Source organism: Mytilus edulis, chromosome 5, assembly GCF_963676685.1.
Source record: "Mytilus edulis chromosome 5, xbMytEdul2.2, whole genome shotgun sequence".
In the NCBI taxonomy this organism is placed as follows: Eukaryota; Metazoa; Mollusca; class Bivalvia; order Mytilida; family Mytilidae; genus Mytilus; species Mytilus edulis.
Genome location: NC_092348.1, coordinates 41,363,954 through 41,508,132, shown reverse-complemented (window position 1 = coordinate 41,508,132; position 144,179 = coordinate 41,363,954). Strand labels below are relative to the sequence as shown.

General features: G+C 32.4%; 3 protein-coding genes and 6 long non-coding RNA genes across 9 annotated transcripts; 7 read left to right on the top strand and 2 right to left on the bottom strand.

Moving 5' to 3' along the window:
- Positions 1–52,074: 52,074 nt before the first annotated feature.
- On the top strand, positions 52,075–57,528 carry LOC139522410 (uncharacterized). Its single transcript, XR_011664421.1, has 3 exons — positions 52,075–52,130; positions 53,519–53,688; positions 57,079–57,528. It is a non-coding gene; the product is annotated as an uncharacterized lncRNA (long non-coding RNA).
- A 3,853-nt stretch (positions 57,529–61,381) lies between these two features.
- Positions 61,382–71,913, top strand: LOC139523691 (uncharacterized). The gene is made up of 3 exons (XR_011664666.1): positions 61,382–61,486; positions 62,542–62,714; positions 71,451–71,913. It is a non-coding gene; the product is annotated as an uncharacterized lncRNA (long non-coding RNA).
- Positions 63,421–83,662, bottom strand: LOC139523692 (uncharacterized). The gene is made up of 2 exons (XR_011664667.1): positions 83,561–83,662; positions 63,421–63,607 (listed from the first exon to the last, which is right to left on the bottom strand). It is a non-coding gene; the product is annotated as an uncharacterized lncRNA (long non-coding RNA).
- Positions 83,663–88,662: 5,000 nt separating this feature from the next.
- On the top strand, positions 88,663–91,536 carry LOC139525094 (uncharacterized). The gene has a single exon (XM_071320277.1). The coding sequence runs from the start codon at positions 88,663–88,665 to the stop codon at positions 91,534–91,536; it is 2,874 nt and encodes a 957-aa protein (XP_071176378.1).
- Positions 91,537–91,770: 234 nt separating this feature from the next.
- LOC139525093 (uncharacterized) lies at positions 91,771–93,387 on the top strand. The gene has a single exon (XM_071320276.1). It carries the CDS (start codon positions 91,771–91,773, stop codon positions 93,385–93,387), a length of 1,617 nt encoding a protein of 538 aa, XP_071176377.1.
- A 75-nt stretch (positions 93,388–93,462) lies between these two features.
- On the top strand, positions 93,463–94,080 carry LOC139525092 (uncharacterized). The gene has a single exon (XM_071320275.1). The coding sequence runs from the start codon at positions 93,463–93,465 to the stop codon at positions 94,078–94,080; it is 618 nt and encodes a 205-aa protein (XP_071176376.1).
- A 4,273-nt stretch (positions 94,081–98,353) lies between these two features.
- LOC139523690 (uncharacterized) lies at positions 98,354–108,075 on the top strand. The gene is made up of 3 exons (XR_011664665.1): positions 98,354–98,405; positions 99,241–99,383; positions 107,632–108,075. It is a non-coding gene; the product is annotated as an uncharacterized lncRNA (long non-coding RNA).
- A 4,796-nt stretch (positions 108,076–112,871) lies between these two features.
- Positions 112,872–117,914, bottom strand: LOC139523689 (uncharacterized). The gene is made up of 3 exons (XR_011664664.1): positions 117,792–117,914; positions 116,126–116,293; positions 112,872–113,316 (listed from the first exon to the last, which is right to left on the bottom strand). It is a non-coding gene; the product is annotated as an uncharacterized lncRNA (long non-coding RNA).
- Positions 117,915–138,680: 20,766 nt separating this feature from the next.
- LOC139523688 (uncharacterized) lies at positions 138,681–143,850 on the top strand. The gene is made up of 3 exons (XR_011664663.1): positions 138,681–138,805; positions 139,640–139,782; positions 143,389–143,850. It is a non-coding gene; the product is annotated as an uncharacterized lncRNA (long non-coding RNA).
- Positions 143,851–144,179: the final 329 nt, after the last annotated feature.

Sequence of the window (144,179 nt, the reverse complement as noted above, 5' to 3'; positions counted from 1 at the left end):
CATGGTTCCATATCACAAAGGAAGGCTAAGATTGAGTTTGGGGATAATTGCTCCAAACCTTCAGGAACTAGTGGCAAAAAAGGGGCAGAACATTTGCATTTGTCTAGTCTATACAATTACTTTTTTGAGTGTATGGATCTCTCTACAATTGTATTACAAGGTTTCATACCACATTTGGTATAGCTGAGATTGAGTAATTATTCGAAGGGGGGGGTATATCAAAAAGTTGGGGGTCATGTTTTTTTCTTTAAAATTTTTAGAATAATTGCAAATTTTTTTACAACCAAAATCTATCATAAAAGAGATGATTTTTTTTATGTCTTGTCGTTAATGATCCATTTAAAGATGGTGACATTCCCTTGTCGCCATCTTTTGGGTTTATATATTTCAACTTGTTCGATTCGCTCGTGAATGTAACAACGTATTATAACTGAAGAAAAAACACTAGAGTTTTCGATATCACAACTTGTCAAAACGTTTATTAAATTTCATCATCAGTACAATGACATCATTTGTAAATTAAATTCAAGAGCAGACGTATTATACGTTCAAGAATTTCACATCCAATTTTCTTATGGTTATATTCTCTACAAAGTAAATGTACATGTCTTTATTGAGTGATTTTATTTTTATTCCAAAGTACCATACAGCTCCTATTGAAAACCTTTTTATAGTTCACTCATAATTCTCCTTCACTCTACTTTTTATCTTTTAAATCTTCCGATACTAAAATGCCATACCTCTTTCAATTGTAGTAGTCTTTTCTGGAGTTTGCAAAAGGTAAAAGTTTAAGCTTTGCAAACCAGGTCAATGTTTTCACTGATTCCAATTAAGACCACGACAGATTCAAGAAACTTGTTTTCAAAAATCATCCCACTTTATTGCTAATAATACACATTGAAGTGAAATTTTCAACATTGCCTTGGGGCATTCAGAAAAAAACAATTAACAGTATTTTTTTAACATATTCAATTAAATCAATGGAAAGATGATATGAATAAAAATTAGTATCATCATTTCTTTACTTTTGAACAGACAATAACCAGCTTGACTTGTGAAGTGCGAACTTTCGTCAAATAATTTTCAGATATAGAATCATCAATCATCAATCGTATGCAATATAAACCTAATGCCAAGGGGTGTTAGATTATTCCCCAAGAACTTTAGATTAGTTTCTAAATTCAATTATTGCCGCTTACATGTACAATTAAAAAAAACTATTAAACAAAATTTTGAACTTTTAATGAAATATTTGATAGAGAATTGTTGAAATCATCTTGTTATATTATCATGATTATATTTCAGTATCTAAACTTCGATGTGACATTATTTAACTTGCCCCCATTTTCGTCTTTGAACTGTTTTTCTTCACTGCATGGTTCTTCATAAAAACACCACAAAACAATAGTAATAATAAAAATAGTAATAAGAGTTGTGTATTCATGAACATTTTACATTCATCTACACATTTTATAATGTCAAATAAATAAGGTTAAATGACTGCAATATGAATCCGTAGTAGCCAATGAGATAAAAGAAAAATTCATGTTTATGTATTCCTAGATCTTTTGATAAAAACAGACAATATTTACTTGTGTGTATTAATAGAATTTAATTCAATAATAATTAAATTAGGTAATTGCAATTATATAACTTGGTATGATTTTATTTGACGATGTGTTCGATACATTTTTTACTGGTTATTTTCATATGCTAATTAGTTTAGCCCGCGAAATATTAGTCAATGCAATTTACCTCGTGTGGTTTGGTCATTTGGATGCATGAGATAACATTGTTTTGAAAGCTAGTAAACAGGTAAAAAGAGGTAAAAATGTGATGATTATTATCTAATATGCAATGACATGTTATGTGAAATTGTGTTTGTAGTGCTGGTCAGGGTTCAACTTTGACACAAAGATAAATTCTACACAATTATGGAAAAAATGCAAATTAAACAAAGACTATAAGGGAAAACAATCATTATGGTGGTATTACACTTAATAAACGGACACAAATTGAAACAAAAATTCCTATTAATGTTTTTAGTTCTATAAATGTATAACAAGTGGTATTCATTCATTGAAATATGATTTAAATTTGTATAAACTACTAATTATTGTGCGAATTAATAGAGTCTAAAAAGGAGTTTTAAAGGGTTAAACAATCGATAAAATGATAATTGAAATCATTTGTAAATATCCTTATTTTTTGCAAAGACTCATCAGTGACGCTCGAATAAAAAAAATGTTAAAAAGGCTAAATAAAGTACGAAATTGAAGAGCATTGTTGTTCATTATAAAATTACACGTAACGTTGTACCTTACAATTGTATTGGATTAATTTAAATTTGAAAAGAAATGAAAATGACAAATTTATGTATAGCTGTTATTGTTTACATATACACGGTAGTTTTTTTTCTCATGTTCTGTGACATGTTTGTGAATAATGAAGCTGATTATAAACGTTTTTGTTTGCCAGATTTGTTGAAAAATTAGATTTTACTAGATTTTACTAGACTAAGTGTATATTTGATTTATGTATATGTTGCAGTTATGATAAGGAAAAATTTTGAATTTTATACATTTTAGTATCTAAAAGGTTGTCAATGCAGATTTCGTTTGTTTTTCTTCTTCTTTTTTTTGGGGGGTAGACAACGATTACATATCATTATAAAAAAAATCTTTCCGCACACATTATAATTAGCCCAAAACATATGTTATTGAAAAATTTCCAATGCAGATAAACATGTGGGAAATTAAAGCAATATTCAAAAGAATCAACGTTTTGTTCCGTACGAAGACTGTTTATAATACAATAAGAAAAAAACATGTAAGGAATTTTATAATGATCGCAATTGATGCCTCAACACAAGTGAAAGAATAATTTAATATAAAAAAAAATACATTTTGTGATATATAAACCAAGATCACGTTTTTTTTTTATGTATAGGAAAAAATAATTTAAAAAAAATACATATGAAAAGTGATTTTCTTAATATTAAAAACAAAATATAGGAGGGAGTTTACACTGTACGTATTGACCTGGATAACCAAATGCTTTTTTTCGGAATTAAAAAATAGTAAAATAAGTAAATATGTTTTTTGTTGTCAGCTTCAAAACAACTTTTTCTTAAACGGAACATAACATTATATGAAATACGGCATTTTGAATAGTGACTTTAAATACTGTCTCTCTTTTCATTTATGAATAATTAAAGTATATTTGTTTAATTACACGTACACCCAATATATTCAGTTTTGTGGTATTACATAATTTATTTAGTCGGCTTCAACATATAATGACTGTGTTTGCGTTCTTTGGTGACTCTTATAAACCAGCACATTTTCTTTTGAAATTAATGAACATTATACATGTAAAAGAAACCAAGAAGACAAAAAGAGAAAGTCATGTCAGCTGTCCCAAACTCGAACGTGTGCACTGTCTAACAGCTACTGTTGTTTTCTTGATTTTTGTTTTGTAATTTGTTATATCAGATGCTTTCTCGATTTGTATCATAACTGCCAAAAAATGGAACAATTTTAATCTATCCGAGTTTCCCTAAGTCTTACCTTAACAAAGGAACATTAAAATGTAAATAAATTAGACAACGAATTTTTAAATTCCTTCCTGAGTTCTATCACCAAGTGATAAATACTTGTTGTAATGTATATTTAAAGGATTTACAAATAAAGAACCCACAAACTTTTCTCGAGATAACATAAGTTAATTATCTTAAATAAAGAAAGTTTTTCCAAATCATTTGTAGACTGAGTATTCTCATTTTTTCACTAAGGTAAGGTGTGTGATTTGAAAAAAACACTTGCAACAAGATGGGTTTTTTCTCAACATTTCCGGTTTTTTGTACAGTGGGTCGGGGTCACAAAACAAAGTATTGTATTTACATTTTATGGAATTGAACATAGATAGATGTTATAATGCTTGTTATTCTGCTATCACTGCTATTTTTCATTTAGCAAATTTAAAAGTTTTGTGCACCTTGGATAGAAAATGGCTTTTGCAAGACTTCTCCTCCTGCAAATGCATGGACTATCGATTCAAGTTTCTGTACTGTTTCTCTCTTTTGCTTTTGTGTTGTGGGTTACACCATTCCTCTGTGACAATTAGCAATTAGAAGTCCTGTTCATATTTATTTTTGCTTGTGGGCCTTTTCCGTTGCATTGATGCTTTTTTTTTTTAATTTCAACGATTTCAATACAACTACATTAATCTTGTATCTGTTTTAATTGACCAACTTGTCCTAGAATTTACCACACACTATTGCCATCTGCCTTTCTCATTCCCCGATTTATTCAAAAAAACATTGAAATTTGACGATCGTCAGCGATAGCGATTAGTATCTACATGTTTACGGTGCGAAACCAAAAACAATCAAAAATTTGAAAATAAAAAAGCCGACCATGAAAAGGTGATCGGCTTTCAACATGTTCATAGAAGGTGGTCGGCACACCCGCCTTAATTGACGAATGAAAAACTCTGACTAACTATTTTAAAGCGAGAAAGTTTATTTAAATACAAAAATAAGTTAAGGTATTACACAAATCTGCAAATAATAATAAATCATAATATCTGTCCATGAATGAGTAATAAAATAATATATACTATTTGACATTCATAAACAAGAAATATTATTTCAATATATCCTGTATATGTAAATATGGATAGCTAAACGAGTATTTCATTGGTTTAGACTGGCCAATGTGATATTTAACCAAAAATAATATTCCCCTCTGAACATCATATTCCCTTGTCATATTCCCTTTATTCCAATTTCTCAAGATTATACTAGAGTTATCCTTCTTTCACCAAAATATAATAAATAGAAAAGTCTAGAGAGCTTTCGGATATTTTTTGCTAGTTAACAAAAATGGCAAAACGGTTTCATGTCGCAGACGAAGATAAAATCGAAGGTTTAAAAAAACAAAGATTCACTGAAAACTAAAACAATTACTGCAGTTGCAGTTATATGTTTCTAACAGCTTATTGAGGAGAGTGGAATGGTAAACACCAAGTTTGAAGGGTATGAACTTTTCAGAACTCGACGCTGAACTAAAGATTTTCTATGCCGGTAGTTTGTTCAAGAAATCTGTCATACAAAATGTAAATTATGGATAAAAAAGATACTTACATGAATAAAGAAACATTGACATCAACAAGGACAATGATGTCAGCAAATAAATTCATCATAGATACCAGGACTAAATTTTGTATATACGCCAGACGCGCGTTTCGTCTACAAAAGATTCATCAGTGACGCTCGAATCCAAAAAAAGTTAAAAAGGCCAAATAAAGTACGCAGTTGAAGAGCATTAAGGACCAAAATTCCTAAAAGTTATGCCAAATACAGCCAAGGTAATCTATGCCTGAGGTAGAAAAGCCTTAGTTTTTCAAAAATTCAAAATTTTGTAAACAGTTAATTTATAAATATAACCATATCAATGATAATGCATGTCAGCACAAAAAGTGCAAAATCAATCTGATATTCCAAGCAATCAATGTCGATTTAAAACGTAAAGGCTTTGCCAAATTTGACCATTATCAAGATATTTCTGAAGAGGATTTGCATAAACTTGGTGATACTGTTTTCGACGTTAATACTCCTTGAGGACTCTTATTGCTACTCAGAATTTATAATCATCACCGGAGTCTGAGCAGAAATTTGATGAAACAGGGACGAGGGATATGTCAAAGAATGTTTCGTCCTTTGTTCTAAAATTGTAAATCGGTAGTTACCAAGACCTTGTTGATAAATATATTCCGTATCAACTTCACAAATACTACGTTATGGTCTTCAAGGAAAGTACTGACGCAGTCTATCATCTATACTACGAATTATAGTGTTCTTTTGTTTATTTTTTTAAAAGATATTAACCTTAACTGTTTAGTCGATTATATAAAATCCTTTTTGCGTGGCTCGGTACTACATGTTATGCATTACGCTAATTTGTTGTAGTGCTGAGGTAATTTTTTGTATTCTTGTCTTTCATTTTTGATTATGTGTTTTGTCTATATGTCATTTTGTTATTCTTTAAAGGATATTTGTTTCATAGTGATTAAGATTCAAACACAATATTGACTGCTGTGTCCCTATTTTGGTCATTTCTACCTGTTATGTATATGTTTTGTTCACGATGATAGAATTGTATGCGACTGTCTGTCACTGATGAGTCTTATGTAGACTAAACGCGCGTCTGACGTACTAAATTATAATCCTGGTACCTTTGATAACTATTTACAAATACAAAGTTTAGCTATATGTAGCTATACAACAGGGAGTCTCCAACCAAATTCCTACGTCAGAAAACAATGAGTAAATACACACAGCTCTTTTTTTTTTGTTATTGAATGGCACTCGAGACATACTATTTATTAGCCACATTTAGATTAATACATATCAAGATATAGAATAAATGGAAATATCATACCCAAAACGTTTTTTAATGGTCAACCATAAAATGGCATTTACATCATTTACAAATGCACTTGAAACAATGAACGGATGGCGAAATGTCTAAAATAACGCACTATTGTTAATAAGGTAACAGTTTAACTTCTGATACAAACAAATACAAAATTGTTAGCAAGCTATAAGACCTTTGATGTGATAGAGCTTTTGATATTGCGATTTTATAAGGGACTTTTAGAATTGAATGTTCCTTGGAGTTCGGTATTTTTGTAATTTCACTTTGGACCAAATTATATTATGTGTATATGTACAATTTGTTAACTACACAATGATGAACTATCTGAACTGGTGAACTACAAGTATTGCATAAATAAAGTGCAACGTGCAAGGGTTTAGCTGGTAAAATATCACAACAATTTATACGATTATGAACGGCCCACTTTTTCCATTAGATTAAACCTTCAAGAAAAGTTTAATGGATCTGTCAGAAGCTTTAGATTCGCAAATTGAATCCTTAATGACATCAACATTAGTGTGCAGAGTTGGAGGCAAAGAAAATGAAAATCAGATGCATACTCCTCCAAATGCACATATAGAAACAATATTTAAACAACTACAGTACATGTAACAGTAATGCCCAGAGCACACATTCTAGGATCACCTCGCTGGATTCACTACGGACTAAATCTCACGGATGATCCTGGAAATGCAGTTTCCGTAGTTCAATACAGATCCGATACGGACGCACAAAAGTTTGACTACGGTGTTTGACATTACTAGCACTGACAATGAAGTATAGGGGTCATTTGGCAACATGAGTGATACGGGTTCTTACGGTGAGATACGGTTTAATACAGAAATGAAACAGTTTAGTACGCACCTACATGTGTCGGGGCGTACATTGTATGTACTGTGGATTCACGGACAATGAAGTATAGGGGTCATTTGGCAACATGAGTGATACGGGTTCTTACGGTGAGATACGGTTTAATACAGAAATGAAACAGTTTAGTGCGCACCTACCTGTGTCGGGGCGTACATTGTATGTACTGCGGATGAACAGTGGTTTGCTACGGTATAAGTAAGTGTTAGTAAGGCTAAGTACGAATGAGAACGGTATAAAACGGAAGAGTACGAACCACCACTTTATCTAAAAGCCGTTAATCATTTCTTTAATTCCACGGTGGGTATGGTTGTCCTGCGAGAGAACGTACTGTGCTGTTGATTCGGTCCTGTCGGGTGCTGGTGATCAATGAAAAAATGTAAACAAAGACGAAAATTATGATTTTTGACGTTTTCACTCATAAAAAATGGATGAAAACAGTTGAGATTTTTCAATTTCGTTTCTTATGGGTTCATATATAAACCATTAAAAATTTGACCCTCTAAACTGTTTCAGTAAGCGTAACACAAAAATGATAATTTTCAGAAAATCTCGAACTGAAAAAATAAAACAAAAATGCTCATTGAGTCCGCTTTCTATACTGCAATCCACACGACAAAACAATTTTGTGAAAAAACATTGCAATTAATTAAAATTTAACATTTTCTCAATTTATTCATGTCCTGATACTGTGCTGGTGGGTCCTGTCATTGTGCTGGTGGGTCCTGATACGGTGCTGGTGATTTTGGATAAGAAGTTGGTCATATTTGAAACAAATATTACAAAATCAATAAAGTTAGCCAGATAATTGTTGCCAACAGGATCTATAACTCCTATGTTAGCTCTTGTGCATCCATTTAGCTGTTTAATATGTGTTTTCAAATGATCTGAACTTGTTTTACATAATAAAATAAAAGGACAACATCTTTCGTCCAATATCAGATAACAATATATAATATCTAAAATAAGTTAAAAATTCCACAATACTATATAATTCATTTTATGTGTCGGTTTGTTCCAAAAAAATTCGAAAAGAAGAGACTTTTTTAATGTCATGATTATCTGTCGCTTTCTAGATCTTTGCTTAGCATTTATTTCAGATGACATGGACTCCTCACCCCAATGACCATGCTGCCTTTCATAACTTTATCTGTATACATATATTAATAGATAAACACAAGGCTGCAACACGTATTTTTGTATTTAAAATGATTCGTTGTAACGAGAATATTTGTGGTGAATGGAAACTGTGAGGGTCACAATCTTAAATTGCTTATAAATGTTGCTGGACCCAGTTTCGTTATCTGATCTGAATTTTCTAAAATGTGCAAGGTATAGATAGACGTTTTGATTTTTTTTACTCGGTAATGAACCATTGTGTTGATCCCATGCTAAACATAACAAAAATCTCTGTACAAAGGTCTGTGAATTCTCTACAAAAATAGTGATTTAATTTTCACTAAATTCTCTTTTTCTACTAAATACAATAATGAACTATAAATAATAATGCTTTGCAAGAAGTTTCCCCTTGATATATGTACAAAATTATATCTCTATTATTCATTGTCTGTGCTGTTTTGGTACTATTGCAGTTTGCACATTTCGGAATTGACAGGCCACGAAAGCGTACACGAAAAGATAAAATATTGATATAAGTACTTAACTTGCATCTTTGAACCCCCACCCCGGCTTGTTTTTTTAGGAGCCTGTGGTGTCTAAAATTGGTCGATTACAGACAGCCGAGTACGCATTTTCCAGGCGTGATATAATTGTTGATTGTTAAAGTCCTGAAAACGGATAGATGGAAACACAAATGTTTGATATATCTGGCTTTAGATTCATTTTTTTTTAAATATAAATTAAGACTACATTATGATATAATAATTCTATGAATTCACAATATAAAAAAATGCAGAAAAAAAAATGAATGAAGTGAAATATCTTAGTAAGGAATCATTACGACAGAGATGGTCAGTGTGTTTGACACACACAACTTAAAAGCTTAGTGATATTTTCAATATTAAAATAAAAGTGTATTTTAGTTGGGTAATTTTTCCATTTACTCATTTTCAATTATAATCAAGGCACAATTTATTTTTATTCATGAAAAATATTTAAATATAGAAAAGAAGGACACATTGTTAACTTCCTCCCCCGTAATTCTTTATCAAAACTTTTATTTTGAAATGAAAAAGCTAAGAAATCTTAATTTTGTTAGTGTTCTCTAGGTTATCTTGTCTTCATTCTTTGACATATTCTAGCCTGTCCTTTCATAAAATAGTGATTTTTTTTAGTGTTCTATCGAACTTTCGAAAAAAAACCTGATAACCGTTTAGCATAATGTTTAGACAAAAAAATATGTTGGAAAAATCTAACAGCAAGTGATTCTTAACAGCTATAAGATACATTTTTCTTTTACAATACAACTTTTAAATCTTACGGGAAACTATTCCAAGCTTTCACTGAAACCTCGCTCTAACTTATCCCCATCTCTCCCCCACAAAAACCCCCCACAAAAACCCCAAACAAACAAACCCGCAATACTATTGTCATTCCTAAAGTCAGCACTCAATTGTTCACTAACAAATGTGTTTTAAGCTGCTAAAGACATGATTCAGACGCTCAGAAAGTCCTATGTTCTATATTTTTGCTCTCCATTTTTATGTAAAACCTTTTACATTTTTATTTTATGGGTAATTGTTGAAGGTCGTACGATGACGTATGGTTGTTAACACATACTTCCTTTGGTTTCTTATGGAAATTTGTCCATTGACAACAAACATACCACATCATCTACTTTATATAAGTATTGTATAAACTACAACGTAGTTTGGTGATCTTGCAAAATGATCGTAATCCCGAAAATCGTAAACATATTTTCTTATCTTAAAAGGGGACAAGAAGGGTTCCATTAACAGGCCAATAAATAAGATTACAGTTAATTTAAAAAAAAAATTAAAAAATCGGGGTATTTTTCCTCTCATAATAACAGTAAACAGATTCACAACAATGTCAATTTCAAGAAAGCAGACAACAGCTAATTAGTCAATAACAGTACAGCATCAATGATCTTGAATATATGCCACTTTCAACTAAAATATAAAAGCACAGAACCAGGACATAGGAGCACAGAACCAGGACCGTTTTTCTTATCACCAGCACAGCGTCAGGACAATTCCGTTTAACGAACTTGCACGACTTTTGCAATATAATATTGTTGTAATATACTTTGCATGGTACTTATGACACATCAGAGAAAAATTAAGCAACAAAACAGTCGTTTTATTGACGTCCTGATACAATGTAAACAAACTCACCAGCACAGAATCAGGACCCACCAGCACCCGTCAGGACCACATCACCAGCACAGTACGTTCTCTCGCAGGACAACCATACCCACCGTGAATTCAGGTTTTGATTTATCAATTCTGTATGCCAGTGAATCGTAGATTTTTGTTTTGTTTTGTTAAATAAATTATTAATCTGTCTGTCTGTGTCATGTATTGTTCTTCGTAATCCTCTGGCCAACGACAGGATTATTTGGGACTATTCTTACAAAGTTCTTGAATGTAATTGGATTTTCCGCTCAACATTCAATCCTGAAGGGCTCATACTGGCCATGCATATATAGTCAGTCTCTAGTCCACATATACTGTGCCTCCGGTCAGCTCAATGTCTGTCATCAAGTAACTCGACCACTGCCCTTGCATTTTGAGCAATATCATTATCCTATTCAAGCCAACTACATGTAATTGCAAGCAGAAGTTGTTGACCATTCATGTTGGATAATGATTTGTTTACCTAACGGCAAGATATAGAATACGTTGGACCTTATAAATAGTTAGTATTTATACAGAATCCTTATGTCAGTATGCCGTGTACTTTTGATGTGACGTCATCAGACATGGTTGCCTTTTTTCATGACGTCACAATAAGAGAATTCAGAAGAAAACAACAAAATTTAACATCACAATTAACTTTCAACCAATCATTTGCCGAGAACAGATTTTTCTCACACCGGTCAGGAAATGTGAAAATAGAGAAATTCCGCATCTTGTCGTGTTGTAACGTAGTTAACAGTTAAAGACTGCAAGAACCCTTGCTATCCGTGTTGCAACCTAATCAAATCGTGCCGTTCCGTGACAAACTCGTAGCAATTCGTATTCTATCCTTTAAAAATAAGTTGTGTAACCGTTCTAACGCGTAGATCTGTGGAACTAACCGTAGAAAATCATTAGGGCCTACGAAAACGTACGGGTTAAAAAGTTTTGGTAGGGTTTTGGTATTTTATCGTGCGGTTTTCTATGTTGTGATGTTATGCTATTGTTTCAGAAAAGGGAGAAGGTTTTGTACCATTAAAACGTTTAATCCCACTGCAAATGTTTGCACCTGTCCTAAGTCAGAAATCTTATGTACAATAGTTGTCGTTTGTTTCTGTAATTTATACGTGTTTCTCGTTTCTCGTTTTTTTTTTAATATTATAGATTAGACCGTTGGTTTTCCCGTTTGAATGGTTTTACACTAGTAATTTGTAGGCCCTTTATAGTTTTTTGTTCGGTGTGCGCCAAGGCTTCGTGTCGAAGGCCGTACATTGACCTACATGTATAATGGTTTGCTTTTATAAATTGTTATTTGGATGGAGAGTTGTCTCATTGGCACTCACATCTTCCTATATCTATTGTACGTTCGTATACAATTTATTAATGTTTACTATGGTTGTTTCATCCGTTGTCAAATTGTTCGCATGTTCAAAAATTGTAAAGGATATACAAGTACTACTACGTATGACAACGGCTACAATACTAAGTTTGAAACTTAGGTACAAAGGGTTTTTTTCATAGTTCAACCGCTAAATGGAGAAATCGGCCGTCCAAATAAAAAATATTGAACAAACATTTGTAATAGGCTATGGGTAACTGTATGAAGTCCAAGGTCAATATACTACTTTGGATCGATATATCCTAGCTGTATTAACCTCATACAAAGGCTAAAATTGCTATGTTGTTAATTTCCGACCTTATATTTTTATCAAAATCGTCAGTGTAATAAATCTGATCATTTATTTTGTGGGAATCTTATTGATATCATATTGTCTCCTAGATTATAACAACATATTACTTCATTTATTTTTTTATGTTTTGTTTGTACATCTTATGTATTTGAAGGTTTTTTTTTCTTCAAATAATCGATCATAAATATTAAAAATTCTTAACAATATCATGAAATTCATCACATAACGTCATAAAGTATAATCAGGTTTTAGATTTCTTAAAAAAAACCGGACAATGTTCTTTTTACTACTCGCCGTTTTCTTTCTACCTTCGAAATTATAGTTTAACATGTGAATATCCCTGGACGAATCAAATTAGTTTAACATACGAATTATTGATATTGACTGATATCCGTAACTGAAATAAACTTTTAGAAAAGGATATCCGTAACTGTTAAGTTTCGACGTTTCTGCTTCGTTCCTTTTCCTCGATTTAATAGATCGAACGAACATATTTTTTTTTTTTGAAAATACAACTCTTAATTACGTCAAGGAATTAGACATTATCAAAAATTGAAAAAAAAAATGGATGCATGCCTACAATATTATTACATAAGCAGGAAAATGCGACTATTTATGACGTCTTCACACTAAACCCATTGGATTTTTGATGTGTAATGATAGATGATATAGTCTAAATAAAGGCAACAGTAGTATACCGCTGTTCAAACTCATAAATCCATGGACAAAAACCAAAATCGGGGTACCAAACTAAAACTGAGGGAAACGCATAAATATAAGAGGAGAACAACGACACAACACTACAATGTAACTAACACACACAGAAACGGACCAAGCATCAGACAAAATCCCACGAGAATAACAAATATAACATCAAAACCAAATACATGAATTTGGGATAGACAAGTACCGTGACACGTCTTATCGCAAAGTCAATTTAAACATATTTCTAAGAAGTATGATTTTTTTCTATTATTTTTGTTGTTGCTTTGTACAAAAGTTCAATAAGTGTGTGTATGGTGGTAAGGTCATTTTGTACTCTTGCCTTTAATTTCGCTCATGAACTTTATCTATAAAGTATCTACATACCATTTTGTTTTTCTTTGTTAAAATACTTTTAAATTTTGTTTTATAAAGATTAAGATTATAAAACATTGTTGACTGTTGTACCTTAATTGTTTACCTATCATGCCTATTTGCTCTGCTGTTCAACTGTTTTTATTAAACATGTAATTGAATACTTTGCGACTGTCATACAAATGAGAGGCTTTGCTATCTATAAAACCAGGTTTTAACTACAATTTTCTATATAAAACAATGCTTGCACCAAGTCAAGAATATTACAGTTGGTACCAGTTCGTTTGATCGAGTTTTAGAATTTGTTCATTTGTTAAAGCCTCGGTCACACCTTACCGGATAGCACGAACGAACGACTAACGGATGAAAATAAAAGTTGTCCGTTGACAAAATTGTTATCCATTGAATAACGGACAAACACCGAATATGCAAGTACGAGAAACGGAAATGTACCGGACATAACGGATGTCGAACGTACATCCAACGGACAAGTACCGCATACATCGGACACCTAACGGAAGTGTACCGGATAAACCGAATGAACAAGATATACGGAAAAATTAAAGGCGACAATAATAATACATGGAAATCGCATAAATTCCAAATGATTCTGTGTTACTGGTTTTGGTATTTTCTTCAAAATGCCATCAAAGGGCAGTGTCTGGCCAGAATAAGAGCTGCGTGAAATGATTGTGAAGACGTGCCCTTACTCTAAGATTGATTATGAATAATACGAATTCATGCACATAGAAATCTGACATACCGATAATTGGCATTTCTGACGCTACATTTTCAATTTAAAATTGAGAATGGAAATGGGGAATGTGTCAAAGAGACAACAACCCGCCCAAATAAAAAACAACAGCAGAGGGTCACCAACAGGTCTTCAATGTAGCGAGAAATTCCCGCACCCGGAGGCGTCCTTCAGCTGGCCCCTAAACAAATATATACTAGTCCAGTGATTATGAACGCCATACTAATTTCCAAATTGTACACAAGAAACTAAAATTAAAATAATACAAGACTAACAAAGGCCAGAGGCTCCTGACTTGGGACAGGCGCAAAAATGCGGCGGGGTTAAACATGTTTGTGAGATCTCAACCCTCCCCCTATACCTCTAACCAATTAGAGGTATAGGGGGAGGGTTGAGATCCGTTTATCCATTTAAGATCCTTTCATCGTCCGTTTTATCTGTTATACATGTACGTCCGGTAGAAGTCCGTTTCTCATTCGTTCAACGTCCGTTTTATCCGTTAAAGGTCCGGTAGCTATAGAGGTCCGTTGGTGAATTCATCTTCCAGACCTTCATCGGATGTATAACGGAAACGTAACGGATACAAAATGGAAACGAAACGGACGAGTACCGTACAAAACGGACGCCTACCGGACATTTAAAGGAAATTTCATCCGTTGGACGTCCGTTCAAACTTTTGAACATGCTCAAAAATTTCCATCGGACAGAACGGACGTCGACGGATAAAACGTACGCTAAACGGACATGCAACGGATATGGACGGACGCTTAACTAATAAGAACGGACGTCTAACGGACATGCACGGATTAAAAAAAAAGTTATCCGTTAGGCATCCGTTCGAGCTATCCTTTTAGGTGTGACCGAGGCTTTTAGGATTGTTCTTTCTCAAAACTTCGTATTTTCATTTTTTTTCGCTAATAGCGATATACATGTCTTGATTGCCATCCATATTTTATCTGCAATAAGCTACCATATTTCCTCTCTCTTGTTCACTGCCACTCTGTATGCAGCGGACTATATAGAAATAAAGAATCGTTAACTTGATCAATATATTTTCACAAAATATTTGTAAAGACTTCCAAGTACAGTGCAGGTTCCGATTGATTACAATTTTAATAACCGGAGACATTTATTTCATTTGTAACACGAATGATTTGTTCAAAAGACATCACATTATGGTTTATATGCATCGCTCTCGGCGCCGCTAAAGAGTCGTAACCGTATTGTATATAGTATATATCTGTATTTGAAACTATAATTGTTTAATTTACAATTTAAAGATAGGCGAAAGTACGACAGCAACATTCAAACCCAAAAGTCGAAAATAAACTGACAACGTCATTTCTAAAAAAAAAAAGAAAATCAGAAAGACGATAGTGCAAAACTAGAGGCTCTAAAGAGCCTGTGTCGCTCACCTTGGTCTATGTGAATATTAAACAATGGACACAGATGGATTCATGACAAAATTGTGTTTTGGTGATGGTGATGTGTTTGTAGATCTTACTTTACTAAACATTCTTGCTGCTTACAATTATCTCTATCTATAACAGTACTTTCTGTGGAAAATGTTATTGAAAATCTTCAAATTTAAAGAAAATTGTTAAAAATTGACTATGAAGGGCAATAACTCCTTAGGGGGTCAATTGACTATTTTGGTCACACTGACTTATTTTTAGTTCTTACTTTGCTGTACATTATTGCTGTTTATAGTTTATCTCTATCTATAATAATATTCAAGATAATAACCAAAAAACAGCAAAATTTCCTCAAAATTACCAATTAAGGGGCAGCAACCTAACAACTGATTATCCGATTCATCTAAAAATTCCAGGGCAGATAGATCGTGACCTGATCAACAATTTTACTTCCTGTCAGATTTGCTCTAAATGCTTTGGTTTTTGAGTTATAAGCCAAAAACTGCATTTTACCCCCATGTTCTATTTTTAGCCATGGCGGCCATCTTGGTTTGTTGGCCGAGTTACCGGACACATTTTTTAACTAGATACCCCAATGATGATTATGGCTAAGTTTGGTTAAATTTGGCCCGGTAGTTTCAGAGGAGAAGATTTTTGTAAAAGATTACCCTAAGATTTACGAAAAATGGTTAAAAATTGACTATAAAGGGCAATAACTCCTAAAGTGGTCAACTGACCATTTTGGTCGTGTTGATTTATTTGTAGATCTTACTTTGCTGAACATTATTGCTTTTTACAGTTTATCTCTATCTATAATAATATTCAAGATAATAACCAAAAACAGCAAAATTTCCTTAAAATTACCATTTCAGGGGCAGCAACCCAACAACGGAATGTCCGATTCATCTGAAAATTTCAGGGCAGATAGATCTTGACCTGATGAACAATTTTACCCCTTTGTCAGATTTGCTCTAAATGCTTTGGTTTTTGAGTTATAAGCCAAAAACTGCATTTTACCTCTATGTTCTATCTTTAGCCATGGCGGCCATCTTGGTTGGTTGGCCGGGTCACCGGACACATTTTTTAAACTAGATACCCCAATGACGATTGTGGCCAAGTTTGGTTAAATTTGCCCCATTATAGTTTCAGAGGAGAAGATTTTTGTAAAAGTTAACGCAGGACGGCGACGGACGAGGACGACGGACGACGCCGGACGCCAAGTGATGAGAAAAGCTCACTTGACCCTTTGGGCCAGGTGAGCTAAAAACACACAGAAAAAGTAAGACTGAGCAACACAAAAATGCACAAGTAATTTGAAGTCCAATATTGTTGCTGACAAATTAATGGAGAAGTCGTATTATAAAAAATACCAACTCCTCAGGAACAGATGATACTTATATTGTCTACTTTGTCGGACTTTATTGCAATTTGGTTCATAAACACGTACACAAACAATAATTGCTATTACATGTATGATAGGTTATTTGTATAAACGGCAGTCGGTAATTCATTGTTTAAAGTCATAAGAAACGAGTGAGCGGTGAAAAATAATGTTCTTCCAATTCTTGAACCAATGCATACAAACATCATAAACTTAGTCTTCTGTGCATTTTTTTCGTGTAAATTTCGTATAATCGTTAATTTTTTTTCAATCGGTCAGGGTTGTTGTGAAAATATGGCAGGTAATTAAAGTTCGTGTTTTGAAGCCGAAGTTTAACGATTGTCACCTGTTTGTCAACAATCGACAAAAAATCAACAAAAAAGTATGGAAATTGAGCTCGTATTTAACATGTAAATTCAGATAATAGTTTATTTTAAGGACATCCATGCGTATTGTGATCACCGGATTTTTACGAGATGGGTCACACTGAGGTCACTTTGCATACGGAAAATAAATGTACCTTAGTGATATAGCAAATCGACAGAGTATTATAGCCAAATGTCGTTTACCTTAGTGATATATCAAATTGACAGAGTATCACAGTGTAGATACTATTCTGTACGCTAACCGGAAGTCGCGATTTTCGAAGCGATGATTTCCAACTGGCTAACAGGACGGTTTTGCCTACGGTAACTTTTCTCATCATTTGTTTACTCCTATATCTACAAAGTGCTTTGAACATCTTCAAGGTATATATAGCATCATAAATATGAGTAACTGTAACAAAAACATGCATTAGAATATAAAATATACGTGTGCATCACATCAACTTGGTAGAAAAAAGTGAAATCGATGGACAATTTTGATCTCGTAGTACAAAGCAACTAATCTTTTATTGCAAATATTTGTATCAGTTTACAGTTAAATATATACTGTTTCAATATTATTTTCGTATTTAAGTAGAATATTCGTATTTCCCATAAAAAATATGTTTTCCTTGAGGATCCCAAAATAAATTACTGTACGATCAGTCTAGAACTGACTGTATTCTAGAAGCGATTTCAGATTTTTTGACTGTATGACCAGTCGTGATTTTGAAGAAAAAACAACAGCAATTTGAAGGTATATACGTGTATATGTGATATTATGAACTATCCAGGGAACTATAACGTGTAATTACTTTCATCAGACAATACAAATATATTTCTGCTGAATTTTTTAGACGGCAAAATAATTGTATTTTTGTTCCATCAGTCTTATTTAAAATCAAATGCCTAAAAAGTAATACATAATTCGCTTGTGGACTTTGTAATAGTGTATCGTTACAGTTATCTGTTTAGCTCTTACATTTTTAAAGATTATTTACACCGTTGACCAAACATAAATCAAGCTTGTCTTTTAAAATAACAAAAAATGGATAAAGACAGCTTTGCGTAGGGAGATAATTCATGTGATATAATTTTGGTAAGTTTACAGAAATAGAAGATCCATAATGCATTAATCGAGTAAAAATGGAGCAATTTCAGAAAACTTTAATGATTGGTTTAGGAGGTGTTGGAAATACCTGATGGGTGCCTCCATATAATGTAATGTTCAAGTCCGTATCTTATATAAAGTAACCTCATAAAAGATTTTTACTCAAATTCGAAATAGACAGTACACAATACAATCATTATCATTTATGATAAGGAATCCGAATAAGATTAATTAAGAGTTATTCATGTACCAGTGACGGATTCAAAAAAAGGGGATCCGGCAGTTTGAAACCCTTTTTTAACTATCTATTCATTTATATGGGAACATATATTTGGAATCCCCTTTTCTCCTGGATTGGACCACTCTCCATTTAAAAATGGTCGGAACCCCCAATGTATATTAAGTGGTTTATGAGGAGATGCGCTTACAAAACCGGCGAAACATATTGTACCGGTCCAACGGACGAACGAAAAGACGGACTTCTTTATCACTATAACTTGACAATGTGGTGTACAATTGAGTGTCAAAAAGACAGTTTTCTCGTTTTCTCGTTTGAATTGTTTTACATTGTCTTATCGGGGCCTTTTATAGCTCACTATGCGGTATGGGCTTTGCCCATTGTTGAAGGCCGTACGATGACCTATAGTTGTTAATGTCTGTGTCATTTTGGTCTTTTGTGGATAGTTGTCTCATTGGCAATCATACCACATCTTTTTTATATAGCTCTACATCTTAAACAAAGTGAAGGAACTGTGATCAATTATAGGCTACAGTACGGCCTCGAATGTGTGTAAATACATGCATTTTTATATAACAACTAAATCTGTGTGTTTGTACAATTTTAAGTATAACGGAGGACATTTCTGAAACTTATATACTAGTATACATCAAACCTTCCTCTTATTTTAGCAACATTTAAACATCCTTATACTTAATGTAGTAAGTCGAGTACACCCTATCAAGCTAAAACATCTTTCAGAAGTTTTCAGGATGTGAATGTATTGAAATATATTTGTGTTATTTAGAAAAATGCCACCTTCTAATGTATCGTAAATAACTTTGAAATCACCACTAGAATACAGTGACATAAAGACTGATCATACAGTTTTAAAATAAACAAGCGAGACTGATCGTACAGTGAGAAATTCAAACAAGTGTAATTTTATTATTTCTGGCTTCAAAGATCTGGTTGAAACTTTTACCACCACTTGAAATATACCTCATTGAGTTAATTAAGTCTGGTTTTTACGTTAATTTGTACACTAAGAGGGCAAAAAGATTGTTTTTAGGTTCGCCGACTGATTTTTCTTAGTGATGCACTTAAAAATCTCTTGATTAAGGCAAAGACACGAATATTGAATGTGCGGAATTTAATTCTAAACCATTTGAGAATATCGATGTCGGCTGAATTAATCATTAAGCAATGTACAGATGATCAACTTACCGTTTAATTCAGTATACCCATCAAATTTAAAATGTGATCCAAAAAGTTCTCGCTTCGAAAATCGCGACTTCCGGATAGCGTACAGAATAGTATCTACACTGTGAGTATTATAGCCAAATTAATGCCGTTATAGTATAGAACATTTTCTTCATGGTATATCTCTACCCTGAATGATATGGTTATTATTATCATAAGGCAGCTGTGGCGTTCCATATGATACTATGTATACATTCAATGTATATACTAATACTGTTTTCAAATATAAAGACTTCTCAATCTATCCATGACATGTTCAAAAACCCAAGGTCAGAACTGAACTTTCAACACTTATAACGATAAAGGATAGTCCTCACCTCATTAAAAGAGAGGGAAATATCCTCATTGATACCAAGTATTGTAACTTTTTAAAAATATATATAGATGGATCTAAGAATTCAGAATCAACACAAATGCATGTGCTTTTGTAGTACCAGAACTTTAAAAAAGTAAATAAAGGTTTTAAATTACAAAAAAGCAGGTTTCAATATTTATGTGTGCATTAACAGCCATACTATTATCTTTATATTGGTTAGAAGAGTTTTAACCAGAAAATACTGTTATATCTATAGATTCACTTTCAGCATTTAAAGCTATCGCAGGAAGTATATTCAAAGTTAAAACACATACATTTGTATATAATATATGACATTCAATATATTCATAGTAAACTTCCCAAATTAGGTATGAATATTATTTTAGAATGGATACCTAGCCACGTTGGTTTAAGTGGAAATGAAATGGCAGCCACGGCAGCAAAAATGGCTATATTAATAGATAGATATAGAAAGATGTGGTATGAGTGCGCTATGCCAATGAGACAACTCTCCATCCAAATAACAATTTATAAAAGTAAACCATAATAGGTCAAGGTACGGCCTTCAACATTGAGCCTTGACTCACACCGAACAGCAAGTTATAGAGGGCCCCAGAAATTACTAGTGTAAAACAATTCAAATGGGAAAACCAACGGTCTAATCTATATATATATATTATAAATGAGAAACGATAAACACGTTGAACTGCATAAACAGACAACTACTACATGCATCACCAACATACATGTACCACGTGCTCTCTACAAAGAAGATATCAAATGTTTATGTAAAAGTTTACTAGAGAAAATGTGGAAACAATATTGGGAAAACAACACAAGAAGTAAACAACTACACACTAATCAAAACAATGTCAACTTTTGAAAACTATACAAAGATTGCTAGAGAAAGAGAAATAACTCTTATTAAACTTAGATCAAGTTTATCAACACAAATAAATTCAAATCCACAATTAGAAAATGTACAAGTGAACGATATGAAACATGTTTAGTAGTGGACGACTGCAACACTATCTGTTTAACTGCAGGAAGTTCGCACCACAAAGACAACAAATGATGGAAAAGTTTGCATCAACAGGTGTAACAGATTTTTCATATAAAAAAAAAATTCAGGATATTCGCAGACATTAATCCCAATATGGGAATATCTAATAAACACGGGTATGCGTACACAGTAAAATTATACAGAAAATGCTTAAAAGCTAGCTATATGTATATATTTCTAATTATAGCTTTGTATAACATCGTGATAAATAAACACTGAGTAGTTATTATTAGAAATATTGTCTAAAATCATATATTAACATCTATGCAGCAAATACACTTTTGAATAAGTTACTAACAGTCTTTATTGTGCAAATTATGTCCATTCATTCACTAAAACAAATCAAAATGCAAATGAATATACTACAAAGTATACATTTTATTCAGATTTAAAAAAAAAATTAAATGGATTTAGGGGAAGGGCAAACAAGGCTCTCATATTTTTATTTGTTCTACCTATGAATTGCATGTAAGGTTAAGAGTCTGACCACTGATTATTGGATTCAATAGACAACTATGATTCCAAAAGAAGACTCTGAATTTATTGTTTCCTTGAAGTTTGCTTTAAATCAGGTCGTCAAATGATTTTCAGACACGATTTTTTAATTTAAAATGTTCGAGGATTTTTCATAGGAAATAAGAAATAACGGTAGGCACGTGTAACCTTCCCAAAAAGTAAGATAGGAGGTTTATGACGTTCCGTCATTGTTCGTTATTAAAAGTTCTCTGGATTTAATTTTGATCGGAACGTTGTTATGAAATAACGTTCCATCTCTTTTCTATATGCTTCATCCCGTCTACATTTAAAAATAGGCATTATTTGAAAATGCTTTTTACCACAAATGTCAAGATGGGCACTAATTGGCGAATTTCTGTATTGTGGGTGTTTTATTTGTTCTTTGTGAACTCGCACCCGTTCACAGAGGCTATTCCCGGTCTGTCCAATATAATTTTCGTGACAACCAGGACATGTGACGCAGTAAATAAGGTTTGTTGTCTTACAAGTCATATTGGCGTTCACATGAAATTTTTTGCCGTCTTTAAATGATTTCATTTTACCCGTTTCTAAATATTTCGTATCTTGGCCACAAACACCGCATCAGTTATCCTGAAGAGTCCCAATGGAAGGATGAAATCGATAGAATGGAACTGTTAACTTTTTACTTATTTTATTATTTTATTTAATGAATATATATATCTGCACATGTGAAAATTATTTTTTACGCCTATATATATATATATATATACGGTATATGTTTTTTCATTGTTAAAGACCGTACGCTTGGCTATAATTCCTTACAACCACTTCATTTGAACTGTGGTGGATAGTTGTCTCAATGGCAATCATACCCATCTACTACTTTTTAACTGGATAATCAGGATGATTTAACCGGGTTAAATATTAATTTTACTCCTATGCTACTCAATATTTTTTTCACGCGGATTTTTTGCATTTTTGTAGAAATGGTTTTTTTTTGCATTTATGTTGCATAATTTTTATTTTCATTTCTTCTAAGGCCAATTCTTTTTTTAAATTCCTCCCAAACACTTAGTGAAGTGTTATTTTTTTAATTCCTCCCTAACACTAGATGGAGTTGAAGTCCACTTTCTTGCAAAATCTAATAAAGGCAAGACATATCCTTGACACTATTACTTTCAATACCGTAGAAAACGAAAGCATACTTGTATAAGTGATCTATAAACTTAACGTTATAAAAATTCCTAGAGGTGTATTTTATATATAATTGTTTATATTGCATAAATGTGACAAGTAATAACTTCCATCGACAAATTTAGAAAATATGGTTTTAATAAAATATGTAAAATTATCTTAAAAGTAAATATGTGAATTAAATAAATCTTTATTAAATATCAGTAGACCAAAATAATCTAAACTGCTCAAAGTAAAAATCATAAAAAAAATCTAACTTTACATGTAAAAAGTCTTAAAAACTGTAAACTTCCCATGTCAAAGTTAAAAAAAAAAGTGTAAACTTCCCTTGTAAAAACACATAAAAATTTAAAAGTTAAAAATGTAAATAGTGTATATTATGTTGTTGTGTTATGATTGTTAACAATGAAGCCTTTCACAGCATACAAATTACGAGAAGACTGAAGTTGTAGCCTCTTTAATAACCCAAATCATCCACAAATTCAACCAAAATGGATCATTTAATGATAAGCCACATCCCGGGGTACAAAAAGCAAGAAACGCTCAGCAAGACCGATACATTTGGTCTTTCACATATCCGATATCGACTATGATGGCTGTCTAAATGTCACGAGTGTTCAAAGGTGGTCATGGTAGAACCTTTGGAGCAATTTTAGTAAAGCACCATTTGCGCAGAAATTGTTAAAGAGCACCACAGTCTTTCCTTAGTGACATGTAAACGGCCGTCTGGCGTAAATATCGAATTCTGTAGACAAAAAGTCATTCATTATGTACCAAAAACGTCAATGGTGGTTACACAGACATGTGGCGCCCGCCTTTGCTAAAAGTCATGCTTTTCGCCGGATTTTGGTCCGATCGACCAAATTTTTGAATCCGATTTGACATGTTTTAGACGATGAAAACCACCTCCAATATCATGAAGTCAGCTTGAGTTTGCTTTGCGGGACAAGTGGAATAACATTCCTCGGGATCACATTAAACGTCCGGGATGATCAATTCCACGGCGCTGTCGAGATTGCGCTGCACCGTGTACCTATTGCGCCCGAAAGATGACAATAAAACATTTTTGTTTGATATCGATCTATTGTTAAAATTGTTAATTTTCAAGAACAATTTATTTTGAGAGATTATTATTTCTTATATAAATTTTATTTTTGAAAAACCAAGTGTTGCATTTTCATTGGCACTCAGTATAGTTTAAATGCTGACCTGGAAGAGGAACAACAATGAACAGTTACAATGCACGCAAAATAGAAATATCTACGTTACTGCTTGGTCATAATGGAAGTGGGGTAAAATGAGACTTTATTTTTAAAAGTATAAGTACAAAAATAAACAAAGATTTATTTGTGTACATGTTATTTGTACAAAAGTTGACTGATAGAAGGATAAATCTAAATATGGGATTTACAATCTATTAGATAGCAACATCTGGGCATTTAACAACGACATCAAGAAAATCATGACTAATGCTAATTGGACGAGTATCCTTTTACGGGGTCGCCCCGATATTCCTTCACCCCACTAGTCCGACACCCCATTGGTCCGACACCCCATTAGTCCGACACCTAACTGGTCTTACACCCCAATAGTCCGACAACAGTGGATAACTATCATAATACATTTAGAAAATCTACTTCATGAGGGTGTGGATGAAGTTTTACAGAATAGAGAATAATAGGCAAGAAATAAAGAATAGAGAATAATGAGGTGTTAGAATATAAAGATAAGAGAAAAATGGGCATACAGTATAAAGCATAGAGAAAATGGCATACAATCAAAGAATACAGAAATGAACGACCCCTTGCTCCTATCATAGACACTACTTAGTAGCATCATTGTTGAATTGGAATATTTGAACCACTTTTGTCTTATGAGTATAACACAGAAACAGACAATACCATGCTACATGTACCTATCTGGAAGAACTAAGAAGTACAACAATGTACCATGACCATATGAAGAAATTGAGAACCTTGCAAGTTTTGGTTAACTAAATAATAATACTAGATTTGTTTTATGTGAGAACACATTCTACTAAAAAGGAAATGTCATCTGCAGTGCAGTCTCTCATATCAAAGAATAAAAAATAAAAAAGGGTTAAAAAATACCAGAGGGATATTCAAACTCATAAATCGGAAATAAACTGACAACGCCATGGCTGAAATAGAAAAAAAGACTAACAGACAGACAGTAGTGCACAAGACACTACATAGAACAATAAAGACTAAACAACACGTACCCCACCAAAAACAAGTGGGTAATCGCATGTGCTCCTGAAGGATTTGACAAACTTATCCACATCTGGCACCCTTCGTGTTGCTCATGTTTGTACAAAACAGGTATATTTTATGTAATAAGTCTAATTCGTTAGGTCAGATTCGTATAAAGGGAACGAGATTGTAGTAAAAACATAAGGAACATATCCGCTATCATCTGTGAAACGAATATTCCATAACGGTCAACCAACTCGTAATGGCATCAGTAACATGTACCAAGGAATGATTTCAACTTCACCATTTGGAACTTTTGGTTTAAACTTTAAAAGCTTCCTTGTGATCAGCACCAACCCAATAATGTTTACGTGATTTGGTCTGGGATACAGTCAAAACTGTGAAAAGTGTCATTTAAACATAAAGAGGTGCTATTGTTTTCAAACAATATTATTTCCATTCATCTATACTATACTCAAAGATCGAAACCTTAAAAAAACCCAGAGCTATCGAAATGTTGATTGATAGAATTAATTTCATCACAGCGTCGACAACCGCAATACTTATGTTGGTAATAAAATCATTTTCATAACAGCGTGGACAACCGCAATACTTATGTTGACAATAATACTGAATCATTTACCTTTAACTCGTTTGACATCGGCTATCGATAACAGCTATTCATTTATTTTGTTGTTTAGAGACCTTCCAGTGGGAATTTAAATAGAATAAAAGAGCAAAGTACTTGCAGGCGCAAGAGAAGAAAAAAGAAAGTTAAAGTATTCAACATTTAAATCAAAACACAAGGTTCAGTCCTCTGCTAGTTATTCGTATTATTCTATTTAGGCATTACGAACCTTATTGGCAACCCCAAAGTTTAAATGTCCATAACACTTACTATATGACAACTGGCCATTACAAATGAACGCTGAACCTAATCTGAACTAGTCAATTGATAACATGAGCGCGTCCAGAAATGGTGTTGTCCACGCTATTATGACAATAATTCGAATACACTCGAAAATTGGCGAGTTTCAGTGTAAAACATTGATCATTGTAAAATTGCCGGTCCGATCGTAGTATTTTTTCTAAACCATAAAAAATGCTTTATTAAGGTTGAACATTTGATTCAAATGAGTGAACTCGACCTGAATAGTCATGAAACATTTGCAACTGGACATTAGACAAACAAATAACTAACATTCATGTACAAATAGCCAAGTGCATGTACTGCTTATATAAGCGATACAAAATTTTATGTAATTGCATTTTTATAAAACACAAAACTTTTCTTCTGTATATAGTTATTTTCATTTGTATTCTTTGTTGCATCTTTAAAACACAAGTAAACATACACCATGAAAATAAATCTAGGAACACACACCACTTCTCTTGACATTGAAACTGTCACAGGTATTTGTTCTATTTGGCTTATCACTGTCCCAAGAGTTCAATGTATTTACATGTAGATATTAACTCATCAATTTAGTACAAACAGTGTTACATAAAGACAAACTAAACCTAATGTTTTTCCCAAAATAATTCGCTCTCTGAACCAAACATCCAACATACATGTACAACCGTTTAAGCAGTTAAGTCTAATTGGAGCCTTAACTTTCTTATGTTTTAGTGAATCTCTGCTGTGGGAGGGATACAGAGCTGAATATTATCATATTAGTTATTCGACAAAACTTCATAAAGTATATTTGTTTGACAAAATGTTCGCTGCTCTGCGTTTCAAACATTCTATATTTTATTTGGGTAAATATATCCCAATATTTTCACTAAATCTCCCAAACACCCTTAATAAATTGCATAACCTGTTCGTAGTCATTCGATTGACAATGTCAGTTGAGTTTTAATATAATCTATTTAAGAATTGAATGCTTCTTTTTGTAACTTCATTGGGGTGTAAAAGCGTTGACCGAAGTACATTTTGTATGAAAATGTGCGCACATTTATAAGTACCCGGCCACGTCAACTTGTATTTTTGTCCATCTGATGAGTTAAGCCTTTTTCAACTGATTTGTATAGTTTGTTCTTATGTTATACTGTTATACAACTGTCCCAGGTTAGGGGGAGGGTTGGGATCCCGCTGACATGTTTAACCCCGCCACTTTATTTAAATATGTGCCTGTCCCAAGTCATGAGCCTGTAATTCAGTGGTTGTCGTTTGTTTTATGTGTTACATATTTGTTTTTTCATTTTTTTTTTATATAAGTAAGGCCGTTAGTTTTCTCGTTTGAATTGTTTTACATTGTCTTATCGGGGCCTTTTATAGCTGACTATGCGGTATGGGCTTTGCCCATTGTTGAAGGCCGTACGATGACCTACATGTATAGTTGTTAATGTCTGTGTCATGTTGGTCTCTTGTGGACAGTTGTCTCATTGGCAATCATACCACATCTTCTTTTTTATATTGAATACTTATAATGTCATTTTTAAGCTAGGATCATGAAAACATGATTATTGTGAAGTTATTATTTAATTTACATGTGCACTTTATTGTCTGGCCTCGTGTCATCATGAGTAATGCATTTTATTGTGTAATAAAGTTGATTTCAGAAATAATTGATGCTAGCTATAATACTTTATTGTAGTCTTAACATGGGTAGCAAATATTCGTGATTATTTTTGCCCGAGCGATAGTGAGGGCTAAAAATAACACGAATATAATGCCTATCCATGTTAAAACTGCTTGCATTAATTATTTCGATTCTGATTAGGACAATTAAGGTATTTTTTATGTGTTTTGTCATTTGATTTTGCCATGTGATAAGGGACTTTCCGATTAGATTTTCCTCGGAGTTCAGTATTTTTGTGATTTTACTTTTTTCTATGTCCGATTTGTAGAAGTGTAGCGTTTGTGTAGGCTCTTCCATGAATCTCCCTTTTTTGTTTGTAAAGAAGCACACGACTGGCAATGTGATTTCTCAGAGGAAGGAGTTTTGAACAGCCAGCATAAACGATTGTCGTGTTTTAAGTTTAATCAAATATATTAAATGCATGCTAATTTGATAAAGCTCATTATTCTGCAGTAAAGTCAATATACGCATGTGCAAACTAATTTTATTGGATTTATAGCATGGGTTTATTCACAAAGCGAATTAAGCACGTCATATTAGAATAAGGAATAACGCGCGATATTGCAGTGTAGCCAATCAGAATAACGTATTATAATGAAACATACATTTAATGTAATTATATTTAAAATTTAAAATGCAAGTGGGAATAGAACTATTGTGACTTTGGTTTTCTTTCGACTGACAGTAAACCCAAACTCTTGCAAAAGTTAGGCGTCCGTTTGATTGTGAGGGTGTATTATTTTCAAAAGAAATGTTAGAGTGGTGATGTTATATCCGATGGCTCGTGTAGAGAGAGTGCCACGCTCTCTTCTGCATATTAAAAATCATTGAATCATCTCTTCTCTTCGAGGGACCGTCGGTGGTCTTTTGTCTGAGCATGTTGCAAGGCAAATGTCTATCCCTATTCAATATACTTTCATTGTTCAGTGGAGTCCAAGTTTTATTGATCTTTTTTCATCTAGGAATGGCATCTATTACAGGACCTAAATATTGTATTTACAATGTATTATTGTATTGTTCTCGTCCTGAACATGTATGTAATATTTGCCAATGGACATTAAGCAAAATTACAATATTGCAAATACTTATTAATATGTTATAATTATTTAGAGAACTCTCAGGAGGATTAGTTTAAAAAAAATGGATTATCCTGTTGAAATAAATATTTTTTGAAATATTGTGCAATTAATCAGTTTCGGACTTTTGGGGTGTCGGACTAATGGGGCAGTCCCGTTATTCCGACGCACCATTAGTCAGACATCCCATAGGTCCGACACTCCAATAGTCCGACACCATTTATTTAAGACTTAAAACTTTTGTACTTCTGGAGAAATTTCCAAACCATAATGAAATAAGGAGGTGCAGTAAAATTGCCAATTAATCAACTTCCTCAACAGACGAAATGACGGAAATGTTAGCTTGCTTACATTGCAACTAAATTTTTGATCAAATTCTCCAAATTATCATTCCATTAGTGCGTATTCAAAAATATGTATTGTCACCAATTGCAAATTCCTAAAATAACACGTATCTTCACATTGTTTAACAAGTGTTCGTTCGACTGTCAATCCGACACTTGGTTTATATATAGGGTTTATGCGGCTAACTATTTAGGACTGCAGTCTTTTTGCTTCAGCTTTTAAATGATGCACCTGGTGTTACTACATTTACTTGTATTGAAGTTGTGCATATCGTCTCGATTTTCTCTTTGCCGTTCATGACAGGTTGCTGGACAGGGCATTTTGTTGCAATATTAAGGCACTCAGAGTACAGACTGCAGCTTACATCTCCTACATGTCGAATTTCAAGCTGAAACTTTTATATTTCGCAGTTTGTTTTACGTATATTGAGGGCTGGGTAGAATAGAGAGAGAATATAGAATAGCTATATATTAGATAAAATTAGTATGCAGTGATGATTGCATATTGAATTATTGTTATGATGAAATGTTTAGTAGCTGTAATAAAAAACCAAATGATAAATATAACTGGTGCTGTAAAATTATAAAAGATATTTAAGGTACATATGGTTTTAACTTTATTTGGTTAAGTCAAAAGGTATATAATATAGATTTTTTTTCGTAGACAATTAAAAGAGAGAATGGTTGATACATTTAAATGCGAAGTAAATGCTTTTTTTTTAAGTCTCAACAAATGTCAATTATATACAAATATATTTTTTGTACACATACATTACTTTACAATTTTACTTAAACAAACAAGTGAATAATACATGATCATACATTGTATATATAAACCTTATATTTGTAAATACCGTATTTGTGCACATAATTTGAATATAGAGACAGGAAGATATTATAATATCGACAGGAAATATAGATTATGTATTTATTGTAATACAAGTTTCATTAAAGATGAATATCATTTTTTATTTGGAATGTAATAGATATGCTGACATTAGGAGAAATATACATGTATATTAAACAATATTATTGGAGACACACCTCTTCTTATAAATTGATACAATTGTTGTCTGCAAGAAATACTAAAGAACAGAACAATATTGGTAAATACTAGTGTTGTCAAATCGTACACGTTTGCCTAACCGGTTACTCGGATAATCGTTCGGCCGATTAACCGGTTAACCGGTAGTTCAAGTTGGTGCTCGAAAGCCTTATCAATAGTACCCTACACATAGATATAAGATGTGGTATGAGTGTCAATTTGACAACCTTTCATCCAAGTCATCAATTTACACTTTTAGAATTGAAGTTTGTCCTTTGGCATAATAAGGTTTGTCTGTGATGATTCTTGGCGAAGTTTGACTTTTAATAATCAAATACACCGTATCAACTACTGTAAAGCGTATGTACCAACTTCAGATTGAAAAATAAAAAAAAAAAATATTGATTTTGTAGAATTGAGTATGTCTGAAACAGATCATTCCTTCCTTTTCTCTTGTTGTATCCGAAAATAATGTGGATTGTTTCAATTTGAAATGACTAATCATAAAAATAAGAAGATGTGGTATGATTGTCAATGAGACAATTCTCCACAAGAGACCAAAATGACACAGAAATTAACAACTATAGGTCACCGTACGGCATGTTTCTTAACCTTGTTTGCTTGTTTCTTTAAGCATGTTACTCGTACTATCACGTATACATTGAATACATTCACATTGGTTTGCATTTTCACAATTTTTGAGTTAGCATTACTATTAAAGTAAGATTAAGCCTTGCACGACGGAGGTTGTACAGTTATGTTTACACAATATTAGATCAAAAACGAAATAATGAAGTGTAAATCGTAAATTTTAATCGCATTACTGATTTAAAGTTACTGTTAAAAAAAACATTTATACTAATTATGTTTCTTTAAGATCCTGCCCCGAGCTGAGAGACAAGTTCTAATTAATTTTATGTTTTTTGGATTAACAATAGCAATCAATATACTGATGAAGAATTGATCTGTCAAATTAATTACCACGACGACAATTTTTAAATAAAACATAACTATTTAATGATTTTAATACAAATTTATATCAAATTTATCAAGAATGAAAAAAAAGTCCGGTTATCCGTTAGCGTTTTTGGGATTCGGTATTCAGTCGTTCGACCGGTTAACCGTTGACAACACAGTAAATACTTAAAATTAGCGGAGAAACTACGCTGCTAACTTTTAATAATTTTTTGAATTTAATACTCTGCGTTATACTTGAAATTGTATTGTATAAGAGTGCAGTAATTTAATGTATTTAAATGTAGTTATCATTTTATTATTGTATGTCTGTTTATGGTGCATGTATATTAATTTGTCAAAACATGAATGTATATCCTATAAGCTGTACTTGCCTTTGGAATAAAGTATTATTGTATAAAGAAAACAATAAAGAAAACTCGTTGGAAGTACTTGATAAATTGCATGCTTATATTGGTGATTTTGAATCTGTTCAAAGTTTTGATTTTTCTACCCTGTATACCACATTGCCTCACATTCTCATTAAGAAAAAATTCACACACCTAATTAAATGGGCATTCAAAAATTCAGAATGTGAGTATATATGTTCAAACTCTTTTAGGTCATTATTAAGTAGCAATAAACAAAAAAACTATGTTAATTGGACATGCTTTGATACTATATATGCCCTTGAATTTTTACTAGATAACATTTTTGTTCGCTTTGGTGATTCCGTATATCGTCAGATTATCGGAATTCCAATGGGGACTAACTGTGCACCACTTATTGCGGACCTGTTTTTGTATTGTTATGAGTTACAATTTATGACAAAAATAAGCAAAGACCCATCGAAACAACATCTGATAAACAAATTTAATAATACTTTTAGATATTTGGATGATATTTTGGCTCTCAATATTGACGACTTCAGTATGTATATTAATGAAATTTATCCTGTTGAACTTACTTTAAATAAAGCTAATACTAACAATGACCACTGCCCTTTTCTCGATCTTGATATATATATCACTAATAGAAAGCTGAATACTAAAATTTATGATAAAAGGGATGATTTTTCATTTCCTATCGTTAATTATCCGTTTTTAGATGGTGACGTTCCCTTGTCACCATCTTACGGTGTTTATATATCTCAACTTGTACGATTCGCTCGTGTATGTAACAATGTTTTAGATTTTAACGAGAGAAATTTATGTATTACTGAAAAATTATTACACCAGGGTTTTCGATATCACAAACTAGTCAAAACATTTACTAAATTTTATCATCGGTATAAAGACATCATTCGTAAATATAGCTCAACATGCAGACTTCTAATACGTTCAGGTATTTCACATCCAATTTTTTATGGTAATATTCTTTATAAAGCACAAAGGTGTCAGTATTCACCTCAGAAACTTACAAAACCTTTGAATAGACTTATTAAGAAGGGATATAATTACGATACTGTTGTCAAGTCATTAAAGATTGCATATTTTGGCGTTAATATTGAGTCACTGATAAGGTCTTTGCATCGGAACTAAACACATTATTTTTAAAAAACAGTTGTTGGCATGACACGGGTTATGTTCTTCTCATATATGTTATGATGGTATGATACTAAACCCCTAACGTGAAGGATTGTGCCTGATGTTCATATGATGAAATCATAATCTTTCAGTCAGTTTAATTGAAGTCTGGAGCTGGCATGTCAGTTAACTGCTAGTAGTCTGTTGTTATTTATGTATTATTGTCATTTTGTTTATTTTCTTTGGTTACATCTTCTGACATCAGACTCGGATTTCTCTTGAACTGAATTTTAATGTGCGTATTGTTATGCGTTTACTTTACTACATTGGTTAGAGGTATAGGGGGAGGGTTGAGATCTCACAAACATGTTTAACCCCGCCGCATTTTTGCGCCTGTCCCAAGTCAGGAGCCTCTGGCCTTTGTTAGTCTTGTATTATTTTAATTTTAGTTTCTTGTGTACAATTTGGAAATAGTATGGCGTTCATTATCACTGGACTAGTATATATTTGTTTAGGGGCCAGCTGAAGGACGCCTCCGGGTGCGGGAATTTCTCGCTACATTGAAGACCTGTTGGTGACCCTCTGCTGTTGTTTTTTATTTGGTCGGGTTGTTGTCTCTTTGACACATTCCCCATTTCCATTCTCAATTTTATATATATGATCTCAAGATTTGTTTTGAAAATAATTTTGCACGAATGACAAAAGGTTGAACTTTGTGAAATTTGGCATACAGTTCGCAAGGTTTGTCCGACCTTGAGGTTTTGAGCTTATGATTTTGTCATTTGATGAGGGACTTTTTCGTTTCGAATTTTTCTTGGAGTTTTGTTATTTTAATGTTTTGAATGTGTATTTTATCAGGTTCATTATTTCTCTCATAATTTTTACAACTTATAGAATGTTTACCTTTTTTTACTGGTATATCAAATGTGTCTTTTATAAATAACCGTTTTCAAAATTATATTGTATCGTCCCGAACATGCATGAACTATTTGCCACTGAACGTTAAACAACCATCAAACAGATCAATTAAAAACTGTCAACTGAATCCAATTTTTGAAGTACTCTATTCCTGCATAGATGCAGCGATGACACTACCATTGTCTAAAATGATGGAGTTAAAAGAAATCAGTTATTCAAATATATATCTCACGTGAAATTTGTCATGTTATTTTCACTTGAACTTTTAATTACCTTAGCTGTAATGGCGAAACTTTTAGGAATTTTTGGTCCTCAATGCTCTTTAACTTCGTACTTTATTTGGTCTTTGAAACATTTTGTGATTCGAGCGTCACTGATGAGTCTTTTGTACATGAAACGCGCGTCTGGTGTCAATATATAAAATTTTAATCCATGTATCTATGATGAGATGTTTTGCAACCACTGGGTCGATGCCACTGCTGGTGGAGATTTATTTCTCCGAGGGTATCACCAGCCCAGTAGTCAGCACTTCTGTGTTGACCAGAGTTATCATTGATATGTTCATAATTATAAATAAACTGTTAACAAAACTTATGAATTTTTGAAAAAACTAAGGCTTTTCTACCTCAGGAATAGATTACCTTAGCTGTATTTGGCGAAAGTTTTAGGAATGTTTGGTCCTCAATGCTCGTTAACTTCGTACTTTATTTGGCCTTTAAAACATTTTTTGATTCGAGCGTCACTGGTGAGTCTTTTGTAGATAGAACGAGCGTCTGGCGTCAAAATAAAATTTTAATCCAGATTTAGATTCAATAGTTTATTAAAGTCTCACCACATACAACATGATTAAAACAAGATACAATTATAAAATTAATTATACAGTAAACATAGTTAAAACAATTAAATATATGTATGTGCCATTCTTAAAAGAATTATGAGAGACTATTAAAATACATATACTACTTATTCATTTTATAAAATACTACAAATACAGTAATGTTATAATCCATGTAATGATGTATACATAAAACATAAATAATTGTTCCAAAAAATGTATATACAAATGTATGCTCATTAAATAAAATAATTGTTCATAAAAGTAAAATAATTGTTCAAATAATAAAAATGCATTTGTAATTGTACATTATACTACTTTTATGAACAATTGTTTTACTTTTATGAACAATTATTTTACTTTTATGAACAATTATTGTACTTTTATGAACATATATTTTACTTTTAGAACAAGTATTTTACTTTTATGAACAATTATTTGTTTTTATGAACATATATACATTTTCAAGAACAAATGTTTGTTTATAAAAGAGGGACGAAAGATACCAGAGGGACAGTCAAACTCATAAATCGAAAATAAACTGACAACGCCATGACTAAAAATAAAAACGACTTAATGGGTCTAAAAAGGTTGAATAAATACAGGCATCATAATTTCTTTTCAATACATATTTTATTTTTTTAAGAAATTTTAATCCGAATTTACAATTGGAATCAAAAGTAATCCCTATGTGTTTATGACAGGAGACAAATTCTACTGCTTGATTTTGAAATTATATTTTAATATTATCTTGGGAAGTATTGCAGAAGAATAACATAGCTTTTGTCTTAGTAGGATTACAATTAATAAGCCAATCTTTAGACCATACTGAAATTTGTTCTAAATCGCTATTTAAAACATCCTCTATAGTGTAAGGGTTATTGCTTGAATAAGAAAGGGATGTATCATCAGCAAACAATCAAATTAGACTTGTCAAATTATCAGCTACTAGTATGTCATTAACATAAATATGGAATACTAGGGGACCTAATACAGGGCCTTGCAAAACTCCTGCATTAGTATTCTCAAAAGGCGAATATGCATTTGAAACAAAACCGCTTTGTTTTCTATTTGAACTATAACTTTTAAACCATGTATACAAATTTCCATCAATACCATACGCTTTCAGTTTTATTAAGAGGCACGTATGCCATACCACGATCTCTATGTTATGCCAAAATCATTTGTTACCCAAACTGAGTAAATATCCTTTGTTTTCTTGTGTAAAGTTTTTTCAATACATACTGTATATAAGAATGGCATAGATTCATGAAAAACCAAAAAATGATCCGAAAGTCTGAACAATGAATTGTCTTAGGACTCCAGTATATTACCCCTTAAGGTCGAGAGGTTTTATTCATAATTTGCCTTAGTTCACCAGGACTTCCCTAATCAAAATGAAATAACACTTTACGAATTAGGTATTGACAGTTCATTTAGACACTCAACATATTATACATTTGTACATGTACTCTCACGACACTTACCAAAGAGGAAATCCTGGATAATCATAGGTCTGTTCTATGTTCCTTTGGAATGTCAACCAAAGATGAAGAACTAGATCTTCCATCACTGTATTGGATACCTAAACTACATAAGTGTCCTTACAAACAAAGGTATATTGTTGGGTCTTCCAAATGCTCTACGAAACCTCTTTCTAAATTATTAACATCTATTTTATCAGCTATCAAAGATGGGCTTCAAACTTATTGTGAAACTGCCTATTCTAAAAGTGGCGTGACATAGATTTGGATACTAAAAAATTCTAAAGATCTTTTAGAGTACATACAGTCAATCTAACTGTCTTTCATCTTCCAATAGTATTAAAACATTTGACTTTAACACTTTAAACAAGTATTCGACATTCCAAACTAAAAGACAAATTGAAAGAGTTGGAATGGCTTTGTTTCATAAAAAAGAATGACCAACGTAAATGCAAGTATCTTGTCTTAGAGAGGGATAAACCATTCATGGTAAAGGATCACTCTGATTCAAACGAAAAATTCTCTGAAACTGACATACTCAAGATGCTTGATTTCTTGATTGAAAACACATTTGTTACGTTCGAAGGACGTGTTTTTCAACAGAGTATCGGCATTCCAATGGGAACTTATTGTGCCCCTCTTCTTGCCGACTTATTTCTTTAGTATTATGAGGCAGACTTCATACAGGAACTAAGATAAGAAGTTAGCAATATCCTTTAGACACTCAACATATTATTACATACAGTCAATCTAACTGTCTTCCATTCATAAGAAAAGCAAAATGAGAATGTTAAATTTGATGTATGCCTTTTTGTGCTACTTTGTTACATTTGTTGTTTATGTAGTGATATTAAGATGATAACACAGTATTGACTGTTGTACCCCTATTTTTGACATTTTTACTCTTTGAGTATGTTTGTTTTGTTCATGCATCGTTGACAATTAATGGAATTTGATGCGACTGTCATACAAGTGAGAGGTTTAGCTAGCTATAAAACCAGGTTCAATCCACCATTTTCTACATTAGAAAATGCCTGTACCAAGTCAGGAATATGACAGTTGTTATCCATTCGTTTGAAGTGTTTGGACTTTTGATTTTGCCTTTTGATTTTTGATTTTCCTTTTTGAATTTTCCTCGGAGTTCAGTATTTTTGTGTTTTTACTTTTTAACTCTACTTTCCGCTATATAGATGATGTTCTCTCACTAAATAATTCAAAATTTGGTGACTATGTTGAACGCATCTATCCTATCGAACTAGAGATAAAGAATACAACAGATACAGTTAAGTCGGCCTCATATCTTGACTTACATCTAGAAATTGACAATGAGGGTCATGAAAACAAAACTTTACGACAAAAGAGATGATTTCAGCTTTCCATTTCGGAATTTTCCATTTCTAAGTAGCAACATTCCAGCAGCACCTGCATACGGGATATATATCTTCCAAATGATACGATATTCCCGTGCTTGTATTTCCTATCATGATTTTCTTGATAGAGGGTTGCTGCTCACAAGGAAGCTATTAAACCAAGAGTTCCAAAAGGTGAAGTTGAAATCATTCCTTCGTAAATTTTACGGACACCATCACAGACGATATCGGATATGTTCCTTACGTCGTAACTACAATCCTCTTCCCTTTCATGAATGTGACCTACCGAATTAGACTATTTACCGGATTTGTTATAAGATGAACAACACGACGGGTGCAACATGCGGAGCAGGATAATATTATGCTTACCCTTCCGGAGCACCTGAGATCACCCTTAGTTTTTGGTGGGGTTCATGTTGCTTATTCTTTAGTTTTTTATGCTGTGTCATGTATACTATTCTTTGTCTTTTTCATTTTTAGACATGGCGTTTTCAGTTTATTTTCGATTTATGAGTTTGACTATCCCTCTGGTATCGTTCATCCTTCTTTTAACAGATAATCCAACTTAATTTTGGTTTTGGTTATGAATATCTATCTTTAGATTTTTTTTAAAATGTTCAAAATTCGTCAAATTCTGACAAACTTCCAGCTCTGGCCGTCTGCAGAAGACATATCCCCACCAGAGACCAAAAGAGGTGGCTATGGAAAATCGACGACCATCAACAGTGAGCAAAATCCATACCATATAGAAAGCTTTAAAAATAATAAAAGCCTCGAAATGACAAATGTAAAACACATAAACAAGAAGCCTATCCATTATAATTTGGGCAACTATTTAGAATTAAAAAGTCTGAAAACTGTAAATTTCAGAAATTATTGGATGCATCTATTATTGCCAATTTTGAAAAATGGTCTCCTTGGAGCGTCTATATCTTTCTAATTCGTTCCACATTTTGTGAAACATCTTATTTTCTTATTCTGCAGTATAAGCCCCACAGGCTACGTTACTAGCATCTATAAAAAAATACTATAGAAGAAGGGCTGTGCGTAGTCATTTTTTTTTTAATTCAATGTAAGCATATATATTTCCAGAACTAAAGCTCATTCAAATCTCAGCTGGATACACTTTTTGTAATAATATATCCAGGCTAAATTTTTGCACGATGCACAAGTAACAATATCTTGTCATCAACCTAATCAAATGTCCGAACACTGAGGATAAAGAAATGACCTTACCAGGCACTTGAGCTAATTGTCTAGCAGAGAGAAACAGTGCTTCTAAAATTTCATCTTTAAACTGTTACAAATCATTTAATCTTCTTTCCGGAATTGAAATGCAAAATTGAAAAGAATCCCAAGTGAAGCCTAACCATTCTAATTTTGGGGTAGGTTCATACACAGATTTTTATATTTTGACTAAAAATCAAGCATCTGTTATTGTTATTTTTCACAAAATCGGAATCTTTCCAAAATAATCCGTTATTTGAAGCCATTCAAAAACCATGGTCTAATTACATGACAATACTGACTTGTATCAATTCAATTTTGTCTCACATATTTGACCATAGATCTCAAACCTGTTGTCAACAAGTAGAGACTAGAAGCCAGACCAAACTTTTAAACTGAAAAACCGTAATACATGTTATTTAATGAAAAAAACGTGAAATAATTGTTGCTGTGGAAAAAGTTTAATAACGATGATAACCATAATTTACATCAATTTAGATAAAATTCTTTGTTGTGAAAATTGAATAGTTTTCCAGTCTTCAAATTTAATTCTCTCTTTTTTGACATATTTATTTAGAATTGAAATATTCAATATTAACATCTTTTTCCCCGATTTATTCGTGGCTACTGATACAGTATTTAGAATATAAGGCGTTAAAAGAAGTACTTATGCATATCTATAATCAACTTATTCCGAAACGGCTTTTTTATGGGTCCATCTGAATCCCGCTTCCGGGTGCAGGAGTTTCTCGCTGTGTTGAAGATGCATCGGTGGCATTGAGTTGTTTCTGCTCTTTGATCGGGTTATTGTCTCTTTTACGATTTTCAATGTTATTTACAAATATTTGGCATGTGCCACACACATGTAGATGAACAGTCGTGTTTTCTGCGGAAAAACTACTTAATTAAAATTCACATCTTTTTTGGTCTTTTTCGTATTTTTCATGTTCGGAATCAGTTGATACCATACACAGCGCACATGTATACACCATTAACAAGGTCTTACAGATTTTTTGCTTAAACAAGGAAAAACAAAAAAGGAACAGACAAACATTTTTAAATATTGTCCCCAATTTGAAAATTCAAAACACCTATATTGAAAAAATTGCATTTCGTTCTAATGATAAAATATTAAAAGAATGAAGCATATTTAATATTGCAAAGATAAATGAAAACTTCAACAGATTTTTGTTATATTTTTCCAACCAATTAACTTTGAAAGTTACAGAGTAATTAGCAAAATCTATTTTTATTTTAAAATGACAAATATTTGGCGTAAATGGACACGGATGGTGTAAAACAAAATCATAAAAAACATGCAAAATATATGACTTGACAACATTATCGTACTAATATCTCTTTTAATAAATATCTTTGAATGTTTGGTTAGATTGTGAGGCGAATGATTTTTTCAAGTTTTGACTATATTATTATAACTTTGTGAAGTTGAAATTGCAGATTGTATTTGAGCTACATTTCCTGGTGCAGTCATTTCATTGTCATATATATATACCATTTTTATCTGACTAAAGTATAACGTTGCAAAAAAAATGAATGCCATTAAAATTAGGCGGCAGAGTAAATAAAAAATTTTGTTTAAATAATTCGACTTTATGTTTAAGTAGTAGTAATCAGACAGTGTAAACACTTTGTTAATAAGTTGGTATGAATTAAACAATGCAGATGCTGTAAAGGAGCTTTTTCTACACCGGAATGTATACGTAGTTGTTGTGTGAATATTCCTTGACTCAGATATTTTGTAGCGTTTAAGACAGATATAGTTTTGTATAATAATTTAATGAGAAGTAGGACTCAACATAAATAAACCTAAACGCTTGCAAGTAATACATAAACATACTATTTGTTGGTAATAATTTATATGTTTTTTTGAGATTGGTATGAAACGAAAGACCAAAAAGACTAAAAGCCAATATGCATGCGTTTCTAACAGTCTGTTTGCAAACCATTCATCAGCCGGAGAAACTATAACTTACTAGAGGAGATAGAGCAAGATGAATTATTCAATATGTTTTTCTTTTGTTGAAACATGTGTCGAGGCATTATCAAATCTCTTTTACCATGCTTATATTCACATAATTGTTAGCTCCTTTTCTATGCATGCAATTGTTGATAACCAAACATATAAAGTAGACTTAATTCGTATCAAACGGTTCGATGGTTGCTGTTTTGGTTATTTGATGGCACATCTGTTGGTTTGTTGTTCATGTTGGTTGGTGAATGAATATATGAATAGTTGATTGGTAAATTGAAACTAAACAAAATGTTAAGAGGATGTCCATGGAAAAACCAGGCAGTGGATGGCACATGACATATTTTGTTTTCAAATTTTTTTCATCTATTTTATATCACAAATTCATTCTTTCTCAAAGTTAAATTTTGTTTTTTTTATTATCTGCAACAAATAAAGAGAAAAAAAAATACATAGAAAGCACTGAAAATTCATTGAAAAGGGGAGATAACTCTTCATTTTGTACAAAATTTTGTTGCATTGTTAGTGAACTTTAAAATCATTTTCTGAGCCATCCACTATTGATTCAAAAATATCTTTGACATATATATCCTTTGTGTGATATAAACATTGCATTGGAATCAAAAAGTCAGTGGGAAAAAAATTATGTTGTGCCACCCATATCATAGGATTTGCCTGATATTTACTTGGACAGCCTCTTAATAAGTTTGACAAACTCTACATTTTAATTGAATGGGTGATGTCTTGATTAACTGATTGACTGAATAAGTGACAGTTTGAATTTCGTGAATGGATACAACATTGTGCAAGATGCATAGCTATTCTTCCAAAAAAAAGAGAGTGAACCGTATTGTATCTTTAAAAACATTACTAGCGCAGAGCGATCCCAGTTCATCGAGTTTGTACATGTGACTTTGTCACCAGAATTAGGCGAAACAAATCTATATGAACCCCGTATTAACCACATGTGACCGGATTGCTATAAAAAAAAGCAGACCGAAAAAGCAGGGACTGGTTACCTTTTCGGGTCCCTACAATATAAGTATATATAGTTTAATCACGATTTATTTAGCAAAATGATAAAATTTTAACACTCTTGAGACATATTCGTGCATTTTCTGTAATATACGTTGTTAATATTTTTTATATAAAAGGCATGGAGATTTTTTTTAATCTATTTCATTGTGTAGACATTTTGTTAGTGTTTAAAAGAAAAACTGTATCTAGATCATTTTGTTATTTCAAATTATATTCTACTGTAGAAAACCCCTGATTTTTTATTAGCTTGCACTGTTTATTTATAGTGATTGTGGCGTGCATGAGGCACATAAAGTAAAGTATTGATTACTTACTAATTTGCATATGACGAACATTGTCTTATAAATGTAGTTACGACAGTCACTTTTATTGGAGTGTGCATTCCCTTAAAAAAAGTATATAGATATGCCAGTTCTTAAATCACAAAAACACAATGGTGAAAAGAACATGAATTTTAACGTGTTGCTTATAACTTCATTTTTTTTTTATAGAAGATACCATTTTCTATTTTATTTCTGTATTGTTTGTTTGTTTTTGTATTTGAGAGGATCCTTTGTTTTTATCACGTAAGCGTAAGTCTAAATTGTAATCTTAGGTATAGACCTAGTTTCCGCAAATATCAACTAATCAATGTAACAAATAAAATTTAAAAAAAAAACATGAACAAATAACAATATTAACATATTTGTTTTGCACATAGTAGGTACATTGTATCATCAATCATTGAATATAATAAAAAGTAATAAAATCTAAGTCTTTTGGTGGATTTTTTTTACTAGGTTTTATTGTCTCTGAATTAGCTGTTCGTAACTACGAGTACTATCGGATCTTTACCTAGTGTCTTTGTTATGTTGCTGTAAATGTAATCGTCCACGCCCACTCTGTTTTTGTTGGATGTTATTTTGTGTGTACCCATCTGATGACATAAGCTAAGCTTTTTCATTTGATTTTACAGTTAATGTTTTATACTTTATTTTATAGATTTGTTTTGTTAAATTACATGCATTATATGTATAATTAAAAAAACTTTACAGAGAAAAGGTAATTAAAACTACAGTTTTGTCATTTGTTTATAGTTAACGTAACATTTTTTTTTTAAATTTGACATAATTAATTTTTGTTAATTTAGCAAAACAAACAACAACTACCTTGTTTATCTTAGAACATTTAACTTCATAAAATAATGTGGGACAATCAGAACTCTAAAATATCAATACGTTGGACAATCGGGAAAAAAACGTTGTGTCATCTGCTCGTGTAAAAACACACCTTGATAGTTTTTTAAACGTTTGACATTTTCGATTCGAAAATTGGAAGCTTACCCGTAGTATAATTGCTAGATAAAATAACGAAAAAATAGAAAATAGAAAAAAGATTAAAGACGGTATTAAAATAAAAATTGTTCACGATTTGCCCTTCTTTACTATATGTTTAGTGAAATGTCTGACATTTTGAATTATCATTTAGTCTAAAGAAATGTTATCTTACCTGTGTTCACATTTTCTGCCAATTTCATTAAAACTATGATGAATTAGTTTTTCAATTTCATAAAAAGTCAAATTTGAGCCATGTTCCCTAATCTGAAATAGTAACTTATACAAAGCACGTTATTTTTAGCTAAAATCTAACACAGAAAAATATCAGCTAAAGACCCGCAATGGTTATATCGTATATTATTTAATTTTCAACAAACGGGAGTTCTTGACTCAGAGTCACGTCATGTAGCTCTATGAATAAAAAGTAACTTAGATATTGCCTATTCAGATATAATACTTTAAATACACATCATACATACGAGAATTAAAATTGTGTTACAAGATGGCAGTTTTGTCTACAACAGACACAGCATTGAGACTCGGTCAAAGAAGATAAAAAGGCTGATCAAAGAACGAGATTTCAACTTTGAGTACGAACATTTCCAACATGAATCGGCAAATACAACTTCCGTAATGTTTATGTAATTTCTTTTAATATTGAGATTTTGTCAACACCTGACATACGTGTATTCATAGTGCTTACGGATTTACATTCTTTTTATTTACATGTAAAATTGTGTTTGGCTGTTGACTACTGGTGTTAGTGCAATCCATACCGTTGTTAAATTTTACAGTATGTGATTTGACAATATGTTTATTGATTATTTTCAGCAAATACATTAACTAGAGCATCTAATACATATGACGGATTCTTTTACTAATTTTTTGTCAATAAGTCGAAGTGTATTTGAACAAATACATTACGGGACAGAAGACAATTTACTATTCAGTTAAATTGCGATTCTTCTTAGAGGGAATATTAATGCCCGTGTCACACTGTCCCGATTTTTATATACGATGGACATCCGAATGCGAAAATTGTAAGTTCGTACGAAGTTGGTCCCGATCTCGTTAAAATACCAAAAAGTGACCGAAGCAAGTACGATGAATAACGAAGTCTATACGAGGGTGCCGAAAGTATATACGATAGCAAAAGATGGACATACGAAGGTTAACCGAAGACGGTATTTAAGCTTCATATCTCAGCCGAAGCCTACAAGATGGATCACGAAGGCTACATGATGGATTACGACGATGGTGCGATGTCCATACGATGTCTGTACAGCTTACGATACATTTAAATTATATGCCGAAGGTATCACGCGTTTTAAATTGTTTGGTCAATATTGAATATATATTATATTGTACATTTAATTTTTGGTTTAATCATAAGACGGAAGACCGTGGGTATTTCCAGTTACTGAATACTTTGGTTGATTTCTAAAAAAATGTTTATGTATCAAATATGCGTATTCAATTTACCATTTTCTGCATGTGTCATATACAAATATAGTGTCCATATTTGTCCCCAATATGTTACATATATACGAGGGGATGCCACGCTCGGCATTGCCTTGTTTGAACTGTAAAATTAAATGTGTGCACTAGTCTGTATAATCACCCATAATTATGCCCATGTTTACTGATCTATCTTAAAGGTAAGGTAATGGGTTCGTTGATCCCTTTTATTCAAAAAGAGCTCTTTCCAGGAGAATATCATAATAATATAGACTAAAGGAAGGATGTGGGGAAAGCAACAAATGCGGCAAAATATGACATATAGAAAACAAAATGTTTATGGAGTAAACATTCGTGTGACAACATCTCAGACGATACATAAAAAATCAGAATAATGAAGAAAAAGTTGGTTTCCCTATATACGCGTACCTGCAGTGTTGGTATACGAGGCACGTTTATGATTTTCATTATGTTATTTGATATGAAAAATTGACAAAAAATAATATTTTATTTGTAAAAGTAAATCCTGAGCCTGTAATACCTGCTCTTCTTGTTCCATTTGAATTAATAGAAACAACGCTGTCGCCTTTCTTGTTCTCATAGAATCATATGATATGAGCTCCATGTTTTATGAACGTCTTTCTTAACTGTCGTATTAGACTGACCAGTGCATATCGCGCATGGCACTTTAATGTATTTAAGGTAGATTCATGGTATACCGCCATCTTGGATTGTACAATTACAGTACAAAATCGGTCTAGTTATTTGCCCAAATCAACAAATTTGGAAACAGATTTGCAATTTAATGGTTAGACTGTTTATCTATATTAGGAAAACTTGTAAATTTATTGTATTATTCAAAGTATTTTAACAAATATCAAGCTTTTTGGTTTTAAAATCATTTTTTTCAAATGAGCCATTTAAGGGGAGATAACTCTTTTAGTACAAAATTCTGGACTAATAGGGAAATTTCTTATTTTTACTTGTGGCAAGAAAACAAGTTCGGTGACACCATGTTTTCTTTTCATTTTCTTAAAATATATTATGAAACCTATCTTCTCATAATTTATTTCAAAATTCTATCTCATAGAATTTTTTTATGCGCTCTTATGTGTTTTTTCATGAACAAACAAAACAAATTTAGGCAGTTTTCAACGACTCATAGCTCGAAAAATAGCACGGTCCCATACTTTGTGTTATATTTTTGAAAAAAGCGTAGTAAGATCTTCATTTTGGCAAATTATAAAAAAATTCTGTCTCAAAAAACATTTACTTATTATCTACCTTAAGGAGGCTCGAGGGTATAAAAATTTCAGAAAAAAATCAAACATTTGTTTTTCATTACAAATTTTATTTATTTCCTTTTGTAGTTGTTACTTTATCATATGGTACATAAATCATTCAAAACAATCAATTCGTGTTGGCCCCAGATGACTTTCAAAATGTATACATCATTGAAAAAGTTCCAAATTATCTCCCTTTGGTGGAAAAATGCCATTTGTTGGCTCTAAAATTGAAATATCTTTTTCAACTCATCGGTGACCTATCTTTTTTAATATAATTTCCATATAAGCTGTACTAAACTAAATTATTGTAAAATTTTAGCGATTTCTGTAATAAATTTCTTTTTTTTATTTCGATATTACCCTTATTTCTCCTATTACTTCAACAGAAAAAAAAAACACCTTTACAAAAATGTATGCTTCTTTCGAAGGCAGATTGTGAGCGCAAATGAACGGTGACCCCACTTTTTTATTTTATTTTTCTATTAACTATAAGATAAAGTTCATTTATAGAAAAATATAGAGAAATCCTATATAAATGATTTAGACCCGCGAACCCCCTTAAGCGCAAAAATTAACTTACATTTAGCTGGATTTATTGCCGTCGTAGTTCCATCTTGTCACCTTCGTACTTTTATTCGATGGCATTACGACGGGATTACGAGGTCTTCACGAAGTCGTGTGCCTTCGTAAGACCTTCGGGTAGCTTCGTGATTCATTCGTGTAGACATCGTAATGTCAAAACTGCCCGATTGAAACGATGGAAACACGAATGCAATACGATGTTCAAAGATGCATTCCCGGTGACATTACGATGGTGAGGATGGTAATACGAACTCAATACGAACCCTCAACATCGGACGCACCTTCGGGGATTTTTTAACATGTTAAAAAATTTAGAACCCTTCCCGAAGTTGTCCCCGAAGGCTAGAAAAAGTGGCCGATGGTTCAACGATGGTTAAAGATGGCACTACGAATAGCCCGATCTGGATACGATCAGTCCCGATTTTGAAAATTTCCATAATCGTGTTGCCATCGGCGTAAAAATCGGGACAGTGTGACGCGGGCATAAACAAAAAGGATTTGTTCGATTCTGGATGAAAAATAAAAGTGAAATAGTGATTTAGAAATTATAATTCTTTCTTTGGCAAATTACCACAATTTTGTCAAAATAGTTTATGCAACAACCGGACTCAAGCCGCAGCCACTTTAAGCAGCCAATCAAGATAGCAGCCAATTTTGATGATATGTCTAAAAACCAATAACCTGTTTAAGACTCAACCGTTCCAAAAATCTAAAAATCTTAGTTAGTTATAATTAAACCATGTTAACAGCAGAATTCAACATTTTCACGCCTTGTAGTGATTCTAAAAGGATTGCATTCCATTTTAAATACCACACAAAAAGGCTATATCGCGACGAGAGCTATTTTAAATGTTGTATAACAAGAAGTTTTATATATATATATAAAATCAGACAAAAGGTCTATCAAGTTACTAAAACTGAAGTTTTTAAGCAAAATATCAAATGTACAAACAAAATATCACCAATAAGATATCATGATAAAAACTGATAATCATTTTAAACTCATTTCATATTTAGGAATAAGTTCTGATTTCTTTGAAAATTAAACAAGTATTTCAACATTTAAATTATTAAATAAATCATACGTCTTACAATGTATTTACATTAAAAATGTTTTTCCGGATGTCGAAAAAATCAATACATTCAATTAAATTATGTTTAATTGTATACTTACAATCGTAAGGTATTCATACGGATTGACTTACAATTTTTAAAAGGAACTCGAGTGTTATTCCAGCATGACCAATACGGCATCTAGAAGTAACACATTGATCTTTTCGGCATGTACATTTATTTAAAGGTTTGCATAAAGATTCAAAGGTTTGTTTAATTTCATTCATTTTATTGTCGTTCCTTTTATTTCAAACATCTGTCCATAAATTTAAAACATATTCTTTTGTATTACACTTAAAATCAGTATATGGTATTTCACATATAGATATTGGGTCGTTCAGGGCTTAAACGCTGGTATGACTTGGCACCCATAGAAAACCAATATCCTTTTTAAAAGAATTTTCATATTTCTCATTATGTTAATGGTTTTGAGAATTAACTGGCTATTATTCGTTTAATTTGTTTCTCTGTCCTATATTTTCTCCCAGTTATTTGTGTTGAGTCTTGTCATGTAATATTGTCATTGTAATGTTATAAATAACATTTCCATTAAAGCGGGACGTTTGGCATGCCACAAAACCAGGTTCAACCCACCATATTTTTTTTCTTAAAATGCCCTGTACCAAATCAGGAAAATGGCCATTGTTACATTATATATAGTTCGTTTCTGTGTGTGTTACATTTGAATGTTGTGTTTCTGTTGTGTCATAGTTCTCTTATATTTGATACGTTTCCCTCCGTTTTAGTTTGTAACCCGGATTTGTTTTTTCTCTATCGATTTATGAAGTTTGAATAGCGGTATACTACTGTTGCCTTTATTTATTAATGTTGGTCTTTTGTATTGCTTGATAGAGAATCAGAACATATAATACAATTTGATACGTCAGAAGTAGCAATAAACTGCAAAGCAATAATCATTGCCTTAGCCTCTGCAGTACAGATGGTTGCAGATAACGGAAGGCGGAGATTTGCAGCTCTGTCACCAGACAACACTATGTCTCAATCCTTTGATCTCTCAGTATAAACTGTTAAAAAATCAGATTTGTTGGATTTCATTTCAGCATAATGCTGCTGAATCAAAAGAGGATTTGTTTCTTCTTAATTGTAATTGGTTTTGGAAGTTCCAAAGGGTTGCATTAACAAATTAGAATTTGATCAATTGATTTCAAATCAATGGTATTTAAATGTGGTTGAATTCTAAATGGATGAATTGTATTGGCATGTTTATCAAAAATATACTCATAAATGGGATTGAAAACACAGGGTTGTCAGGAAATGCCTTAAGTTTGACAGCATACTGAAGACCAAGCTTCTAACGTCCATGAGAGAGCCTCAACATATAGTCTGACAACTGGCCAGTTTTAAAATCCACTAATACAAAGACCTTGGTTATGCACAGCATCGATAATTTATGTGTATGACATCCTTGCGGAGCCCTTATCTAGTTTTGACCGAACGAGTGGTCTACACAAATTTAAAAAAAATGTTGGGCTGAGGAACCCAAGCAATGCGAGCCACAACTTTTAAAATATCTGAATCTTTTACATGTTTTAGACAAATCGATTTAATCATTATGATAAGGGGAAGAAAGGTTAACTTTCTATCAAAGATAGGACAAATACATGGGGTTTCATCAACCATCTAAATCTGGTTTCCGTATAAGAAAAGTTCGGGATCAAGATGTAGGAGTTAACCTCTTAATAGATCAAAATGAACGTGTGTGAGTATTTAAACATCCCGTTTGAAACGAATACACATTTAGTTATGTTATAATTTGCTGATGAAAAAATCGTTATAAGTGCCAATGTAAACTATATTCAAATATCTAATTACATCATTGGTGAGATAACCTTTACTAATTCGTTTGTGTAAACGTTCGATGAATTTACACGGATCATATAGTGATTTCATATTACCGGAAGATGTAGGATGTGAAATACATTTTTTTTATACTTTACAGCCAAATTTTCTAATCAAATCGTTGTATCTTTGAAAGAATTTAATAAATGCTTTTAAGAAATTTATGGTAACGAAATCCCTGACTTAATTATTTACCAGTGATGCATTGATAACGTTCGTTAAAATCTATTACATCACTACCCACACAAACATAACGAACGAGCTGAGATATATAAACACAGTATAAACATGATAAAGCAGCCAAAGGAACGTAGTCGTCTGAGGAAGGAAAAACAATAAGAGAGAATGAAAAATCGTCTCAATTATATGGTCAGATTTATAAATTTCCTGTTAACAACATGTTTGAATTGTTATGCCCCACCTACGATAGTAGAGGGGCATTATGTTTTCTGGTCTGTGGGTCCGTTCGTCCGTCCGTTCGTTCGTTCGTCCGTCTGTCCCGCTTCAGGTTAAAGTTTTTGGTCAAGGTAGTTTTTGATGAAGCTAGAGTCCAATCAACTTGAAACTTAGTACACATGTTTCTTATGATATGATCTTTCTAAATTTACAGCCAAATTAAACTTTTGACCCCAATTTCACGGTCCACTGAACATAAAAAATGAAAGTGTGAGTTTCAGGTTAAAGTTTTTGGTCAAGGTAGTTTTTGATGAAGATGAAGTCCAATCAACTTGATACTTAGTACACATTTTCCTTATGGTATGATCTTTCTAATTTTACAGCCAAGTTAAATTTTAACCCCAATTTCACGGTCCACTGAACATAGAAAATTAAAGTGTGAGTTTCAGGTTAAAGTTTTTGGTCAAGGTAGTTTTTGATGAAGTTGAAGTCCAATCAACTTGAAACTTAGTACACATGTTCCCTATGGTGTGATCTTTCTTATTTAATGCCAAATAAGATTTTTTACCCAATATCACGGTCCATTGAACATGTACAATAATAGTGCGAGTGGGGCATCCGTGTACTTCGGACACATTCTTGTTAGAAAAAAAGAAGGATTTTCTAATCCCAGGAATAGATTACCTTTGCCTTATTTTGCACAATGTTTTGGAATTTTGGATCCCCAATGCGCTTCAACTTTGAACTTGTTTGGCTTGATAACAATTTTGATATGAACGTCACTGATGAGTCTTATGTAGACAAAACGCGCGTCTGGCGTACTAAATTATAATCCTGGTACCTTTGATAACTCTTGTCATAACTTTAAGGATGGAGTTCCCTTTAGATATTGAAATGTATAATCAAGTTTATTATCTTAAATATATACTAATTAGAGGAACTATCAAAAACAACGTGATTTGTCAGGCATTTTTCATAATAAATTTGAGTGCAAATGAATCAGCTTTGTCAATAATGGCAATCGCTTTTAAAATACAACCGTGAAAATTTTAACGCACATTAAAGACCTCTGACAATAAAGATGAACCTAGTGTTTTCTTTTCTGTGATTATACTTCTATCTTTAAAGTAAAACTCCGAGGAAAATTCAAAACATAAAAGCCCTTTTTAAATGACAGATTCAAAACTTGAAACACAACAAGAGAATTGATAACAGCTGTTATTTTCATGACTTGGTATGGGTATTTTTGTATGTAGACAATGGCGGATTAATGAAATTGAGAGTGGAAATGGGGAATGTGTCAAAGAGACAACAACCGACCATAGGGCAGACAACAGCCGAAGTCCACCTATAAGTCTTCAATGCAGCAAGAAATCAGCTGGCCCCAAAACAAATATGTATACTAGTTCAGTGATAATGGACGTCATACTAAACTCCGAATTATACACAAGAAACTAAAATTAAAAATGATACAAGACTGACAAAGGCCAGCGGCTGGCTCTTGACTTGGGACAGGCGCAAAAATGCGGCGGGGTCAAACATGTTTTTAGACCTCAACACTCTACCTATACCGCTAACCAATATGTAGAAAAAACAAACGCACAATAGTACGCACAGTAAAACTTAGTTTAAGAGAAGTCTAAGTCCGATGTCAGAATAGGAAACAAAAGAAAATAAACGAAATGACAATAATACATAAAATACAACACACTTTGTACAGATTTAGAAAAGAGGGACAAAAGATACCAGAGGGACAGTGAAACTCGTAGATGGATAACCCCTCATTTCTGTCATTTGTGACTCGATTAAAAAACTTAAATGTGTAAGGTGACTTGGCTTAATCAGCGTAAACAATGGCGACGTAATTTTGATTTTCAATGTTCATTGAAATTCTAAAACAAAATTTTAAAGGTTAAAACAGAATCCAATATAAACAAAAAGAGAAATTCATTCGACCCAATCAATTTAAGAAATCTGAGAACTTCTTCGTCGGAAGCACCTGAATTGAAAAACAATCAAATACGAAAATCTATAAAAGTAAAATGTCACTTTGTATTATTACAAAGCATGTATAGTTCAAACACACTTCTACATCATTCAATCTATAACTACAAATTAATTACCATTGTTAATATTCACTGATATATTGCACATCAAAAAAACTATCCGCTGTAAACACGTTTAGACGCCCAGCTGTACGTGTTTTTTGAATGTTATCTCTGTTACAAAATAAAAATAATCAAATGACCTTTCAAAGATTTTTACTTGTACTTGTATAACCTACATGTACTATACGAATTCGTTTGTGTTGAGTGTCAAATGACACTATTTTATATAACCTCTACATTTTTGTATATTTGCTTTTAAGTAATACCTCTTCCCTCGTATGTTTTACAACTTTTGCAAATAAAGGATTTAAGAGATTAACGTTGCATTCGCAAATATGGTGCCCTATCATAATGCAATAACTGTTTACATGACACTATAAAAGACTAAATTTATCATTCATGACCAATTCATACAAGAGCAGTTCTTCCTGAATTCAGGATATATTCTACAATAGGTAAGCTGTTTATAATCTTTAAGATTTTTTTTATAATGAAAAACTTCAAGAAATGAAAAGGGCAATTGCAGTAGGAAAAATGCAATTGTGGTATTGATTTAATTCCTCATACAAGGCTCCCCTTTTAAACATAATTAAAAACATACTTGATCTACACACATTTACTATGATAAATCAAAATGCAAATTTAAATGTAATATATGGGTAGTTTGTCCGATACCTTGTTAGTGGTGTTTACTGTGTATACTACTTAATATACAGCTTATTGGATGACATCTGATTCAATAGTCCCTCGAATATTGTCACCACAGATCTAGAAGACAAATATCAGGTAATGAAATAACATACCCAATGTATTTCAGTTAATAAGCGCTTTCATGAAATAATAGAAATATATCATAATGATGACAAAAGTGAAACAACTGAAATACCGATTTTCAAGGTAAAGTCAAATCAGAAAGTTTCGCATCAGGGAGGATGTATCAGGGAATGTACATGTATCTTCCTGATTGATAGCTCTAACGGTTGCAATTGCGCAATTATTTGTTTACATTTCACCAGGAAAATTGTAGTAAAAAAGCAAATTTGTGACGCTTCTGATTGGACGGTATGCCTTTAACAAGTGGACTGGAGACAGAGACAGGATTGGATGTATTATATAATGTTGAATGAATTAAACCACGAATCTTTTGGGGAGTTATATTAAAGTCATAGATTTTTTTTATTGATTTTTTTCTGGTTCCCATATATGATTTCTGTGTTTGATATCATAGAAATATAACTTGGAATGTTACAAGCCTAAATTCACATGGGTTGTGGCGAATGAATTCATAAAGATCTAACGGGATGGGAGGGGTAATACAAAATATTTGGAAACTTTAAACCCTTAGACCATGTAGACGTTCGGGGCATATAAATGTTGAAATATGCCGCATCGACATTTGAATTAAACAGTAGTGCATATCAACTTTCCTTTCTTGGATAAATTTCTTTTACGAACCTTTATAGTAAAAATGGCATAAAAAGCCGTAAAAGGAGTTTATATGAGAAAGTGTCTATGTTTACAAAAGTGCGACTTCTTGTTGGCAATACATGAATGTGTTTAGTAGTCATTTACAAGCACAGGCAGTTACAATATGATAAAAACAACTGAATTGCTTATGAAATTATATTTTTGCGGAACGACTGAATAAGATATAAAATTTTAAATAGAAATTCTTTATTTGACTAATTATTGACCCTTGAAGATTTGAAAATTTATAAACAGAGTATACTAACCTTTTAAGACAATGACTATTTCTACGATGTTCTTCTTTCGACGATATGATTCTTGCTCTCAATCATGTTAACGAAATATATATCTTACTGAACTATTTTTGTTTTGGCAGGAACGCTAATAAGCTGAAAATTGAAAGGACAATGACACTTGTTTTTACCTACATCTTGTTTGTTTTGATGTCAATGATCTTAAACCAGGTATACGTAAATGCCACTAACGGACTTCAGTGTATACAATGTGATGATTTCCGAAGGGAGCGATTCTGTCGTGAAAGTACTAGTAAGATTTTTATGCTAAACTCACAGTGCAGATATGTTAAAATATTAATATATATTTTATTTTTAAGAATATTGATAGTTCTGTCTTATGGAGTTTCGCTTGTCCTGTTTTTAATTTTTTTGTCAGATTTTTGGAATCCTTTGGTTTTATCCATTTGAATGCCATAAAAATATTTTCACATTGACCCCCATTTTTCTTTTTATAAATCTTTTACGTGTCATTATAAGCCATCTGTAAAATTCATAAGACACTTTTATTATTTTTTAGTAGTTTATGAGAACTTAAACTTGTCAATGATAAAGCTATGAAAAGTGCAGAGAGAACATTTTCCCGCCATAATACGCCTGGTTTAAATCTAAAAAAACCAGCACATTGACCATATATTTTTTTGCTCTTTTAATTCCTTTATTAATCCAATATCAATATATACTAGTTTCATGAAAAACCTCCTATTTTGAAACTGAATAGCGAACTTCCTTGAACTAAATACAGCAGTATCTTTTTTTTTTGCGTCAAAAGCACCTTTCTGGATTTCCCCTCACCTGTAACGCTTAACTTTAAAGATTAAAAGTCAATGACGTGTAGGACTCAACATGTTAATTGGGCATTCGGTATTAATATCATGTTCATCTTTTCGACCCAAATTTTCAAATTGATAAATAAATACTTAAGCATATATAAAAATAAACAATTGAAGATACAACATTTCGTGTATATCTAAGTAGAGGCGCCATCTTATTCCAGGTGACCTCCGAGGACTGACGGTTGTCATATCACCCGATAGTAACAAAAATATAGAAACAAATAATACCGAATACGTGCAATTAAATTTTCCTTGTCAGTTCGATTCATGTTAATGCTATATGTGTATCATCCATGTTTCCCCTACAAGAATAAGTGCTTGTGGTTCGATACAGCCAGTCACTGATTTACCCTTGTTTAACTTATATGACAAAGAAGATGTGGTATGATTTCCAAAGAAACAACTCTCCACAAGAGACCCAATGACACAGATGTGATCAGCTAAAGGCCACCGTACGGCCTTTAACACTGAACAAAGTCCATACCGTATAGTCAATTATTCAAGCCTCGAATACATAATATTTGTGAAACAATTCAAACAAGCTACATCTGAATTACCTTCCCCCTAATCTAGGACAGTGTTGTAATAGAACAACATACGAACGAACTATACAAAGCAGTTAAAAAATGCTTAACTCATCAGATGGATACAATGTTTGCCATTTTTGATAGCTGGACATGCCTTGTTCATGCGTAACCCAAATCTAGCTTAGGATTTAAATTGTACTTGTATATCATATACATACAGATTATATTCATTGTTTAGTGCCATATATATTTAGATGAATTATATATACTGAATGTTTTGTCAGCCTGGTGTCACAATCACTGCTGGTGATCTGATGGATCAAATCTAGTGTAGTGTCGTCACTGGTTCAGACGTATTAAATGTATAAAAATATATTTATCTTACCTCCTATATATCTATTGAGATATGATTGGTTAAAGGACTACACGTTGTGACTATGTGTATCTGACTTCGCTCTCACCCCATATGGAATTTATTGACCCCATATATATCGCATTGGGTCACAAACACACCATGTAACTAATAATATATCTTTTATTTTAGTGTTTTTTGGTCTATTATGTAGAGTTGTCTCAGAAGCAATCTTACCTCTTTTTCTTATGTTTAAATCAGTAACACGACAAGTGTCACGTGTGTGGTAGGGTCTGCTGACTCTTCCGGATCACCTGATACCATTATTTTTGTTGGGTTTCGTGTTGCTCAATTTTCGAATTTGTGTTACGTATACAGTTGATTGTCTTGCTTTGCCAAAGCATTTACAGTTTGATTTCAAGTTTGAATTTCCCTGTTGTATCTTTCGGTTCTCTTTAGATAAGTTTTAACCATATCAACTAGAAACATTGTAAAAAAATTAAAGGTTGGGATAATTTCATGTCAGTACTTTAGCTAGTATTTTTCTTTTGAAAACTGAATCAAATGGGATATTTTGTTATGTGTTGTTTTTTTTAAATGATTTTATAATTATTATTTGTTATCATTGATAACTTCATACACATGCCAAAAATCTTTCGAATTTTTTTTTCAAGAATGTAAGTTTTGTTTAGGATTTTTAGTTATAAAAACGATATTTTTGGGGTTTTAACAAATGTTTTTCATTTCATCTTGTTTAAAAAGAAATACAGATAGTACATCAAATTTCCAGTAGCAAATACCGAAGTACTTATAAAGAAAATACGGATTTGTTAAAGGAAAATTTGGAGTTACAAAACGTTCAAAAACAACTTCTTCACGTAAAGATCGCTATGATTCCTTTCCCAACTTTGACATTAACGTTTTGTTACTTTGGGTATATGAACTCTAATTTTTTTAATAAGCCTCTGTTATTAATGCGTCACACATAGGTCTTGTGTGGACAAAATACACTTCTGGCGTATTAAAATTTTGAACTTGTTGCCTTTTGTTGGCTGTTGTTCGTGTGATTCTTTGTCAATTGTGTTCTCCAATTTATTTATATTGTAGTCCTGTGTTGTCATTTTGATGTTATATTTCACATGGCCATAAAAGTGCGAGGTTTGGCATGCCACAAAACCAGGTTCAACCCACCATTTTGTCCTTTAAAAATGCCCTGTACCAAGTCAGGAATATGGTCATTGTTATATTATAGTTCGTTTCTGTGTGTATTACATTATAACGTTGTGTCGTTTGTTTTCTCTTATTTTTGAGTGTAAATTCACATTGCGATCAGACGTGTCACGGTACTTGTCTATCCCAAATTCATGTATTTGGTTTTGATGTTATATATATATATGTTATATTTGTTATTCTCGTGGGATTTTGTCTATGTGTGTTACATTTTAGTGTTATGTCGTTGTTCTCCTCTTATATTTAATGCGTTTCCCTCGGTTTTAGTTTGTTATCCCGATTTTGTTTTTTGTCCATGGATTTATGAGTTTTGAACAGCGGTATACTACTGTTGCCTTTATTTATTAATCTTATAGGTCTTGGTCATCAAAACACAACATTCGCAAATAACGTGTAAAAATACTGACTATTTAGATAAGCTGAGTTTATAACTATATTATTCTAAATTAGTTAAACAAAACAAATTGTACATTTACAAAAATCAAAGTCAATACCATTCGAATTTTGCATACACTCTTAACTATCAAATAAAATAATAAAAAAAAATTTTTTTTGTATACATTCTATGAAAAGAACTAATATTATAGTCAGATGACTGCAGGATAAAACGTCCAAGATCCAGCGTGGTGGATATCAATTGTATTATATAGAACGTTCAATTATGTGCATAGTGTATATTTTTTATGATTTGTTTTCAGATGATAATGGTCATTCTGGATTCACCGCATTTACAGTCACTTTAAATCAGAATAGTATAATATGGAAAAAGGGAGACATTTTGAAATTCACCCGTGTCCTAACTAATATTGGAAACACTTACAATGTCTATACGGGTATTTTCACTGTTGCAACAGATGGTGTTTACGCGGTGTCAGCTGCTATGATAGGAGGCAAAGGTCAAAGCACTCATGTTTCTCTCCGAAAGAATGGACAGGTTATGATGTGGCTATTCACTGGTCCTCAATTCGATATGGCAGCTCAAACTATCAACCTTGCACTGAGGAAAGGAGACAGGCTTTGGTTACGAATGGAAGCCCATCGCGTTCACATTTTTCATATTGTTCATCCGTATCATCAATTAAGTGCAGTTCTGATAAAGCCAGGAAAATTTTGAAAAAATAATAAAAAGCAGAGCTTTGTAATTGATAGTTACAACTTGATTATGTTTAGAATCTTTTATGTTAACGAGTTATATATACCCTAACAAATGTATTACATGTGTTTTTTCAATGGATTCTGCATCTTATAATACTTGAATGTACCTTTTCGTTACACTAACATCATTTAATCTATTGGTCATGATATTACATGTGTTACAAAATGATATGATTAGTCAAATTTTAAAACCCTGTTTACGAGGTGTAAGTTTCCCGACATTCGTGGCAATATAAATAGAAAAAAGAGGGTATAGGAAGATGTGGTATGAGTGCCAATGAGACATCTCTCCATCCAAATAACAATTTATAAAAGTAAACCATTATAGGTCAAGGTACGACCTTTAACACGGAGCATTGGCTCACACCGAAAAACAAGCTATGCAGGGCCCCAAAATTACTAATGTGAAACCATTCAAACGGGAAAACCAACGGTCTAATTATATAATCTATATGAAAAACAAAAAACGAGAAACATGTATAAACCTCATAAACAAACGACAACTACTGTATATCAGATTCCTGTTTTTAAGTCACTGTTTATAAAAAGTTAAACACCAAATGTTGAAGTACAGCCTTCAACACAGAGCCTTGGCTCACACCGAACAACAAGTCATAATTGGCCCAAAATTACTAAGGGTTAAATAATTGCAATAGGAAAACTAACGATATTATTTATATGAAGAAAAAAAAAAAGAAACGAGAAACAAAGTTGAACCACACGAACGTACGGCAACCTATGAACAAGATTTATTATTTACCTAAATTAGTCATTATTAGAGACATCTCTGGAATCTCACATTGAAACCCGTAATCTAGTTTGTAACAGATTTGTAAATTAAAGGTGATATTTTTGTTTACATATGTAATTTGTCATTATCATGATTGTTAAGTAGATTCGAATTTTTATGTATTTACTCCACAAACATATAGCTAACCCCATATAGCGCAGACTAACACTGAATTCCTTTCAACATCCTGGTGTTTTACTTGATTTTCTAACTTTAACAATTGTTTACATGGTTGCATTATTTCATTCCTTGTACATATAATAGTTAGAACATTTTATTTTCATACCATCCCAGCATCATGGAGACCTGCATACATGTATATATATAAGATTTGCCTCCACATGCAATGTATTGAATACAATTAATGTAATTGTTGAAATATCAAGGCTTCCTTCTCCTACTTCCACTCCTATAACTACAACTCACAATGTCGGCATTTCATGAGAAATGTAAAATTGTTAACTTTGTAAACATAACTTTCATCCTTTGTCTGACGTTCCATGAAGTTTGCTATTTGAAATATTTACACACTATACTAGAATTTTCCTGATGAGGAAGCTGCTGTGATCCGATCGGTCTGAGTAGTTCAACTATTTTATAACTAGAAATAAGAAGATGTGGTATGAATGCCAATGACACAACTCTCAAGTTTAATTATATTGTGTAGAAAGTAAACAATTAAAGGTCAAACAGCAACCTGTCAAAATCATACCCCAAAATGACTACAATGTAGTTTAAAACAGGAAAAAAACCCGGTCTTATCTATATACAAAGCAAGAAACACCTATGAACCACACCAACAAACAATAACCACGTATACAGACCAACAGGTTCCTGATTTTAACACGGGTCAACTTTCACCATAACCTGAAATATTATGTAACAACATAGAAAAAAGCACTTTGGACAGAATTTGGGTGCATTTTTGCGCCTGTCCCAAGTCAGGAGCCTCTGGCCTTTGTTAGTCTTGTATTATTTTAATTTTAGTTTCTTGTGTACAATTTGGAAATTAGTATGGCGTTCATTATCACTGAACTAGTATATATTTGTTTAGGGGCCAGTTGAAGGACGCCTCCGGGTGCGGAAATTTCTCGCTACATTGAAGACCTGTTGGTGACCTTCTGCTGTTGTTTTTTTTTTATGGTCGGGTTGTTATCTCTTTGGCACATTCCCCATTTCCATTCTCAATTTTATACTATAAGATTTCATTTGAAATACATTGTAGCTTACCTCAATCAAAAAGACATCTTTACCAAAACAAGTAAATATACTTTGCACGAATACATTTGATGTGTAACACAGTACAAATACAATATCAATAAATAAGGAGGTACGTAAAACAATGTCAAAATGACTCATTTAATCTTGGACACAGGTAAATCTAAATGAAATAAAGAAAGGAATTATTATTAAACAAATAAATAAAATTGTTATTCAACATTTTAAAAACAAAATATTTTTTTAAGGTGGTACATGCTAAAAATAATGAAAAAAGATATAACACAAAATAAGTAAACATTGAAAAACAAAATTGCATTACTAATATGGTAAAGTATAACGAAAGTACAATTTGAGAGTATTTGCAGATACTGATAGCTGGTTAAAAGCCCCCAAAAATAACAAGTAAAAAGAGTATCTTCAGGCAGTAGGATAGTTAAGATGCACTGCTGAATCATATGATGATAAACAATCAAATACCAATATATATAACAGTAAAATGTCTCTTTTTTATTATCACAATGCATGCATAGTTCAAACAAACCAATACAACCATTAATCTTTATCTACAAATTGATATTATTCACAGATATATTGCACAACATATAAAATATTAATGGTACACACGTTAACAAGCCCAGCTGTGCGTGTTTTTCGTATGTTATTTCCGTGACAAAATTGAAATAGTTCAGTGACTTTTCAAGGATTTAACTTTTTCTTTTATAACCTACTATATAGATTCGTGTTTGTTGATTGTGATATGTCGAATTTATTAGTATTCAAATCCTCCACATTTGTGGTTTATTTGCACCAAAATTCTGTCCCAATCCACGGTTTAAAGTAATGAGGATGTCGATACCGCCATGATTAATAACAAAAATTTTATAAACTTGTCCCTTAATAAATTATGAAATTATAACTAATGTTTCAACTCCCTCATGCAAAGTTGATTTTGCTTTTTGTATGTTTTTTTGTCATAAAATTCTTCAACTGTTTCGGTACAAAAACATCCTCAGCTTCCACATATTTAGTAAACCTTTATAAACAAATTAGCATAAAGCAAACCTGATTGAATTGATTTTAATTGACAATAGAATTTGTTTTAGGAATTTGAAGGTTTTTTTTTTAAATTACTGTGATATGCATATCAATAAGTGTGAGAGAGAATGTAACTATTCGTATAAATCTGACATTATTTAAACATAAAAGGGTATGAATTTTAAACACATACTTTCAAACGTTCCTGTTTCAAGGACGTATGTTCTAGTCTATGTGTATACATCAACTTATATAGAAAAAAAAGTATCAATCACAACACAGCTCTTCTATATAACATGCTGTGTCGACAATAAAGATTGTCATATTAATCATAAACCAAAAGTTATGCATATGCGTAGTCTTTTCAAATCAAAATAGATTTAGTTGATCAAAAATAGAAAATGTAAGATAAACAGATGAAATTTGCATCATGAAAACATCTGTAATACAATTTGGAAAATACCCCCTCCCAAAAAAAAATTAAAAAATTATAAATGAAAATAACAGAACTTTAACACCTATCAAACAAAAGTTGCGGGTGGTCAATACCTGAAGGGATGATACCAGTGATTATACAAATAAGGCAATATTGAACAATCAAAGAGCAGGCGACCAAACACATACATGAACAGTCATTAAAAAAAAGGTTATCTTCCAATATATCCAGTAATTGAACGAATAATATGCTCAAGGTTAATTAACCGCCTACATTATATGGTTCACAACCTTTGCAAAAACAAAGGAATTAAGAAAACAACGTGACATTCGTCAATGTGTTGCCCAATAATTATGCAATAGCCGTTAACATGACAATATAAATGATTGTTCTTTCTTGTCTAATTTATTATTTGTAATCATATCATACAAGAACGGGTTTCCTCTATTCAGGAGATTTTCTAGAACAGGTAAGTTGTCCTTATCATCTTAAAGGTTGCTTTTTTCAGGCAAAATCAAGATATGAAAAGGGCAATTGCGGTAGAAAAATTCAATGGTGGTATTGATTAAATCATCATGCCTTTGAAACATACTTTAAAAACTTACTTGAATAATACACATTTACGTTGTTGGTGTGTATGCTTATGATTGACAAACAGCTGATAATTAAACTCATCATAGATACCAGAATTCAATTTTTTTTATTAAGGCCACACGTGCGTTTCGTCTACAAAAGACTCAAAATGACGCTCAAATAAAAAATATTTTAAAAGGCCAAATAAAGTTGATATTTGTACATTTATTCCTAAAGATAAATAAAGCATTGTTCAAATATCAAGCAGGATTTGATATTTTTTCTTGAATTATAAAAACCACGCCTCTTTTCGGGGTTATATTAAATTCATATATATTTCGTTTTGTTTATGCACTGATTCCCGGATATGATCTCTATTATCTATGTTTCATCTCATAGAGACATAACTTGGAATGTTACCAGTATAAATTCACATGGGTTGTAGCGAAATAGAATCATAATGTGGAGGGAAGAGTATACGAAATGTTAGTACAAGTTGAAACTCTTAAACATTCGGGGCATATGCATGTTCAAATATGCCGTATTGACATTGTGAGTTAAGTAGAAGTGAGTATCAAATTTCAATCCTTGTTTACGAAACTTTGCACAGTTTTAGCCGCAAAAGGATAATCTATTGGAAATTGTCTAAATTTACAGAAGTGCAACCTCTAGTTGCTGGTACATTGATTTGTTTAGTAGTTTATTACAAGCACACACAGCTTCACTAGTTTACAATAAACAAATTAAATTTTGCTGTTGAAAAATAGTGTCTGCATATTTCCCCAATAAGATATTGTGAAATAAAAATTCTTCATATAACCAATTGAAACAATGATTATATTATTTTATAAGACAATGACTATTTGCACGATGTTTCTCTCGACGAAAATGTCTTTGCTTTCAGTCATGTTAAAGAAATATATGTGTAAATGAATTATTTTTGTTTGGCAGGAACGCTAATAAGCTTCGAATTCAAAGGATAATGACTCTTGTTTTTACCTACATCGTGTGTGTCTTGGTGCCGATGATCTTAAACCAGTTATACGTAGATGCCTATAGCTACGGTCTTCAGTGTGTTGAATGTGATGATGACCGAAAGGAGCGATTCTGTCGTGAAAGTACTGGTAAGATTGTAAGATAGAAAAGATACATAAAAAATAATCAAATTCATCGAAGATCAACTTTGTCTTTGAGAATTTGCAACTAGTTTTCTTATTAATTTCTGAACTCATTGACTGAATTGATAGTTTGATAACCGTCTTATAAACATAATTGCAGTACAAATCTAGTATATAAAAAACTATTATTTTTTTTTGTGACCGAACAATTTTCCTGGATTCGTTTTTATCAGGCACACTCACATTAAAACATTTGAAAGCCAACGATGTATACGATGTTAACAGTTTAGAGACATGCAACCAAACGAGACCCCCCCTTCAAAAACAAACTAATTAAAATAAGGGTCAACTTTGCATAAAGGAAGTCGAACCATCAATTGTTGTAGTTTCTTAATAATTTATTAACCCTCACCATGCGGGAACCGTAAACCAAAACACCGTTATTTGTCATCAATGGCTCTCCATACTGTTAAGCAACAACTTTATGAAATTTATTTCGAAGTGTATGAAAGTTTTTTCAGTACTACATCATTTACTGGCATGTTTCTCTGTTTTTTTAATTTGTTTTTGAGCTCTTTGAGAATTTTTGAGTACGGACTTTATAATTTGAAATCACGTTATAAAACTGGTATCTTTTTGGAGAGGTGCGCATCCCTTGACACCCAAAATGCATTGGCCTAAAATTTCCACAAAAAGTGTAAACCTACAGGCATTTAAATACAAATCTTGTTTATTATTGAAAGACGCCTAGGAAAAGATAAAGTTTATATTCATCTGATGAGTTGAACCTTTTTCAACTGGTTTCCGTAGTTTTTCTGTTACACCACTGTCCAAATTACGGGAATTGTGGCGCCTTCGAACTTCTTTAATCCCGCTGAAGGATGTTCCAATACCGTAACCTGCAATTAAAATCGAGTGAATAATTTAAAGAAACAAATTAAACAAAACTTTTATGATAATATTAATGAAAACTTAAATGAACTAAAGCAAACGAATAGTAGAGTATATTGGAAAATAATAAACTCCTTATTAAAAGAAGACAGATCTTCAAATGATATTCCACCGATGCAAAACCCTAGTAATAATTATGAATTTTCTTATGATGCAAAAGAAAAAGTTGATATTCTTAATAAATATTTCTGTTCAATAGCTAGTCTAGATGAAGAAAACAAAAATTTGCCCGACTTCGATGATAGAGGTATTAACAGTTTGTCTGAAATTACAGTAACTTTAGAAGACGTTAAAGATATTATTTCTACTTTAGATCCAAATAAAGCTGTTGGTCCAGACAAAATTAGTAATAGAATGCTTATAGCAGTAAAAAATGAGATTGCACTTCCCTTATATATTCTTTTTAATAAATTGCTCTCTCAAAATATATTTCCTAAAGATTGGAAATTGGCATATGTTATTCCTTTATTTAAAAATGGAGATAAGTCAATGCCGTGTAATTATAGACCAGTATCACTTCTTTCTTGCGTGAGCAAGGTACTAGAAAAAATAATATATAAACATATATTCAATCATTTAGTTTCTAATAAACTTTTGTATAAATTTCAGTCTGGTTTCCTACCCGGCTGCTCTACTTTTCATCAACTAATTGAGATGTATCATTCTATCGTATATGCTTTAGACAATAAATTCTATACAAGTTTAACTTTTGCCGATGTAAGCAAGGCATTCGATCGAGTATGGATAAGGGGTCTACTTCTTAAGTTAGAAAGATATGGTATAAAAGGCAATCTGTTATTATGGATTGAAAGTTACTTAACAAATAGAACTCAGAGGGTAGTATTAAAAGATGCGACTTCAGAATTAGGTAATCTTAAAGCTGGTGTACCACAGGGTTCGGTACTGGGTCCTCTTTTATTTCTAATATTTGTTAATGACATTGCAGATGATATGATTGGATTAAGTAGAATGTTTGCAGACGATACATCTATTGGACATACTGCTCCAGATATAACTGCTCTCCAATCTATGATAAATATCGATCTACAAAATATTAATTCCTGGGCAAATGATTGGCTAGTTAAATTCAATCCAAATAAAACTAATATCATGTTATTTAGTAACAAAAATTCAAAAAATAACCTGATTTTTAATTTTGGTGGAGTTCAGGTAGATACAGTTACTAGTCATAAACATTTAGGCATATTTTTTAGCAGTGATTGTAAGTGGACCAAGCATGTCGATTCTTTAATAGAAAAGGTATCAAAACAATTAAATGTTCTTAGACGTTTGAAATTCCGACTAAAAAGGGAATATTTAGAAAAAATATATTTAACTTTTATAAGGCCTGTTCTAGAATATTCTTCTGAAGTTTGGGATAATTGCGGACAGTTGAATTCTGAAAGATTAGAAAAATTACAACTGGAAGCAGCACGTATTGTCACTGGTCTAACAAGCTATGCTAGCACTCAATCACTTTATTTAGAGACGGGATGGGAAAAATTAAAGATTAGACGGGAAGTTAAGAAATTAACTTTATTTTACAAAATTATGAAAGAGGATGCCCCAGAATACTTATTAGATTTAATACCCCCTACAGTTGCAGAAACAAACAATTACAATCTACGAGGCAGTCAAAATATATACCAAACCTCTAGCAGACTGTCTCTTTATCAGGAATCATTTATTCCATCTAGTATCAAACTGTGGAATTCGCTTGATTTAAGTGTCAGAAATGAACTTTCTTTAAATATGTTTAAATTAAAAATTAAACAGAAATATTATAAAAACAAATCACCCCCTACATATTTCAATATTGGCGATAGATATTTAAATGTTTTACACGCAAGAATAAGAAACAAATGCAGTGCCCTGAACATGGATCTGTATCACGCTAATATTAAAACTAACGCAATGTGTCAATGTGGTTATTTATACGAAAATGCCCAACATTATTTCCTCTCGTGTAAAAATTATACAGTGCAAAGGAATACCTTATTTTTTGAACTTAGAAAAGAAAATATACCTACCGACTTTGAAAATTTAATGTACGGCAATGCTTTGTTTACTATTAACATAAACAGGCTAATTTTTATAAAAGTGCAGAATTATATTAAAGAGACCAATCGCTTTTCATAGTTTATAGACAGTATGGTTAAATATATACCAATAACAATGTTATTACTTTTTGTTGACTTCGAATGAAATTGTTCATTTTTTCCCCAAGACATGGATCATCAATTTGATTTTAGTACATAATTCATCAGTTGACAACAACAATTTAACTTATTTGTTTAAAATACAGTAAAAACTTACCTTTTGAGGGAATATTTATTCCAAGATAATACAACCTACCAGGTAGGTCTACCATAAAATTTACGGTCAACTCGACTTTTAGAAATAGATGAACCATGTCGTTTAAATTCTCGTTAATTTCATGTCTTCATATTAATATTGTTTATGATGTTATTATAATGTATTTCATTTTTGTTCGGTTATTTATTATTTGTATGTAATGGAGAAGACGTTCTAAGTTGCAAAACTTGTGTCTAATCCTATTGTCAATGTTTTTGGACAATAAAATATGTTTAAACTTAAATTAAAAGGTTTTTGTTTGTTTGTGTGTTAAATTATTTGTTTTCGTTTATTATTGTATACATACATTAGTTAATTTTCTCGTTTGAATTTGTTTATGCCCGCGTCACACTGTCCCGATTTTTATATACGATTGACACCCGAATGCGAAAATTGTAAGTTCGTACGAAGTTGGTCCCGATCTCGTTAAAATACCAAAAAGTGACTGAAGCAAGTACGATGAATAACGCAGTCTATACGATGGTGCCGAAATTATATACGATAGCAAAAGATGGACATATGAAGGTTAACCGAAGACGAGTATTTAAGCTTCATATCTCAGCCGAAGCCTACACGATGGATCACGAAGGCTACACGATGGATTACGAAGGCTACACGATGGATTACGATGATGGCGCGATGGCCATACGATGTCTAAAAGACGTCGTGTACAGCTTACGATGCATTTAAATTATATGCCGAAGGCATCACGCTTTTTAAATCAATATTTAATATATATTATATTGTACATTTAATTTCTGGTTTAATCATAAGACGAAAGAACGTGGGCTTGAAGGGTAAAACTTGACTCTGAGTCTCTGCATATAATGCCACCAAAATCAGGGAGAGGAAGAGGGAGGGGTATGAGTCTGTACAAGTCTGTCATGCAATGCGGGAAATCGATCTTTTTGTCTAATTCTTATAATAATGACGACTTCAGTATGTATACTAAAGAAATTTATCCTGTAGAACTTACTTTAAATAAAGCTAATGATAACAATGACCACTGCCCTTTCCTCGATCTTGATATCTATATCATAAACGGGAAGCTTAATACAAAAATTTATGATAAAAGAGATGATTTTTCATTTCCTATTGTTAATTATCCATTTTTAGATGGTGACGTTCCCTTGTCACCATCTTATGGTGTTTATATATCTCAACTTGTACGATTCGCTCGTGTATGTAACAATGTATTAGATTTTAGCGAGAGAAATTTATGTATTACTGAAAAATTATTACACCAGGGTTTTCGATATCACAAACTGGTCAAAACATTTACTAAATTTTATCACCGGTATAAGGAAATAATTCGTAAATATAACTCAACATGCAGACATCTTATACGTTCAGGTATTTCACATCCAAAATTTTATGGAAATATTCTTTATAAAGCACAAAAATGTCAGTATTCTCCTCAGAAACTAACAAAACCTTTAAATAGACTTATTAAAAGGGGATATAGTTACGATACTGTTGTCAGGTCATTAAAGATTGCATATTTTGGCTTTAACATTGATTCACTGATAGGGTCTTTGCATCGGAACTAAACACATTTATTTCTAAAAAAACAGTTGTTGGCATGACACGGGTTATGTTCTTCTCATATATTTTATGATAGTATGATACTAAACCCCTAACGGGAGGGATTGTACCTGATATTCATATGATGAAGATATAATCTTTCAATCAGTTTAATTGAGGTCTGGAGCTGGCATGTCAGTTAACTGCTAGTAGTCTGTTGTTATTTATGTATTATTGTCATTTTATTTATTTTCTTTTGTTACATCTTTTGACATCAGACTCGGACTTCTCTTGAACTGAATTTTAATGTGCGTATTGTTATTCTTTTACTTTTCTACATTGGCTAGAGGTATAGGGGGAGGGTTGAGATCTCATAAACATGTTTAACCCCGCCGCAATTTTGCGCCTGTCCCAAGTCAGGAGCCTCTGGCCTTTGTTAGTCTTGTATGATTTTAATTTTTAGTTTCTTGTGTATAATTCGGAGTTTAGTATGACGTCCATTATCACTGTACTATTATGCATATTTTAGGGGCCAGCTGAAGGACACCTACGGGTGCGGGAATTCTCGCTACATTGAAGACCCATTGGTTGCCTTCGGCTGTTGTTTGCTCTATGGTCGGGTGGTTGTCGCTTTGACATATTCACCATTTCCTTTCTCAATTTTATTATAAAACTTAGTTTATTATCCCCTCGCCTACTACATGTAAGTTGCGTGTAGATAAAATTGTTATGGACACTCTAGAACCAAAATGCTCAAAACTTGGTATGGTGTTACTCGTTAAGAATATCTTAAGCGCTATTGACTTTAAAGTTCAAAGGTCAAGGTCACAGTGGCAGTTGTAATACAAGGCAATATAACCCTTGTGGACACTCTAAAACAAATATGCTTCAAAAGATTTTAACCACATTTGGTATATTGTTCCTCCTTGTAATGATCTGACATTTTTTACGTTCAAGGCCAACGGTCAAGGTCATGCAGATGGACTTGCTTTTTCTCCTTGAAATAGTATAATACACAGGAAATTGGTTGCTCATTTTTTTACCTGCTGGTTCTAAAGACAATATTAAAGGTATTTCCAGTTACTGAAAGTTTTGGTTGATTTCTAAAAAAATAGTTTATGTATCAAATATGCATATTCAATTTACCATTTTCTGCATGTGTCCCCAATATGTTACATACGAGGGGATGCCATGCTCGGCATTGCCTTGTTTGAGCTGTAAAATATGTGCACTAGTCTGAATAATCACCCATAATTATGCCCATGTTTACTGGTCTATCTTAAAGGTAAGGTAATGGGTTCATTGATCCCTTTTATTCAAAAAGATCTCTTTCCAGGAGAATATCATAATAATATAGACAAAAGGAAGGATGTGGGGAAAGCAACAAATGCGGCAAAATATGACATATAGAAAACAAAATGGTTATGGAGTAAACATTCGTGTGACAACAACTCAGACGATACATAAAAAATCAGAATAATGAAGAAAAAGTTGGTTTCCCTATATACGTGTATCTGCAGTGTTGGTGTAGGAGGCGCGTGTATGATTTTCATTGTGTTACTTGATATGAAAAATTGACAAACAATAATATTTTACTTGTAAAAGTAAATCCTGAGCCTGTAATAGCTGCTCTTTTTGTTCCATTTGAATTAATATAATAAACGCTGTCGCCTTTATTGTTCTCATATAATCATATGAAATGAGCTCCATGTTTTGTGAACGTCTTTCTTAACTGTCGTATTAGACTGACCAGTGCATATCGAGCATGGCACCTTAAATGTATTTTAGCGCGAAATTTAACTTACATTTAGCTTGAATTATTGCCGTCGTAGTTCCATCTTGTCGCCTTCGTACTTTTATTCGATGGCAACACGACGGGATATCGAGGTCTTCACGAAGTCGTGTTGCCATCGTAAGACCTTCGGGTAGCTTCGTGATTCATTCGTGTAGACATCGTAATGTCAAAACTGCCCTATTGAAACGATGGAAACACGAATGCAATACGATGTTCAATGATGTATTCCCGGTGACATTACGATGGTGAGGATGGTGATACGAACTCAATACGAAACCTCAACATCGGACGCACCTTCGGGGATTTTTTAACATGTTAAAAAATTTAGAACCCTTCCCGAAATTGTCCCCAAAGGCTAGAAAAGTGGTTCTACGATGGTTAAAGATGGCACTACGAAAAGCCCGATCTGGATACGATCAGTCCCGATTTTGAAAATTTCCATAATCGTGTTGCCATCCGCGTAAAATTCGGGACAGTGTGACACGGGCATTAACATGTGTCTTTTCTGTTTCTGTTATAGCTTACAATGACGTGTTGGTTTTACTGATTGTTTAAGTCCATATAGGATTGTTTTTAAAGGAGTAGGTCCGGTAAGAGCCGATTTTGGCCTCAATTTTTAAGTTCATCTGACGAAAGATTTTAGAAACTTTTTAAACATGTACACTTAAAAGAGGGACGAAAGATACCAAAGGGACAGTCAAACTCATAAATCTAAAACAAACTGACAACGCCATGGCTAAAAATGAAAAAGACAAACAGAAAAACAAGTGTTTATTTCAGTTGATACAATAAGTTTATGTGAAATATTTTAACTGAATAACTCATTAAAAACGCTCCGATTCTAGCTTTAATATGAAAAATATATCAAATGTGCCCAAACATGTCACTTTTCAGATGTTTTTTGTCAAAAATGACAGTGGCCGCATTCGTGTCCATCCACAACCTTTATATATGTTATGTTTTATCATAACATAAAACCTACACGAATGCGGCCACTTTCATTTAAGACGGAAACTGTCTAAAAATTAACTAAAATGCTAAAATTGTGACTTAATGAAGTTAGTTCTCGATATATGTGCATTGTATTGTCAAAAACAGCCCATATTTATTTAGCAGAAGCATTTTACTTTCCAATGAATAACTTAAAGTATAAATTTTAACAGTCTTGTAAAACTTCTATATTTTGAGACCAAAAAGGGTCCTTACTGAACCTACTCCTTTCTGTGTTTGGTCTCTTGTGGAGGTTTCATTGTCAATCATACCTCTTTTTATTAATTTCTAAATCAGAAACATTACGGGTGCCACATGCGCTTACCATTTTGTAACAAATGTTACCATTTGTGTAGGGGTTTGAGTTGCTCAGTTTTTAGTTTTCCATTTAGTGTCACATGTTCAGTTGTTTTTTCCTTCTTTTTTGACATGGCATTTCCAGTTTGATTACGACTAATGCGTTTGAATATCCTTTTTGTATCTGGCAGCTCTCTTTAAAAACGTTTTACTCTTTTCAACAACAAATATAACAATTGTTTAGAATACTTAATGCCAATACCTTAGCTAGTATTTTTCTTTTAAGAACTGTATTCAATAACCCTTACAATGTAAAATATCACCAGTCTAGTAGCCAGTACTAGCATAAAAATAAGGATTGTTTGTTCTTAAAATGTCCTTCGCTCTAATCTCTATCCCGACTATTAAATTACCTTTTTGTCATTTAGGGTTTATGAGCTCTTAATTTTTCAATCAGCTTCAGTTATTCAAGTTTAAAGGTCTCGAGCATCATAAAATGGACTTTATGATATGTAAAAGGGTTGCTGATTATGTAGATAAGCTGAATTATATATCATTTAGGATTATTCAAAATAAATTGAAACATTTTGAAAAAAATGAAAGGATTAACCTTAAATTTAATACAAAAGTAGTATTTTAACGAACAGAACACATTTATAATAGTAAAGATATTATTAAACTTTCACTTGATTTTGTTTGCATTATAAAATAAAGACCAATAAGTAAAGTTAGATGAATCTGTATAAAACGTCAAAGATACAGCGTGCTGGTTATATATTATATTATATAGATATTCAGTTATTTATATATTGTTTATATATTTTTTTCAGATGATAATGGTCAGTCTTCCTTTACTGCATTTACATTCACTTTAGATCATAATACTATAAAATGGAAAAAAGGAGATATAGTAAAATACACCCGTAAACTCACTAATATTGGAAACTGTTACAATTCAAACACGGGTATTTTTACTGTTAAAACGGATGGTGTTTACGCGGTGTCAGCTGCTATGATAGGAGGCCCAAAGCAATCCACTCATTATTCTATCAGGAAGAATGGACAGGTTATGGTGTGGCTATTCACTGGTCCACAATACGATATGGCAGCCCAAACTGTTAATCTTATACTGAAGAAAGGAGACAGGCTTTGGATACAACTAGAATGGTTACCCGTTCACATTTATCATATCCAACATCCTTATCATCAATTCAGCGCAGTTCTGATAAAGCCAGGAAAATATTGAACAAATAAATAAAAGCACTGCTAATGTCATTGGTAGTTACAACTTGATTATGTTCGGACTTCTTTCCTTTTAACGAGTTATGCAGTCACAAGCTCATTAAATTTAGTGTTCTGTGTCTTACAATACTTTAATCTACCTTTTCATAACACATGTTACACTAACATATTTTTTGCCTGTTGTTCATTTTAAACTATTTGTTCTAAACGGGTATGTTTAGTCAAATGAATAAAGCGTGTTTGAGAGGTCTTTGTTTACAAACACTCGTGCAAATATAAATAGAAAAAAAAAAGGTATGACATGTATGAGTCAAGGAAACATCTCTCCATCCAAGTCACAATGTATAAAAAGTTAACGATAAAAAGTGAACGTACGGCCTTCAACACAGCTTTGCTCACACCGAACAGCCGACAAGACTGTCTTACATAAAGAAATTTTGATTTCTATAAAATACATCTAAACTATGATAATATTTAGGTGTTAACTCAATAAAATTGAAAATAGAATTGGGTAATCTATGCATACTTTTCTAATGTGTTTAAGTTGTCGTTTGTTTTAGTTGTCGTTGCAAAAAACCATGAATTGTTAAAATAAACCTGGCAAGATAACTTTTTCCTTCATTCTGTCTATTAACTTTTCCATTGTTGTATTAGTTATAAAGAACCATTAATATATTTATATATAGTAAACAAAGCGTATGTCCAGCAGGGTCTAAAAAGTGTTTAAAGAAAAGATAAAAATTGACAAAAAATACAGAAAACAACTAACACAAAAAAAAAAAGAATACACAATAGTTGACTAAAATTACAGAAAAAAATTAACAAAAAAAAAAAGAAAAGAAATACAGAATAATTGCCCACAAATACAGAAAATAATTTACCAAAAAAAACCAAAATACTTGACCAAAACCACAGAAAAATTACAAAATGATGGACCAAATGTACAGAAAATATGAACATAAATTTAAAGAATTGAAAAAATGGCGTACAACAAATATAAAGCATGGCTTATGTTTGATTGCTATAACATGTATAACATTTGAAGGATAGAAAATAAAAAGCTTATATAGAGAATAGAGAAAAAATACTTAAGATTTGAAAGAATACCGACAATTCCACATTCATACCCTCGATTATATTATGAGCACAGATTTGTTGATCTTAGAAAACGTTCGGAGATAGACGTGAAAATGTTCATATCAGGTTAGGAATGGTATTTAATTCTTATTTGAACAGAATCATGACGTACTAGTGTGGTTGATTAATATTCTTACTCTTTTGAATAAATATATGGTCAACAATTTTGAGCTGTTATAGATTGTTCACTAATTTTTAGACTGATGACCTGTTATAGTTTGCTACACCAAAAGATCTAAACTGACTGTCTGTCTAATATACGTTTTCTTTAATGTTGTCTACTGCAATATATGAGAGAGAGAAAAAAAAACACTATCTAAATTGAAAGTTTCAACAGGACCGGTGAGATGTGTCACACATTTTACAGAGCTGAGTAGGCAAAGATAGAAGAAGATGCGGTATGAGTGCCGATAAAACAACTCACAATCCAAGTCACAATTTGTAAAAGAAAGAAATAATTGGTCAAAGTACGGTCTTCAAGATGGAGCTATAAAGGGCCCTTAAAATTACAAGTGTAAAACAATTCACACAGAATTTAACGGTCTAATCTATATAAAAAACAAACACATGACGAGAAACACTTTTGAATCACATCCACAAACGACAACTACTGAACATCAGGAGCCTGGTTTTTGAAAGTATCATAAGATATGTCATAAGATATATCTTAGGACATATTTTATGATCATCTTATGACTATCATATGATATGTCAAAGGATGTAAATCAAAGCTGTCTTAAGAGAGTCATAGCTATGATGCTCTTATGACTGTGATAAGTGAACATTATTTTCTATTATTTTAAATAATGATTAAAAAGTGATAAATTTAAATATAAAATGAAAAGTATGAACATATTAATTATTACAATTCTTGATATTTACGAATATTTTATTTTTTTCATTATAATGAACATGCATTTTTTTACAAAAAGGAATGGAAATATGAGTTGATAATTTGTTTAAATTTAGTTTTTAATATATGATAAATCTTGAACTTCGCTTTCGTGTATTATCATACATGCATTGTTTTTTAACTGTGAATACTTTTTAGATTCAATACATCGAATACACGCTTAACAAAATGCCCGTGCACATACTTTAATATGATACTATTAAGTATACTACATTTACTAGGAATCAACAGATATGTATATCTCTTATATAAAACCATGAGTCAGAAAAGAATTCTAAATTGTATGGCGCAGGAGATTCAAATTTTAATTCACGTAGTTGAGAAAAATAGAATCTTAACTTTTTAGCTACAAAAAAATGTAACTGAGAAACACACCAAATATTTTTATTGCCATTAACATGAAATTATACCTGACAAATAACGAAAATTTTAGTTGACAATCATCAGACCATCATAGGTCATGTCGCGAGGGGTCTTAAGTTTACGACAAATGTTATGACAAATCGTAGCTTGGGACACTTTCGAAAACATATTTTACGACTATGACATGTCCTAAAATTATCATAAGACATGTCTTAGTCCTGAGATACTTTCGGAAACCAGGCCCCATGTTCCTGACTAAGGACAGGTGCAAAACCAAACAAATGCAGCTGGTTTAATTTTTTATTAGGTAACAATCTGCACCCTTACCTAAAACAATGTAACATCACAACATAGAAGGGCTAACTATGAAGTATATTGAAATGGCTTTAATCCATCAAAGACATATTAACACAAGAGAATATACACTGAACAAACACATTTGATCTCTGACACAATTTAAGAACAAAATTAATAAAATGAAGGGTAAATAAATAAAGGAAACAGTAGTATAACGCTATGAAATGTTAAATTATTACAGAAAGTCAACCATATTCTTGAACAAATATCCTTACCGCCAAATAGGACAATGTATAAAGGTAAACAGAAATAATTTTGTTGTAAGGTATACATGTACAATATAAAAGAAGAACACAATAATTTTAGTTCAAAATTTTATATGTTGCACTCTGGTTTGAAATGTTGTTTATAATATCAGACATAGTTAAAATGAAAACCCATATACCAATCCGCTTAAGGATGTTTGCTGCTCTGTTTCAAAATAAATAACTTTCCATAAAAGTAGTATATATTAATAGGGAATTAATTGAGGAAACAAAAAAGAAAAAAAAATATATAGGGGTCAATGTGCTTGTTTTCGTGATATTAGCCATATGAATTTTGGCGGGAAAATGTTTTCTCTTTACTTTTCATTGACCAGTTAAAATTCTCAAATACTATTAAAAAATAAATAAAATTTCTTAAGACTTTTAAAAATGGCTTATAATTATACATCTTAAAGATTTATAAAAAAAATAGGGTTCCACGGGCATTTTTTTATGGCAATCAAATGGATAAAGCCAGAAGATATCGAAAATATGACAAAAATTCCAAAACATGACAAGCAAACGTCCTTAATCAAAAGTTTCTTGATCCAATACTGGTTAAGCTATGAGAAAATACTTCTGTCAATTACTTCTTCCGTTTAGACAGTTATTCAAGCAAATAAAACAATTGATATTATTATACATTTATATATTTTAAACCATTATATTGGGTAAACCATTATCACGTGACATGGAATAATTTAGTTAATTTTCATTCAATTTCAAGGAAGAACGAATAATCCTAAAAATTGAAACCAGCTTTGAATAACCATACTATTCATCGGAGAATACGCTTTTTACTTTGTTGATGTGTACCAATGAAAATGACGTCACAGACGTCAATAAATAAAATGGCAACGTTTAAGTTACAGGAATCCCATTTATCGAGAGAAGAGGAAATCAGGCTTTTGACATGAATCTTGTGCCTATGATATCTCTAATAACGGTACTTTTCAGGACCATCAATATTTTACAAAAATAATCTACCTTTCTTGTACATACGAGAATTCTAAGACACAAATTCCATGTATTTGTTAACGTCAACTTGTGTTTGTTACTGACTCAAGTAAAGGTAAGTGCTTTTACAATGATTCAAAATGCGTTTCCACTGTAAGTTCTGTATGATTAAACAATTGTGGCCCCTTAGAAGCGATGAATATCCAAAATTGGCAACCCTTGAAAGTTATTTCACTTCGGGCTGTGCCCTCAGTGAATCCACATTCTCCTGTTGACAATTTTTGATATTCACCTTTTCAACGGGCCATAATTGTATATTATAAACATGGTAAATATTACACAAATTTAATATCAGACTTTCTTTTTAGATTAGATCTATTAAAAACTAATAAAAAAAGAACTTTTAAAAGATAGAAAAAAAAATAATTTGGTAACCGATCTAATTTCCGAATTCCAGACATTTGAAAGAAACAACATAAAGTACATAGTCAAATTAAAACGAAAAATACGAAATTTCAAGCTTAATTGATTCTGCAGTTTAAACCAATCCTACCATGTTTCTATTAAAAGTTAAAAAGTTTTAGTGGGGCCAAAAATAAAATATTGTTTGCTTCCCCTCACACGACCGACCCGGTAAAATCACCGCGACCCGAAAATTTTTATTGGCCATTTTTGTCCACTATTTTTTGTTGTTGCTATGTTGGTTATTGATTTTATCTTTCAGATGCTGTAGTCAACGAGCGTTGGTTTTTTGTGATACCTTTCCGATGCTGTAGTCAACAAGCGTTTTAAATCAAGGCATTTTTGCAAGGAAGCGCCTACATCATTCGGAATAAAGGAAACAAACAAAATGCTTTGACTCACGATTTGTTTGTGTGCAAGGGTGATTTTGTTTGAAAATTAAAAAAAACTGAAGCATCTTTCAATCCGCTGAGCGCATCTTGAGTTGCTTCGTGTCTAACCTCTGTTCTTGTTTGAAGGATAAAATCTTAAAAGACTTTGAGTAAAAATGGTCTGAATCGTGCTTTAAAATCTATCTGCTTTGTCTTTGACCAGGTTGGGCACAAGTCAGGAAATGTGGGATACATGTATTTCCTACTTTCAGGGAACGTCCCTGTTTTCTGGTGTAAAAAAAACCCAGTTTAAATGGGATTTCCTTTTTTAATTTATGGCATGAAAATTACAAAAAGGGCACGATTTAATGTTATAACTGCATCAGTAGAATTCGTAAATACTAATTAAAAGTAATTTTGGAAATACAAAACATGAATATAAAGTGTAGCCTTGTTTCTTCTAGAACTCGAAAAAACATACACATCTTTGTTTAGGAATCAATTGACCAAGCTGCATGATCCAGGTGTAACTGAACATAACTAAATTATGTTCACTCCTATTGAAAAATTTTATTCATTGAATTTTAATTCCCATGTGATTGACATACATTTATCTTTTTGTCATCTCATAATTGATGATCAAGGTATGAATTGGTGAACAAAGGAATTGTTTTGTTGTGAGTTATGCATCAAATTAGACTTGAAATAAGCTTGATTTTTTAACTAAAAAACACTTACTATCATTAAGCATTGTTATCACAAGTAGAATGTGCGCTTTTGTAGATTTCATTACATTAAATGAATAGGAAAATAAGGAGGTCCCTGTAAACTGGGGTGTACTGTACACTGAATTAGAATACAGGGAATATCCCACTTTTCTTGACTTGAGCCTTACCTGTTGAATTTTAGACAAATTCAATATAGAAAACCATATCAAGGAATAAAATAAAAATAATTTGTCTACCTACCTACCCATACCCTAACAACCTCAGTCGGGTGAGGGGAAACAAAGATATTTTTAATGTTGGTCTGGTCGAATTTATCTTTCTCTTGATACATAGTTTTATGAGGTTACCGAACTACCTTTTTATAAATCAGCCGTTACAAGAGTGACGGGAAAATATAGAAATTTTATGACGTCACCTACCATGCAGGTTAGAAATATTGTCACATAAAGACAAAAACCTCTTCATTTTAAAATGTTTCTCTATACTAATGCGCTATAGAGCCATGGGAAAATAAAACGAAAAACGTCAAAAAGACAAACAATAGTACGTACAAAACTACAGCATGTAAAGTAAGTTTTTATATCCACAATCGTTTCAAAAGGTCGTATGAAATTTATAAAATTATGTTTTCAACGGCACGAGATCGCAACACAACCATAAGCACATACTTCGAGCCCAATAGTACTAATTTAAATTGTTACTATCTTGTCACTTGCAAACTTCAATGATGTGTTTAATATGATAAAGGAGATGTGGGATAAATGTAAATCATAGGCAAAACCGAATAAAAATAATATTTTGAAGTTTGATGCATCTTATCTCTACTTGTTTTCCCGTATCGGTGGCGCTGTTTCATCATTATTGTGACGGTGTTGAATTGATGCGCAAAATTTTTTTTTTCAAATGTGCAGCGTCAAAAACAACGTACAATAACAAACGTATAAGCGTTCAAACAATGTTTTACTAGTTTGTTATTGGCATAATGTTCCAGTATTTTGAAATAAATTCCGGTATATATCTTGTGTTTGTTGAAGTAACGAACAGCCGCTTACCCCGAGTGATAATGCCTGATCTCTTCTCAGAGCCATGAAAATGACTGACCGACTGTGTAAGGTGATATAGGCGTAGTGAAGGACAATAGATATCATAACTGTATGTTAGTTTTTTTTTCTTCGAAGTTGATAATAATAACCTAATTTGTTACCTTTGACAATAATTTTTCTAAACTTGTAACAGTGTGGTCGTTGTCGGTGAACTGTTCTCTGATTCGACGATTTTGTTTTCAATGTTCGATTTCAAGGTGTGTTTAAAATTTTGTTATGTATTGTTGGTGATAGTAAAAATATAGATATATAAGATAAAATTGTTCTTTTGTTGATGATACAATTAATGTTTCAGGAGTAATACATTTTTTCCTTAAAAAGAAACGTTTACTTTTAGGAATTTTTGGTCCTCAATGCTCTTCAACTTCGTACTTCATTTGGCCTTTAAAGCATTTTGTGATTCGAGCGTCACTGATGAGTCTTTTTTAGACGAAACGCGTGTCTGGCGTAAGTGTAAAGTTTTAGCCCTGGTATCTATGATAAGTTTATTTACTATCAATACCGGGTTTTAGAAAACATTAAGAATGGAAATGGGGAAAGGCAAAGAGACAACAACCCAACCAAAGAGCAGATAACAACCGAAGGCTACCAATGGGTCATCAACACAGTGAGAAAATCCTGCACCGAGGGTGATCCTCAGCTTACCCCTAAATAAAACTGTGTACTAGTGAAAATAGACATCACACTTACCTCCAAAACATTTAAATGAACATTAAATTAAAAAAAATGTATATATTGAAACCACTTGATATACATATCCGATAATTTCACAAATAAAAAAAAGAAAATTAATATTTATTCCGAGAATATTATAAATCTGTGTTTATAAAGGGTCCCATCAAGGATTTCTATAGAAATCATTGGTCTGATGAAATGGATCTCACACATGTGTCAGGATTCAATGTATAATACAATGGCAGCAATATTGCAATACAATAACAACAAATTTTTGTTTGCATAGATTTAGGGTGCCAGCATGGCCTCTTTTTATTCAAAATATTGATACGTAACAAAGTTTCAGTAGTTTTGATACCTCATGCTGACTTGTACAACACAATCATTTGACCGCATCGACCAAAACTGACCATGTGTGCACTTTAATTTGTAAATCTATACTATAAATCAGAAGTTTTTTTGAAATGTTGCGATGGATTGTACCTGGCAAATGTAAGCAATAATATTGGCAAACAATTAATGAAAAAAAGTTTGCGCATAAATTGAGAGTGTCAGCATTTCATATCTGTATTCATAATATTGAACAGTCACTAGAGATAGTAGTTCAGAATGGTGTTTTAAACAAAACTATCAGGCCGCATCATCCAAGTACCAACACTGACATATGTCTGAGTTCATTTGTACTTTTAATAAAAAAAAGTATATGAGGTTCTCTTCAGAGAATAGTATACTGTTAATCGATTATGTCGGTTGATTGATTTTCTTTGTAGTTAAATGTCAAGTGGCAACTATTTCATTCAAGTGCACACTGAGTATAATTTTGGGACGTCCAATGTATATCAATTAATCGTCAAAGACTAATTTCTCGACAAATCTGACGAATTTGACGAGATTGTTGATAGTTTTACCACACCGTTTGTATCCGAACACTGTACAATTTTCGTTACAATATTCTGCGGAAAATAGAACAGTAAATCCAATGCAAACAAGTTGAATAACAATGAAATATATGCATGTATAAATGCAGTATAAAGTAAAATTTAGGAAGAGACAGATAAAAAACGGGGAACGAAGCAACGTCGACAATGATGTTGATATCCCATGATGAGAATATTGTTCCGATGCGTTGGATACCTGTCTATCCGCCTTCAAATGAAAAAAACCACCTCTCATTTCATTTATGATAGCTCTATATGATTGTATAGCCATTGTTTTATGTATATAAGAATATCAAATAAAAAAAAGAATTTTGTATAATATCTAGTAGAGTCTAGCGAGTAAAGAAATTAGCTATCGAGGGAAAAACAATGCGAATGTTGTTTACATATTTTAATTAAAGCTCAAGTCTGATATGAAAACTCTTAAACACGATAATCTGTCATAAGCAGACCTGTCCTCAGGTCTTGTCAATAGCAGACTTGTCCACAGGTTTGGTCAGGACAGACCCTTTCACAGGTCTGGTCTGGGGCAGACCTGTCCCCAGGACTGGTCAAAAACAGACTTGTCCACAGTTCTGGTCTGGAACAGACCTGTCCTTAGGACTGGTTAAAAGCAGCCTTGTTCAGACTTGTCGATAGGTCTGCAACAGTCCAAAAAAAGCAGTCCATCAACGACAAAGTTTATTAACTTGCGTGTCTGCTTAAACATTCTCAAGTTAACTTAGAAAGCAGTCAACAAGTCTGCTCCGAGTTAACTTTTGTCAATGTAAGGACCGCACCCATCTGTATGTATAATTAAGTTCTATACATTTTGTTCTTCAATGATTTTTTGAGAAAAAAAATCAGGAGGGAGGTATAAAACATATTTCGTTTTGATATAAAATTATGAAATACAACACTCAATTTTGAAAAAAAAAGTTTCCGGTTAGTCATAACAAAATAATTAGTTTTTGAATCAAGATGGAATCAAATTCTTTGTCCTAAACGAACAAAATCAAAGTGCCCTTTTTTCAGCCACAAACACACATACAAAAAGTGAATGATGGGGCTCAAAAAGAGACACACGGTCACATTCAAGCACTGCCATTGGTCACCAATTTTCTTAAAGCAAATGAGTAGGTTCAGTAAGACCCCTTTTTGGCCCCAAAATATAGCAGTTTTACAAAATTGTGAAAATGTTATCTTTAAGCTATTTAGTGGAAAGTAGAATGCTTCTGCTACATAAATATGGGCTATTTTTGACAATACAATGCACATATATCGGGTACTAGCATCATTAAGTCATGCTAAATTACTGAAATCTTCACAATTTTAGCATTTTAGTTAAATTTTAGACGGTTCCCGTCTTAAATGAAAGTGGCCGCATTCGTGTTCATTCATAATATTGAAATGTAAGTTGTATTTGATGATAATACATAACATACATAAATGTTGAGGATGAACACGGATGCGGCCACTGTCATTTTTGACAAATATCATCCGAAAAGTGACGTTTTTTTAGCATATTAGATAGATTTTTCATATCTTAGCTTGAATTGGACGGTTCATAATGACTAAATCAGTTAAAATCTTTCACATAAACTAATTGAATCAGTTGAAATAGACACTTAAGTGTTTAAAAAGTGTCCAAAATCTTTCGTTAGATGAACCTGAAATTTGAGGCCAAAATCGGCCCTTACCGGACCTACTCCTTTAATTGGCTGTTGGGTTTTTTATGTTATCAAATTATACAGTTCTTTGATTTGAACATTCTTACAGGTTATGTTGCAAGGTGACAGGTAGGATTTGATTATGTTGACAATGACTCTAATATGAGTCATAGGTGTGATAATTCCAGGTTTTTATGCGTGCAAAATGTACATGCAAAATGTCCGAACTGCATAAGCACTGTATGCATCCGGCAATCTTAATCCATTTATTCAAATGTTTCAATTTCATGAATTTGTTGTTTAAATAATCAAAATTGATATATAAGTATATAGTCAGCTTATCTACATAATCAGCACAATTTAACACCTCATGTATTTCATGCTTTGATGCTCGAGACCTATAAACTTGAATAATCCAAGCTTATTTAAAAAATGAAGAGATTATAAACCCTAATGATTCACACATTTGTTTACCTATACAGTAAAACCTGTATAAACCGGCCGGCTACGGGACCATGCAAAAGGGCCGGTTTGGACAGTGAGCCGGTTTATTCAGGTTTCTGTTTTGACCGGAAGTTAATGACTTGTGACGTCCGACATTTTGCATGAAAAAATTCTCTCTGATTTTAAATTATATCTGATAAATTAAAATACTTTCACTTCTTTTTTCATTGTTTGCATTTGCATCATAATGCTCGCGTTGTTTGGATTGTAAGACGAGAGTTTCGATTTACTCCCATGATCAATAATTTGAAATGTTGGAATGGCCGATTAAAAAGCCAGAATATTATCAAACGTAATGTCATCACTTTCGAAACGTTGTCGTACAGTGTACAATATCCATTGATTGTTGTCATCCGGGTGTTTTTCATTATCAAGGTCATTTGTTTAGGGGTTCACAACAAGGAACCAAGGATTTCGAAATTACGATGTGAACTTTTTACTTCGCGATTTTAATTTGTTTATCCAAGTTAAAACATAAGTTCAATCCGAGATATATATTCGGTGTGTCTTTTCGTTTAATTGACACGTTTATAATGTTTTAATAAATAATACAGCTCACTACTGTACGATTGTAGGTTCACAGTTTGACACCTGACTAATTGATTATCACGAAAAGTTATATTGTATCCACAAATATGTTTTGATTGCATATCGATCATTGAAATTAATTAGACAAACCGGTTTTGACAGGTAATAATTAATGTAATTAAGAGTATTAGGACTTCATAATAAGACCGGAATTCGGAATACACAGGGTCCGGTTTACAAAGGGTTTTTTAACAAAGACTTTGAATGGAAAAATATGGGACTTTTATTTTAGGCCGGAATGGACAGGAAACCGGTTTATTCAGGGTCCGGTTTAATCAGGTTTGACTGTAATATGAAATAAACTGACCTTGAAAGATCTAATTGCACGTATTTGATATCAATTTGTTTCTATTATGGTACTATCGGTTTAAATGGAGGTCATCGTTATGATTAATTAGATGGCGCTTAAACTAAAATACGCACACAATGTTGATACATATTATCGATAATGTATCGTCAATTGTTTATGTTAACTTTTATAATTTGGATATACGTGTAAGTATGTTATTTATCAAAATAATTATTTGAGTCTTAAAAGCGAGCATGAATTTGAAAGCGAATGCATATTAAACTTGTAGAGGCTTATATGTCAAATAATGATTTTTGAACGCAAGATTTAAACAAACATAAGTTTTTAAAAAGGGGAGGGGTCATATGCCAAGGTTTTAAGTAACTGTGAATTGTTCTGCTATGTTTTCCTGAGCATACCCATCTTTTGCAGTTTTAGATGCCCATCTTCCATGTTTATTGAATAACCTGCCATTTATACCAGCAGTGGCTGCAGCCGTCATTCCATCTGCTCTCAAACTGTGTAAACCAAAATTAGATTTTGCTAGACTTAACTAAAGATCCAAGAGCGTCTAACAACAACTCTCTATCCCTTTAGAGATAGACGAGTAATTCCTCTTAATACATAAGTTTTTGTTTTCTAATGAAAAGTTACTGCTATACAAAATGAATTTGTTAGAATCAATTGATATGTTAGCTTGTGATAAATATGTGTGTAACATAGATACCGGACATGTTATAGATATACATGTAGTCTTCGAAATCAATATTAATACTCTACAACATTCTCTGAGTGTATCAGTCTTTTTTTGTGATAAATAGAGACGTATAAGTAGGGTTAAACTGTTTATCTGATCTTTTGAAATTAACAAGTTCCGAGAATCATAAAAATCCTGCATAACTTGTAAGACACATACAGGCGTCTCTTCTAAGATTTAAGTACCAAATGTTTTACCGTATTTTTGTACAATCTTGTTCAGAATTTCAGGTGTAATAGGCTCTTTCTTTTTTCAAAATGTAATGCCCGATTGACCTATGAAATCCTTCTTTAATAAATGTACATTAAAAAGAATAACAAGGATCGGTAAGTTTATGTGTCCAACGTATTGCATAGTAAGCTCTTTCAACTATACATGCGGATTTGTGTTTATAGATAACTGAACAAGGGATACCGAAACATCATAGTCTGATGTTGGTAAATAATTAAGATTAAATGAATTACACCATCTATAAAAATTGTGAAATGCGTACCTGTACTTCTTCCGAGTGTTTTCAGCACTAGAGTGTAGACAAAATTCTGGAAGACACTTTGCTAAATTTAGTAATGGCCGGTGTGTTGAAAGAATTCTGATGACCACCTATCAACGCTGAAAATATCTGAAAAATGTAAAAAATCAAATATCAAACAAATAGTTAATATAAATGTATAATATAAATGACAAATGCGTTTAATATATAATCATTACTGACCTTGCTCCGTACTATAGCCTTGTCAGATTTAAAAAAGACCTCGCTATCATTTTTATAGCATTGTCAACATGTTTCATGTCTAGGTCAGAGTAAACAAAAAACCTACATTGGTTTTAGCCTAACAGCTAAAATATCAGAATAAAAATTCTTAAAGCCAAAAATGGAATTCTTGATGTTCCCTTGCAGAAATATGCACTGTTCACTGGAAAATGCTACACTTCCAATAAATAAAGAAGAAATTTCATGTTTATTCTAAATAGTAGATACCAAAACAATGATAACGGCAATGTTGGTACTATCAGGTTACCTATGGCTTAACAGAGTACTTAATTAGTTATACCCTTAGTAACTAAATCAATTTGAGGGACTATCAAATTATTTTCATTTTCCCAAATTTTGTGTAAAAGCATCATTAGCTTCACTCCTGGGATTCCAACAATTTGAATTAAATCGGTTCGATTTTGTATTAGCAAAATTCTCAAATCTATCAAAAGTATTAGAACCCCATAAATTATCGATGAATTTAAAAAATAAATAAATCCGGAGGTGATTGCCAGTCATCTATATCTATTATTTTAGACACAAAAATCAGCTCTACAATTTTCTGATCTAGGTACCCTTATTGCATGTACAATGACTTCATCGTTCGAACAAAATTTAAAAATGTCAAATGGAAAACACTTTAAATACATCTTAGTGCTACCTCTATTGATATTTTACCACAGTTTTGACTATCTGTGTGTCATTTGACAGTACTGTTTTTTTTTAAACAGATTTAAATGAATACAAAGCTTATTGAATAGCCTTTAGTTCTGGCCAAGTCGAACTCATGTTTTTTTCTAATTTTCGATCCATGTGGAAGGAAAAACTTTTTCATTATACTCTTCAGTAAAAGCACCTGCGGCTACATTTTAAGCATCTGAATACACCACTATGTTCGGTAAGGTGTTATTCACAAAATTCTTCTGATTAAGATTTGTCAAATTGTCTGACCAAAATCGCAACTCTACTAATGCATACTCAGTGTAAGCAATATCTAAATACCATGCAATGATTTTCTGTTATCAATTGCAAAATATCAATGCCTTGTCATTAGGCTTGTGACATTGCTTATAACAGGAGACATATAGATCATTCTACCTGTGAACTGTGCTAACTGACGAGCACTTGTGGGATTTTTTTTTAAATACTGTCAAACGATTCTTTTGCATCATTTAATCTACGTTCAGACTCTGCTAAACTAAAGCTTACCCCAAAAATTGAACTGGATTAAAAATGATTTTTGCTTATTTATCAAAAATCCAGCTAATTCTTAATACTCTTCTGACATACATGTACCTAGACTATCATCTAGATAAATCACTATATCTACACCGTTTTCACGCCAGTTCATTGTATATAACCAAAGGTCGTAAACATTTTGTAAAAAAAATTAAGGCACTAAACTCAAACCAAAAGCTTAAACTGAAAAACAATTCAACTTTCCGTTCCAAGATATCTTTAAATGTGAAAGTTGCTCTTTGCAGATGTCCAAATGAAAATATACAGATTTTAAATCAAATTTAATTAGGTATATATCATGTATATCTTTCTAAAAAAATGTTGAGCTTTGTTTTATTTTTCAAAACGTATAAATTCAATTCAGAGAGATATAATATCAATCTCTTTTTCCCGGACTTGTAAATGACATCAATAAATGAATTTACTACAAAAGGAGGGTATGGTACTTCGTGTACGCATCCGTTTTTTTGAAAGTTGGAGTACAGCTTCGTTTACAAAATCAGTATCATCAACTGCAGATTTATTTTTGGGGAATTTCATAGGAGGTGCAACGTGGTTAACTCACAAAAGGAATCCTATAACTTGATTTTAAATTAAGATGCTTTAACTAATTTTTTGTCTAAATTTGCTGTGTCGTTCCTTGGTGTACATTGCTTACTGCTTCAATTAAAACAGTTTGTCCTCCAGTATCCAAATTGGTGGCATTCATAACACATGTCATAAAAAGGCGCCTCTTGGCGACTGTTCTTCCGAAAGGGTGGCTGGTTGTTCTGTTGATGTGGCATATCTGCAGTATAAGTAGGAGGTATAAAAACAGTAGCTGCAGGTCTAGCTTAAAGTTTAGTACGACTTATCGCCTCCTTTAAATTTGTGGTTTTAAGAGCTCTGCTTTCAGCTTGGCGGAGTGTTTTCTAGTCATCTGAATCTGATGCTAGTTCGTCATTCTCGTACTCACGAACTATGGTCCAACCAGCAGGAGATTTATCGGCTATCCTGATGAGCTTATTTCTTTTGTTCGAATGTCCAGAAATTAAATCGCGATTGTCATATTGTGTATTTTTAGGTAGAGATGAAACATCATTTTCAATAAAAAGTTACAGCCTTTGACGAATTATCTTCATACAATTCTTTTTGCGATAAAAGCTGTGCAACTGTTACTTTAAAGTTTCGTGAAACAAATATATATCTAAGAATGGAAATTTGATATGAATCATTACTTAATTCAAATTTCAATGCGGCATATTTCAATATGTAAACTCCCCGAACGTCTAAGAGTTTAAACGTATACTTTCATTTTTATACCCTTCCTTCCACGTTAGGTCTTCCACATAATTCATTTTCACCCCATCCCATGTGAATTATACTGGTAACATTCCACGTTATGTCTCTATATATAAGATGAAAAATAGATATCATATCTGTCAACCAGTAAGTAAACAAAACAAAATATATATGAATTTAATAGAACTCCACACAAGAGGCGTGGTTTTATTCGTTTAAGATTATAAAGAAATAAAGGCAACAATAGCATACCGCTATTCAAAAGTCATGAATCGATTGAGATAAAAACAAATCCGGGTTACAAACTAAAACTGATGGAAACACATCAAATATAAGAGGAGAACTACGACACAACAGAAACACAACACTAAAATGTAACACACACAGAAACGAACTATAATATAACAATGTCCATTTTCCTGACTTGGTACAGGACATTTTAAGAACAAAAGGGACAGAGAAACACACGCATAATAGCTATCAAAATGTACCAGGTTTATAATGTGATACGTCAGACGCGCGTTTCGTCTACACAAGACTAACCAGTGCCACTCAGATAAAAAAAAAGTTCGAAAGTACAAAGTATTGAGGACCAAAAATCCAAAAAGTTGTGCCTAATACGGCTAAGTTTTTTTTTCAAATCCAGCCTCTGCCTCCAGTCCACATCCTATAGGCATACCATCCGATCATAAATGTCACAGATTTGTATTCCTATTACTATCTTCCTGGTGAAATGTAAACACATAATTTGATAATTGTATGGGGGACTTTTAGATTTCATGAGGTTAATCACAAGCAGAAGCAGTCTTGAATGAACATTCCCTGATACATTCTCCCTGATGCGGAAATTTAAGATTTCATGAATTTCAAATCAAATCTTAACTCCAATATATTTTGTATATTATGCCATTACCTGCTAATTGGCTACTGGATTGAGTATAAACAGTAAACAAATCTTACGACGTATAAAGCGAACTACCAACAGTCTACTTTTAAATTCGCACTTTCATGTATAAAAAACTCTAAATGGACGTTATCTTTTAAAGTAAATTTTGAACAATGTTTTTGTATCTTTAGGAATATATGTACATGTGTATTATAATCGTGTGTCAATCATACGCCTACATCGTGGACATACCTACAAAGTAAATGTGTATTGATCAAGTAGGTTTTTTAATTATGTTTCAAAGACGAACATTTTATGATGAATTATTCAATACCACCATGGCATTTTTCCTACCACCATTGCCACTATTTCATATCTTGATCTTTTCCTTTAAAAGAAACCCTTTTAGATGATAAGTGTCAAAGATTCACGACCTTGTTCAAACATACCCAACGTTACTATTGTTGACGTAACGTTATTGTAAGGCAAACTTGTATGGGAGCTGAATTATAGAATTGAAAGCAACACAACGTCTTTTTATTGCCTACAAAAGCGAAGTACTAACCCTAGCATCATAGCATCTTACATATTGGTACCGTGACCGATGGATAAGCTGAAAGCAGTAAGAGGAGGCCACAGAAGCGCCGTAACCAGACAGATTCACAAAACTGACGAGAAAATCAACGAAGGAGAGATCACCCGACGGGACATTCATAGTGCCATTGAAAACCTTGAACGGAAACATGAACTTTTGCAGAAACTAGACGCTGAAATATTGGATTCCTTGGATGCAGAAAGTGTGGAACAGGAAATTTTGGATGCAGACGAATTTAATCAGCATATAGACATTAATATTCGCCGCTACAAAGAATGTGATTTGGAGTTGAGATCAAGTACACCTCAGGACTCGGTGAGTCAATTAACCTCAAGTATCGTAAAAAATACTAGTACAACGCATTCATCTTCAAATAATTTCAATCAGAATACAAATCAGCACATGCAAACATCGGCAAGTGCAAACTCACAAGGAGAATATGAGATCAACAGAGATCCGCCATTAAATGAAACTTATAAGTTCTATCACAAACTTCCAAAACTAGATTTGCCGACTTTTTCGGGAGATTTACTTCTATGGCAAACTTTCTGGGAATCGTACGAAACTACTGTCCATACAAACCCATCATTGACAAACGTACAACGTTTCACATACTTGAAGGCCCAGCTTCACGGAGAAGCGGAAAGTTGCATATCGGGATTGTCACTTACACACGCAAACTATGAGCAAGCAATTTCATTACTACAAGCGGGATATGGTCAACAAGGAATCATTATTGATGCACATATGCAAAAACTAGTCGATTTGCCAAACCCCACAATGTCATTAAACAGTCTCAGAACATTCTATGACAAAGTTGAAACTAGTATTAGAGGCCTAGAATCACTAGGACAGTGTCAAACAAATTTTGGAACAGTACTTACACCCATCATCTTTAGAAAACTACCACCGGAATTGAGAACTACATTGACAAGAGAGCATGATACAAGTACATGGACCATAGACTTACTACGAAAGTCTATAGGTAAGGAGCTGCGCGCTCAACAAGCTGGCCACGCTATGAACACAGATAATTTAACCCCTACCGCATCGTTTGTAACAAAGGCTTCAATGAAAGGAAATTATAGACAAGTCAATAGAGTGTACACAAACTCCAGGAACAACACTGAATCGAATAAACCCAAGCCATGCATATTTTGCAACAAATCCCATTCAGCTGTTGATTGCTCAGAGATTAAAGATAATGCCAGCCGTTACGAAATAGTCAAGAAAAAACAACTTTGTTTCAACTGTTTTGGTAAACATAAGATATCAGAATGTAGATCACGATATAAATGTCGTAAATGTGACAAGAGACATCACACTGCTCTATGTAATCAGGAAACTCAAGCACCTGTACCTCCCGCTGATGCCGCCGCCGTCAATACAGTAAATGTTAATGGAGAAGAAAGTAACCCCATGTCAACGTTTTACACGTCAACACCACAAGCACAGGCACATACCGAGATACTTCTTAAGACAGCAGTAGCACCTGTATGGTTCGAGGATCGGAGCGCGATGTCTAACATTTTACTAGATAAAGGGTCTCAGAAATCATTTATTTCAGAAGATTTAGCAGCACAATTACAACTTAAACCTTGTGGAAATTCTACAATTAGTTTATCAACTTTTGGAAACGCCAACCAGAACGTGAGACACATGGATAAGGCTCAGATTACTTTAGAAATTGAAACTGGTGGATTTATTCCTATGGATGTACTGATAGTACCGCGCATTGCCGCACCCCTCAGTAATGTTACAAATGTCATCGCTTCAAAACTGCCATATCTCAAAGGATTACGATTAGCTAACCCAGTCACAGAGGATAGGAAATTTGAGCTTTCTCTTTTAATTGGAGCGGACTACTATTGGAGTATTGTGCAGGATCACGTGATCAGAGGAGATGGGCCAACGGCCGTAAAATCCCGTTTGGGATACTTGTTGTCAGGACCGATGCATACTTTTACAGGAGAACAATCATCAACAGGAATGTGTAATGTACTGATTCAACATCAGCAAGAGGAACGCAGCCTGGAAAAGTTTTGGGATTTAGAATCTATTGGTGTCAAAGCAGACGAATTAGAAACAACCACCATGAAAGACTTCAATGATGAATACGAAACAAAATGCATAACTTACCAAGATAACCGCTATACCGCAAAACTGCCATGGAGAAATGATTTCAATGAGTTACCTACGAACTATAATGTCACTTTACGCAGAACTTGTAATATGATCGATAGACTCAAAAAGGATACCAACATGCTGAAAATGTATGGCGACATAATTAAGGACCAAAAACGCCGAGGGTTCATTGAGCGGGTAACAGAAAATGGAAACCAGTCAAACAGAATTCACTACATTCCTCACCATGCAGTAAAAAAGGACTCATCTACGACTCCTATACGTATAGTCTATGATTGTAGTTATCACGAATCACCTCACAAGGCTAGTTTAAACGATTGTCTCATGTCAGTTCCGCCGATGTTAAACGATTTGACGGGAATTTTAGCTAGATTCAGATTACACAAGCACGCAGTGACTACCGACATAGATAAAGCGTTTTTGAATGTCGAACTGGATAAAGAAGATAGGGACGTCACAATATGTTTTTGGTTGAGTGATTCATCTGACCCAGACAGTCCACTGATAACTTACCGTTTTAGAGTCGTTCTATTTGGAACTACATGCTCACCTTACATCTTGAATGCCACCCTTATGAAGCACTTCAAACTCAATTCTTGTAAAACAGCCAAGATACTGAAAAACGACCTGTATGTTGACAATGTTTTGTCAAGCTTCTGGGATGAGAAAGAAATGCTGAAATTCTACAGAGAATCACGAGATTTATTGGCAAGAGGAGGATTCAATCTGAGATCATAGACGTCAAATAGCACAGAATTACTACGCTTAGCCCAATCTGAAAAATGCATAGAAAGAGATACGAACATCAAAATTCTTGGTCTCCGTTGGAATGTGAACAACGATCAAATCTCGTTTCGCAACAACATAAATACAACAACGGAAAGGATAATAACAAAACGTGAGATCTTAAAACAATCTTCAAACATTTATGATCCGCTAGGTCTGCTTAGCCCCGTCACGGTCAAAACAAAGATGTTAATGCAATTGTTGTGGAAAGAAAAGTTTGCATGGGACTGCCCTTTACCAAAAGAAATCGAATCAACATGGAGTGATTTGACCAAAGATCTACAATTTGCAATGAACATTGAGATTCCTAGATGTTATTTTGAGTGTTCAGGAATATCGGACATTGAAACAGCAGAATTACATATTTTCACAGATTCAAGTCAACTAGCTTATGGAACCTGTGCGTATCTTGTCACAGAAAAGGAGTCTGCATTAGTAATGGCAAAGAATCTAGTTGCCCCATTGAAAAGTGTCACTTTACCTAATCTTGAACTGATGGCTGCCCTTTTAGGGGCTCGACTTGCGAAACATCTTATTCAAAATCTACATATTGGAAACTTACAAATTAACTTCTGGTGTGACAGTCAGATCGTTTTGAAATGGCTTCAATCAACAAAACCACTCAAAAAGTTTGTCGCAAACAGAGTCAAGGAAATTAAGGAGTCAAATGAAAATCAAAAATGGCGTTATTGTCCGACGGATGCAAATCCTGCAGATTTATTAACTAGAGGCATAACAGGAACGAAATACATAAACAACAGATTATGGTTTCATGGACCCGAGTGGATAACAGACAAAACACAATGGCCAACATGGAGCGGAAACGAAATTGTTGAAAACGAGAATATAATGGAGATTCCCACTAATGAAACCTCAGAAAAACAGCACGTCCTACTCACATCTCAGAAACGTCAAGAATTTGGCATACATAAGATTATGGATATCGAACGTTATAGCAGTTTGAAGACATTAATACGTGTTACAGCCTATGTGATGAGATTTATACAAAACTGTAAGTTAGCACGGCGTGATAGAACATTGTCGGAATTGACCGTTAATGAAATACAGCATGCTACATTGACATGGATACAAACGGTTCAGAAATCAGAATATCATGAAGTGTTTAATTATTTCAACAAATCTGTGACAGTTAAGCCGTCTATTGTAAGACAATTGAACTTGTACTTTGATGAAGAAAATGCACTTCGTTGCCGCGGGAGAATTCAACATGCACCTTTGGAGGAATCAGCTAAACATCCATACTTGTTACCTCCATTACATAGACTCACTTCACTCATTATTATGGATGCTCATATCAGTCATTTACATGAAGGCGTCAACTCTACCGTAACACACTTGCGACAAGTATACTGGATACCTCGAATTCGTCAACGAGTCAAAGTTATTCTTAGAAAATGCGTTAACTGTCGGAAAGTAACAGCGCATGCTTACCAACAACCTGATCCACCGCCACTGCCCAAAGAGAGGTTACACGAGGATATACCGTTTACTGTTACAGGCGTAGACTTTGCTGGTCCTATGTATGTGCGAAATACAGATGATACAAAATCAAAGGTATACTTATGTTTGTTTACATGTGCGTCGACGAGAGCTGTTCATTTAGAACTTATGAATAACTTATCAGAACCTACATTTATGTTAGCCTTCAGAAGATTCGCAAGCAGGAGATCCTTACCGAAGTTACTAATATCTGACAATGCACTAATTTTTGAAGCTGCCAGTCGAGAAATCAAACATCTTACAAACTCAAATTCAGTGCGCGAAAGTCTAAGCTCTACATGAACAAATTGGAAATTTATTACAAAGAAAGCTCCGTGGTTTGGTGGTTTCTATGAACGGTTGATTGGGTTAACGAAAATGTGTTTAAAGAAAGTATTAGGAAGTAACTGTGTCGATTTAGAGACTTTACAAACTGTGTTGACAGAGATCGAAGCAACTCTCAATGATAGACCTCTAACGTATGTTTCATCCGATCTTACGGATCCAGAACCACTGACACCATCACATCTTTTGTATGGTCGAAAAATTACGCGACTTCCGTATCCAGCTAGTGAAAACAATGGACATTTTGAACCAATTAACTTTAACAAACGTGTTCAATTACAAAGAAACATTCTAAACCACTTTCAACAGCGATGGAAATATGAGTATTTGACCTCATTACGGGAACATCACAGAAGTGTAGGAAATAACGAACAATCGATAGCTATTGGTGATGTTGTTCAAATACATGACGAAACTTTAAGAAATTCATGGAAACTCGCCGTTGTCGAAGAACTCGTAAAAGGAGAGGATAATCTTATCAGAACTGTAAAACTTCGCACTAAAAACGGAACCACCAACCGCCCAATCACGAAATTATACCCAATCGAAGTGAACTGTAATGAATCTAAACCGGAGGATGTTACACGACCCAAGATGTTCCGTCAGGCGAAGTCAGATGCCGTACAAAAGATTCACGAGTGGACAAAATAACTTTTCAAATTATGATCGAAATAAACTGTTCAAATTCAAAGTGATTAATTAAGAGATTCAAATTCAAATTGATTTAGTGAATGGACTTTGAAGTTATTCAGTGATTAATTCTTTCTTTTATGATACATAGACTTTAAAGTTAAGTGATGAATTATGATTTATGTCTTCAATTTAATCAAATTTTCATTTCATTTCTATTTATATTTTACTTTCGGCGCCCGGAGTGTCAAAGATTCACGACCTTGTTCAAACGTACCCAACGTTACTATTGTTGACGCAACGTTATTGTAAGGCAAACTTGTATGGGAGCTGAATTATAGAATTGAAGGCAACACAACGTCTTTTTATTGCCTACAAAAGCGAAGTACTAACCCTAGCATCATAGCATCTTACATAATAAGTACAGCTTACCTATCATAGAATATCTCCTGAATTGAGGAAAAACTGTTCTTGTATGAAATTGATGATGAATAATAAATTTGACAAGGAAGAAAAGTCATTTATGTTGTCATGTTAACAGTTATTGCATTATGATTGGGCAACATAGTCGTGAATGCCACGTTGATCTCTTAAATCCTTTGTTTGCAAAAGTTGTAAAACATATAATGTAGGCGGTTAGCTATTCTCGGGCATATTGATCGTTGAATTACTTTGTACATTGAAAGATGACCATTTTTCGTGCATGTATGTGTTCGATCACCTGCTCTTTGATTGTGTTCAACATTACCTTCCTTGTTTATTCACTGGTATCATTCAGGTAATGACCACCCGCACCATATATTATACATGTTTTTGGGAAGTGTATTTTCGAAATTGTATTAAAAATGTTCCCATGCTTCAAATTCAATCCGATAGTTTACCTTATCTCTTTCTCTTTTTGCTCAACTAAATGCATTGTGATTTGAAGAAGCTATGGATATGCATGATTTTAAATTGGTAGCTTTTGGTCTATGCTTAATATAACAGTCTTTAATGTCGACACATCCTGTTCTATTGGAGAGCTTTGATGTGATTGAAAGAGTTTTTTTTTTAATCATATTTGATATATACACATAGACTAGAACACAGGTCTTTGAAACAGGAATGTTTAAATGTATGTTTTTTTTTTAAATTCTTACCTTTTATCAAATACAGACGAATAGTTACGTCCGCTCTGACACTTAATGATAGGTATATCACAAAAATAAAAAAAAAGTCCATTCAATTCCTAATATCTTATCTATTATCAACTAAAATCAATTCAATCAGATTTGCTGTATGCTAATTCATGTGTAAAGGTTTTGAACAAAACGAGTCTGAAAGGGATTTCATTATATGTCAAAGATCTGTATACTGAATTGGTTGAAAGACAATTGCCTAGTGCTTTACGGAGAAGAGTCTGAATAATTAATTGTGTGTGTATCTTTTATACTGTATTTAAGACGGATCATCATAGGCAGTACTGATCGATTTTTGTATATCTTGAAAAAAAATTGAAAACAACACGTGTAATAATATTATGCGTCCGAAGCACTTTTCTGGGTCTACTTTGATCAGGAACACTTAAAGCCAAATATTTGAAAGCCGAATATGTATTAGTACCGAAACAGTTGAAAAACTATATGACAAAAATTACCTTAAGAATAAGCAAAATACATCTCAGGTCAACTTTGCACGAGAGAGTTGAAACCTTAGTTTCTTTATAGAAAGGCATATATCAGATGTAACAATCCTCATTTATTGCTTTCTGATTTTTGAATTTTATTTAAGTGTGTCCCTAAATGATGAATGTAAAACAATCAAACAGGACAACTAACGGTCTTATCTTTATACAAAGCGAGAACCGAGAAACACATATGAACCACAACAACAAACGATTACCACTGAACAACAGATTTCTGTCTTATGACAAAGTAAACAAATGCAATATATTTTAGCGTTATAACATGCGCCAACCTTCAACATAACCTGCAATATTGGTGCATCATCAAAGAAAGATATACTTTAAAATATCAATTGAAATAGCTGCAACATCATAGAAAGATACAATTTAAAATATCAAATGAAATAGCTTACCTCAATCAAAAGAGTAATATTTACTAAAATAAGTGAACAAACATGTTGAACAAATAAATTTGATGTGTGACACAAATCAAATACAATATTAATAAGAAAAAAGGGCTACCTAAAACTATGCCAAAAGGCAACTTTAGCCTTGGACAAAACGACGTTAAATAAAATAACAGGTAAATCTTAATAAAATAATTTTGTTGTAGGGAGAAAGCAGTTATTTTTTGTCAAATAAATAAATTTGTTGTTCAACATTTTCAAAGTCCGAGAACAGAAGTGAAAATGTATCGTCATACTAAATACTTATAAAAGGTGATACTTAATTAATAATGAGAACAGATATAACACAAAAAAAGTAAACATTGAATAACAAAAGTGCCTTAAAAATTATGTCGAACAGGTGAAGTTGTTACGAGAGTACGATTTGAGAGTATTCTCATTTACAGAAAGCTAGTTAAAAGCACACACATAAACAAAACAATTAAAAATAATGCATCGGGAACTTAACTTAATTGAAACCCTTCCATAAGTGTCAATAAAACAAACCTGACTTGTGTAACATGCAGTAGAATAGTAAGGATTTAATGATGAAACACCTGCACTGATAAACACTCAAAAACCAAAATCTATAAACATAATAACAGTACAATGCATGCATAGTTCAAATACACCATTACATCTAATAATCTTTATCTACAAATTAATTATCAACGATATTATTATCTGATATATTGTACAACATAAATATTTCACGTTAACAAGCCCAGCTGTACGTGTTTACCGTGTGTTATTTCCGTTGAAAAATTGAAAATAGTGCAATAACTTTTCAAGGATTTCACTGGTACTTTTTAACCTTCTATATGGATTCGTTTGTGTTAATTGTGAAATGTAAGTTTTTGTCAAATCCTCAACATTTGTGATTTATTGCCACTCAAATAGTACCCCATTCGTCTATTTTAAGTAATGAGAATGTCGGTACTGACATGATTTATAACAAAACTTTCTAAGATTGTCCGTTTAAATATTTTATTAGTTTAAAGAAACTAAGGTTTCAACTCCCTTGTGCAATTAGATGTTTTTTGGAGGTACATGTATGTTTTATCAATAAACATCTAAACTGTTTCGGTATTTATACATTCGTGGCTCTCAAACATTTCTCTATGAATGTTCCTAATGAAGTTAAATCCAGAAAAGCGCTTCAGACTCGTAAAATTATTTAACATGTTGATTTAAATTTTTCTCAAGATATACAAAATTCATCAGTGGTGCCTTGGTTCATATCCATAAAAGCCTGAGCGATTGCTTTTGAACTAATCCAGTATACAAATCTTTTACATATAATGAAATCCTTCTCAGACTGTTTCGTTTAAAAACCTTTTTTTGTTGTTTAAATGAATTAGCTTATAACAATTGAATTGATTTTAATAGGCAATAGAAACGATTTTAGGAATTGAAGGGGATCTTAACTTCTATGATATCCGTATCATTAAGTGTGAGCGAGAATGTATCCATTCGTCTATATTTGAAATTACTAAAATATAAAACATACAGAGATTTAAACATTCTTGTTTCAGTGATATGCGTTCTGGTCTATGTGTATTTGATAAAAGAACTTTATCAATCACAACAAAGCTCTCCAATAAAACATGATATGTCCAAGGTAAGGACTGTCATATTAAGAATTAACCAAAAGTTATGCATATGTGTAGCTATATCAAATCCCAATACATTTGTTCACCAAGAATGGACGGATTAAGGATAAAATATCAGATGGAATTTGCACCAAGGAAATATCTTTAATACATTTTGAAAATGCGCCCCCCCCCCAAAAAAAAAAAAAATCAAAAAAATAAATAAATAAATTAAATAACAAAAAATAAAAACATAGCTTAAACACTTAAAAGATCAAACAACAGGTTCGGGTGGTCAATACCTGAAGGGACGGTACCAGTGATTATTAAAAAAGTTAATGTTGAACACAACCAAAAAGCCGGTGAACAAACATATACATGCACAGTCAATCAAAAATGGTCAATGTTCAATGTATCAAGTAATTCAACAATCGATATGCCCGAGAATAACTAACCGCCTACATTAGATGTTTTACAATTTTTGCAAACAAAGGATTTAAGAAATCAAAGAGGCATTAACAAATGAGTTGCCCAATCGTAATGCATTAACTGTTAACATGACAGTATAAAGGACTGATCTTCCTTGTCAAATTATTCATTCGCTATCAAAGCATACAAGAACAGTCAGGAGATATTTTAGAATAGGTAAGTTAAACTTATGATCTTAAAGTTGTTTTTTAATGGAAAAAATCAAGATATAAAACAATAACAATGGCGGTAGTAAAAATATAATTGTGGTATTGGTTAAATCATCATACGAGGTCCACCTTTGAAATATAATGAAAAAAAAAACCTGCTTGATCGATTGACATCTACATTGTAAGTATGTAGGCTTATGATTGACACACAGTGTGCTGATACACATGTACATATATTTCTAAAGATACAAAAAGCATTGTTCTAACTCTCTTTAAAAGATAACGCCCATTAAAAGTAAACTGTGGGTGGTTGGAATGTTACCAGTATAAATTCACATGAGTTGTGGCGACATTGAATTCTGAGGAAGACCTATTAAACTTAGAGGGAAGGGCCAACAAAATGTTAATATCAGTTTTAACTCTTAAACAGTTGGGGAATATACATGTTGAAATATTTGCATTGCCATTAGGATTGAGTAGTGGTGCATTTCAAATTTCCATTCGTTGATATGTTTTTTAAGAAACTTAAAAGTAAAAATTGTACCGTTTAAGCCGCAAATGGAATATCTATGGGAAAATGTCTACATGTACAGAAATGCAACCTCTAGTTGCCGGTACATGGATGTGTTCAGTAGTCTTTTACAAGCACACACAGCTACAATATGTTACAATATTACTTTATTTTCTTTGTGTTCGAATAAAAACGTGTTTGCATATCTCCTGAATTAGATATAAGATTGTAAACTTTCAAATAGAAACAAAAATGTTTTATATAACCAATTATTGACCCTTGAAGGTTTTAAATTTTATACAATGATTATGATATTTTATACATGTTATAGGATAATGACACTTGTTTTTACCTACATCTTGTTTGTTTTGGTGCCGATGATATTGAACCAGGTATACGTAGATGCCACTTACGGACTTCAGTGTATTCAATGTGATAATGACCACAGGGAGCGATTCTGTCGTGAAAGTTCTGGTGAGATTTTATGCTAAACACATTTGTACCAAATATGTCAAAAACAAATAATGCTTGTTTTTTTTTAATAGATGATGACAATTCTACCTTTATCAAAATACAACATTTGCTTTTGTTTTTAGCGTCAAAAGCACCTTTGTTGATTACTTTCATCCGTAACACTTAACTCTAAACATTTCAAAGCCTATCTATTTTAAATGGGCATTCGCTGTCAAATTCATATACGCCTTTTAGACATAAAAACATATTTTTATAAATAACATGCTTAAACGTATATACAATTTAAAACAATTGACCATTTATCAATATGTTGTATGTATCTTAGTTTAAGCGCCATCTCATACGTCATCACGGAGACCTCCCAAGACTGCTAACGGTCTTTTGAACCGATGGTACCATTAATATAGGTACAAATTGATATCGAATACGTGCAGGTCATTTTGTTTTCATATTATAGGTGTAAAATATGTAATTCATCCTTTTTTTTTTATACCTACAAGAATGAGTTTTTGTGGTTCGAAAGAGTTAACCAATGATTTACCTTTGTTTCACTTACAATATAAAAAAGAAGACTTGGTATCATTGCGAATGAGACAACTCTCCACCAGAAACCAAAAGACAGAGACATTAACAGCTATATGTCACCGTATGTACTATAAAAATTAGCAAAGCCTATACCTCATAGTCAGCTATAACAGGCCTCCCAATCGCAAATGTAAAACGAGAAATATAACAGGCTAAATAATGTACAAAAAAATAACGAAAATCAGTGTAGCACATCAACAAACGACAACCAATAAACTACAGGTTCCTGACCTGGGACAGGCACATACATACAGAAAGTGGCGGTGTCCCCTAACCTGGGACAGTGGTGTAACAGTACAATAAAAAAAAACGAGCTATCAAAGTAAAAGGCTTAACTCATCAGATAGATACAATGTTTACATGTTTTTTTCTTTTCTTAAAAGCTGGACCTGTCTTGTTCAAGTGTGCTCCAACTCTAACTAAGGAGTTAATTTAAAGGGGATATGAATAAGGATTTAATTAAGTCGACTTATTCTCTTGCAAGTGAAAAGATCTTCAGCTATGTTTATTAGCTTATTGTTACTAAATTTAATCTAACTTACTGCTGAAAGCGTATTATTATTTCACTTTTTCACTTCCATTAAGGATTGAACACAAATATAATCATATATCGTAGCTCTTGCATAAGTAAAACCAATACGAAGAAACGTTATCCCCCCAAAAAAATCAAATTCATCGAAGGTCAACTTATTCTATTTCTTAATTATTTCTTAATTCATTGACTTAATCGATAATTTAATAACTGTCTCATTAACATCATCGTTGTACCAAAGAAATTACTACTAATTAAGAGATATACTCAGGGACTTACAGACCACAACTAATGGTATCGAGACAAGCAATTCCAGTATATAAAAAAACCACTCTTCTATTGATTTTTTGCGACAGAATCATTTACCTGAGTTCGTTTTTCTCAGGAACACTCGCATTCAAACATTTGTAAGCCAATGATGTATACGATCTGCACAGTATAAAGCAATCCAACCGAAAGAGACCCCAACCACCCAATAGCAAACTAAACTTTGCATAAAGGAGGTGAAACATTAAATTGTTGTAGTTGCTAAAAAATTACCCTCACCGTTTGGGGGCCGTACTATTACGGCTGATAACCAAAACACCGATATAAGGCTTTCATGGCTCTCGATATTGTTTGACGACAACTTAACCCTCTCCCTTTCACACCGGTACGGCTTACCGGTGAAACCAATTTCAAGATTTTTTTGGGACATTTAGACTTGTTTAATCGCCATTTGCTGACGTAAAGATGTGGTTAAGGGCTCAAATTAATCCTCAGATAACCAGCAATGCGATTTAACCTCTATCATTATTAGTTAATAAACAAGTCACCCCTTACTGATGTGTAATTTTTCTGTAAAAAACATTTATTTTTCTTCGAATTTTGAGGGATATTTTCAAAAAGAAGTGCAAAGAAAACTGCTCTTTTAAGAGGATTTATGTCTTTTTTCAATAACTGTGCAGTGAGTTTTTGAAGAATAGTATTAAACTAATAGTTCTAACTTGTACACTAGTTGCAAAGGTAATTTTTAGTGTAGCAGCGCAGTTACAAACTTGAATTACGCTAAAAATCTGAAGTCATTTCTTAAAGATATTTTGAGAAAAGAGACAAAAACCGCTAAAATATTCAGAATTTTTTTGGCAAAGTTGAAAAGATGTAACAAAACATGGTTTCGTAAGTGTTGCGGTATACTAAAGTTGAAAACACTTTTGTTTAAATAAAGGAACATGTATATTTCAATGAAAAAATGACAGTTTAAAGAGTGAAGGGTTGTTGCTCACAAGGAAGCGTTTAAATCAAGAGTCCAAACGGATCACCTGAGATCACCCCTAGTTTTTGGTGGGGTTCGTTTTGTTTATTCTTTAGTTTTCTATGTTGTGTCATGTGTACTATTGTCTGTTTGTCTTGTTCATTATTAGCCATGTTAGTCCGGCGTCTACAAGCATATTTCAGACGAATTATCACATCCTGCTACAAGCATGGAATTTGGCATAGACATTTTCCAACTATTACTCTTTTATTTCAGAAAGGGAGGCATTTGAAAAAAATGTCTCGCTTCCGGTAGGATCCAAAATGGCGGACATCATACTTGAATCAGCCGTATATCGAAGGCTAGTATGTGAAAAGGTGTTATTATCATGCTACTAGCATAATATTTGGTACAAACCTTTGTTATGTACTACTTTTGGATATATTATATAGATTAGATGTCTTCAAAAACACTACTTCGGGTAAAAATCCATCATGGCGGACATTGTACTTAAATGAGCTTACTTTTTAGGGAGGGTAATTGAAATGTGTTTTAACGTATTGCTACTATCATAACATTGTACAGGAACCTTCCTTTGGTGCTTCTGATTGATACAATGTAAAAGACATATGTTTTAAAAACCCTTACTTCCGGTTATATCCAAAATGGAGGTCATAGAAATATCAATTTATTATTCAAATATTCAACTTGTTTTAAAATGTAAAGAAAATGATTTTTTTTGTGCCGGTCATTAAACTTTTGGCTTTAAGTTATCCCCAAAACCAATAATTCTATCATGTTGTAAATGTTTAAATGCAAAGTTGACACTCTCGGTAAAAATATGACGTAAAATTTCAAAGATGAGTCCTCAATCCATTTCTTCGATGTAGAGTTTTGAAAAGATTGATTAAAACAAAATAAAAAATCACTATAGTACTAAAACATTTTTAAAATTACTACTTTTTGGTCAAGAATACATGTTTGTTCACAGTCACCACCACATGCACACAAGGCAGTGCACGCTAGACCCGATTTTCCACATTAACAATGACCGCGGCACTCTTTTTTACATCCACAATGTACAAGCTTCTGACAAAATGATGAGGCCTCAGAAAGAGTTTTTTTTAAAAGGGATCCTCTTTTTCCCTTCGCCATCCATTAGTGCCTGGACTGGGTAGCATAAGAGCAAATCCAAAGCTCGTCCCCTTAACACCTGCATTTGAATATTGCACGTTTAACATGCTTGAAAAGACTAGACCAAGTTGAGGAAATAGCCTCAATTATAATTAGCCTTCCCTTTTGTGCAAATAGTTATTTTCTTGCTTCGTTAATCATGTTAGCTCAATCTGATAAGTTTGTGCGATCTTACAGTAAAACCCCGATGATTAAGGCTGATCAATCATCATTATTTATGTTAAAGTCACATCTTCAAATGCCATCAATGTCTCCCACGCAGTCTTTTTCCTTTTCAAGCAAAGAGAGAACCGTATCACAACCGGAGAAGGTATGGGTCACAATAAGTGTGTATGATCACTCATTGCCTACTGCATTTGATAGGCCACTGATAGATATTAATCCAAAGACTTTTGCCTCCCCAAACATAATCCATAGTCCGTCAGCCCCTATGTCACGGAATAGCGAAATAGTATTGACAGTATCATCAGTAACGACTGTTAATCATGACTCATTTAAGTTCGTGTATCACTGCATCAGACACATGCACCATGATTTTATTGTCTGTCTCTTAATGTGAACATGGTGCTACTCTTGAAATACATCACGTGGTGGATAAGATAGAATATCCTGAGCATTTGTTGCTACAACTACCATACTCATCAAAGATTCCATCCACTCTTGTTACTATTTCAAGGTATTTTATTAAGGTAAAGACATAATACTCAATCAGCATAATCGTTATGAAACACCTTGAAACTGTAACAACAGTGGATGTAGTCTCGGATGCGAACATAGACAAAACTGGTAGTTTGAAAGCTGCTACAAGAAGCAAGAGCTACATTTAGGGGAAAGGCAATAAACAGACGAATCCAGGGTAAAATAAATCCTCAAAATTGGCAAAGTTTTCTGAGAGATGACGACAATAAGAAAGAACTTTTAAGTTTTCATTCACAGCAGCTTGCTCAATACAATTTTGAGGAAAAGGTAGTTGTAGCAACACATGCTCAGGATGTTCAGTGTTATCCACCACTTGATGATGTTTTAAGTTTAGCACCATGTTTACACGATGAGACTGACACTAGAATCAAGATCGATGTGTCTGATGCAGTTAAACACAGACTTAAATGAGTCACGACTCGAACAGTCGATACCGATTTCATTGCTGTTTCGCTATTCCGTGACATAGGGGCAGACAAACTTCGATTTGCATTTGGAAGTGGAAAAAGCTTAAGATATATATCTATCCATGACCTTTCAAATGCACCAGGCATTAAGAGATAACACGTTTACTGGAAAAGGAACTGCGTTGGTGACATTAATGGCGTTTGAAGATGCCACTTTCGCATTTAGAATGATGATTGATCAGCCAACATTACCAGATATGGATTTGATAATTTTAATGTCATTGAAAACATTAATTGTGGTATTGGTTTTGTTGTAAGATCGAAAAAAAAACATACCAGATGGGGTTAACAAAGCAAGAAAACATGTGTTTTTGGAAGAGGAAAGACTTATTGAGGCTATTCCCATGACTCGGTCTAGTCTTTGTCAGCATGTAAAGCGTGCAATATACCATGGAGGGTGTGAATGAGTAACAAGCATGGAATTGGTTCCTATGCTTACTAGTCCAGGCGCGTATGAATGGCGAAGGAACAAATATGATCCATGGGAACCCTTCTGGACAACTCTTTGTGAGGCCTCTTCGTCTTATCAGGAGTTTGTACATTATGTGAGAAACAATACCACAGTCTTTGTAAATGTAGAAAATCAGCTCTCCGATTGTGAATTGCGGCCTAACGAGTATGCTGATTGGGTATTATGTCCTTATCTTAATAAAATACCTTGAAACTGTAATACGAGTGGATGAAGTCTTTGATGCGTATGGTAGTTATAGCAACAAATGATCAGGATATTCTATCTTATCCACCACGTGATGTATTTCAAGTTTAGCACCAAGTTCACATTTAGAGGTAGACATTAGAATCATGGTGCATGTGTCTGATGCAGTGAATCACGAACTTAAACGAGTCATGATTCGAAACTCTTGTTGAGGCCTCATCATTTTGTCAGAAGCTTGTACATTGTGGATGTACGAAAGGATGCCGCGGTCGTTGTTAATGTGGAAAATCGGGTCTCCCTTGCACTGCGATGTGTGCATGTGGTGGTGACCGTGATTTATGGCCGAAAATTGTAGTAATTTTAAAAATGTTTTAATACTTTAGTGATTTTATTTTGTTTTAATCAATCTATCCAAAACCCTACATCGAAGATATGGATTGAGGACTCATCTTTGAAATTTATGCCATATTGTGTTTTTTTTTTACCGGAAATGTTAACTTTGTTTTTAAACATTTACAACAGAATAGAATTAGTGGTTTTGAGAATAACTTAAAACCAAATATTTAATGATCAGAAAAAAAACCCAACATTTTGAGAAAAAATTGAATATTACAATAAGAAATTGATAATTCTATGTCCGCCATTTTCGATATTACCGGAAGTAAGGGTTTTTAAGACATATGTCTTATACATTGTATAAATGTGAGAAGCACCAACGAAAGGTTCCTGCACAATTTAATGATAGTAGAAATACGTTAAAACACATTTATTACCCTCCCTAAACAATAAACTTATTTTAGTACAATGTCCGCAATGTTGGATTTTTATCGGAAGTAGGTTTATTAAAGACATCTAATCTATTTTATTTATCCAAAAGTAGTAAAAAACAAAGGTTTGTACCAAATATTATGATAGTACCGTGATAATAACACCTTTTTACACACTAGCCTGCGATATTGGACTGATTTAAGTATGATGTCCGCCATTTTGGATTTTACTGGAAGTAAGACATTTTTTTTCAAATGCCTCCCTATCTGAAATAAAAGAGTAATAGTTGAGGAAGGTCTATGTCAAATTTCATGCTTGTAGCAGGATGTGCACAATTTTTCACAAAGCCGCCGTACTATGTCGTTGTCAGTTTATTTTCGATTTATGTGTTTGAATGTCCCTTTGGTATCTTTCGTCCCTCTTTTAAAATCATCACTTTGTAACTTTTACGGACGCCATCACGAGTTGGTTGACCATTATGGAATAACCGTTCCACAAATGATATCGGATATGTTCCTTTTCGATTTATGAGTTTGACTGTCCCTCTGGTATCTTTCGTCCCACTTTCCTTACGTCGTAACTACAATCCCCTTCCCTTTCATGAATGTGACCTACCGAATTAGACTGTTTACCGGATTTGTTATCTTATAAGCAACACGACCGGTGCCACATGTGGAGTAAGATCTGCTTACCCTTCCGGAGCAACTGAGGTCATCCCTAGTTTTTGGTGAGGTTCGTGTTGTTTATTCTTTAGTTTTCTATGTTGTGTCATGTGTACTATTGTTTGTTTGTCCTTTTCTTTTTTAGCCATGGCGTTGTCAGTTTATTTTCGATTTATGAGTTTGACTATCCCTTTGGTATATTTCGTCCCTCTTTTACAGTGTTACTTACTGAATGCAAAGTATATTTAAGTATATAGGCAATTACTCATCATTTATTCAAGAACCTTGAAAAATGCAAATATTTATAAGTCGTTAGAAATAAATATATATATATATATATATATATATATATATACAACTCGTCTAAACATCAACCCAACAATGTTAGATCTGTAAATTTGCCCTCGCAAATTTTTGGTTCTTCCCTCGCCGGGATTCGAACCCATGCTACTGTGATATCGTGACACCAAATCGCCTGCATATATGGATTAAAAGAGACACTAAGCTTTCTAAGTGGATAGGATGAACTAATGTGGTAATAGGTCTCTGGTTGAGGTATCATTGGCAACCATACCTCCTTTTATTATTTCTAAATCAGAAACACGACGGTTGTCACATGTGCGGCACAATCTGCTTACCCTTCCGTAGCAAATTATTGCACTATTTGTGTTGGGGTTCATGTTGCTTAGTCTTTAGTTTTTCATTTAGTGTTACATGTACAGTTGTTTTTTTTTCTTTCTTTTTTTCCGTGGCATATATATCCTGTATGTATTCGACTAATGAATTTTGTATCTGTCAGCTCTCTATGAATATGATTTTACTCTGTTCACAGTAAATATAACAAGTGTTTGGTATATATAAAATCAGTGACTTAGCTAATATGTTTCTTTGGCAAACTGTATCCAATAATCCTTACTATGTAAGGTATCATCTATGTAGCAGCCAGTACTAGCAATAAAATACAGCTTTTGTGTTATAAAACATTGTTGTCACAATTTTACGAAAACATTTCCTTCACGTAAAGCTCTGATTCCTTTCCCGACTTTTAAATGACCTTTTTTTCATTTAGGGTTTATGGGCTTTTCATTTGTAATAAGCTCGGGTTACTCAAGTTTATCGATTTCGAGCATCAAAGTATGAAATTCGATTCATGATGTGTGAAGGGGGTTGCTAATTATGTAGATAAGCTAAGTTTATATTTCTATATCATTTAGGATTATTTAAACTAAAAATTGAAACATTTGAAAAAATGAAGCGATTAACCTTAAATTCAATACAAAAGTAATATGTGTAAGACAGAACACACTAAAAATATTAACGATATAATTAGAAATGTACTTAATTGTGTTAAAATGTATTAAAACATCAAAGATACAGCGTGCTGGATATAGATTGTATTCTATGAAACGTTCAATTATGTATACATTATATATTTTAAGAAATTTTTTTCAGATGATAATGGTCATGGTTCATTTACTGCATTTACAGCCACTTTAAATCATAATAGTATAAGATGGAAAAGAGGTGAAATAGTAAAATACACCCGTGTCCTCACTAATATTGGTAACACTTACAATACCCACACGGGTATTTTTACTGTTAAAACGGATGGTGTTTACATTGTGTCAGCTGCTATGATAGGAGGCCCAAAGCAATCCACTCATTATACTCTCAGGAAGAATGGACATGCGATGGTGTGGTTATTCACTGGTCCTCAGTACGATATGGCAGCCCAAAGTATCAACCTTGCACTGAGGAAAGGAGACAGGCTTTGGATACAACTAGATTGGTTACCCGTTTACATTTTTCATATTGTACATCCTTATCATCAATTAAGTGCAATTCTGATAAAGCCAGGGAAATTTTGAAAACAATAATAAAAGCAGATTTATTTAATTGATTTATTTAAACAACTTGATTATGTTCAAACTTCATTGTTTTAACGGGTTGTACCCTAACATGACCATTAAATCTAGTTTTTGTGTCTAATAATACTTGAATGTACCTTTTCATAACACTAACATAATTTTTACCTGTTGTTCATAATATACAATTATTTCAAAACAGAAAAATTAACCACAAATACAGATAAAAAATTATCAAAATAAAATACAGAATACTTGACCAAAAGTACAAAAAAAAAACAAAACAAAGAATACAGAATAATGGACCAAATGTACAGAAAATATCGACCAAAACATAAAGAATTGAAAAAATGGCGTACAGCAAACATAAAAGATGGATATATCATTTGAAGGATAGAACATAAAAAGCTTCAAATATAGAGGATAGACAAAAAATTAAGTAAGATTTTAAAGCATACAGTAAATATCGAATTCATACCCTCGATTATTTATAAACACAAATTTGTTGATCTCGGAAAACATTCTGAGAGAGACATGAAAATGTTCTTATCAACCAAGATATTGTATTTAATTCTAATTGAACAGATTACCGTTATTACGTACTAGTGTGGTTGATTTATATTCTTACCCTTTGAAAAATATATGGTCAACAATTTTAGGCTGTTTAGATTGTTTACCAATTTTGAGACTTATGATCTGTTATAATTTGCTACACCAAAAGATCTAAACTGACTGTTTGCCTAATATCCGCTTTCTTTCTTGTTGCCTACTGCAAAATATGAGAGAGAAAATATCACTTTCAAAAATCAAAGTTTCAACAGGACAAGTGAGATGTATCACATTTATCAGAGCTGAAAAGACAAAGATATAAGAAGATGCGGTATGAGTGCCGATGAGACAACTCTCAATTCAAGTCACAATTTGTAAAAGAAATGAATTATAGGTTAAAGTACGGTTTTCAAGACGAAGCCATGAATCAGACCAAACAGCAAGCTGTAACATGTGTAAAGGGCCCTAAAAATGACAAGTGTCAAACAATTCAAACAGAAATAAACGGTCTAATCTAAATTAAAACAAACAAATGACGAGAAACACTAATGAACCACATCAACAAAGACAACTACCAAACATCAGGTTCCTGACTTAACACGGTGCAAAATAAAATAACACCAAACAAATAAAGCGGGTGTAAACGTTTAGATATGTTACAACCTGCACCATTACCTAAAACAATGTAACATCACAACATAGAAGGACAAACTATAAAATATCAATTGCAATGGCTTTACACTACCAAAAGAAATATTAACACAATTGAATAATAGCCGTTCATCTTTTATATAGGCTTTGGATTTTACATATTTTGGCAATGAGCATCACTGAAGAGACATGTATTGTCGAAATGCGCATCTGGTGCAGAAAAATTGGTACCGTTAATGTTATTGAACATGCACTGAACAAATACATTTGATCTCTAACACAATTTTAAAAACAAAATCAATAAAATGAGGGGTGAATTAATAAAGGAAACAGTGTTATAACGCTACTATGTGATGTTGAATAATTTCAGAAAGTCAACCATATTTTTGAACAACCAACCTTGCCGCCAAACATGATAATGTACAAAGGTAAACGGAAATATTATTTTTGTAAGGTATACTGATGTTGCTGCATTGTTGTTTCGCTATTGCATGACATAGGGTCATACGAACCATGGCTTGCGTTAAGAGAGGACAAAGCGTTAGCTATATATGAATCCATGACCCTTCACCAGCACAAGACATTGAGAGATCGCACACTTCCTGTGTTCCATGTATTAACAGGTTGTGTTAAGGTATGTTCGATTGCTTGAAAGAGGAAAAAAGACTGCACGGGGGACATGAATGGCATTTGAAGATGTGACCCTAATATAAGAATTAAACATCAGCCTAGATCACCAGATATGGATTTGACAATGTCATTGATAGAACGCAATGCGGTTTTAGTGTACGATCAAACAAACTCATTAGGGGTTAACAAGAAAACAACTATTTGCGCAAAAAAAGGAGACTTATTGATGCTATTTCGCCGACTCGGTCTAGTCTTTTCAATCATGTAAAACGTTCACTTTACCAAGGATTGTGTGTATGGGAAACGATCTTAGATATGGTTCATATGCTATCTAGTCCAAGCGCTTATGGGTGGCGACGGAACACAGATGATCAATGAGAACACTTTCCAACAGCTCTTTCCTAGGTTTCGTTTTCTTTTTAAAAAAAAACTGTATATCGAGGATACAGATTGTACAATTTCTGAATGTTACACCATATTGGTTTTGTCGTTTTTGAAAAAGGCGAAAGATGACGTGTTTGGATAAATGACGTTATAATCATGAATTATTGACAACATGATGATTATGTCATACAATATGTGGCAATCACGGTAATTCGTTTTGTAGCTTGCCCCCAAATATCATGCGAATTACTGCCATCAGTTTGCTTCCTGTGTCTATCGTCATTATCGTCGTCCGTCTGTCCACATTTCAAATTAAGTTGATGTTGTTGTTTGATTGATTGTTGGTTGCTTTACGTAGGCTAATTTCCGATATATTGTTGTATGGAAAATATCAAACGTTGTTGCGTTTCGAATATAAAAGCAACTTTTCAAACCTGTTTTAAATCGAATGGAAAATTGTATCGTGTGCTAAGAATTCTGTACGATTTCCCTGTACGACGGAATCCGATCGGATGGAAAATCGAAAGGAAAATCGTATTTTGGAAACTCACCTTTAGAATCTAATATATAACTAAACAAGACTATGTTGTATTGGTTTTGTTCATTGTTGAAGGCAGTAAGGTGACCTATATCTATTGATACCTATGTCTTTTGGTCTCTTGTGGATAGTTGTCTCATTGTCAATCAAACCAGAAATTATGTTTAACACTTATCAGATTAACCTTGTTCTCCTCAGTTCAACTATGTCTGATATTACAAAGATTACAACCGGAGTGCAATATATACAATTTTGAACTAAAATTCTATTTAAAGAAAGACAACTCTATTTTGATATGTATTATATCCTCAATGCTCTTCAACTTTGTACTTGTTTGGCTTTATTAATATTTTGATATAAACGTCACTGATGAGTCTTATGTAGACAAAACGCGCGTCTGGCGTACAAAATTATAATCCCGGTACCTTTGATAATTATTGATACATGCATTTTTCCATTCTTACTTTATACTGTATACTCTGCAACCAAATTATTTTCGTTTAACTTTGTGCATTATTCTATTTGGCTGCAATGTTATTTGCTAAAGGATATAGTTGACTTTCTTGGAATATTTTACCTCTCATAGCGTTATACTGCTGTTTCCTTTAAATATTATTATTATTATTATTGATTTTGGTTTTTTTTAAATTTTGTCATAGATCAAATTTATTTGTTCACTGTATGTTAACTTATGTTAATATTTTTAGAATAAAGCCATTTGAATTGATATTTTATAGTGTGTTCTTCTATATTGTGATGTGACCTTTTTTAATGTAAGGGTGTAGGTTGGTACCTATTAAAACGTATGAAGCCGATGCATTTTTTGTTCTGAAGACCATACTTTGACCTATTGTTGTTTTCCTTTACAAATTGTGACTCGGATGGAGTGTGGTCTCATCGGCACTCATATCGCATCTTCTTATAGCTTAAAGCTATCAGCTCTGATAAATGTGTGACTTATCTGACTTGTCCTGTTGAAATTTTGAATATAGATTATATTTTTTTCTCTCTCATATATTGCAGTAGACAACCTTAAAGAAAACGTATATAGGGCAGACAGTCAGTTGAGAACTTTGGTGTAGCAAATTTAAACAGATCATTAGTCTAACAATTGGTAAACAATCTAAACAGCCCAAAATTGTTGACCATAGATTTCAAAAGAGTAATAAAATTAACCAACAACACTAGTACATAATGTTGTTAATTTCTTAATTGATAAGAACATGTTCATGTCTCTCTCCGAATGGTTTCTGAGATCAACACATTTGTGTTCATAAACAAATCAAGGGTATGAATGTGGAATTTTCTGTATTCTATAAAATCTTAAATATGTTTTTTTCTCTATTCTCCATATTTAAAGCTTTGCATTTTTTATCCTTTAAATAATAAAGCACCCAATCATAAGCGATCCTTTATATTTGATCTGTGCCACCAGAAAAGTAACAATTGATTCCCCAATTCTATTTTCAATTTCATTGAGTTTAAAACTCCTAAATAGTATTATGTTTAGATGTATGTTATAGAAATAAAAAACCTTTTTAAGTTAGCATGTTAGACAGTCTTGTTGGCTGTTCGGTGTAAGCCAATGCTCTGTGTTGAAGGTCATACTTTCACTTCTTATCGTTAACTTTTTATACCTTGTGACCTGTGTGGAGAGAAGTGTCCTTCACTCATACCACTTGTTCCTATTCATATTGGCACGAGTGTTTGTAAACAAAGACATATCTCTTAAACAGGCTTTAAACATTTGACTTAACATATCAGTTTAAAACAACTTGTATATAATGAACAACAGGCACACATGATATAATAACATTAATGGTACAAATTTTCCTGCACCAGATGCGCATTTCGACAATTCATGTCTCTTCAGTGATGCTCGTGGCCAAATATTTCAAATCCAAAGCTTATATAAAAGATTCAGAGCTATAATCCAAAAGGTCCAAAAAGTATAGCCAAATATGAAAAGGTAGATTCAAGTATTGTAGGACACACAAACTAGATATAATGAGCTTGTGAGGGCATAACTCGTTAAAACAAAAGAAGTCTGGACATAATCAAGTTGTAACTACCAATTAAATAAACAGTGTTTTTATTAATATGTTCAAAATTTTCCTTCCTTTATCAGAACTGCACTGAATTGATGATAAGGATGTTTTATATGATAAATGTGAACGGGTAACCATTCTAGTTGTATCCAAAGCCTGTCTCCTTTCTTCAGTATAAGGTTGACAGTTTGGGCTGCCATATCGTATTGTGGACCAGTGAATAGCCACACTATCTGCTGTCCATTCTTCCTGATAGAATAATGCGTGGATTGATTTGGGCCTCCTATCATAGCAGCTGACACCGCGTAAACACCATCCGTTTTAACAGTAAAAATACCCGTGTTTGAATTGTAACAGTTTCCAATATTAGTGAGTTTACGGGTGTATTTTACTATATCTCCTTTTTTCCATTTTATAGTATTATGATCTAAAGTGAATGTAAATGCCGTATATGAAGACTGACCATTATCATCTGAAAAAAAATTATCTTAAAATATACAATATATAAATAATTGAATATCTATAGAATATAATCTATATACAATGTTTTATACTGATTCATCTAACGTTACTAATTGGTCTTTATTTATAATGCACACACATTGAAGTAAGAGTTTAATTATATCTTTACTATTTTAAACGTGTGCTGTTCGTTTAAATACTACTTTTGTATTAAATTTATTTTGAATAATCCTAAATGATATATAATTTTAAACTCGGCTTATCTACATGATCAGCAACCCTTTTACATATCATAAAGTCCATGTTATGATGCTCGAGACCTTCAAACTTGAATAACTCAAGTTTATTAAAAAAAAATCAAGAGCTCATAAACCCTAAAAAACAAAACGGCAATGTAATAGTCGGGAAACATATTACAGCTTTACACGAAGGATATTTTTATAACACACACTCCTTATTTTTATGCTAGTACAGGCTACTAGACTGGTGATATTTTATATTGCAAGGGTTATCGGATACAGTTTGTAAAAGATACATACTATCTAAGCTACTGACATTAGGTATACAACACATTTGTTATATATTTTGTTGAAAGAGTCAAAACTTGTATAAAGGGGGTTGCCAGATACATAAGAGATATTCGAACGGATTAATCGTAAGCAAACTGGAAATGATATGGCAAAAAACAATAATGTACACGTAACACTAAATGGAAAACTAAATACTGAGCAACTTGAACCCGATCGCAAATAGTGCTGATTTAGAAAAAAAGGAATTATGAATCCCAATGAGACCTCCACAAGAGACCAAATAACACAGACATTTAAAATTTTTTTTTTATATATCACCAATTGACCTTAAGCAATTGGTTAAACCAAACTGCATTTTCAGCTATAAAAGTAACAAAAAAGACACATGTTATACAATTCAAACGAGCAAATTAACTAATTTAGGTACATAATAAGAAACAACAATCTGCAAATAACAAGCTCCTAAATTCGAACATCATTCAGCTGGACTAAAGTAGTTAGAAGGCACCAGCCCTCCGGTAACTCTAACAGTGGTGAAACAGTTAAACTATGAAAATCAGTTGAGAAAGGTTCAACTCATCAGATGGATACAAACCTCATCGTTTCATATGCGTATTTCAATAATTAACAAGTTTAGTAGTTGAATACCCGTGGGTTTACACTATTTGTGAAAGTTTTAGCCTGATGCATTTTGTGTGCCAAGGGAGGCGCATCCCTCTAATAAAAAAAAACCAGCTTTATCCGATTTGAATTTGTAGAGTCCGTACTTCAGCTCAAATGAAAATTATATCAGAGAAACATGCCAGTGAATGATTTCTCATTGTAAAAACTTGCATATACTTTGAAATAAATGTAATTTAGTTGTCGCATATCAGTATGGAGAGCCATTGAAACCACATAACGGTGTTTTGGTTTACGGCTGTAATATTACGGTCCCAGCATTGTAAGGGTTTATAAATTATTTACTAATTAAAACAATTAAATGTTCCACCTCTTTTATGCAAAGTTGACCCTTATTTAAATTGTTATTTTGGGGGTCTGTTTGGTTGTATGTTTCTTAACTATTAAGATCGTATTCATCATGGCTTTCAAATGTTTGAATGTGAGTGTTCCTCATGAAAACGAAGCCATGAAAATGATTCGGTCGCAAAATTGAGACGGTTATTAGACTATCAATTCAGTCAATGAGTTCAGAAATTAATAAGAAAACTAGTTTCAAATTCTCAAAGACAAAGTTAATCTTCGATGAATATGATTATTTTTGGTGTAACTTTTCGTCGTATTGGTTTTAATTTGGCATCATCTACGAAATATGATCATAATTGTGTTTATGGAAGCGAAACAGTGAAATAATAATTCGCTTTTATCAGCCAGTTAGATCAAATTTTGTCACAATAAACTAATTAACATCGCTAAAGATCTTTTTATTTACAAGAGAATAATTCGACCTCATTAAATCCGTATTCATATGACCTTCAAAAGGAGTTAAATGCTGGTATCGCATGAACAATGCATTTCGAGCTATTAAAAGAAAAATCAAGTTAACATTGTATCTCTCTGATGAGTTAATCATTTTACTTTTATAGTTCGTTCTTACATTGTACTGTTACACCACTGTCCAAGGTAAGGGGATGGTTTGGATCCTGTTAAAATGTTTAACACCGCCACATTTTGTATTTATGTGTCTGTCCCACGTCTGGTTTTCGTTTACTTTTTGAACATTAATTATGCTGTTAGATTACACGTTTGAATTGCTTAAATTTGCGATTGCGGGGCATTTATAGCTGACTATGCGGTATAGGCTTTGCTATTTGTAATAGGACATACGGTGACATATATCAGTTACTTCTTGTGTCTTTTGGTCTCTATTGGAGAGTTGTCGCATTGGCAATCATACCAAGTCTATTTTTTATACTGTGAGTGAAACAAAGGTAAATCATTGGCTGACTCTTTCGAACTACAAACACTTATTCTCATAGGGAAATAAAGGATGATTCACACATTTGTTTACCTATAATATTATATCAAACTTGAAAGATCCAACCGCACCTACTATGTATCGATTTGTATCTATGGTTATGGTACTATCTGTTTAAAAGACTGTTAACAGTCTTCGGATATCACCTTGATGACTAATTAGATAGCGTCTAAACTAAGATATATACATTCGAAATATTGAAATATTGATACATATTATCGAGTATTTTGATAAAATGCAGGATTATCATCATCATGATTATTATTTTGACATATTTGTTAGTTAAAAACGCGTTATGCATAAAATCTTACCGATACTTTCACGACAAAATTTTCCCTTTCGATCATCATCACATTCTATACACTGAGGTTCGTAGGCATCTACGTATACCTGGTTCAAGATCATCGGAACCAAAACAATCAAGATGTAGGTAAAAACCAGTGTCATTATCCTTTCAATTTTCAGCTTATTAGGCGTTCCTGTCATGGAAAAAAATAAGTCAGTAAGATATATATTTCTTTAACATGACTGAAAACGAGAATAATTTCGTCGAGAAACACATCGTGCAAATAGGTCATTCTCTTATTAAATATTATAATCATTGTATTATATTTAAAACTTTCGAGGGTCAATATTTGGTTACATAAAGAATTTTTGTTTCTATTTCAAAGTTAAGATCGCAATTATAATTGCACGCAATAATTTCTGAATTTAAAGTACTTAATTCAAATGTCAATGCGGCATATTTTAACATTTATATGCCCCGAATGTTTAAGAGTTTAAAGTTATGTTAACATTTCGTATACCCCTCCCTCCATGTTAGATCTTCCTGTGAATTCAATTTCGTCACAACCCATGTGAATGTATACTGGTAACATTCCAAGGTATGTCTCTATGAGATGAAACATAGATATTTGAACTGGAAACCAGTATGTAAACCAATCAAAATATATATGAATTTTTTAAACTCCCCAAAAGAGGTGTGGTTTTAGTCATTAAGGGTAATAAAAAAATATCCAATCCTGCCTCTGCCTCGTCCGCATCTTACAAGCATACCATCAAATCAGAAAGTAATAGATTTGTTTCTTTTACTATCTTCCTGGTGAAATGAAAACACATACTTGGATAATTGTAACCGTTAGTGTAATAAGAGCTATCAATCAGAGTTATACAGTTCCTGATATTTTCTCCCTGATGCCACACTTCTCGATTTCATGAAAGCAAATCTTAACTCCAATACATTTGGTATTTTATGTCATTACCTGATAATTGGCTACTGATGTGAGTATATATACAATATTAGGTCAATTTCAGGAAAATATATGTTTTTTTGTATGAGGCTGAGTAACTGAGGAAGGGCGAGATTCTACCGAGATCTTAGGCGAGTTTTGCGCCGAGTACAAAAACGTTTATATTTTTATGACATAGACCTTATATTGTTTTTACACTGCAACTTAAATTAATACATAAATAGCTTTTTAAATCTTAACACAAATGTCAAACTTATTTTCATCCCTTAATGGACCCCTGATTGTTGAGAAAGCGTTCCGTGATGAAATTGACATTATACAAAATAAAGCTATGTAACTATATTTAGGAAATAAACACAGGTAGTTGCAGTATAAAAACAGTAAACAAAACTTACGACGTATGAAGCGAATTACCAACAGTTTACTTTTAAAAGTGTGATATATAAAAAAAAACTTTTAATGGGCGTTATCTTTTAAAGACAGTCTGAACAATGCATTTGTATCTTTAGAAATATATGTTTTTGTGAATCAACACACTTTTTGTCAATCATAAGACTACATCCCTACAACGCAAATGTGTATTATTCAAGTAGGTTTTTTTAATTATGTTTCAAAGGCATGATGATTTAATCAATACCAGCATTGCAGTTTTTCTACAGCTATTGCCAAATTTTATATCTGGATCTTTTCCATTAACAAAACCTTTAAGATGATAAATACAACTTACCTATTCCAGAATATCTCCTGAATGGGGGAAACCTGTTCTTGTATGAAATTGATCACGAATAATAAATTTGACAAGGATGAACAGTCTTTATATCGTGATGTTAACAGCTATTGCATACTGATTTGGCAACACATTTGCGAATGCTACGTTGATCTCTTAAATCCTTTGTTTTTGCAAAAGTTGTAAAACATATAACGTATGCGGCTAATTATCCTCATGCATATTAATCGTTAAGTAACTTGATACATTGAAAGATGACAATTTATTTACTGGCTGTGCATGTATGTGTTTGGTCGCCTGCTCTCTGATTGTGTTTAATATAACCTTCTGTGTAGAATCACTGCTATTGACCACCCGCACCTATTGGTTGATATCATACGTGGTTTTTATCTTAATTGTTTTAAGAGGGTGTATTTTCCAAATTGTAGTAAAGATGTTTGTTTGCTGCGAATTCCATCAATTTATCCTGAATCTACTTGTGATTTGAGGTAACTACGGATATTCATAACTCTCTATATATGCTTGATATGACTGTCTTTACTCTCGACACAGGATGTTTTATTGGAGTCATTCGTTGTGATCGTGATTGATACATTGTTTTTTATATAAAAGTTGGTGTATACACATAGACTAGAACACACGTCATTGAAACAGTAATGTTTGAATGTGTGTATTTTGAATTCATACCTTTTTTTATGTTTTACTAATTCCAAAAGTAGACAAAGACTTACATTATCTCTCACACTTTATGATACGTATATCACAGAAAAAAAAACCTTTCAATTCACATCTTTTATTGTCAATTAAAATTAGTGTTGTCAAATCGTACACTTTTGCCTAAACGGTTACTCGGACAATCGTTCGACCGATTAACCGGTTAACCGGTATAGTTCAGATTGGGGTTTGAAAGCCTTATCACTAGTACCCTACACATAGATATAAGATGTAGTATGAGTGTCAATTTGACAACCTTTCATCCAAGTCATAAATTTACGCTTTTAAAATTTAATATTGTACTTTTGGCATTATACGGCTTGCTTTGAGGATTCCTGGCAAAGTCTGATTTTTAATAATCAGATGCACCGTATCAACTATAGCGTCTGTACCAACTTAAGATTGAAAAAAAACCAAAAAACTTCTATATCTCGTAGGATTAAATATGTCTGAAACCGATTATTCTTTTCTTTTCTCTTGTTGTCTCCGAAAATAATGTGGAGTGTTTCAATTTGAAATGATTAATTATAAAAAAGAAGATGTGGTATGATTGCCAATGAGACAATTTTCCACAAGAGACCAAAATGACACAAAAATTAACAACTATAAGTCACCGAACGACCTGTTTCTTTGCTTTGTTTGCTTGTTTCTTTAAGCATGTTACTCGTACTATCACGTATTCATTGAGAACATTCACATTGGTTTGCATTTCACAATTTTTTAGTAAGCAATTCGTTTCAAGTAAGACTACGCCTTGCACGACGGAGGTTGCACATTTAGATAGATTAAAAACGAACTTATGAAGTAAATCATAAAATTTAATCGCATTACTGATTTAAAGTGACTGTTAAAAAACATGTGAAACTAATTATGTTTCTGTAAGATCCTGCCCCAAGCTGAGAGACAAGTTCTAATTAATTTTATGTTTTTAGGATTAACAATAACAATCAATATACTGGATAATTGATCTGTCTAATTAATTAACACGACGACAATTTTTAAATAAAACATAACTATTTAATGATTTCTATACAAATATATCAAATCTACCAAAATTGAAAAAATCCGGTTAACCGGTTAGCGATTTTGGTATTCGGTATTCGGTCGTTCGAACGGTTAACCGTTGACTGCACTAATCATGCTAATTAAAATCAATCAGATTGCTGCATGCTAATTCATTTGTAGAGTTTTTATTTGTGAAATAACTTATACTGGGTTTGTTCAAATACAATAACCAAGGGTATTACGGATGTGAGCCTGAATAAATTATTGTGTTTGTATCTGTCACCATACTGTATTTTAGAGGGATCAACATAGGCACTTCTGGTGAATGTTGTCTGTCTTGAAAAAGATTGTAAACAACACGTTTAATAATGGTATGCGTTGGAAGCGCCTTTCTGGATTTACCTTAATCAAGAACGCCCAAAGCCAAACATTTGAAAGCCGTGAATGTATAAGTACCGAAACAGTTTAAGAGTTATATGACAACAAATACCTACAAAAAAAATCAAGTTTGTACGAGCGAGTTGAAACCTTAATTTCTTTCTGATTTCAAATTTTATCAACAGAAAATTTTAGAAAGTTTTGTTATAAATCATGTCAGTGAGCACGTTCTCATTACCTTAAACAGAGGAGTAGGGTAGAATTTGATTGCAAATGAACCAAATATGTGCAAGATTTGAAAACAATAATTATTTAACAATAAACACAATCGAATCCGTATAGTAGGTTATAAAAGTAACCGTAAAATCCTTGAAAAGTCATTGAACTATTTCAATTTTGTCACGGAAATAACATACGAAAAACGCGCACAGCTGGGCTTGTTAACGTGTTCACCGTTGATATTTTATATGTTGTGCAATGTATCTGTGAATAATATCGTTGGTAATCAATTTGTAGATAAAGATTAATTGATGCAATGGTTTGTTTGAACTATGCATGGATTGTAATAATAAAAAGAAACATTTTACTTTTATTATGTTTAAAGATTTTGGTATTTGATTGTTTATCAGGTGATTCAGTTGTACATCCGAACTATCATACTGTCTGTAGATACTTTAATGTTTTTGGCATTGCACAAGTCAGTTCATTTCTATTGATGATGGCGTTTAATCCCTGATGCATGATTTTTAATTGTTACTTTTTTTGCTTTTACCTAGCTATCAGTAACTGTAAAAACTCTCAAACATATTTTTCTCGTTACTTTAAGTACAAAATAAATGTATGTACCACCTATAGTATGTATTTATTATGACGATACATTATCGTTTCTGTTCTTGTATTTTGAACATTTTGAACAAGAAAGTTTATTTGTTTGACAAAATTAATTAATTAAGATTTTCTTTTGTACGCTATTTTATATTACTCGATTCCAAGGTTATAGGTGTCTTTTTGACATTGTTTTACGTATCCGTTTTTTTATCAATACTGTATTTTTATTGTGTCACACATCAAATTTGTTCGTTAGATATATGAGGGGGGTAGGACCTATATCGGGACTCCGGGATCGGGATTTTGGGATTGACCATTTCGGGATCCGGAAATTCTTTTTTCGATGATTTCGGGATATCGGGATTTAAATTTATTTAAATTCGGGACACCGTGATTTTGTTTTTATAAGCACGTGATTTCGGGATCAGGACCCCTCCTATCCCCCCTCATATATGTTTACTTGTTTTTGTAAATACGTTTTTTTCTATTGAGGTAAGCAATTTCAATTGATATTTTATAGTATGTCTTTCTATGTTGTTACATTGTATTTCAGGTAAAAGTGCAGATTGGAGCCTGTTAAAACGCTTAAGGCCATACGATACAGTTTTGTTCCCGTATTTTCATTTTGATAAAAATTTCCATGTAGAATTTTTTTTACCTGGTTAAATCAAATATGTAATAAGAAATATACCTTCATGTGCTACTTTTTGAGTAAAATGAGGTCGAAATTTTGTATATTTGCTCAAAATTCGGATTTGTAGCCGTGTTTTACTTTTCGAAAGGAAGACATAACCTTTCTGTTTTAAAAGATAAACACAAATTGTGTTTTGTTAAATATTTTATAATTTCTGTATTTTTTAAGAATCCTAAAAATGTATACATTTTTTATTCAGAAATAACTTATATTTATCAAATGTTCATGAATGTAGAAAAAAACATCATTTTTTGCTGTATATTTATCAAATTTAAAAAAGTTTAACTATTTACGTTTTCATGAAAATTGGCCCACGTATTCCATAGAAGTGAAAAAGCCCCTTCAATTTCTTACAACTTTTCTATTGTCAATTAATATATTAATTGTGATTTTATCTGTTATTACATGTATACTAGATTTGAGATGAATCATCATAAACATTACTGATGGATTTTGTATATCTTGTCATTCGCATTACTTACAACAGGGGAGAAGATGGGTATAACTTTAACATGTTGAATGCTAATACCAATATATAGAGGATATGAAAATGTTTGCCATTTCACAATCAACACAAACGAATTCGCATAGGAGCTTATAAAAGAACCAGTAAATATCTTTGAAAAGTCATTTGGTTATTTTAATTTTGTCACAGAAATAAGATTCGAAAAACACGTAAAGCTGGGCGTCTTAACGTGTTGTTACAGTTGTTGTGCAATATATCTGTAATAATAATTAATTAGTAGATAAAGATTTAGAAATGTAGAAGTTCGTTTGACATGTTTGAACTATACATAAATTGTAATAATAAAAAGTTACATTTTACTTTTATAGTTTTTCGTATTTGATTATTAAACAATGCATGAGCTTGAGACGAAGACTCATTTACGTTATCAAATTTCTAAGATTGCTATTGACGAATTAATTTCTCGTTTTTGTTAATATTTGATTCATTTTTAACAAGGAAAAGTCATTGGCTATATAGCTTGGTGTGTGGATTGACGAACATTTAACTTCTATAAAAAAAAATGCAAAAGAATGTTTGACCAATTTTACTTTATGGTAGAGGAATCTGGGTCACAAACTCGTTCAGGCCATATCAACGGTACAAAACCTAGCATGTAATTTGTTCTTTTTGGTGGGGAAGCGAACATCGAACATAGCTTCACGTGGTGATATGGGATGGACTTAACCAATAACTAAACAACTAATAAATTATTGTAGACTTGTTTGCAAGTTGATCCGTTCTGACCAACACAGAAATTCTTACAAAACTCTTAAATGTGCATTTAGAGGAAGAAAAAGTTGGTCATTTGAAGCGGATTGGATTATTGACCGGATCAAACTAAAGTATCCGACGTATGCCTTAACATTATCGACTAAATCAGTTATGCATATGATAAGGGAAAAACTATGTGAACTGGAAAACATAGAATGATATGAAGAACTTTTGATGACAGTCGTAATGTAAAAACGAAAACAAATTACGCACATACAGATGTTAAAGACAATGTGTAAAATCAGAAACTTATGTGTATCGACACATTTCTAAACAGATACGCTTCTGATGGCTCTGTTGAGCTCCGGGGGTCTACCGCTAGCACAGGAAACTGGCAAATACTCCAGGCCACTTAAATCCTTAGAGGACATAATTTGTTTGTTTTGCAGCCAGGTGTAAGGTTAGGCTGATAGAAGTGACATAGTTGTAATTGAACTTTATTTTACTAATTAACAAAATGTGGCAGGGATTCCTGCAGATGTTATTAAAAGCGCCTAGGAACAACAATTGAGTTCTGAGTTCACTTCCAAATCTTCTTTTCTGCATTATCATGATATGTCATTTTGCGGTGCTTTCTGGTAACAATAAAAATAGAACTTAACCGGTTATATATTAAAAACTCCAGAATCATAAGTGACTTGCTCACATACTCCCCTGCTTATAAAAGTAACGTCCTCGTTACTGCAACCATAACACAAAAAGTACAAATTAACAGTATTAAAGTAATTGCAAGAGTAACATCATTTTTCAGATTGAAGAAATAAAGTAGTATCATCTGCTAGTTGGCAAATTTTCAGAGTATTATTTTTGCCATCTAGTTTTATTTCTAGTCCTTTTAAATTTTTATTTTCCCTTATCTTAATTAATTGCCATTACTTCTACTGCTAGAACAAATAGTAAGGATGATAACGGACATCCTTGTCGGATTCCACGAGAAGCACTGAATTGAGTAGAAACCCACCCGTTATTAATAATGCATCCTTTAATATCCGAGTACATTGTCTGAACCAACCTAATAAAATTGTTTTTAAAGCCAAATTTCTTTAAAGTCTCAAACATACAGTCCCATTCTAAGGAGTAAAATGCTTTTGTAAAGTCAAGGAATAAGATTGCCCCATCTATTTTAAAAGTTTCAGAGTAATCTATAACATCTTGTATTTGTCGGATATTAAAATCAATATACCTATTTTTTACATTATCCTTTGTGGTCAGTGTGTATAATTTTGGGTAGTAGGAGTTTTAATCTTTGTGCTAATGCATTGGAGTATTTTTGCATCATAACTTAAAAGAGTTATAGGTCTATAATTATCTAGTAAAAGAGGGTCATATTGTTTTTTTTTTTATAAATTAAGGATATTAGACCTACCTTCTGAGTGTTTGATAACTTTCCTTTTTCATAACAATAATTAAAAGTAGCAACTATAAAAGTTTTTAATTCTTCCCAAAATGTTCATTAAAATTCAACATTTAATCTATCAAGCCCAGGAGCTTTATTAAGGTTCATTTTAAAAATAGCATCAGTACAATCATCAACAATTATTTCCCCTTCACAAATATTACTTTCAGAGTCATTTAATTTTTTATATTCTTTTAGAGATTCTAAATACTTTTTTGTTTCTTCTATCTCAGGATTTTTTTTAGAGTACAATTTTTTATAATAATTTGCTTCTAATTCTAATAGTTTGTCGGATCTTTTGTAACTTGGCCCTTACGATCATATAATTGGGTTATTGTTTTGCTACTCTGTCTAGATTTTTCTATCCCTAGAAAATATGCTGAATTTTTTTCTTCCTCTTCAACCCGTTTTACCCTTGCCCTTATTCGATTACCTTTTATTTTCTCATAATGATTATAGAATTTTCCTATTTCATTTTCTATATTTTCTACTTTCTGTACTAAATTGCTTTTGTTTTTATCATTGCATGATGATTTGTCTATAATTTTATTTAATTCCGTTAACATTTTTTCCAACTTGCTGATTTAGTCTTTTTTATTCTTAGCTTTTATTTTACAATAGTTGATTGTCTGGTCTCTTAACTTAAATTTTGAAGTTGTCCCACAGAATGTCAAGTTCAGTTTTAGTTTTTACCTTGATTTTATAATTCTTAATTATCTTATTAATTATTTCAATGTAGTCTTCATTTTGAAGTACACTACTGTTAAGCTTCCAGTATCCCCTTCCTTTTTGTCCTCTACTTAAATTTATTTTTAAGGAAACACAGTTGTGATCTGTGTATTGTAGTACTATTGGTATTAAATCACATGAAACACAGTTTTTGAATACCTCAGGAGCAATTAAAAAATAATCAATTCTTGTCGACTCCGATCTATCTTTTCTGCTCCATGTATATTGAATTTTGCTTGGATTTCTGTTTCTCCACACATCACTTAGTTGAAGGGCCTTTATAAGTTTATTTAGGATGTGAGCAGTTTTTTTTTTTATTTTTTTGGTGCTTATATTTTCTTTTTGAATCAATATGGGATACTATTTCGTTATAATCTCCTCCTAGAATTAGTTGACCCAAACTTTTTTCTTCTATTACAGCATGTACAGTTTAAAAAAATAATATTTCTGCTTTTTGGATTATTTGGCGCATAAATGTTCGCTATTGTTATAATAGTGTCATCTATTTCAATATTAACAAGCAATAGCCTTATTTCATTATCTTTATAGTCATCTATAATTTTAAAGTTTAGTTTTTTTTCAGCCATATGTCAATTCCCCTTGAATTGCTAGAACCATTACTTAGTAAAAGTTTGCCTTTACAATTTACTGTACAGATATGAAGATGTTTGTTTAATACCATAGTTGGTGAGTATTTTAATATTTATTTGTAACATCCATTATGCTTCAGTAAACTTAGGTAAATCCTCTTTGGAGTGTTAATAATCAGGTTACACTTAAGTTGACCTTTACAGAGACTATAAATAGACATTTTTCCTGGTGTTTTATTGTTATTGTGTTTGATTAAACAATTCTTATCTTTATTTTTAGGATAAGAAGATGGTGACTGATTTTGACTTGTCTTCATTGAACATTGGCTTCCAAAAAATTGAAACCTCATAAGATATGGATAAAATATGAAAAGCTCCATACGTACAGATAGAACAAATATAATTATGTACACCTGCATTTTTTCTAATTGTTTTTATAATATATAATAAAATAGGTTTAATACAATATTACAGTGTTCACTAGTATTGACAGCTGATAACATTTAGACAGATTAATTTTTTTTTTCGTGGTTCTTGATCGTTTTGTACTGTTATTTGTAGCACGATCATGAAGTGAAAATTCTTGTAGAGTCTTATTTTCTGTCTGTCTGTAAATGTAGAAATCTGACAATAATTCAGATACTGGTCCGCTTTAACCAAATTCCTTACTACGTATACTAAACACACTTTTTGTTGGGTTTTTTTAAGACAGTGGTAGGTACCGTACCTCCTCTTTAGCTGGACCTTCTAGGTGACTAATTACAAAGTTAACGTTTTCCCTCTTTGGGTGGGCCTACTCTTTATTATCCAATCAACATATTCGATAAACTCCTCTAATGTTTGCGAGTCATCTTTTCTACCTGAGAATTTGCAGGCCCAAGCTGATCTCAAAAACCTTACCATCACAATCATAGACCACAACGAGAGTTGTTCAAGAACTGAAAGACATGCTCGAGAAAGGTCTTGGATTAAAAAAGAGAGCTAACTTTAAGGACAGTTTCTCTATAGGGCATAAATGAAAAAAAAACATAGAATGAGTCTCTCATTTTCCTGTCATCACTTGTTTCCATTGTTTCCAGTAAATCCGGCTTCCTTACAGTTTTCAGGATTTTTTTTAATTATACTTGTTTTATTTACAGGTCTCTATTCATTTTGGTAGGGATGTACAAGTACGCAGTCACGTTCAATTACTAAACGTTAGTCAAAATGTATTTTACTTTACTAATCATTATAAAACTGCTGTTTTACTGTCTTGCTGTATGGATTTCAAGATTGTTATAGTTTTATAATCAGAATAGTTTGATATGATTCATTTTACATCGTGGTCATACTGATGAAGGATATCTGTTATTCGAATAATGTAAAGTTAAGGTGGTTCATGTTATTGATATTTTTTTTGGTGATGTTGTACCCTTATAGACTGGTAAAATTTTAGTTTTAGTAGTGTACTGTTTCATTTTTATATGATCCATCACCCCGTAAGATTTATCGTTGTCTTTAAATTATTCAGTCAATTTATATATTATATATATTGGCGTTTTTTAATAAAAAAAGTGATTTCTTGTCCAAGCCACTTTACAAAAGAATGTGTTTGATATTTATATTTTTGTTCTGTCGGTACATTGAATTAGACTTAACATTTGTAAGTAAAGAAACATACTATGTTTAGAGGGATAATTAAGATATTGATTCCTGAATGGTTCAAAATAACCAAAATGGCATGTCTCTAGACATGCTAGACATCCAATTCAACATTCATTCTCTAAAATATGGTAAAAAAAAGGTAGAAATAAATGTTATTTTTACTTTAATTATCCAAAAGTATGTTTAGAGCCAACATATTTTAATAAAGTTTTTGACAAAATGTTCCCTACGAAACGAATTCATTAAATTTTGCTTATAAACAGTTTTATAAATTAATGTGTGCAAGAGATATAGACCTTAGGGTCTTACAATAAAAGTTAGGCTTTCATAACGGCAGTCAATTTTAATAAAGTTTTTGACAAAATGTTCACTACGAAACGAAGTCAATAAATTTTGCTTATAAACAGTTTTAAAAAATTAATGTGAGCAAGAGATATAAACCTTAGGGGCTTATAATAAAAGTTATGATTTCAAAACGGCAGTCAATTTGTTGGCGAAAAATTTGAGCACATCAAATGGACCAGAGTGATACCGTATTTTGTTTAATGTACACTTCGAAAATCTCCTTCAGTATCTAGTTTTAAAATTATAAAAAAATATCAAATTTACAGCTTAGTATGTGCTTTGATGAATAGAATCATTCTTCTTACTATTGCAATATAGGGATTGTGGCGGAAAAATAAAGCATGTGAATTTGTCCACTACACAACGGTCGAATACGAAACAAGTATGGTAGAAACACGTTACGTAGTGGAAACTACCACTACCATGCAGTCGTTTTTTTTTTACTTTTATCAATTATATTCGGGCAAAACAAATAACAAGGGTTAGTTTCATGTTAAAGAGGGACGAAAGATACCAGAGGGACAGTCAAACTCATAAATCAAAAATAAACTGACAACGCCATAGCTAAAAATGAAAAGGACAAACAGACTAACAATAGTACAATTGACACAACATAGAAAACTAAAGAATACACAACACGAACCCCACTAGGGGTGATCTCAGGTGCTCCGGAAGGGTAAGCAGATCCTACTCCACATGTGGCACCCGTCGTGTTGCTAATGAGATAACAAATCCGGTAAATAGTCTAATTCGGTAGGTCACATTTATGAAAGGGAGGGGGATTGTAATTACGACGTAAGGATCATATCCGATATCATTTGTGAAACGGTTATTCCATAACGGTCAACCAACTCGTGATGGCGTAAAATTTACGAAGAGATGATTTCAACTTCATCACTTGGAACTCTTCAGTATGTTTTCAGTATGTTTTAATCAACATAGAACATGTAGAATAGTGTTTAAGGCAGCTACAAAACTTTGTTATGTCCACTACGAAACGGTTTTTGTGAACGAAGCTCATCAAAATGTCCACTACGTAGCATGAGTTATACCTTCATATGTGAAGTATTGTCTAATCATTATCGATAAAAAATGGTTCTCCAATTCAGAAAAAAAATGTCAAAAGGAGACATTAAAATGCCAAAAATTGCGTTTACAAGCAGTTGTGTATTGGACAAATGTCCCCTAAGAATTAGTACATCAATTATGAAAAAAAATCATTTTGAAAAGTATTTAAGATTGCACTTTTTATTTCCTAACTCTTCTATAATACTAGTGGTATTCAAAAACACTATTGAAATAACATTTTAGAGAAGTAAACTTTCCATTTGTTTAGGTCTGAAATTCACACTTTTATTGAAAGCGCCCATATATATATTTGAGGTATTTTTTAGTAATTTAATGGTCAAGTTTTGTGACTTGTACAGTGGAGATAACTTCTTAACTCTAATAAAATCTGTCAGGAGAACAGTTCTACGAAAGTATATAGAACTGTCATCCTGACACCTTTTAGACAGTTTTAGCTGGAACAGTTCTGTTCTATCTAGAACTGATTAAGACAGCTCTACCTGGAACTGATCTTGACAATTCTAACCTAGAGCAGTTTTAGACAGTTCTACCTAGAACTGACCAATTTTTTCGTCAGTTCTACGGCTAGAACAGTTCTACGACTAGAACTGATTTGGTCAATTCTACGGCTAGTATTGATTTAGTCAGTTCTATATATAGAACAGTTTTAAGAATTATTTGTCTTAAAAATAAATAAGTCAAAAGAATATAATGTATATTCAAAGTTTCTTATTAGATCACGTCGTTTAGTAATGTTCTACAATCCTCCAAGGTTTGGTCAGATCTGCGGCTAGAAAACTTTTAGACAGTTCTGCTGACAGTTCTAGGACAGAACATTCTGACAGTTCTAATGAGAGGTTAGAAGAGATCTCCAGTGTATGTTTTTACGGGATATAAGTTTTACAGTGTCTTATAAGTCCTTTTCATGGCTGGATATTGATTGTTTTATATGTATATATTTATATAATGTTGCTTATATTTATGTCAATCAATATGTGACACTGTAATGAATTATTTACTTACAAGAGTAAACTCCGTATAACATACTCCAATTAATGTATTTCCTGAAAATAAGCAATCAACGCATTCTTAAATCACCAACTGTAAAATGTAACAACGACATGGATTAAACTAACACCAGTAATCAACAATCAAACATCAATTTACATGTTAACAATATAAAATTATTCCGTTAGCACTATGAATACACGTATGTCAGGTGTTGACAACATTTCACTATTTAAAGAAATTAAATTAACATTACGTCAGTTGTATGTGCCACATTATATTGGAAATTTTCCTTCTCAAAGATGAACTCCTGTAACCAGTATCATAATGAGAGGGAATATCCAAGATATCAGAATGAATGAGAACATCTGAGACACAAGAACGAGAAATAATATAATAGATACCCAAATGTGAGGAAATATCAAAATAACTTTCAAAATAGACAAGAACATAAATTATAGACACATTCAAATGGATCAAAACTATCCGTACCAATCAAATGAGAGAAACAATATGAATCACGAAAATGACAACATGGAAATACTTATGAAGCAACTATTAAGAAAATTGTTTTAGTTAGATATTTTTGCCAAATTATAAATTACACTAAAAATTACATTACCCTTGTAACAATTTATTGCTTTGTTTTAGTCATGTTTATCAAATTTTGATAGCTACTGTTTTGATTTTTGTTCATAATTAATGATAACTTGACGTGAAAGATTCACTGAGGTGTTGAAGGCTTTAATATTATAACTGCTTTTTAAAAAAGGAGAGAAAAGCAAGAACGAAAACATGCGATTTGATTATTTTAATTGTTTATTTTAGTAGTACAGGAAGTACAATTTGTTTTGCTTTGTTTATATGTTTATGAAACACAAAGAAAACAAAGACACAATTATCTTGATATTGGTATTTCCTTCATCATTTGCATGTATACATGATCAATATGATTCCTTTCAAATTATTCATATTTTATTGTTCAAAAAAATACATTTGCTATTAAATCAAGAATTTAATTGCATTGTTATGTTAACATATAAGCTTAACACTAAGAGAACAATATTTACATTAAAATGTAAACAATACATTTGAATTTAACTTGCATATCTAGATAGATTTTCATTGAAAATAATTACAGTTTGAATTTATTTTATTCTGAAACTTTAAGAATATTTAACATATATATATTTAAAAGAAAATATGTTTTACTTGTATTTATATACTACTGAAAAACATTAAGCTTGTAATATAGTTACATTATGTACAAAGGGAGATAATTGTTAAACTTTAGTAGAACTCTTAGAAGTATCCAATTGCAACCAAAATTTAAAACTGTTTTCATTTGTAAAATTATGACTTTTCAACAAAACCATTTATCAGTAGCATCTTGGAATATTCGTTGTCTTGGGGATGAATACATGGTCCCTAGTTTTATTGAAACTTTTAATTCTGATATAAACGTTGTTCTTGCAACATGGAAAGGCGTAAGTGCAAATACACAAATAAATGGATTTGTATCAATCTGAAAATCTTTTAAAAAAAAAAAGTCTAAGAGACACAGCGAGGGAATAATAGTTTCTATAGAACAACAAGCATACATGTATCTAGGAATAGAATATCTAACGGATGGATCTCAGTCACCAAATAGAATGTGGTTAAAACTACATTTAGATCTGTGCTGTGAACATCCCCCCATTTAATTTAACACACACTGCAGGCTGAGATAGTAAAATATTCACATGGGGATCAAGCCTTAATTGGGGACCTTTAGTGCCAGAACTTGGGAAGAAGCTGACTACATTGAAAATGAAAATAATAGTATCCATTTTTACAGGATATGTTACCCTAAGACTATGATCTAGATTCTCCTATTAAATGAAATAACTGATATTTTAAACCAACAAGGTAAAAATTTAATAAACATGCGTTTCTCTCAAGACTAAGGATCTTAAATGATAGATATTTAGGAGATTCGTCGTGTTATCTAACATATTTTTTTTCTAAAAATAACTGAACCACAATTGACTATGCAATATACTGAGCAAAGATCTCCTGCCCTCAGTAGAGTATTTTTGTACCTCTGATCTAAAAAAAATTATCGGGCCATATACAGATTTCCTTTCGACTTAAATTTGACATAAACAATATAGAAATAAAAAGTACTTTGATAATAAACTTATGAAAACAAATAATAACATAAAGATGGACTGATGTGTCACATGGTAAGATGTATCAAAAAACGTAAATGAACACACTATCAACGAATAAATTTGATCTGCGATACCTAAATGCAAATGCACAGTTAATAAAATATTAGGGACAAACATTCAAGGCCAAAAAGCAAACAATCAAGTCCAAACAAAGCCATGGCAAGACACCACTGCGAAATATTTAACCCTTCGAAAACAGTCCCTTTTGAAAAAACGGTTTAAATAATACAGGTAAATCTTGAAGTTTATACAAATGTAGCACAAATAAGTGAAAATTAGAAAATATTCCAAATAATCAAATCTGGTATATAGACAAGATCCATATTAATATAAAATATCAAAAAAGCATTATAAACAGTATCATTAGGTCGAATTAACACGCAAATACGATTTGAGAGTACTCGCAGTTACTGACAGCTAATTAAAAGCCAAAAACAATTAATAATAAAAAAAATCATGCATCAGAGACTAAAATCAACATAAACACATCCCAAGGATTTAGTATTTTAATGTCATGAACAGTCAGAGAACACATGACTTGTGCAATGCCAAAAAATAAATGTATCGACAGGTAGTAGGATAGTGAGGAGCGACTTCTATAGAGATAAAAATTAACGTGTCTGTGTCTCTATACATCCCGCCCCGAAAGAAGATACATTTTAGTTATGTTTTAATTTGCTTATGATAAAATCGATGTTAGTGTCAATGTAAACTATATTCAGAGATCTCATTACATTATGTATGTTCCTGTGTTCGTTTGAAAAATTCCCGTCCTGTTTGGCCAACATATTGTAAACCACACTTTGTTCATATTTTACTTACTTACTTATTCATAAGGCAATGCTGGTCATATGTAAATTACTAAGTGATCAACACTTTACCTTTTTTGTCTTGTAAATGTACGTCACAGACACGAATGAACAGCGCACGCTAATTAAAAAAAAATATCTACAGTAGAATGTAATTTGCAATATTCAACTCAATAACAAAAACTAAGATTTACATCATTCATTCAATAACAATGTGTAGTTTTGAACAGTTTGTTTTATTTCAATTTACCAATCAATCATTCATATATTTATTCACCAACCAATATGACCAAACAACAACAAATGCAACATCAAATAACCAAAACAGCAACACCCGAACCATTTGATACGCATTTAGTTTACTTTTAATTTATATGTTTGGTTTGTTAAACAATACCAACCATCAACCAACCATTAAAATCATGCATAGAAAAGCAGCAAACAATTATGTAAATATAAGCATGATAAAAGAGATTTGATAATGGCTCGACACATGTTTCAAAAAAAGAAACACATATTGAATCATTCATCTTGCTCTCTCTCCTCTGGTAAGTTATAATTTCTCCGACTGATGAATGGTGTGCAAACAGAAAGGTTGAAACACATATTGGCTTTTAGTTATTTTGGTCTTTCTTTCCATAAAATAACATGTAAATTGTTACCATTAAATACTTTGTTTATGTATTACTTGTATGGGTGTTTAAGTTTGATTATATTAAATTATTATACAAAACTATATTTTTCTTAAATGCTACAAAATATCTGATCATTTATACACAACATTTCACGGTGCAAAAAAGCTTCTTTACAGAATATGGATTGTTTTATCCATACATACGTATTAACACAGTGTTTATATTTTCCGATTTCTAATACTTAAACATAAAGTCGAATTATTTATACCAAACCTATCATATACTCTGTCGCCAAATAGTATTGGCATTCATTTTGTTGCAATGTTACACTTGAGTCAGTTCATTTGTCAGGAAATCGTATACATGACTATGAAATGACTGCACCAAGAAAGGTAACCCAATACAATATGCGATCTCAACTTGAAAGAATAATTAGTCTCACAATCTAACCAAACATTCAAAGATATTTATTAATAGAGATCTAAATACGATACTGTTGTCAAGTCATTTAGATTGTATGTTTTTTTTATAAATTTATTTGACACCGTCCGTATACATTTACGCCAAACATTGTAATGAACAAGAATGTGTCCCAAGTACACGGATGCCCCACTCGCACTATCATTTTCTATGTTCAGTGGACCGTAAAATTGGGGTCAAAACTTATTTGGAATTAAAATTAGAAAGATCATATCATAGGTAACATGTGTACTAAGTATCAAGTTGATTAGACTTCAACTTCTTCAAAAACTACCTTGACCAAAAACTTTAACCTGAAGCGAACGGACGGACGCACGGAAGGACGGAGGCACAGACCAGAAAACATAATGCCCCTCTACTATCGTAGTTGAGGCATAAACATAGATTTTACAAATAGCTCTGTAACTTTTCAAGTTAATCGGGTGGAAAATATAACAAAAATCTTTTGAAGTCACTTGATAAAAATCATTTTCTTTTTGAGATTTGAAATTTATAATTTACATAAAATCACATTAATTTTCTTGATTTTAATGGTAATAACAAGTTTGTCTTTAAAATATTTTAATAAATCAACAGTTTGAATAAACTAAAACATTTGCATTTGCTTGTTTTAGAAAAAAATCATAATTCAATCTCATTCTAAAAAGCAAACATTAAAATTGCTGACCTTAATATAAAACAAAAAGATATGGTATGATTGTCAATGAGACAACTGTCCACAAGAGCCCCAAATGACACAGACATTGACAACTATAGGTCACCGTACGGCCTTCAACGCTGAGCAAAGCCCATACCTCAGAGTCAGCTATAAAAAGCCCCGATATGACAATGTAAAACAATTCAAAGAAAAACTAAGCATTTTTTTATTTGACTTGAAGTATTGAAAAATGAAAAATGCTGTAAAGTGGAGCATTTTTCGTTTTAACCTTATAAATTAGAAAAGGGAAAATGCTCTAAGGTTACCATTCAAATTTGAAGAATTATCTTATCTGCATCATTCTTTATATATTTTAGTATTAGAATGAAATGCAATTTCTTTCAATATTAGTGTTTCAAATTTTCAAACTGTCGACATTATTTAAAATTTATGCAAACTATCGTGATGACCTTGTAAATGGTGTATACGTGTGCACTGTATGTGGTATCAAGGTATTCCGAACATAAGTAGTACACTGAAAAGTACGAAAAAGACTGCAAATGATGTTAATTTTTATTAAGTAGTTTTCCCGCAGAACATACGACTGTATCCCTACATGTGTGTGGCATATGCCAAATATTCGTAAAAACTTAGAAAATCGTAAAAGAGACAACATCCGATCAAAGAGCAGAAAACAGCTCAATACCACCAATGGGTCTTCAACACAGCGAAAATCCAGCAAACAAAGGCGGGCTTTAGCTGGACCCTTAAACAAAATGTGATAATGGTCTGTAAAAATGAACGTCACACTAAAATCCAAAACATAAATGAATAAAAATTGAAAAAAAACATGACTAACAAAAGCCATGGGCTCCTGATTTGAGATAGGGGTTGAATGACAATGAAACATATATTAACAACGAACTACTAGCACAATCTATCCCATTAGGTATTAAGTATTATTTCATTATAAAATATGTGAGACGAACATACCCCGTTTCGGCGTTTTCCTCGAATGCCAACATTTTATATATTACCTATTTCTTGAATGCTGGCATATATGTTTTAATAAATGTTTATATAATAAGAATAGGTGTTTTTTTATAAGTATTAAACTGTTAAAGTTAATAGGTGAACTTGATAAAATCAGAACATAACTTTTTAACAAGGAAATATAGTAGACTTTAGGGTTAAAATTATTATTAAAGAAATACTTTTTGTTAAAAAAAAAAGATAGTGTGGCAATGGAAATGTTTTTTTGAATAAGACATATAAAAAAATGAAAGAAACGTTAGTTAAATACATATATTTCAAACTATAAAAGGCGAATTTATTAAATTGCATATCATTTCAAATACTATATACTAGTTAATATGAACTATATAAAAGGATAATCATAATAGAAAAGAGATACGACTGTACGATAGAGGCACTTAAAACGAAGTCAATATATTTATATAATTTTCAAAATGTTTTTGAAATGCATCTGAGAGCATGATCAGCGATGGGATGTGGGATCATGCTCTCGTTTCCACTTTCAGCTGTTTTTTTTGGGGAATCTTAAATAATCTAGTGACATAACCTAAAGATAATGATAATACCCGATATATAGTTATCAAAAGTACCAGGATTATAATTTAATTCGCCAGACGCGCGTTTCGTCTTCATACGACTCATCAGTAACGCTCTTATCAAGATGTAGTAAACAAATGCAGCAGATTTAAGCGTTATAATAGGCGCAAACCTTCAACATTACCTGAAATATTAGTGCAACATCATAGAAATATACGCTTTAAAATATCAATTGAAATAGCTTACAATGTACCTTATTTACCATAATAAATGAACATACATTGAACAAATAAATTTGATGTGTGACACAAACAAATAAAATAATAATTATAAAAAAAGGGTAAAACAATGTCAAAAAGACAACTATAACATGTATAACCTTGTACAAAATGATGTTAAATAAAATAACATAAACTGGTAAATCTAAATAAAATAATTTGGTTGTAGGGAGAAAGGAGTTAGTTATCAAATACATAAATTTGTTATTCAACATATACGAGAGCAGAAGTGAAAATGTATCGTCATACTAAATACTTATAAAAAGTGGTACATACTTAATAATGGAAACAGATATAACACAAAATAAGTAAAAATTTGAATAACAAAATTGCCTTACATTAATTATGTCAAACAGGTCAAATTAATACAAAGTACGATTTGATAGTATTTTCAGTTACTGAAAGCTAGTTAAAAGCAAACCAAAAAAAAAAAACACAGACACAATTACAAATCATGCATCGGGGACTGAACTAGAACTCATCCATAAAAGAGGGACGAAATATACCAAAGGGACAGTCAAACTCATAAATCTAAAACAAACTGACAACGCCATGGCTAAAAATGAAAAAAAGACAAACAGAAAAACAATAGAACACATGACACAACATAGAAAACTAAAGAATAAACAACACGAACCCCACCAAAAACTAGGAGTGATCTCAGGTGCTCCGAAAAGGTAAGCAGATCATGCTCCACATGTGGCCCCCGTCGTGTTGCTTATGTGATTACAAATCCGATAAATAGTCTAATTCGGTAGGTCACATTCATGAAAGGGATGGGGATTGTAGTTACAACGTAAGGAACATATCCGATATCATTTGTGAAACGGTTATTCCATAACGGTCAACCAACTCGTGATGGCGTCCGTACAATTTACGAAGGGATGATTTCAACTTCACCATTTTGAACTCGTTGTTTAATAGCTTCCTTGTGAGCAGTAAGTGTCAAGAAACTGACTTGGGCAATACCAAAAATATCTACAGGCAGTAGGATAGTAAAGATTCACGGATGAATCACCTGCATTGATAATCAATCAAAAACCAAAATCTATAAACATATTAACAGTACAATGTCTCTTTTTATTATAACAATGCATGCATAGTTCAAATAAACCATTACATATATTAATCTTTATCTACAAATTAATTATCAACGATATTATTCTCTTATATATTGTACAACATAAATACATATCACGTTAACAAGCCCAGCTGTACGTATTTTTCGTATGTTATTTCCGTGGCAAAATTGAAAATCGTTCAAGGATTTCACTGGTACTCGCGCGATAACCTTCTATATGGATTCGTTTGTGTTGATTGTGAAATGTCTTTTTTTTTCAAATCCTCCACATTTATGGTTTGTTGCCACTCAAATATTATCCCAACTCGTCTGTTTTAATTAATGAGAATGTCACTACTGACATGATTTAAAACAAAACAAAGATTGTCCGTTTAAAAATTTTGAAAGTATAAGGAAACTAAGGTTTCAACTCCCTCGTGCAAAGTTTACCTTAGATGGACTTGGCTTTTTTATGTATGTTTTGTCATAAAGCTCTTAAACTGTTTCGGGACATCTTTGGCTTTAAAATATATTGCTTTGAACGTTCCTAATGAAGTTAATTCCAAAAACGCGCTTCAGACGCGTAAAGTTATTAAACGTGTTGTTTTAAATTTTTCTCAAGATATACAAAATTCATCAGTGGTGCCTTGGCTCATATCCATAAAAGCCTGGGCGATTGCTTTTGAACTAATCCAGTATACAAATCTTTTACATATAATGAAATCCATTTCAGACTGTTTCGTTTAAAAACTTCACAAATGAATTAGCTTCTAACAAATCCGATTGAATTGATTTTAAAAGACAATAGAAAAGATTTTAGGAATTGAAGGGGATCTTAACTTCTATGATATCCGTATCATTAAGTGTGAGCGAGAATGTATCCATTCGTCTATATTTGAAATTACTAGAATATAAAAAAAAACGTAGATTTTAACATTCTTGTTTTTAGTAATATGCATTCTGGTCTATGTGTATTTGATAAAAGAACTTTATCAATCACAACAAAGGTCTCCAATAAAACATGATATGTTGAAGGTAAGGACTGTCATATTAAGAATTAACCAAAAGTTATGCATATGCGTAGATACATCAAATCCCAATACATTTGTTCACCAAGAAGAGACGGATTAAGGATAAAATATCAGATGGAATTTGCAGCAAGGAAATATCTTCAATACATTTTGAAAATGCGCCCCCCTCCCCAAAAAAAAATATATAAATAAATAAATTAAATAACAAAAAATAAAAACAAAGCTTAAACACTTAGAATATTAAACAACAGGTTCGGGTGGTCAATACCTGAAGGGATGATACCAGTGATTATACAAAAAGTTAACGTTGAACACAACCAAAGAGCAAGTGAACAAACATATACATGCAGTCAATCAAAAATGGTCATTGTTCAATGTATCAAGTAATTCAACGATCGATATGCCAGAGAATAACTAACCGCCTACATTATATGTTTTACAATTTTTGCAAACAAAGGATTTAAGAAATCAAAGTGGCATTTACAAATGAGTTGCCCAATCGTAATGCATTAACTGTTAACATGACGGTATAAAGGACTGATCTTCCTTGTCAAATAATTCATTCGCTATCAAAGCATACAAGACCAGTTTTTCCTCAAGTCAGGAGATATTCTAGAATAGGTAAGTTATACTTTTGATCTTAAAGTTGTTTTTTAATTGAAAAAATCAAGATATAAAACAATAACAATGGCGGTAGTAAAAATAGAATTGTGGTATTGGTTAAATCATCATACGAGGTCCGCCTTTGAAATATAAAAAAAGAAAACTGCCTGATCGATTCACATTTACATTGTAAGTATGTAGGCTTATGATTGACACACAGTGTGCTGAAACACATGTACATATATTTCTGAAGATAAAAAAAAAGCATTGTTCTAACTCTCTTTAAAGATAACGCCCATTAAAAGTAAACTGTGGGTGGTTGGAATGTTACCAGTATAAATTCACATGAGTTGTGGCGACATTGAATTCTGAGGAAGACCTATTAAACTTAGAGGGAAGGGCAAACACAATGTTTATATCAGTTTTAACTCTTAAACAGTTTGGGAATATACATGTTGAAATATTTGCATTGTCATATGGATTCAGTAGTGGTGCATTTCAAATTTCCATTCGTTGATTTATTTTTTTAAGAAACTTAAAAGTAAAAATTGTACCGTTTAAGCCGCAAGTGGAATATCTATGGGAAATGGTATACATGTACAGAAATGCAACCTCTAGTTGCCGGTACATGGATGTGTTCAGTAGTCTTTTACAAGCACATACAGCTACAATATGTTACAATATTATTTAATTTTATTTGTGTTCGAATAAAAACGTGTTTGCATATCTCCTGAATTATATATAAGATTGTAAACTTTCAAATGGAAACAAAAATGCTTTATATAACCAATTATTGACCCTTGCAGGTTATAAATCTTTTACAATGATTATGATATTTTATACATGTTATAGGATAATGACACTTGTTTTTACCTACATCTTGTTTGTTTTGGTGCCGATGATCTTGAACCAGGTATACGTAGATGCCACTAACGGACTTCAGTGTATTCAATGTGATAATGACCACAGGGAGCGATTCTGTCGTGAAAGTTCTGGTGAGATTTTATGCTAAACACGTTTGTACCAAATATGTCAAAAAAATTAATGTTTGGTTTTTTTAATAGAGGATGAAAATTCTACCTTTATCAAAATACATCTTTTTCTTTTGTTTTTAGCGTCAAAGGCGCCTTTCTTGATTACTTTCATCCGTAACTTTTAACTCTAAACTTTTCAAAGCCTATCTATTTTAAATGGGCATTCGCTGTCAAATTCATATATGCCTTTTAGACTTAAAAACATATTTTTATAAATAACATACTTAAACGTATATACAATTTAAAACAATTGACGATACATTTATCAATATGTTGTGTATATCTTAGTTTAAGCGCCATCTAATATGTCATCACGGTGACCCACAAGACTGCTAACGGTCTTTTAAAACGATGGTACCATTAATATAGGTACAAATTGATATCGAATACATGCAGGTCATTTTGTTTTCATATTATAGGTGAAAAATATGTAATTCATCCTTTTTTTTTTATACCTACAAGAGTGAGTTTTTTTGGTTCGAAAGAGTTAACCAATGATTTACCTTTGCTTCACTTACAATATAAAAAAGAAGAATTGGTATGATTGCGAATGAGACAACTCTCCACCAGAGACCAACAGACAGAGACAATAACAGCTATATGTCACCGTATGTCCTATAAAATAGCAAAGCCTATACCGCATAGTCAGCTATAACAGGCCTCGCAATCGCAAATGTAAAACGAGAAATTTAACAGGCTAAATAATGTACAAACAATTAACGAAAATCAGTGTAGCACAGCAAAAAACGACAACCAATAAACTACAGGTTCCTGACCTGGGACAGGAACATACATACAGAAAGTGGCGGTGTCCCCTAACCTGGGACAGTGGTGTAACAGTACAATAAAAAAACGAACTATTAAAGTAAAGGCTTAACTCATCAGATAAATACAATGTTTACATGTTTTTTCTTTTCTTAAAAGCTGGACATGTATTGTTCAAGCGTGCCCCAACTCTAACTAAGGAGTTAATCTAAAGGGGATATGAATAAAGATTTAATTAAGTCGACTTATTCTCTTGCAAGTGAAAAGATCTTCAGCTATGTTTATTAGCTCATTTTTACTAAATTTAATCTAACTTACTGCTGAAAGCGTATTATTAAGGATTGAACACAAATATAATCATACCTCGTAGCTTATGCAAAAGTAAAGCCAATACGAAGAAACGTTATCCCAAAAAATTATCAAATTCGTCGAAGGTCAACTTATTCTTTTTCTTAATTATTTCTGAATTCATTGACTAAATCGATAATTTAATAAATGTCTCATTAACATCATCGCTGTACCAAAGAAATGACTACTAATTAAGAGATATACTCAGGGACCTTCAGACCACAACTAATTTTATCGAAACAAGCAATTCCAGTATATAAAAAAAAAACACTCGTCTATTGATTTTTTGCGACAGAATCATTTCCCTGGGTTCGTTTTTCTCAGGAACACTCCCATTCAAACATTTGTAAGCCAATGATGTATACGATCTGCACAGTTTAAAGCAATCCGACCGAAAGAGACCCCCACCACCCAATAGCAAACTAAACAAGGGTCAACTTTGCACAAAGGAGGTGGAACATTAAATTGTTGTAGTTGCTATAAAAATTACCCTTACCGTTTGGGGACCGTACTATTACGGCTCATAACCAAAACACCGATATAAGGCTTTCATGGCTCTCCATACTGTTTGACGACAATTTAATGACATTAATTTCGAAGTGTATGCAAGTTCTTTTTAAATATTTCCCCATTTACTGGCATGTTTCTTTGTTTCAATTTTCCTTTGAGCTCAAATACGGACTTTATAACATTCAAATCGTATAAAATTATTGATTCTTTTTTGAGGGATGTGCTTCCCTTGACATACACAATTCTGCGGCCTAAAACTTCCACAAATAGTGTAAAGCTACGTGCATTTAACTACTAATCTTGTTTATTATTGAAAAACACTTAGAAAACGACTAGTAATTGTATCCATCTGATGAGTTGAACCTTTTTTTAGTGATGTTCATAATTTAACTGTTACACAATTGTCCAAATTACGGGACGTTTCGCGCCTTCAGACTAGTTTAATCTCGCTGAAGGATGTTCAAATTTAGGAGCCTGTAATTGAAAGGTAGATGTTCATAAATTAGTTATTTTTTCTCGTTTGAATTGTTTTAACATTTCTCATTTTCGTTTCTTTTCTAGCTGACAATGTTGTTTGGGTTTTACGTATTGTTTAAGGCCATATGGTGATATATAGTTTGTTTTAATTTCTGTGTTATTTAATTTTAAACATATTTTATTCATTAAGATATGAAAAGGATTGAGCAAACGGATCACCTGAGATCACCCCTAGTTTTTGGTGGGATTCTGTTGTTTATTCTTTAGTTTTCTATGTTGTGTCATGTGTACTATTGTTTGTCTGTTTGTCCTTTTCATTATTAGCCATGTCGTTGTCAGTTTATTTTCGATTTATGAGTTTGGTATATTTCGTCCCTCTTTTACAGTGTTACTTACTGAATGCAAAGTATATTTAAGTATATAGGCAATTACTCAACATTTATTCAAGAACCTTGAAACATGCAAATATCCTTTATAAGTCGTTAGAAATAAATAAATATATATATATATATATAAATATGTATATATATATGGCTTAAAACAGACACTATGCTTGCTTAGTGGATTAGATGAACTAATGTGGCAACCATACCTCCTTTTATTATTTCTAAATCAGAAACACGACGGGTGTCACATGTGCGGTACAATCTGCTTACCCATCCGTAGCAAATTATTGCACTTTTTGTGTTGGGGTTCATGTTGCTTAGTCTTTAGTTTTTAATTTAGTGTAACATGTACAGTTGTTGGTTTTTTTTCTTTCTTCTTTTTCCGTGTCATATATATCCTGTGTATATCCAGTAAATATAACAAGTGTTTGGTATATATAATATCAGTAACTTAGCTAGTATGTTTCTTTTGCAAACTGTATCTAATAATCCTTACTACGTAAGGTATCACCAGTCTAGCAGCCAGTACTAGCAATACAATACAGCTTTTGTGTTAAAAAACATTGTTGTCACAATTTTACGAAAACATTTCCTTCACGTAAATCTCTGATTCCTTTCCCGACTTTTAAATGACCTTTTTGTCTTTGAGGGTTAATGGGCTTTTCATTTGTAATAAGCTCGGGTTACTCAAGTTTATCGATCTCGATCATCAAAGTATGAAATTCGATTCATGATGTGTCAAGGGGGTTGCTGATTATGTAGATAAGCTGAGTTTATAATTCTATATCATTTTGGATTATTTTAACTAAAAATTGAAACATTTGAAAAAATGAAGCAATTAACCTTAAATTCAATACAAAATTAATATTTGTACGAACAGAACACACTAAAAATATTAACGATATAATTAGAAATTTACTTAATTGTGTACAAATGTATGCATTCTAAAAAAAAAAGGACCAATAAGTTAATTTAGGTGACTCAGATTAAAACGTCAAAGATACAGCGTGCTGGATATAGATTATATTCTATAGAACGTTCAATTATGTATACATTATATATTTTAAGAAATTTTTTTCAGATAATATTGGTCATGCTCCATTTACTGCATTTACAGTCACTTTAAATCATAAAAGTATAAGATGGAGACATGGAGAAATAGTAAAATACACCCGTGTCCTCACTAATATTGGTAACACTTACAATACCCACACGGGTATTTTTACTGTTAAAACGGATGGTGTTTACGCGGTGTCAGCTGCTGCGATAGGAGGCCCAGGTCAATGCACTCATTATTCTATCATGAAGAATGGACAAGTGATGGTGTGGCTATTCACTGGTGCGGCATTCGACATGGCAGCCCAAACCATCAACCTTGCACTGAGGAAAGGAGACAGGCTTTGGATAAAAATAGCAGGGCACTATGTTTTAATTACTCATGTTGTACATCCTTATCATCACTTTAGTGCAGTTTTAATAAAGCCAGGAAAATTTTGAAAAAAAAGAAGCAGATTTATTAAATTGATAGTTATAACTTGAGTATGTTCAACTTCTTTGTTTTACGGGTTATACCCATCAGATCTGGTTTCTGTGTCTTATTATACTTGAATGTACCTTTTCATAAAACTAACATTAGTTTTGCCTTTTGTTCATAATATAACATTTCTTCTAAACTGGTATGTTTAGTCAAAAGTTTTAAGCCTGTTTACGAGGTCTTCGTTTATCAACACATGTGTCAATATCATTAGGAAAAAGAGGTATGAGTGCCAATAAGACAGGTCTCGATCTAAGTAACAATATATATAAAGTGTACGACAAAAGGTTAAAGTATGGCCTTTAAAGAAGTATGGAAGGAAATATCCGCCATAATTA

Coding starts and splice junctions, on each gene's coding strand:
- LOC139525092 (XM_071320275.1), top strand. CDS start 93,463: ATGTGTTTAAAGAAAGTATTAGGAAGTAACTGTGTCGATTTAGAGACT.
- LOC139525094 (XM_071320277.1), top strand. CDS start 88,663: ATGGATAAGCTGAAAGCAGTAAGAGGAGGCCACAGAAGCGCCGTAACC.
- LOC139525093 (XM_071320276.1), top strand. CDS start 91,771: ATGTTAATGCAATTGTTGTGGAAAGAAAAGTTTGCATGGGACTGCCCT.